The 134390-nt window shown below is 44.8% G+C and overlaps 3 protein-coding genes across 10 annotated transcripts in view; 2 read left to right on the top strand and 1 right to left on the bottom strand.

Moving 5' to 3' along the window:
- Positions 1 to 31514, top strand: part of DNAJC16 (DnaJ heat shock protein family (Hsp40) member C16) — a 52010-nt gene extending 20496 nt beyond the window's left edge. For 3 of the 4 annotated variants that reach the window (XM_009199381.4, XM_009199411.4, XM_031664621.1), the window contains exons 6-15: positions 330 to 434; positions 1938 to 2096; positions 14238 to 14368; positions 16868 to 17051; positions 19935 to 20117; positions 20289 to 20365; positions 22275 to 22355; positions 22438 to 22536; positions 23447 to 23617; positions 24124 to 27640. In XM_009199381.4, coding sequence (XP_009197645.1) covers positions 330 to 434; positions 1938 to 2096; positions 14238 to 14368; positions 16868 to 17051; positions 19935 to 20117; positions 20289 to 20365; positions 22275 to 22355; positions 22438 to 22536; positions 23447 to 23617; positions 24124 to 24523 — 1590 coding nt within the window. In that variant the 3' untranslated portion in view covers positions 24524 to 27640. Of the gene's footprint in view, positions 1 to 329; positions 435 to 1937; positions 2097 to 14237; positions 14369 to 16867; positions 17052 to 19934; positions 20118 to 20288; positions 20366 to 22274; positions 22356 to 22437; positions 22537 to 23446; positions 23618 to 24123; positions 27641 to 31403 lie in introns of those variants that run through there. The other variant, XR_642966.3, reaches the window with a different exon arrangement.
- Positions 29930 to 41570, bottom strand: AGMAT (agmatinase). 2 transcript variants are annotated; one of them, XM_003891166.3, is made up of 7 exons: positions 41155 to 41570; positions 39644 to 39846; positions 36544 to 36592; positions 35307 to 35502; positions 34121 to 34300; positions 31401 to 31485; positions 29930 to 30338 (listed from the first exon to the last, which is right to left on the bottom strand). In XM_003891166.3, exons 1-7 carry the CDS (start codon positions 41424 to 41426, stop codon positions 30265 to 30267), a joined length of 1059 nt encoding a protein of 352 aa, XP_003891215.1. In that variant the 5' UTR covers positions 41427 to 41570; the 3' UTR covers positions 29930 to 30264. The 2 variants fall into 2 exon arrangements, with proteins under 2 accessions (XP_003891215.1, XP_021792001.2); XM_021936309.2 differs by lacking the exon at positions 39644 to 39846 and adding an exon at positions 35832 to 35893 and having other exon boundaries at positions 41155 to 41480.
- A 27006-nt stretch (positions 41571 to 68576) lies between these two features.
- Positions 68577 to 121605, top strand: DDI2 (DNA damage inducible 1 homolog 2). 4 transcript variants are annotated; one of them, XM_009199487.3, is made up of 9 exons: positions 68578 to 68914; positions 78101 to 78230; positions 82401 to 82637; positions 85490 to 85616; positions 90454 to 90581; positions 95894 to 96022; positions 102107 to 102210; positions 104394 to 104583; positions 112359 to 121605. In XM_009199487.3, the coding sequence occupies exons 1-9, from the start codon at positions 68777 to 68779 to the stop codon at positions 114245 to 114247; spliced, it is 3072 nt and encodes a 1023-aa protein (XP_009197751.2). In that variant the 5' UTR covers positions 68578 to 68776; the 3' UTR covers positions 114248 to 121605. The 4 variants fall into 4 exon arrangements, with proteins under 4 accessions (XP_009197778.2, XP_009197751.2, XP_009197845.1 ...); XM_009199581.2 differs by lacking the exon at positions 112359 to 121605 and adding an exon at positions 108821 to 108883; XM_009199514.3 differs by lacking the exon at positions 95894 to 96022 and having other exon boundaries at positions 68577 to 68914.
- The last annotated feature ends 12785 nt before the right edge of the window (positions 121606 to 134390 follow it).

Consider the following 134390-nt stretch of genomic DNA (forward strand, 5'->3'; position numbering starts at 1 on the left):
GTGTTGCATTATCTTCTGCTGGCTAGTGTGTTAAGAAGTATACTCTATAATTAAGCGAGAACCTACTCTGGAAGCTCAATTTTTATAATATGGTCAGTAATTGTTTCAGACAGGATTATGATTTCAGTCTGTAAGAGTTCAATGAAAATATGAAATCAATATCACCATTCTTTTAATAGTTTTAGCCAAATGAAGACAAAAAGATTAGTTGTCTGCATTTTTATTTTTTGCGATCTTTTACACTTATTTGATTTATTTTCTCCTGACTGGAGTATAATACAATTGTTAAGAATTAAATATTGAGACTAACATTCTATTTTCAATTTAAGGTTACAAATAAAAATTATGTCAGATTCCTCTCTGGCTGGCAGCAAGAGAATAAGCCTCATGTCCTTCTGTTTGACCAAACGCCCATTGTGCCACTGTTATACAAGGTACTTTCTATGCTGGGGTAATGGTTTCTTTTCTTTTCTTTTCTTTTCTTTTCTTTTCTTTTCTTTTTTTTTTTTTTTTTTTTAGCAGAAAGTAATCTCTGAGTTGGAACTTAACAGCCTATTTGTCTTTTTTGTAAGAAACAGTTTCTTCCATGAGAAATGTTTGAAGACCAGAAATTTTACTATTTGTCTTTTTTGTAAGAAACAGTTTCTTCCATGAGAAATGTTTGAAGACCAGAAATTTTACTTAACCATCATGCATTCGGTACTGACTAATGCCAGTTACTGTGTTAGTGCTTTCTATGCATATATCATGTAATCCTCAGAAGAACCCAGTGATGGAGATACTATCCCTGTTTCTGTTGGTTTTTTTTTTTCTTTTCTTTTTTTTGAGACGGAGTTTCACTCTGTTGCCCAGGCTGGAGTACTGTGGCATGATCTCGGCTCACTGCAGCCTCCACCTCCTGGGTTCAAGCGATTCTTCTGCCTCCGCCTTCCGAGTAGCTGGGACTACAGGTACACACCACCGTACCCAGCTAATTTTTGTATTTTTAGTAGAGACAGGGTTTCACCATGTTGGCCAGGCTGGTCTCGAACTCCTGACCTCATGACCCACCTGCTCAGCCTGCCAAAGTGCTGGGGACTACAGGCGTGAGCCACCGCACTGGGCTTTTTTTTTTTTTTTTTTTTTTTGAGACCAAGTCTCACTCTGTTGACCATGCTGGAGTGCAGTGGCGTGATCTAGACTCACTGCAACCTCTGCCTCCTGGGTTTGAGTAATTCTTTCACCTCTGCCTCCCAAGTAGCTGGGACTACAGGCACATGCCACCATGCCTGGCTAATTTTTATGTTTTAGTAGAGATGGGGTTTCACCGTGTTGGCCAGGCTGGTCTTGTACTCCTGACCTCAAGTGATCCGCCTACCTCGGCCTCCCAAAGTGCTGGGATTAAAGGCGTGAGCCACCACGCCTAGCCACTATCCCTGTTTCCATAGACCAAGATACTGAGGCTTAGAGCAGTCATAACCCACCCAAGTTCTCACTACAGCACGGTGAGCGCCATTCCCTTTGACTTCAGACCTGCCCTCTGAATGATTCCCCCACTATACTCCCAGCCTACCTACACTCCCCACTACCTCTTGTGTCACTGTGACATGAGATGGCAGAGGAAGGTGTCCTGACCAGTGGCATGGTCACTGCCATCTTACCTAATTACAGTACAGGTAATCCCCAGACCCATGCCTCCTGACCAGTACAGATTTCAAGGTGATTATTTTGCCCTAACTATGAAAAAGAAGTGAGTTATTTCTATTTACCTTGTTGGTACAGTTTTTGCACATGGAACACCATAGCATTCCTGAAAGTATACAGGGATACAGAAGACCTAGTGGAGCCGTTAAGCTGGCATCCGTCTCTCTGCTCAGTGATGTGAAAAGCCCTACTTGATTTGTCGTTTACATCTTTGCTGTAGTTTTATTTTCTTCCTCTCTATTACGCTTTAACAGTTGACTGCCTTTGCATACAAAGATTATTTGTCATTTGGATACGTATATGTGGGTTTGAGAGGAACGGAAGAGATGACGAGGCGGTACAACATCAATGTCTACACCCCCACCCTCTTGATCTTCAAAGAACATATAAACAAGCCTGCCGATATTATCCAGGTACGTGAGGGTCACCTTGGTTTAAGATTTTCTTCACGTTGTATCCCAAGATTTTACGTAAATAAGCAGCAAAATTGAACAAAGTGGGTGAAGGATCAGTGAGTTTTCGGTCTCTTCCTTCAGATGCACAACATTTTTTAATGAATTTTTTTTATCTAACTTCATACCATTTGCTTTAAAATTTTTAATTTAAAACATTTGAAAATTTTAACACCTTTAAAGGGCTCCTGTTGGAAAACCAATACTCTTTTTACAAAATGAATTTAAAAGTTAAATGTAAAACAGTAATAAGAAGGAATAAGAAGAAACCACAAACTGAGAGAATGTACAGATAAATATTTATCTGATCTTAAGGTGGAAAAGGGTTAAAAAGCATTGGGGAAAAAATCTTGGAAAATCTTAATAACTTGACTCTAAGTTTTATGTTTTCATGAAAGACTTTAAAATGTAAAGTTAAAAAACTGGGGAAATATTTACAACAAATATTAAAGTATTGATATTTTTAATTTCTAAAGAGCTTTAATCAAGAAAATCAACACAAAATTCTGAGAAGAGATTCAAATGAGTAATAACCATTTTTAAAAATTAAATGTCACAAGTAATCTGAGAACATTAACCTTTTTTCACCCATCCAACTGTCAAAGATTTTTTAAGTTAAAATAGTATTGTTGAGGGTGTACAGAAACAAGTGCTATCTTGCTAGAGGAAGTAGGCTTTCAGAAAAGGAATTTGGTAATATTGTATTAATTGCCTAAATTCATGAGTAAACCTGAGTATTGTGTGCCAAACACTGTTCTGGGTGCAGGAGTACAGCACTGAATAAGATCAACAGAATTCCCTGTCCTGTGTCCTACTGGGAAAGACAAACCAACAGTATAATATAGTCTGTTATCATTCGTTATATAGTGATCAGTGCTGAGAAGAAATATAAAGCAGGAAAGAGGAATGTGGAGTATTAGGGGAGAAGGGTTGCTGTTTTAAGGCAGAATGGCCTAGAAGGGCCTCATTGAGGGCTTAAACAAAGACCTAAGGGAGGTGAGACCATCTTTCAGAAATCTGTACTAAGGGAATAGGAACTCAAACAAAGACTTAACATCTAAAGATATTAAGCGATTTTCATAATAGTGAAAACGGGGGGGGAAATGTAAGTATCCAACAGTAGGTTAAGTAGGATAATTATTAGTACATCCCATAAAGGGAGTATTATAGAGCCATTTAAAGTGTCAATTTCAAGAATACTTCATGATAGGGATAATTTTCGTTGCATAATGTTAAAAAGCAACCAGGATGCAAAATTATTTATACAATTTAAACACTGATCTCAATTTTATAACATGAATACCTGTGTATGCATAGGAAGAACTGGAAATATTGCTACCAATGTTCTCAAAAGAAGCGAAAAAAAGAAAAAGAAAAAAATACTGGAAAGCATTAGTAGTGATCATCTGTCGATGGTAAAATTATATATCAATTTAATCTTTGTGTTTTCCAAAATCCGTATAATGAACATATTTTATTTACAAGGACATTTTGACTGTCCTCCTAAGGAAGGCTAGAAAGAAGTTTTATAAAATTGTTTATTTCATTCATTCAATAAACATTTCATTGCCTGCCTGCTGTGTTAGCAAACACAGAGCCAGCTCTGACATCCAGAGTTAGTCTTTGCCCTCAAGCATCTCAGTCGGGAGGAGAGAGACCTAACCATCCACTCTAATGGCAGCTCAGGTGTCCTGTGAACACAGAAGAAGGGTACCTCAAACCATGGAAACCAGATGGGAAAGTGGATTGTAAAGAAAGAAGAGCAGGTTTAGGAAGATGAGAACTTTGGCTATGGACATATTGAATTAGAGCTGCCTGTAGGAAATAGAAGGGGAGAAGTCCTTTTTACAGTTGGGTATAGGAATCGAGATCTTAAGAAAGGTATACAGGCTGAGGGTAGAAACTGGTGGATCATCAGTAAATGGTTAGTGGTTGAAGTCCTGAGTAGGGTAAGATCTTCCTGGCATAATACTATAGTCTCCCCTGATCCACCCCCCTTACCCCTTACTCGCTTTCTGAGGTTTCAGTTACCCACAGTCAACCAGGTCCAAAACATAGGCGACTACAGTGCAATAAGATGTTTTGAGTGAGGGGACCATGTTCACATCGCTTTATTACAGTATGTTGTTAGAACTGTTCTATTTTAATATTAGTTATTGTTGTTAATCTCTTGCTGTGCCTAATTGATAAACTTTGTCATAGGTATGTGTATAGGAAAAAAACATAGTATGTATAGAGTTCAGTACTGTGTGGTTTCAGGCACCCACTGGGGGCCTTGGAATGTATCCTCTGCAGTTAAGAGACAACTGCTGTATGTAAAGTAAGGCCAGAAGGAGGCCAAGGACAAAACTCAGAACAGCCACCAGCACATAAAACAAGGGGGTTCCTGATGGAGACGAGAAGGTGCTGTGAGTCAGGAAGAAAACAAATACCAGTGTCCGAATAGAAAAGAGAAGATCATCTCAATCCAACATTAATGGATGAGGATTTCCTTAATTGGTTTTTAGGAACAGTTTATAGTTCTGAGAATTATATTTATTTATCCCCTGGGGAAAATTGTAAATCGAATACATTTACAAAATTACTGGTAGAATGGCTGCTTTACCAGCATGCTCTTTGTGGATATGAAGTGTATGCTTAACAAACTCAATTTTCCCAACAACAGGTGGCTTAATGACCGCTAGTAGCACCAGTGGTTTCCTGTTGCTCTATGTAATTTGTTGTCATTGCTATATGGTATTTATGGCCATTATGATTTATTGAATCATTCTTCTGTTGATGGACACTGGGAGCTTTGAGGAATAGTGTTGCAATGAATATCATTACCTAAGCATAGAATTCTCTAGGACAACAGTTTTTAGAGTGCGGTTCATAGACTCCTGGGGATTCTCAAAGATCCTTCAAGAGGAAGTCTGTGAGATCATATCAAGACATGATTTGCCTTTTTCGCTGTGTTGACATTTGCACCGATGGTGCCAAAGCAATAGTGGGTGAAGCTGCCAGCGACAGTGCGTGAATCCAGGCTGGGCACCAGGCCACCTATCATCATTATGTGCTTCACCCCCAGTCACTCGCAGCAAAAACAAACACCACCAGATTCACTTTATATATTTTGTTTTCTTTTGTTTTTTAAGACAGAATCTCACTCTGTCGCCCGGGCTGGAATGCAGTGGCATGATCTCGGCTCACTGCAACCTCCGCCTCCTGGGTTCAAGCAGTTCTCCTGCCTCAGCCTCCCGAGTTGCTGGGATTACAGGCACCTGCCACCATGCCCAGCTAATTTTTGTATTTTAGCAGAGATGGGGTTTCAGTATGTTGGCCAGGCTCTTCTTGAATTCCTGACCTCAGGTGATCTGCCCACCTCAGTCTCCCAAAGTGGTGGGATTACAGGCGTGAGCCCCCATGCCCAACCTCCCCTTATATCCTTGATGAAGCAGTAAGAAGTGTTAATTTTATTAAACCTTAACCCTTGAGTGCATCTCTTTTTGATAGATTTAATATTCTGTGTGATGAGACGGGAAGTGTGCATAAAGCCGTCCTGCTGTACAACAAAGTCCAAATGTCCTAAGGACAAGTGCCTCCCTCGCCACTTTTCTTAATGGAACATCACTTTTACTTGGAAGAATGACAGAGAATTATGGTCATTTAGACTCGGGAATTTGGCAGACATTTTCTCAAAAACGGATGAAGTGATGTGGCGCTTTAAAGCAAACAGCTGGTGGTATTTATTGCCAGGGATAAAATTCAGGCTTCCAAGAACATTAGAATTACGAAAAATTTGTATTGGCCATCATGACAGCTTCTCAAAATTTTCTTATGAGATTGGTTCATCAAAGTGTGTGGTTTTTTCTGTTTTTTAGAGGATCTCACTCTGTCACTCAGGCTGGAGTGCACTGGCACAGCCTCGGCTCACTGCAGCTCCGACTTCCTGGGCTCAAGTGATCCTTCTGCCTCAGTCTCCTGAGCAGCTGGGACTACAGGCACGCACCACTGGCTAATTTTCTTAAAAAACTTTTTTACTGAGGCAGGCGTATCATCTGAATTCAGGAGTTCAAGACCAGCCTGGCCAACATGGTGAAACCTCATCTCTACTAAAAATACAAAAAAGCCAGATGTGGTGGCACGCACCTATAATCTCAGCTACTCGGGAGGCTAAGACAGGAGAGTCACTTGAACCCAGGAGGCAGAGGTTGCAGTGAGGCGAGATGGTTTCACTGCACTCTAGCCTGGGTAAGAATGAGACACTGTCTCAAAAAAAAAAAAAAATTTTGGCCGGGCGCGGTGGCTCACGCCTGTAATCCCAGCACTTTGGGAGGCCGAGGCGGGCGGATCACAAGGTCAGGAGATCGAGACCACGGTGAAACCTCGTCTCTACTAAAAATACAAAAAATTAGCCGGGCGCGGTTGTGGGCGCCTGTAGTCCCAGCTACTCGGGAGGCTGAGGCAGGAGAATGGCGGGAACCCGGGAGGCGGAGCTTGCAGTGAGCTGAGATCCGGCCACTGCACTCCAGCCTGGGCGACAGAGCGAGACTCCGTCTCAAAAAAAAAAAAAAAAAAAAAATTTTTTTTTTTGTTTGAGAGACAAGGTCTCACTATGTTGACTAGGGTGGTCTTGAACTGCTGACCTCAAGCGGTCCAACTGCCTGGGCCTTCCAAAGTGCTGGGATTACAGGCATGAGCCGCTGCACCCAGCCCATTCTTTTTTTAATAAGTATAATAAAATACGTTGGCCAGGCACGGTGGCTCATGCCTGTAATCCTAGCACTTTGGGAGGCTGAGGCAGGCAGATCATGAGGTCAGGAGTTTGAGACCAGCCTGGCCAATATGGTGAAACCCTGTCTCTACTAAAAAAAAAAAATAGAAAAATTAGCCGGTGTGGTGGTGCGTGCCTGTAGTCCCAGCTATTCGGGAGACTGAGTCAGGAGAATCACTTGAACCCGGGAGGCAGAAGTTGCAGTGAGCCAAGATTGCGCCACTGCACTCCAGCCTGGGCAACAGAGTGGGACTTTATCTCAAAAAAAAAAAAAAAAAAGGTCATTGTTTGGAAGATCAGTGGACCAATATTCACATACCCTGCATTCAGATGACCAGTGCGGGGTATTATGAAATAATACATGAGTAAAAGATCCATTATAAGTGCAAGGAACACAGACTTCTTCTTTTTTTTATTTTAATTTTTTTCTTTTGTTTTTAATTTTTTTTTTAATTCTTGTCAACAGGAAGTCATCTTCTCATTTGTATATGAGCCTTTTGGATGCCCTCATTATGATATGCCTACCTGTTATGTCTTTTTTTTTGGAGACAGAGTCTTACTCTGGCTCTAAGGCTGGAGTGCAGTGGTGAGATCTCGACTCACTGCAACCTCCACCTCCTGGGTTTGTGATTCTCATGCCTCAGCCTCCAGAGTAGCTGGGACTACAGGCACAAGCCACCATACCTGGTGAATTTTTTGTGTGTTTTTAATAGAGACAGGGTTTCACCATGTGGGCCAGGCTGGTCTCAAGCACCTGACCTCAGATGATCCATCCACCTCAGCCTCCCAAAGTGCTGGGATTACTTTGTACCGGGCCTGTCTGTTAAGTCTTTTACCCATTTTTTAATTAGATTATCTGCCTTTCTGTAATTGATTTGTAGGGGTTATTTATATGTTCATCTCTTTTTTTCCTGTTTTTTCTCATAGTCTTTTATCTCTGTGGCAAATATCTTCACGCATTCTGTGTCTTGTCTTTTGTTTTGTTTTGTTTTTTTGAGATGGAGTTTCACTCTTGTTGCCTAGGCTAGAGTGCAGTAGCATGATCTCAGCTCACTGCAACCTCTGCTTCCCGGGTTCAAGCGATTCTCCTGCCTTAGCCTCCTGAAAAGCTGTAATACAGGCACACTCCACCACACCCGGCTCATTTCTGTATTTTTGGAAGCTATGGGGTTTCACCATGTTGGCCAGGCTGGTCTCGAACTCCTGACCTTAGATGATCCACCCGCCTCAGCCTCCCAAAGTGCTGGGATTACAGACGTGAATCACTGCATCTGGCCGACTTTTTATTATTTTCATGATACCCACATTTTAAAATTATTTATTGACATATAATACACATGCAGAAAGATGCACGAGTCAGAGGTGTGAAGCTCAGTGAATTCTCACACAATGAACACATCCATGTGAGCCTCACTTGATCAAGAGACAAAATACTGTCATCAGCCCAGAAGGCCCCTCCCTCCCACTACCTACTTACCTGCTTCCCAAAGGTCAGCACTATCCTGTTTTCTAACAGCATAGATTCATCTTTGCATTTTTGAATTTCATCCAAATGGAATAATATAGTGTATATATCTTGTATCTGGTTTCTCTCAGCTTATGTTTTTGAGATTCGTACATGTCATTATTTGGACTTTAATATTCATTCTCATTGTTGAAAATTGGATGGCCAGGCACAGTGGCTCACAGCTATAATACCAGCACTCTGGGTGGTAGAGGTGAGCAGATCATTTGAGCCCAGGAGGTCGAGACCAGCCTGGGCAACATGGCAAAACCTTGTCTCTACAAAAAATACAAAATTAGCTGGGCGTGGTGGTACACACCTGAAGTTCCAGCTACTTGGGGGACTGAGACAGGAGAATTGCTTCAGCCCGGGAGGTCAAGGCTGCAGTGAGCCGTGTTCATGCCACTGCACTACAACCTAAGCAACAGAGCAAGACCCTGTCTCAAAAAAAAAAAAAAAAAAGAAAGAAAGAAAATTGCATGTAGGAATAAACTACAGTGTGTTTATCCATTCTGTTGTTGACAGAGTTTTTCCAGTTTTTTGTTAATTTGAATAATGATGCCATGAATATATTCTTGTATTTGATGTCTTTTTGATGAACGTAAGTTCTTTTAATATATTCACTCATCAATATTTTCCTTTGTGATTGATTCTTCCTTGTTTCTATTTAAGACATACTTCCCCTACATCAAAATCATGAAGGTATTCTTCTGATAGAGCTTTTAAAAGCTGTATAGCTTTGTGTTTTATATTTAAGTATTTAAAATCATTTGGAAATAATCTTGATATCTGATAGAACAAATCTCACTTTGTTTTTTGGATTTGGGGAAAGGCTTTTTCCTTCAAAAGCATAATAGCTGTTGGTCTTTTGTACTTTTTGTATACATTTTAAATCCTGTCAACTTCCATCAAAACAAACCCAAAAAACCTACTGGTGTCTTATTGGGTTTATACTGATTCTTAAGTGGTTTTGGGGAGATTAGAGATAGTATAAAAGGCAAAGCTATGCAGCTTTTAGAGGCTCTGAGAAGAATACCTTCGTGATCTTGATATAGGGGAAGTATGTCTTAAAGTGATTCTGTCCTTAGAAAATTAACCTTTCAACCTTTGAATGTGATGTATCTGTTTCATTTGTTTAGGTCTTCTGTAATATGTCTTCATAAATTTTATAATTTTCTCTGGAAAGAACGTTTTTGTTAATTTATTTCTAGGTACTTCCTATTTTTTATCCTATTAAAAAGCTTTTTTTTTTCTTATAGTTTATGCCGCAGAAAAAAATTTTTTTTTAAAGAATGTAGTCCAGGCACAGTGGCTCACCCCTGTAATCCTAGCACTTTTGGAGACTGAGGCGGGCGGATTGCCTGAGCCCAGGAGTTCAAGACCAGCCTGGGCAACATAGTGAAACCCCATCTCTACTAAAATACAAAAAAAAAACTTAGCTGGGTATGGCAGCACGCGCCTGTAGTCCCAGCTACTCGGGAGGCTGAGGCAGGAGAGTTGCTTGAACCCGAGAGGCGGAGGTTGCAGTGAGCCAAGATCGTACCACTGCACTCCAGCCTGGCTACAGAGCGAGACTCCATCTCAAAAAGAAAAGAAAAAAGAGGCTGGGTGCAGTGGCTCACACCTATAATCCCAGCACTTTGGGAGGCTGAGGCAGGTGGATCACGAGGTCAGGAGTTCGAGACCAGCCTGGCCAACATGATAAAACCCCATCTCTACTAAAAATGAGACAGAGTGAGACTCCTCTCAAAAAAAAAAAAAGAGAGAGATAAGGCCGGGTGTGGTGACTCACGCCTGTAATCCCAGCTCTCCGAGTCGGGTGGATCAGGAGTTCAAGGTCAGGAGTTTGAGACCAGCCTGACCACCATGGAGAAACCCAGTCTCTACTAAAAATACAAAATTAGCTGGGCATGATGGTGCATGCCTATAATCCCAGCTACTCGGGAGGCTGAGGCAGGAGAATCGCTTGAACCCAGGAGGCAGAGGTTGCGATGAACCACGATCATACCATTGCACTTCAGCCTGGGCAACAAGAGTGAAACTCCATCTCCAAAAAAAAAAAAAGAATATAAAGGGAGCTCACCCTAGCACTTTTAGAGGCTGAGGTGGGAGGACCACTTGAGCTCAGCCGTTCCAGACCAGCCTGGGCAACATAGTGAGACTTTGTCTAGACAGTATCTTTTATTGTTTTTTCTGTTTGCTGGTATAAGTAATACAGTTGTTGTTGTTTTTTAGATGGAGTCTTGCTCTGTCGCCCAGGCTGGAGTGCAATGGCCCGATCTCGGCTCACTGCAACCTCCGCCTCCTGAGTAGCTGGGATTACAGGCATGTACCACCATGCCCCTCTAACTTTTGTATTTTTTAGTAGAGGAAGGGTTTCGCCATGTTGGTCTCGAGCACCTGACCTCAGGTGATCTGCCCACCTCGGCCTCCCACAGTGCTGAGATTACAGGCATGAGCCACTGCGCCCAGCCTTGATTTTTAAATATAAACTTTGTATCATCCAGCAACCTTGCTAAACTCTTCTATTAACTTAAGTAATGTATCTGTACCATCTTTTAGATTGGCTAACTATACAATCATATCATCTGAGATTAATGACAATTTTACTTCTTTTTTTTCCAGCCCTCATTTTATTTCTTTTTCCAACATTACTCCTGACATCTGATATGATGTGGAATAGAAGTGTAGTAATCGGCCGGGCATGGTGGCTCAAGCCTGTAATCCCAGCACTTTGGGAGGCCGAGATGGGCGGATCACGAGGTCAGGAGATCAAGACCATCCTGGCTAACACGGTGAAACCCTGTCTCTACTAAAAAATACAAAAAACTAGCCAGTAGCCGGATGAGGTGGCGGGCGCCTGTAGTCCCAGCTACTCGGGAGGCTGAGGCAGGAGAATGGCATGAACCCGGGAGACGGAGCTTGCAGTGAGCTGAGATCCGGCCACTGCACTCCAGCCTGGGCGACAGAGCGAGACTCCGCCTCAAAAAAAAAAAAAAAAAGAAGTGTAGTAATCGGGGGCTGTCCTTGTTCCTGATTTCAAACAGAGGGAAGGCTTTCAGCATTTCCCCAATAAATGTGTTTGCAGAAGGCTTTTCAAATGTGGAGACCCTTTATCAGGTTGAAGAAGGTCCTTCTACTCCTTGTTGACTAAAAATTCTAACCACAATTGCTATGATTTTTATGAAATACTGTTTCTACATCCATTAGATTATTCTGATTTTTCTTCTTTAATCTTTTATATTGTGCTAACCATATTAATTCATTCTCTAATGTTAAACCTAACTTGCATTCATGAAATCCAACACGATTATGATTTCTATTATGCTTTCAATATACTACTGGATTCCATTTGCTAACATTTTGCTTAGGACTTTGATATTCATATTCAGAAGTGAGATTGACTTCTAACTTCTCTTTATCGTGATACCCATGTGGGACTTTTTCTCTTAGGAAGACTTTATGTAAGATTGTCTTCCTTGAAAGTTTGATTGAAAGCATCTGTAATGCCATCTGGGTGTTGAGCTTAGGTTTTTGGGTTTCGCTTTAAGGAAAGATTTTTGACTACTGATTAGGTTTTCTGTTTTAACTTCTGCATTGTAGGTAGTGATTCCTTCTTGTCATCTTTGAGATTATCATTTTATGCCTTCTCTTTTGTTTTCATGATTGGTTTTATCAGAGACTTGTCAATTGTATTAGCTTTTTCAAATAACCAGTTTTGTCTTTGTTAATTCTTCTTATAGTAATATATTCATTTCTTGTTCCATTTATTTCTATTTTCTCTGTATTCCTTTCTACTTTTATATTTTTGCTGTTTTTGACTTCTTGACAGAGATGTTTATTTCATTAACTTGTTTTCTATTACGTTAATTGTAAAATTCCCCTTCAAGTACTACTTTTTCTGTATCTCAGAGTTCTTATAAATAGTATTTTTCATCAGTCATTAAAGTTCAAAATATTTTCTAATATGTGATAGGCGTTCTTCTTTTGGGTTTTTTTCTTTTTTTTTTTTTTTTTTTTTTTTTTTTTTTTTTGGTCAGTCTTGCTCTGTCACCCAGGCTGGAGTGTAGTGATGTCATCATGGCTCACTGAAGCCTTGGCCTCCTACGCTCAAGTGATCCCCACCCTTCAACCTCCCAAGTAGCTGGGACTACAGGCACATGCCATCTCATCCAGCTAACTTTTTTTTTTTATTTTTTTTTTTTTCTTTTTTGAGACAGGGTTTCACTCCTGTTGCCCAGGCTGGTATGCTCTCCCGGGTTCAAGTAGTCCTCCTGCCCTAGCCTCCGAGTAGCTGGGACTAAGGCCACGCCTGGCTAATTTTTGTACTTTTAGTAGAGACAGGGTTTCACCATGTTGGCCAGGCTGGTCTTGAACTCCTGACCTCAAGTGATCCACCCGCCTTGGCCTCCCAAAGTGCTGGGATTATAGGCATGAGCCACCATGCCCAGCCTTTTGTTTTGTTTGTTTGTTTGTTTCTTGAGACAGGGTCTCACTCTGTCACACAGGCTAGAGTGTAGTGATGTGATCCTAGCTCACTGCAGTCTCTTAAGTCTTGGGCTCAAGCAATCCTCCCACCTCCACCTCCCAGGTAGCTAGGATTGCAGGCATGCACCACCATGCCTGGCTAATTTTTTTTATTTTTAGTAGAGGCAAGATCTCGTTATGTTGCCCAGAATGGTCTCGATCTCCTAAGCTCAAGCAGTCCTCCTGCTTCAGCCTCCCAAAGTTCTGGGATTATTGGAGTGAGCCGCTGTGCCTGGCCTTTTGTTTGTTTGTTTGTTTGTTTGTTTGTTTTTCATTTTTTGTAGAGATGGGGTCTCTCCATGTTGCACAGGCTGGTCTCTAACTCTTGGGTTCAAGGGATCCTCCTGCCTTGGCCTCCCAAAGCGTTTGGGTTAGAGGAATGAGCTTCCACACCTGGCTGTGTTTCTTAATTTCCAAACATAAAGGGAAATGTTTACATTTCTGGTTTGCATTTTATATGGAATTCTAGGTTAATTACCTTGTGGTCAGAATACCTGCTGTCAGTGATTTCAGTCCTTCGAAATGTGTGAAAGTTAGCAATAAAATGGTCATACGGTTTTGTAATCTGCCTTTTATACTTTGCAACATTGTTGCTTTGGGATTTATTTTTAATTGCTCAGTTGGCTACAGATCCTGAATGGAAATAATTTTGCCTAGAATTCTAAATGATTGACTTTTCATTTTAGGGTTCTTGTTGCTGTTGTTGTTGTTTGGGGGGTTTTTTGTGTGTGTGTTTTTTTTGGGTTTTTGTTGAGATGGAGTCTCACTCTGTTGCCCAGGCCGGAGTGCAGTGGCGTGATCTCGGCTCACTGCAACCTCCGCCTCCCGGGTTCAAGCAATTCTCTTGCCTCAGCCTCCCAAGTAGCTGGGACTATAGACACATGCCACCATGCCTGGCTAATTTCTGTATTTTTAGTAGAGACAAGGTTTCACTCTATTGGCCAAGCTGTTCTCAAACTCCTGACCTCGTGATCTACCCACCTTAGCCTCCCAAAGTTCTAGGATTACAGACGTGAGCCACCACGTCCTGCCATGACTGACTTTTTCAATTTGTCAGCATAAAATAGTGAATAAAAATTCTCCAGTGGAAAGTGTACTTGGTTTTCCCTTTGACCTGAACTAGCTGCGTCATTGCTTTCAGCCCTGCATTGCTGAAATAGATCACCACGTTTATTCACTCTAACAGGTCTGTCTTGTTTGGTTATATTACTTTAGCCAAGGTCAGCCACGTTTGTATTAAGCTGGTAAGTAAAGAAAGCCCATCTATTTGCATTGAGAACACTGCATAAAATCTAGCTGATTCTTGGTATTTCTCTAGGCCCGAGGTATGAAGAAGCAAATCATTGACGACTTCATCGCCCAAAACAAATATCTATTGGCAGCCAGGCTCACCAGCCAGAAGTTGTTCCATGAACTCTGCCCTGTGAAACGGTCTCACCGACAGAGGAAGTAAGGACTTAAGGCTTTGCCTTTGCTTGTCATTACAATAGAAGGATCATGATTCATTTTACTATAGGGTGGCGAGACATCTGTCCTGTAACAATGAGAACTTATTCTTCATTTAACAAATATTGGGCCGGATGTGATGGCTTACGCCTGTAATCCCAGCACTTTGGGAGGCCGAGGAGGGCGGATCACCTGAGGTCGGGAGTTTGAGACCAGCCTGACCAACATGGAGGAACCCTGTCTCTACTAAAAATACAAAATTAGCCAGGCGTCGTGGCACATGCCTGTAATCCCAGCTACTAGGAAGGCTGAGGCAGGAAAATCACTTGAACCTGGGAGGCAGAGGTTGCGGTGAGCCAAGATCATGCCATTGCACTCCAGCCTGGGCAATAAGAGCAAAACTGTCTCAAAAAAAAAAAAAAACACCAATTAGTGACTGTGATGATAATCATACTAATATGATGTATTAGTCCAGGGCACCTTAGCACCAAATTGTCAGATGTGCCAGCCTGTCCTAGTGGTCAGAGAAGATTTCCCTAAGATACAACATTTCAGCTGAGACCTGAAGGATGAGCACAGTTTAGCCAGGCATCTGGGAGAGACTGGGTCACTTTACAGAAGCACAGAATATGGAAGAGTGACTATCCCTACTAACGCATTGCACACAGGGTGAGTCTTTGGAGGTCTTGGGAAGGAGCAAGGATAACAATTAAACAGTAGGAAAGTATAGAGTATTGAGGAAATGGATTAGTGGGAATCAGGAAGGCAAAGTTACATATATTCAATAAAGTATGAAGAGTTACTATAGAAAGTATCTAAAAACTCTAGAAATTCAGGGAATATATTCATTATACCTTCTCAGGTGAATGAATCAGTGGCTTTAAATTTAGGGCTGTTTCATCTGTAAAAGGTATCTGGATATTGAAGGAAAACATATCAATCACGTTACTTGAAAATATAAAACATAAATAATTTCCCTGTGTTGGGCTTTTCAGGGTCCTTTATAGTCTTAAGAGCGAAGAAAAAATGACTTAAATATAAAAAAAGAATATCCTGGACTTGTAAGGATTGTTGTTTACACAGCCTTCAAAAAATATCCCAAATCCACACGCTTCTCACTTTTTCTAACTACTGCTACCCTGGAACAAGCCACCATCGTCTCCCAGCAGGACCCCTCTGGCAGCCTTCTAACTAGTCTCTTTGCTCCATTTGCCAGGCAGGTGTCCACACATCAGCCAAGGATGTTTGAAAATGCAAATCAGATCCAGTCACTCTCCATCCTGGGGTCTTTGCACTTGTAGTTCTCTGTACCTGGGATGCTCTGACCCCATTTCCTCTCATAACAATGTCACCTTTTCAGTTGGCATTTCCCTGACCAACCTGTCTGATGGAAAGTGACTTCCACCCACTCTGGCCTCTCTCTGTCCCCTTTTCTTCATCTTTTTTTTTTTTTTTTTAAATATGTAGTACTTGTTGATACCTGTCATGATATATCTGTTTTTATTTGTTCTCTATCTTCCCCACTGGAATATAAGCTCTATGAGGGCAAGAACATTGTCTATATTACCTGACATATACTAAGTGCTCAGTAAATATTTTTGGGAGAATGAATAGCTAAACTTTGCATTGGAACCTTGCAAAGGAAGCCCTTCAGAATGAGGCTTAGTGGCTTCTAGCCTGAGAGAGATTTGACCAGCCCTCCCTATAGTGGAAGAACTAGGACAGATAGTTTCTAAAAGGCCCTGTTGGCCGGGAACAGTGGCTCACACCTGTAATCCCAGCACTTTGGGGGCCCAAGGCAGGCAGATCACTTTGGGGGCCCAAGGCAGGCGGATCACTTGAGGTCAGGAGTTCGAAACCATCCTGGCCAACGTGGTGAAAACCCGTCTCTACTAAAAATACAAAAACTAGTTGGGTGAAGTGGTGCATGCCTATAATCCCAGCTACTTGGGAGGCTGAGGCAGGAGAATGGTTTGAACTCAGGAGGCAGAGTTACAGTGAGCCGAGATCACACCACTACACTCTCCAGCCTGGGCGACAGAGCAAGACTCCATCTCAAACAATAAAATAAAAGGCCCTGCTGCATCAGAAATTCAGTGACCAACCCCTTAAAAGAAATTCCTGCCAGGCATGATGTCTCATGCCTATAATTCCAACACTTTGGGAGCCTGAGGTAGGAGGATTGCTTGAGGCCAAGAGTTCAAGACCAGCCTGGGCAATATAAATAAAACTGTACATAATTTCATATATTATAGATAGAATTTTTAAATTCGCAAATGTGGTAAAGAAGTTTGGTTTGGGAAAAACATCACAGATTGGGAAAAGAAACCATTTGTTAATGACTTGGAAATCTTCCCTTGGTAGAAATGTCAGCTTTGATTGGGCACAGTGTATTCACTTCCATAAGATGAGCTCCTCATCTTCTTCACCTTCACTTGCCTTTATAGGTCCTGGCCCTGCCATCAGGGATTGGTTATAAAGCTTTGTCTTTTTGTTGTGCAGGTACTGTGTGGTTTTACTGACTGCTGAGACTGCCAAGTTGAGCAAACCCTTTGAGGCTTTCCTGTCCTTTGCCCTGGCAAACACACAAGACACAGTGAGATTTGTGCATGTCTACAGCAATCGGCAGCAGGAGTTTGCCGACACCTTACTACCAGACAGTGAGGCGTTTCAAGGGAAATCAGCGGTGAGCCACAGAGTCTGTCCTTATCCCAGGCTCTTCACAAGCATGTGGCACCTGATTCTGTTTCCTTCTTCCTTGAGAGTGTTGAATACAAATTCTAGGAAATCTGAAACTGAAGCCCATTTTCAAAGCCTACTCTTTTTTTTTTTTTTTCCTTTTTTTGAGATGGAATCTTGCTCTGTCTCCCAGGCTGGAGTGCAGTGGCGCGATCTCAGCTCACTGCAAGCTCCGGTTCCCAGGTTCACACCAGTCTCTTGCCTCAGCCTCCCAAGTAGCTGGGACTACAGGCGCCTGCCACCATGCCCGGCTAATTTTTTGTATTTTTTGGAAGAGATAGGGTTTCACCATGTTAGCCAGGATGGTCTCGATCTCCTGACCTCGTGATCCACCCACCTCAGCCTCCCAAAGTGCTGGGATTACAGGCATGAGCCACCGCACCTGGCCTTTTTTTTTTTGAGACAGGGTCTCACTCTGTCTCCCAGGTTGGGAGTGCAGTGACATGATCTCAGCTCATTGCAACCTCGACCTCCCGGGCTCAAGTGATCCTCCCACATAGCTGAGACCACAGGCACACACAACCACGCCTGGCTAATTTTTTGTGTTTTTTTGTAGAGATAGGGTTTCAACATGTTGCCCAGGTTGGTCTCAAACTCCTGAGCTCAAGCAATCCTCCAACCTCCCAAAGTGCTGGGATTACAAGCGTGAGCCACTGTCCCTGGCCTAAAGCCCGTACTTTTTTTTTTTTTTTTGAGACGGCGTCTTGCTGTTGTCACCCAGGCTGGAGTGCAGTGGCGCGATCTGGGCTCACTGCAAGCTCCGCCTCCTGGGTTCACGCCATTCTCCTGCCTCAGCCTCCCAAGTAGCTGGGACTACAGGCGCCCACCACCACACCCGGCTAATTTTTTGTATTTTTAGTAGAGACGGGGTTTCACTGTGTTAACCCCGTGATCTGCCTTGTGGATCTGCCCACCTCGGCCTCCCAAAGTGCTAGGATTACAGGCATGAACCACTGCGCCTGGCCAAGCCTACTCTTAAAACAGTTTTTGACCTGGTCCTTTTACACTCTGAGTGTCAGCCTCAGGCCCCCACAGAAAGCATCTTTTCTATCAGTAAATGTTAAAGGTCATCTGTCCTTTTCACCAGTTTTTCACTAAGGCAAGTCTGGTCTTGCAGCATCCTAGATCCTAGATTTTACAAATCCTCAGGCCACTGGTAATATGCTCTGGAAATTTCTGCCTCCCTCTGCCTCTTTAACTGCATCCTGGTTGATCTCTCCTGCGTTTCTCCTCCATTGTCATCACTCCCTACAGAAACAAGAAATTTTCCTCTGACTTTTTCATCTTTTTGGCAATCATGGAAAATCTCTCTAAAAAACAAAGATTTCCATTAATATTAAGTCAAAGATTATAGAGCAAAGTCTATTGAAAAAAAAAAGAGCTTTAACTTTTAACAAAAGCTTAGGAAAGTCACCATAAAAGTTATTTCTTGGGCCAAGCACAGTGGCTCACACCTATAATCCCAGCACTTTGGGAGGCTGAGGTGGGTGGATCACTTGAGGCTGGGAGTTCGAGACCAGCCTAATCAACATGGTGAAACCCCGTCTCTACTAAAAATATAAAAATTAGCTGGTCTGGTGCACACCTGCCTGCAGCCCCTGCTACTCAAGAGGCTGAGGCGTGAGAATTGCTTGAACCTGGGAGGCGGAGGTTGCAGTGAGCCAAGATCACACCACTGCACTCCAGCCTGGGTGACAGAGTGAGACTGTCTCACACACACAAAAAAAAGTTATCTCTTTTGTAAGAAAGATTTAGATCTCTTGCAAATATTTTGTACTTACCAATATTTGTGTTTAATCTTATTGCTGATGTCATTGGGTCCTTTTTTCCCATCCTCGCTAGAAAAACAGCTAGGCTAGCCATACTGGCTCATGCCTGTAATGCCAGCACTTTGGGAGGCTGAGGTGGGTGGATCACGAGGTCAGGAGTTCAAGACCAGCCTGGCCAGCATGGTAGAACCCCATCTCAACTAAAACTACAAAAAATTAGCCGGGCCTGGTGGTGCGCACCTGTAATCCCAGTTACTCAGGAGGCTGAGGCAGGAGAATTGCTTTATCCCAGGAGGCAGAGGTTGCAGTGAACTGAGATCATGCCACTGCACTCCAGCCTGGGCAACAGAGCAAGACTCAAAAAAAAAAAAAACTGATCGGGTGCAGTGGCTCACGCCTATAATCCCAGCACTTCGGGAGGCTGAGGTGGGTGCATCACCTGAGGTCAGGAGTTCAACAGCAGCCTGGCCAACATGGTGAAACCCCATCTCTACTAAAAATACAAAAATTAGCTGGGCGTGGTGGTGCACACCTGTAATTCCAGCTACTAGGGAGGCTGGGGCAGGAGACTCGCTTGAACCTGGGAGACGGAGGTTGCAGTGAGCCAAGATCACGCAATTGCACTCCAGCCTGGGAGGCAAGAGCAAAACTCCATCTCAAAAAACAAACAACTGGGCCAGACGTGGTGGCTCACGGCTGTGATCGCGCACTTTGGGAGGCCAAGGTGGGTGGATCACGAGGTCAGGAGATCGAGACCGCCCTGGCTAACATGGTGAAACCCCGTCTCTACTTAAAAAAAAAATATGTATATATATATATAAAAAAATAGCCAGGTATGGTGGTGGGCACCTGTAGTCCCAGCTACTCAGGAACGCTGAGCCAAGAGAATGGCATGAACCCAGGAGGCAGAGCTTGCAGTGAGCCGAGATCGTGCCACTGCATTCCAGCCTGGGCGACAGAGCGAGACTCTGTCTCAAAAAAAAAAAAAAAAAAAAAGCAAACAACTGTAACTTAACCATGCTTTTGAAGCTTCTGATGTTTTTTCTCTCCTCTTCTTCCAGGTGTCTATTTTAGAAAGGCGCAACACTGCGGGAAGGGTGGTGTATAAAACCCTGGAAGACCCTTGGACTGGGAGTGAGAGTGACAAATTTATCCTCTTGGGCTATCTCGACCAGCTGCGTAAAGATCCAGCTCTTCTGTCCTCTGAAGCAGTGCTTCCCGACCTGACTGATGAACTTGCTCCTGTGAGCATCGAGGCCAGGAAGGGTGGGACGCCAGGAGGGCCTGTGAGTACACAGTGCTGGTGGCGGATTTCTGCTCAGAGCAGAGGTCTAGCAGCAGCACTGTGTTGCAGGGTAGAGGGACTCTCCCTTCCGGGTTCAGTCCTGACCATCATCCATTTTCTCTCTACATAGGTTTTTCTCCTTCGATGGTTCTACTCTGCTTCTGACTACATCTCAGACTGTTGGGATAGCATTTTTCACAACAACTGGTAGGGATATTGCCGGCTTGAATTTCTTTTTCTCTGTTAATACTGATACCACTGTTTTTCTTTTGAAAAGAGTTCATCATTATTAAATTTCAATGTACACTTGATGAGGCAAGTGGAAGAACGTTTACACATTTTCTTTTTTTTTTTTGAGACGGAGTCTCACTCTGTGGCCCGGGCTGGAGTGCAGTGGTGCGATCTCGGCTCACTGCAAGCTTCGCCTCCCAGGTTCACGCCATTCTCCTGCCTCAGCCTCCCGAGTAGCTGGGACTACAGGCGCCCGCCACCGTGCCCAGCTAATTTTTTGTATTTTTAGTAGAGACGGGGTTTCACTGGGTTAGCCAGGATGGTCTCGATCTCTTGACCTCGTGATCCGCCCGTCTCGGCCTCCCAAAGTGCTGGGATTACAGGCTTGAGCCACCGCGCCTGGCCCGTTTACACATTTTCTATTCCCCTTTTTCTTTCTTTCAGTAACTTCTCTTTTTTTATTTTTTACTTATTTATTTATTTATTTATTATTTATTTATTTATTTATTTATTGGAGATGAAGTCTTGCTCTTGTACCCCAGCCTCAATCTGGGGCTTAGTGCAACCTTCGCCTCCCAGGTTCAAGCAATTCTCCTGCCTCAGCCTCCTGAGTGCTGGGATTACAGGCACACGCCACCATACCCGGCTAATTTTTGTATTTTTAGTAGAGATGGGGTTTCACCATGTTGGTCAGGCTGGTGTCGAACTCCTGATCTCCCTGATCTCGGGTGATCCACCCACCTCAGCCTCCCAAAGTGCTGGGATTACAGGCGTGAACCACCGTGCCCGGCCTTTTTTTTTTTTTTTTTTTTTTTTTTTTGAGACAGAGTCTCGCTCTGTCACTCAGGCTGGAGTGCAGTGGCGCGATCTCAGCTCACTGCAACCTCTGCCTCCCGGGTTCAAGCGATTCTCCTGTCTCAGCCTCCCAAGAAGCTGGAGTTACAGGCGCCTGCCACCATGCCCAGCTAATTTTTATATGTTTAGTAGAGACAGGGTTTCACCATGTTGGTAAGGCTGGTCTCGAACTCCTAACCTCAGATGATCCACCCACCTCAGCCTCCCAAAGTGCTAGGATTACAGGCATGAGCCACCGCACCTGGCCACTTCCCTTTTTTTTATATTGGCTGACTGACCCTTTCCCACTGTCTGGGAAAGGATCACCCATGGCTGCCATTCTGGGCGGCAGAGCCTGGGACTGTCTCTTCATCAGGGAACCTCTGGTACCCAGCACAGGACCCAACACACATGGAGGCCAGTGTATAGATGTAAAAGGAATGAGTGAATTAACCTGAAGAGGGATACCTACTCCCACCTACTGATGAGACCATGAACCCCTGAAGGACAGAACCATATCTCATTCATGTTTGTGATTCCTGGCACTCAACACAGCACCTGACAAATGACAGCCTTTGATGGGTGTTGGTAGGTGCATAAAATTTCAGAACACCAGTCCTAGGTGAAATCTTGAAAGATCAATTTTATCTCCCTACTCCACCCCTCTGGGCTACATCTGAATTTTTCTGGCCAGAAAAAAATCAGTAAAGTTGAGGTAATAATTCCACAATATCAGAAAATTCTTCCACATTTACACCTTAAATCCTTTATTATCCCTTTTATTGTTTGCTTATGCAGAACTTATTGAGCATAGCCTATTATACTGAGATACAAAATCAAACTTTTAGAATAAACTGAATTAGAACACTGAGCAATCTCTGCCTTCCCCTCCACCACCTCCACCCGCCAAGAAAAGCTCTGTCTGCCTGAAATTAGTAAGTGTTTATTGGTGTGAAGAGTTTTAGGTTTGGGATTTTTAGTTTATTTTATTTTATTTAGCTGGAGAGAAGAAACTTTAACTTGAGCTAATAGTTTGTTGATTTGGTTTTAGGCGGGAAATGATGCCCCTGCTGTCCCTGATCTTCTCTGCCCTCTTCATCCTCTTCGGCACTGTCATCGTTCAGGCTTTCAGGTAAATGTCTTGTGACTTCTCGGTGCACCACCATGGTTGCTGTTTACACTTTTTTTGTAAAACTCCTTTTTTCTTACTTTAGTGACTCGAATGATGAGCGAGAGTCAAGCCCTCCAGGTAAAGAGGAAGCCCAAGAGAAGACTGGGAAGACTGAGCCAAGCTTCACCAAAGAAAACAGCAGGTTTCTCTAACAAAACACCAGACTCACCTCCCCGGCACCTGCCCCCCAGATCCTGTCACCTGATAACACAGCATTGGAACATAGAGTGTAGAGAACTCTCATGCACCTCCTCCCATGTAAACTGTGGATACAGGGAAAAGTCACTGTGACTAAGACCCTCTAGGTATTTAGATGCCTTAGATTTCATAATGAAGGCAGAAGGAGAGAAGCCTGTCAGGCAAGTGGTAGGTGAGCCAGAAGAAGGACGTGGTTTATCCCTAAAGTGTCAATGAATGTGACCAGTCTTGTGCACATACACACCCAGCAGCGAGAGGCAAGGGTCTCTGAGACAAAGAACACAGACTGAACAACAGTTGTCTTCATTCTGTCCTAGAGCAACTTCTGCACCTGAAAAGCAGCATCAAGCTGGGCACAGTGGCTCACGCCTGTAATCCCAACACTTCAGGAAGCTGAGGTGGAAGGATTGCTTGAGCCCAGGATTGGAGACTAGCTTAGGCAACATGTCAAGACCCTATCTCTACAAAAAATGTATAAAATTAGCTGGATGTGGTGGCAGGCGCCTGTGGTCCCAGCTACTTGGGAGGCTGAGGTGGGAGAATCACTTAAGCCCAGGAGGTCGAGGATGCAGTGAGCCATGATCATGTCACTGCACTCAAGCCTGGACAACAGAGCAAGACCCTATCTCAAAAAAAAAAAAAAAAGAAAAAGAAAAGCAACACAGAAAGGCTGTTTGTAGGTCAGGAATTACTAAGTCAGGCCATCCCCATCCTACTGATGTGTTAGACTCAAGAATAGTGAATAACATACCTAGTCTGGTTAGAACGTAGCATTTTCTCTCCCTTGTTTCTTTTCAAAGTAATGGCTTTCCCCTATTCTGACAGCATCTTAACTCCTCAATATTTCTCCACAGCAAGATTCCTAAAAAAGGCTTTGTGGAGGTAACTGAACTCACAGATGTAACATACATCAGTAACTTGGTACGTCTGAGGCCAGGCCACATGAATGTGGTCCTCATCCTGTCGAATTCTACCAAGACCAGCCTACTACAGAAATTTGCTTTGGAGGTCTACACATTTACTGGGTAAGCGTGTGTGTGTATGCATGCATGTATGTGTGTGTGAGAGAGAGAAGCAGGCACACTGAAATTGCACGCTTTCCTCTTTGGTCTTGTGGGGCTTTATCCATGCAACAAGACACTGGCTGTGACCTTTCCAATCCAGACATCTGAGCCATTGGGACAGGGACCTCTTTTCCCACTTCACTTCGTGTTCTGTTGGTTCTGAACAGAAAAGCTTGAACTCAATGTTATTCCCTGAGCCCTTTCAGTTACTGTTCTCTAGCCCTTGTGTATTTTCCAGAAGAGCAATGTAAGCTCCACTGAGCAACGGATGGGGGAATGGGTGACTGAAGTGTCACAGCTGCTGGAAAGGCACTGGCCCCCGCAGCAAGCCTTCTTTTTCTCTGTGTTCAGGCCCCATGCAACACAAAGCGTTTGCCTATTATTTTAAGTTTCACTGGGGTATTTATTTTCTCAGCAATTAAATGTGTCAGGAAATGCCCTGAGTCCTCATTCTCTTCTTCCTACAGGAGCAGCTGCCTACACTTCTCCTTCCTGAGTCTAGATAAACACAGAGAATGGCTAGAATACTTACTAGAATTTGCGCAAGATGCAGCCCCGATCCCAAACCAATATGACAAGCATTTCATGGAACGTGACTACACTGGTTATGTCCTGGCTCTGAATGGCCACAAGAAATACTTCTGCCTCTTCAAACCCCAGAAAACAGTTGAAGAGGAGGAAGCCATGGGGTCGTGCAGTGATCTTGACTCTTCCCTCCACCTGGGTGAATCCCGAGGGAAACCTTCCTGTGGCCTTGGATCCAGGCCCATCAAAGGAAAGTTGAGCAAGCTCTCCTTATGGATGGAACGCCTGCTGGAGGGCTCCTTACAGAGGTTTTATATCCCATCATGGCCTGAACTAGACTGAGAGGATTTTCAGAAGAGATTGGAACTCTTCAGACTTTTTAACATGCCCCTGTGAACAGGTATTTTCAGGAATCAAACTACCACAATGAACAGAGTATAGATTTTAGATTGCTCTTCTAGAACCATGGCTAGAAGAATCTTTCCTCTGTCCTGTTCTAACCTAGGAATGAAAAACGCCACAAGTTTGAATCCCCTAGATCAAAATCTTTTCCTCTGGGTTTTATTTTTCCCCACTGAATGCCACACCATTGAAAATAGACTGCTCACCCCCTCTTCCTTTCTTGTCCCTGTCCCATGCTTACCCAACCCTCCTGTCCTGTGTCTTGGAGAAACACAGGGCTCCACCCTGCAAACGGCATCTGGCGGACCCTCATGAGCCTGTCGTGCAGGCCGGGTGATTGGCCCCTTCCCCAGTCCCGGCCCTGCTATGCTTCTGCCATGGTGCATGCTCCTAACCCTGAACAACCCACGGCAGCTTCTAGCCCCGCATCTGGAAAAAGGCCCCTTTCCAAGCAATCTCACATTTACTGGTTGTTCTGGGAATAAGTGGCTAAATGTATATTTCGGGGGTATCCTCCAACAACCGTTTGTTGGCCACAGTTTGAAAAGGAAAGGAATGAGCGGGAGTTCTGCATGTGAGTTCTCAAGAAAAGGAAAGGGAGGCTGAGCAGTGGCTGAAGCAGTGCAGCCTTGAGACACGCTGTGAGCGTCCCATCCGTCGCCCCAGCGCTGCTGGTAGCCAGGGGAGGGGTCTGCACAGTGAGAAGTACTGTGATGACTTTGAGCCGTTGACATGTATGTTTTCAGATGCCTTTCTGCCTCTATCGATTTTAGGGTGTGGATATTAGGAGCCATAACTTGTAATCTTGTTCTCTGAACGTAGAGATAAGCTGCTATATAAAGCCAGTAGACGTTAAACTGAAGAGAAACTATTCTCACCTGCTATGAGTCAGGCTCAAGGAACCTCTTCACTCCAATAGTGTCTCTTTAGTAAAATACCAAACATGTCTTTGTAACAAGGAACTTAAAATTTCTCAACAATTGTATTTTGAACACTGTTACCCTAAAAGTGCTGTCTCTTCAAGTCATCTTTTGCAGCAAGTGAGCCAAGACTTGTTCTAGACTCCCATTTTGCAAAAGGCTTACTTTCCACTTCTGGCCTATATTTTGATGTCTCATCTTCATTGTTTTCACTCTTAACTTACAGCTGCTTCACCAGTATCGGGGTGAGACTGGCCATCAGCACCTGAGCGTACTGAGCTCCAGGTATAGTGGACCCCAGCCTGGCTCTTACCAGCCAGTTAGCTACCTTTTATTTTTCAGGGCAGAACCACCAATAGTTCTGAGTTTGAGTTTGGACAGTTTCAAAGAGTAGTCCGTTCAAATGTCAAAGCAAGGTGCCTTTGGTGGCTTTGTGAAGGTTGAAAATCAGTGATGGGACATTTACTAAGTTAGTATTTCTTTTTTTTTTTTTTTTTTTGAGACGGAGTTTCGCTCTTGTTGCCCAGGCTGGAGTGCAATGGCACAATCTCGGTTCACCGCAACCTCTGCCTCCCAGGTTCAAGCAATTCTCCTGCCTCAGCCTCCCTAGTAGCTGGGATTATAGATATGTGCCACCACGCCCGGCTAATTTTGTATTTGTAGTAGAGACAGGGTTTCTCCATGTTGGTCAGGCTGGTCTCGAACTCCTGACCTCAGGTGATCCGCCCTCCTTGGCCTCCCAAAGTGCTGGGATTACAGGTATGAGCCACCACGCCTGGCTAAGTTAGTATTTCTTTAATCATAATGCTTTAAACTAAGCCGCTTGGATCCTGAATAATTTAAATCTTGAGCTACATTGGTAAGTAATAAATTATTTAAGGCCAGGAAATCTGTAGTTTTCATGGAGTCTGTAGCTTTATTAAAAAATAAATCACTTTCAGGCTTCATTCTTCCATATGATCCTCTAAAAATGGACACTTCCTCTGAATGCTGTATCTCATGGCACCTGGTCCAACTAGAAGTGGTCAGGGAATTCATTTGGCTCCTTGATACATCAGTCCTCAGAATTACTTTCTGGCTCTTTTATGGCCAGATTGCTTATGTGAGTAGTCTTTTGGTTTGGTAGTAAGTTTTTATTTTTAATTTCTGTACTAATGAAATTCCTGACTTTAATTTCTAAAAACCAAAAACTCTCCAAGTTTATTTATTTATATTTTTTTAAATGGAGACGAGGTCTTGCTGTGTTGCCCAGGTGGGTCCTAAACTCCTGGCCTCAAGCAGTCCTTCCACCTTGGCCTCCTAAAGTGCTGGGATTATCAGTATGAGCCACCATGCCAGATTCGTTCATTTTGTAAAATTTTTATCTCTTCAAGTCATCTTTTGATCTTTTAAAAAGCACCTTCAAACAGCTGCGCCTTCCATTTGCACTAGGAAAGGAAAGTAGTGATGGGGTTGGCAATGTTTCTGGCAAATGTTTCAGCCCAAAAACTCTTCTACAGATGGGTTTAGAGCTGGTGCCCTATGAGAATATTAGGGAACTTTTATTTTAAATTGAACTTTACCCTTGTCCATACAAGGCATTCCTCCTGAATGCATCCATGAATTTGTTTACTTTTGTGTCAAACGTATGAGCCATTGTCCTGCTCAGCCTGTGCCACCATTGCTCTGTCTGATGTCTGATATATGTAATCATACAAGACCCGATTTTGGTTCTAACACAGTGGTCTCTGACTGTCAACATTGATGTTTTTAGAGATGGGTTCTTCTGGTTGATACAGACTATGCATCGCGTTTAGCAGATGGGGTGAAACTGGCCTAAAACAAGTCTTTGCAGAATACATGCCAATTTTAAAAAAAAAAAATTATTGCTCAGGTGTTGGTTTCACAATTTTTATCTAACACTGAGGCTATCAGCTCCAACTAAACAACATTTCAGGGGGTGAGGTTGCCCTAACTTCCATTAGGGACCATGGTCTCACTGCCATCACTTATTAGCCATGAGAATTTGGTTGTAGTTTTCAGGTAGGTTGGTTTCTTCCTCATTTGCAGCCTGTTGATACTTGTTCCCTTTTATTTATTAACATCCCAATCAATTTGCAACCGCCATCATTACATAAATATTTTTCTGTTATAAAAAGAAGTGTGATCTGACTGTTTTTTTAGTGATTTCCTTGGTTTGGGAATAGAGATTGGAAGCACATGCACATACTCAGACCTGTTTTGTTAACTAGAATTTTTTTTTTTTTTTTTTGAGACGGAGTCTTGCTCTGTGGCCCAGGCTGGAGTGCAATGGCATAATCTCAGCTCACTGCAACCTCTGCCTCCCAGGTTCAAGCGATTCTCCTGTCTCAGCCTCCTGAGTAGCTGGGATTACAGGTGCCCGCCACCACGCCCGGCTAATTTTTGTATTTTTAGTAGAGATGGGGTTTCACCATGTTGGTCAGACTGGTCTCGAACTCCTGACCTCGTGATCTGCCCGCCTCAGCCTCCCAATAACTAAAATTCTTTAAAAGCTGATACCAAACATCTTTACAGATGAACTGTAGTTTACATCCAGCTGTCTGACATTGTCCCCTAGAAACAAGTGCAGTATGGCAGCTGCTGAATCAGCCTGTTCAGTTTGTCAAGGAAGATGATTGTACTTGGGAGAGATCTAAAAAGAAGGTGAATATTTTGCACTTTTGATACTCTTAGGAACAAATAACTTATTTGTCAAATTGTTTCCTTTTTATGTTTTGGGTGGTTTTTTGTTTTTTGACTTTTTTTGTATTGTGAACAGGCACTGAAGCTAATGTTATTTTAAGATTACAGAATGGAAAAAGAAATAAACTATTTTAATGTGTGATAATTATGGGGTGGCCCTTGCATTGCAAGATGATGATTTGATTATGGACACATTATCAACAGAATTGAATTTGCATGTAACTCAACACATGCTTAAGATCACCACAGCTGAACTGCAGATTTCAGGAATTGCTGTCATAGAGGGTACATCAACTTGAGAGTAGATTCTTACAGGAAATGAGTTACAATAAGTAACATTAAGAGCCCAGCTGCCAGCCTGGCCAACATGGTGAAACTCCGTCTCTACTAAAAATACAAAAATTAGCTGGGCGTGGTGACGCACAACTATAATCCTAGCTACTCAGGAGGCTGAGGCAGGAGAATTGCTTGAACCTAGGAGGCGGAGATTGCAGTGAGCTAAGATTGGGCCACTGCACTCCAGCCTGGGGAACAGAGCTAGACTCCATCTCAGAAAAAAAAAAAAAAAAAAAAAAAACCCAGCTGATGTTTTCTAGTTTTGTTTTGTTTTGTTTTCTGGGGTTTTTTGTTTTTGTTTTTGTTTTTTTTCTTTTTAGTAGAGACAGGGATTCACCATGTTGGCCAGGCTGGTCTTGAACTCCTGACCTCAGGTGATCCACCCGCCTAGGCCTGGGATTATAGGCATGAGCCACTGGATCCGGCCTGGTTTTTGTTTGTTTGTTTTAAGAGATGGAGTCTCGCTCTGTCACCCAGGCTGGAGTGCGGTGGCATGACCTCAGCTCACTACAACCTCCACCTCCCGGGTTCAAGCGATTCTTCTGCCTCAACCTCTTGAGTAGCTGGAACTACAGGCATGCGCCACCACGCCCGGCTAATTTTTGTATTTTCAGTAGAGATGGGTTTTCACCATGTTGGCCAGGCTGGTCTCGCACTCCTGACCTCAAGTGATCTGCCCGCCTCAGCCCCGCAAAGTGCTGGGATTACAGGCATGAGCCACCATGTCCGGCCTTAGGTTTTCTAGTTTAGAAAACATTGTGTGTACCCTTCTAGGCTTCTGAGCAAGAAGTTTTTTTACTGGGCTCTCCGTGTTATTTTATACTTTTTAGTTAACATTCATAGTGGTCCTAAAATGAAGATGCAGCCCTAAGCACTTCATAGGAGGATAGGAGGAGCTGTTTTTCTTTTTTTTTTTTTGAGATGGAGTCTTGCCCTGTCACCCAGGCTGGAGTGTAGTGGTGTGATCTCAGCTCACTGCAGCGTCCGAGGAGGAGCTATATTTTAAAGGAAGATACTCAATACTCTTAAGAAGCAGATCATCAAAATTTTTAAAAGCAGCTGGGCGCAGTGGCCCACACCTGTAATCCCAGCACTTTAGGAGGCTGAGGCGGGTGGATCACCTTAGGTCAGGAGTTCGAGACCAGCCTGGCCAATGTAGTGAAACTCCATCTCTACTAAAAATACAAAAATTAGCCAGGTATGGTGGTGGGCGCCTGGAATCCCAGCTCCTCAGGAGGCTGAGGCAGGAGAATCGCTTGAACTCGGGAGGTGGAGGTTGCAATGAACCGAGATCATGCCATTGCACTCCAGCCTGGGTGACAAGAGCAAAACTCTCTCAAAATAAATAAATTAAAAAGATATAGAAATATGGAATGCTTATACAGTATTATTTCATAGTTTTTTTTTAATTTCATGTTTCTAATGTTTAGATAATCTTAAAAGAAATTCTCCACACTTCCCCTTTATCCTCCATCTTTCATCAAAGGGAAAAAAAACAGTACAAGTACTCTTTTTTCTTTTTTCCAATTAATCCAAGTTCCTTAGAAATATTGCTGTTTGGGTGAGAGTTCTACTGAATATCCCGATTTCACAGCCAGCAATGACACTTTCAGCAGAAAGTTTTCTTGGCATCAACTCTTTAGTTCTCAGACTGCTTACTCATAAGTTCTTCTTGAGAACTTGTCAGCGATGCAATCTGTTTTGTCTTGAAGAGCACAAGACTCAGACGGTTGTCACTTTGGGGAGAGCACACAGCATCTCAAACAGCAGGTTAGCCGCCAGCAGGGCTGTGTTCCCTACGAAGAAGTAAAACCTGACATGAATACCCTGCAGACCACCCCCTGAGCCAAGCCTTGGGACTCCTCAGCTTTCTTCCCCTTGTGCCTCCTTTTCCAGAGCCCTGTCTTGTACACCCCTCTAGGGTGCCCATCAGCTGTGAACACTCGGCCTGGGCTCTCTGCCTCCATCAAGCATCATTTGGAAATCATATTTTAAAATTCAGAAAGTTCTTTGTTTACCCTGAGAACAGATTTTTCCCAAAGGAGAACCTATAATAATGATGTGTACTGTATATATTATCTACCCTCTGAGGTTGATAGGCCTAACTCCATAAGCTTGTCAACATTAAAATTATTGGGATGGCATCTGCTTCCAAGATCTTAACCAGCTAAGTTCCTACGTGATAAATATTAACACATATTATTTATGCTTTAGAATTCACTTTGCAATGAAACGTCAAAGGAGAAGGGGACTGGGCCACTCTGTCAATAGACTGCAGGCTGGTTTCTTTCTCTTGTGCTGATTGGTGGGCAAGCTAATAATACTTAGCTACCTCCTAGGGGTTTTGTTAGGGTTAATGAGCTCACATTTGTAAGGTGTGCAGTAACAGGTGTGTTTTCTTCACCATTGGACATGCTCAGCCACTTCCCCGAGTCATATAAGGGACTCATCCATTTTCTTTCTTTTTCTCTTTTTTTTTTTTTTTTTTTTTTTTTTTGAGATGGAGTCTCGCTCTGTCACCCAGGCTGGAGTGTAGTGGCGCAATCTCAGCTCACTGCAACCTCCGCCTCCCGGGTTCAAGCGATTCTCCTGCCTCAGCCTCCCGAGTACCTGGGATTACAGGTGTGTGCCACCACACCTGGCTAATTTTTGTATCTTCAGTAGTGACGGGGTTTCGCCATGTTGGCAAGGCTGGTCTTGAACTCCTGACCTGAGGTGATCTGCCCACCTCAGCCTCCCAAAGTGCTGGGATTACAGGCATGAGCCACCATGCCCAGCCCCATTTTCTGCTTATTAACTAGCTTCATGTAATTTAAGCTGCCAGCTGCCCATGGATCACAGTCTTCTTGCTTACTCACCAGAAAGATCATACGGTGGTGAAACTTCGACGAGATCACAGCCCACCACGTTCAGGCCTTGACAACCCCGGATGATCTCCAGAGCCTATTCAAGATCAAGACTGAGTTGTCCACAGTGGTAATCATTTACAGTGAAAAGCACCCAGCAGAGCTTTTCCCAGCACACGCTACCCTTTGGCTTGGAATTGGCTTTCCCTCCATAAACATTTCTTGACTGCCAGGCACACTGGCAGGCCTCCCAGAGGCACAGATAATGCGTACACAGTCCCTGCTCCTGAGGGCTGCATGGTGTGGTGATGGAGACAAGGAAACCAATCGTTTGAATGTCGTGCACCAAGGGCTTCAAGAAAAGCAAGCCCAGAATGGTATCAGCACAGGTAACAGCCTGGAGAGGTGGGTAAGGCTTCCCCAAGGTGGAAATACCCAGTTCAAGGGATAGGCCAGGCAGGGGGAAAAACACAGGCAAAGGCACCAAGATGGAAAAAGTTCAGGTGGTGAGATGTGGCCAGAAGACAGAATAAGTGAGGGAGACTAATGGGAAGAGAGTGACCTTGTCTGAAAGGGTTTCCATCCTGCAGGTGAAAAGCCCAGAAGGTTGCTAAGCAGAGGGATGAGGAATGTGTTTCAGAAATCCCTCATGAGAAGAGAGGATGGTTATAGCCATTTCAAGAGACAGAGTTACGGCCACCCTCCTTTAAGATGTTAGAGGATGTAAGGTACTTGATTAGGTTTAAGCAGACTTCGTTCATTTACTCTCAAATGTCTTTGAGTGCCTACTATTTGTATGTATCAGGCACTGTTGTAGACTCCAAGGACAAGGTAAGGAACAATACGTAGGTCCTGCCCTCGGGGAGCTTCTAGTCATAACCATTCTGCCTCCGTGCATTTACTCCCTGCACACATTATTGGAGCTTTATTTGGGTGTGTCTAAAATTCTTGAGCTACCTTGGTAGGTAGGTATGCCATCGCATGCATTTTATTTATTCATTTATTTATTTATTTATTTATTTATTTATTTTTGAGACAGGGTCTCCATCACCCAGGCTGTAGTGCAGTGGTGTGACCTGAAGGCTTGACCTGCCAAAGTCAACTGATCCTCCTACCCGACCCTCCCTAGTAGCTGGGACTACAGGTGCACACTAGCACACCAGACTAATTTTTATTTTTATTTTTAGTAAAGGTGGGATCTCACTATGTTGCCCAGGCTGGGCTCAAACTCCTGGGCTCAAACGATCCATCCACCCTGGCCTCCCAAAGTGCTGAGGTTACTCCCTGAGCCACTGCACCTGGCCCATTGTATGCACTTTTATTTAAATTTAACCCTAAAAAGATAAGTTTAGTGTTTTTGTTTGTTTTGAGACGGAGTTTCGCTCCTGTTGCCCAGACTGGAGTGCAATGGCACAATCTCGGCTCACCACAACCTCAGCCTCCCAGGTTCAGGTGATTCTCCTGCCCCATCCTCCCAAGTAGCTGGAATTACAGGCATGCACCACCACACCCGGTTAATTTCGTATTTTTAGTAGAGATGGGGTTTCTCCATGTTAGACTGGTCTCAAACTCCTGACCTCAGGTGATGCACCCGCCTCGTGCCTCGGCCTCCCAAAGTGCTGGGATTACAGGTGTGAGCCACTGCCCCAGCCAAGTTTAGTGTTTTTGTTTGTTTGGATTTTTTTGAGGTGGAGTCTTGCTCTGTTGCCCAGGCTGGAGTGCAGTGGCACGATCTCAGCTTACTGCAACCTCTGCCTCCTGGGTTTACGCCATTCTCCTGCCTCAGCCTCCCAAGTAGCTGGGACTACAGGCACCCGCCACCTCGCCCGGCGGCTAGTTTTTTGTATTTTTTAGTAGAGACGGGGTTTCACTGTGTTAGCCAGGATGGTCTTGATCTTCTGACCTCGTGATCCGCCCATCTCGGCCTCCCAAAGTGCTGGGATTACAGGCTTGAGCCACCGTGCCCGGCCTAATTTTTGCACTTTTAATAGAGACAGGGTTTCACCATCTTGGCCATGCTGGTCTCAAACTCCTGACCTTGTGATCCACCCACCTCGGCCTCCCAAAGAGCTGGGATTCCAGGCATGAGCCACGGCACCTGGCCAAGTTTAGTGTTCTTAAGAGAGGATACTATTAATGTTGTTCCCATGAACTGTTGTTCTTGTGACAGATGAACTGAAGGCAGGAAGAGCAAATAAAGGATGAAATAAAGGACTATTACATCCCAGATAGGAAACGAAGGCCCTTGCTAAAATCAATCACCCTTCAGTAAGAGAGTATTCAAACTTATCCTCACCCTGGAGAACAGTAAAGGCCTAGGTGCTCTGCTCTTAAGATCCTGTCTTGGCAGCCGTGCACGGTGGCTCACACTGGTAATCCCAGCACTGGGAGGCTGAGGTGGGTGGATCACGAGATCAGGAGTTTGAGACCAGCCTGACCAACATAGTGAAACCCCATCTCTACTAAAAATACAAAAATTAGCCGGGCGTAGTGGCGTGTGCCTGTAATCCCAGCTATTCAGGAGGCTGAGGCAGAAGAATCACTTGAACCTGGGAGGCGGAGGTTGCAGTGAGCCGAGATCGTGCCGCTGCACTCTATCCTGGGCGACAGAGTGAGACTCCATCTCAAACAAACAAAAATCCTATCCTGATTCCTAAAGATTCGCTTCAAGGCCCAGGAAAATGGGTGTTAAGTATCTCCACCCCCAGGAATCTTCACTGGAGTCTCCTTACCTGACCAGGAGTGAGACCAGCAATTTCAGGTGTCCCTGTCCCTGGGGCATAGGCAGGATCCAGAGCATCAATATCAAAGCTGATATAAATGGGTTTGCCTCCCATCTGCTGCCTGACTTCCGCCATCAGAGGAACCAGCGACTTCATCCAGCAGTCTTCAGCCAGAACTACCCGGAAGCCCTGTGGAGACAGGGACTGAGGCTTCTGCCTGGCAGCATTTACAGGGCGCTTCCTGTTTGCCAGCCCCCTGCTCAGCTCTATGTGCACATCACACTTGACCCTCCATCTCCGTGAGGAGGGAACTATCATCCTATTTTCCAGGTGAGGAAGGGAGGGACAATGAGTGGTAAGGAAGCAGGGTCAAAGCTGACTGATGGATTTGGGGTCAGAGAGAAGCTCTGCTAAAGCAAGAGTGGGAAACTCAGCAGCTCACGCTAGCATCTTCTGAATTGCTTTGTCCAGAAGACTGGCCTTGGCACATTCTAAAAGCAAGGGATTTGGGTCTTTCCCATGGGGTCTTGTCACACATGTGTACCTGAGAGCTGTTCTGCCTAGAGGGTATGAGGACCAGAACTAAGAAGGTGGCAACTCCTCTTGGGTCCAGACCTCCTCCCCTCTTTTTTTTTTTTTTTTTTTTTGAGACAAAGTCTCACTCTGTCGCCCAGGCTGGAGTGCCGTGGCACGATCTCGGCTCACTGCAACCTCCGCCTCGCAGGTTCAAGCAATTCTCCTGCCTCAGCCTCCCGAGTAGCTGGGATTACAGATGCGTGCCACCAGGCCCAGCTAATTTTTGTATTTTCAATAGAGACGGGGTTTCACCATGTTGGCCAGGCTGGTCTCGAACTCCTGACCTCAGGTGATCCGCCCACCTCAGCCTCCCAAAGTGCTGGGATTACAGGCGTGAGCCACCCTGCCCAACCTCCTCCCCTCTTCTAAGCCAGCACCCTCCAAAGGGGTGGGTCGATTTCTGCTTGTCTCCCCACCCCAGCGATAGACTTCCCGTGGCCCATAAACCAACCTCCTCACTCCTGTGCTCCGTATGCCCCTGAGGATGCAAACTCAGCCTTTTATCCCTGCTTTCAGACTTGATTAGCAAAGCCCCTGCTGAACCCCTGGTTGCCACGGGTGAGGCAATGGAGAGGAAGGCATTTTGGGGGGCAGGGGTGGGGGGCATTCGGTCTGTCACCTGGCTCCGGTTGTATCTGTAGGGATCCAACGTTGTGGAATAGCCCCGGATGCCAATCTGCGCCACCCGCTTACAGTCCAGGAGACCCTCATCCACACACCGGCGGAAGGGCGCCCCGTGGTAGAGCTTCTCTCCTAGGGCCTCGTCGGCCGTGTCCGTGTGCGCGTCCACGTGCAGCAGCCCCACTGGGCCATGCCTGATGACAACAGGGCAGCTCAGAGGCCAACCCTCCCTGTGGGGCCCTAGCACAGCCACCCTTCAGGCCACCAATACTTGGTGACGATTCACAGCGACAAAGGGGAGACCTGGCATCCATTTTCTGCCTTGCAACTGGTTCCTGTCTTCTTGAGATCACTTAACATCTCAGAAGAACAATAAACTCACAGCAGTCAGGCAGGAAATAGACATGTTTTGGCTGCCACCCACACCTAACACCCAGAATATGCTTAATTTAGAGACAGGATGAGAATCAAGGGTGGTGGCACAGGCGAGCTTGGCTGAAGGCTCAACTAAACCAAGACATACCCTTTCTCCGACCGAGGAAGAGGAAGCTTCAATCCAGCTCTCTCCATAACCTCCATCAACCCCTGCCAGTCACCCAAAATAAACGTATGATCCAAATCCGTGAGAAATAAATGTAGCTTTGAGCAAAGACCTGCACCCACCCACCTCCAACCAGAATGCCACCCACATGTGCTTCCATAGACACATTCTGGAGCTGCCACCCTCCACCTCGGTCCTTCTGTCTCTTTCTCAAACTAAATTAGCCAAAGTCGGCCAACCCCGGGTAGACTTCCACTACTGGCAAATCAGTCTTTTGATTGTCTGGGAAAGGTGCCCTTTAGGAGGAAACAAGGGCCTCTCCGCAAGCTTCACCATTGTGCCTGTCAGTGTTTGTTTTTGGCCCTTGAAGCAAAACAGAAACTGAAGTTAACTGAGGTTGTGTATTTCACTAGAGGCTCATCTTCCAAAAGCAGAGGCAAGTTGAAAATGCTGAGCACACATACCAGGACAGATCTAGGGCAAGGGCGGGTGGCCAGAAGTGTTAATAATAAATTGTCTTGGCTTCTAGCTGGTGACTGACAGAGACGCCTGGAGCTCAACCTTAATTTTGATCCCCAGAAGCAGCTCATAACCTCAGCCAGCAGCAGTCACCTAATGCCACCTAACAGCAAACAACTCAGTCCCTGGCTTCTGGCTTTTGAAACCTTGCTGGGCCAAGCCATTTGGGACTTACTTTTTTGCCATCGCTTGCAATATGGGATATGTGATTGTGTGATCTCCACCTGCAAAGAGGAAGAAGAAAGACGTGTGAAAAGTGAATTGGAGGATTACATAGAATAATCTCTTTTTTTTTTTTTTTTTTTTTGTGATGTAGTTTTGCTCTAACTATTGCGCAGGCTGGAGTTCCATGGCGCAATCTCGGCTCACTGCAACCTCTGCCTCACAGGTTCGAGCAATTCTCCTGCCTCAGCCTCCCGAGTAGCTGGGATTACAGGTGTGCACCACCATACCTGGCTAATTTTGTATTTTTAGTAGAGAGTTAATTTCACCATGTTGGTCAGGCTGGTCTCAAACTCCTGACCTCAAGTGATCCACTTGCCTCGGCCTCCCAAAGTGCTGGGATTACAGGCATGAGCCACCTTGCCCAGCTGAATAATCTTAACCCAATTTTCACCTTTTCAGACTGGGGAGCTATAACCACAGCTACAATAAGATCTTATTGAATGGTGGGCTGCTTAATGAACCTGGGAGGTCAAGGCTGCAGTAAGCTGTGATCGTGCCACTGCACTCCAGCCTGGGCGACAGAGTAAGACACGATCTCAAAAATATGAGTAGCTTGCCGGGCACGGTGGTTTATGCCTGTAATCCCAGCACTTTGGGAGGCCAAGGCGGGCAGGTCACCTGATGTTGGGAGTTCAAGACCAGCCTGACCAACATGAAGAAACCCCGTCTCTACTGAAAATACAAAATTAGCCCGGGGTGGTAGCGCATGCCTGTAATCCCAGCTACTCCGGAGGCTGAGGCAGGAGAATCACTTGAACCCAGGAGGCAGAGGTTGCGGTGAGCCGAGATCATGCCATTGCACTCCAGCCTAGGCAACAAGGGTGAAACTCCATCTCAAAAATAAATAAATAAATAAATAGCTTGAGCCTAGGAGTTTGAGACCAGCCTGGGCAACATAGCAAGACCATGTCTCTAAAAAGTAAAAGTAAAAATAGGCCAGGCGCAGTGGCTCACACCTGTAATCCCAACACTTTGGGAGGCCAAGACAAGCAGATCGCCTGAGCCCAGGAATTCAAGGTCCACCTGGGCAACACATTAAGACCCCATCTCTGCAAAAAATACAAAAATTAGCCGGGCATGGTGGCAAACTCCTGTAGACCCAGCTACTCAGGAAGCTGGAGTGGAAGGGTCACCTGAGCCCAGGGAGGACAAGGTTGCAGCGAGCCATGACGGCGCCACTGCACTCCAGTCTGGGTGACAGAGTGAGACCCTGTCTCAAAACTAAATAAATAAAAGAGGAAATTAGACAAGAGCTATTTTAGGAATTGCCTTTGCAGCGTATTCTAAGAAAATGCCTAGAATAGCTCTGTTCAATAGAAACGTCTATCATGATGAGAATGTTCTATCTGCACTGGCCCATATGGTAGCCACTCTCCACATGTGACACACATGTGACATACATATAGCTAATATGACTCAGAAACTGAGTATTTTATTTTAATTAATTTAAATTTAGGCCGGGCGCGGTGGCTCATGCCGGTAATCCCAGCATTTGGGGAGGCTGAGGCGGACGGATCACCTGAGGTCAGGAGTTCGAGACCAGCCTTGCCAACATGGTGAAACCCTGTTTCTACTAAAAATACAAAAAATTAGCTGGGCATGGTGGCACGCACCTGTAATCCCAGCTATTCAGGAGGCTGAGGCAGGAGAATTCCTTGAACCCGGGAGGTGGAGGTTGCAGTGAGCCAAGCTGGGCAACAAGAGCAAAACTCCGTCTCAAAAAAAAAAAAAATAGAATTTAAGTAGCCACATGTGGCTAGTGGCTACCCTATTGGACAGCACAGACCTAGGAAAGTATTCTTTCTGATAATAATAATAGCTAACATTTATTGAAGCTTAAGATATGCCATGCATAGGTTGGGCGTGGTGGCTCACGCCTGTAATCCCAACATTTTGAAAGGCCAAGGAGGGTAGATCACCTGAGGTCAGGAATTCGAGACCAGCCTGACCAATATGATGAAACCCCATCTCTACTGAAAATACAAAAATTAGCCGGCCATGGTGGCGGGTGCCTGTAGTCCCAGCTATTCAGGAGGCTGAGACAGGAGAATTGCTTGAATCCGGGAGGCGGAGGTTGCAGTGAGCTGAGATTGTGCCATTGCACTCCAGCCTGGGCAACAAGAGCAAAATTCTGTCTAAAAAAAAAAAAAAGATATGCCATGTAGGCATTTCATGTGTACTTTCATTATATGCCCCTCACACCATGCGGTGAAGTAGGTGTTATTGTGATCGTTCCCATCTTACAGGTGAGGGCGTGAAGCATCAAGCACGATATACAGCAACATTGCTAGGGAGAAGTGCAGCTGAGACTTCAAACCATGCCATCCAGAAACTACACTCCTCCCACTATGCCATGCAGGCTAGGCTCTCTCTCTAATTTGGCAAAAATGAATCTGGATATTTAGGAAAAGATCCCTGTCATTTTAAGTATTTGTGAACAAGAGAAAAAGTGAGAGTGGGTCAGGGGTGAGAATAAGGGGAAAGCTGCCCTATAGGTTGATGTAGATCCTGAGCAGGACAAAAACACCCTCTTTGCAGTTCTCCTTGCAAATAGTCATTAGAAACATCATCTTGGCCGGGCACGGTGGCTCACACCTGTAATCCCAGCACTTTGGGAGGCCAAGGTGGGCGGATGGCTTGAGGTCAGGAGTTCAAGACCAGCCTGGCCAACATGGCAAAACCCCGACTCTACCAAAAATACAAAAATTAGCCAGGCATGGTGGTGGGTGCCTGTAATCCCAGCTACGTGGGAGGCTGAGGCAGGAGAATCACTTGAACCCGGGAAGTGGAGGTTGCAATGTGCTGAGATTGCACCACTACACTCCAGCCTGGGTAACAGAGTGACACTGTCACACACAAACACACACACACACGCACGCACAAGTGAAATATTCTCTCCCCAGGGATTAAAATAAATGAATTACAATGCTGTCTTTTCTACTGTCTCCACATATGCAGTGGCTTGCAGGGGAGAAGTAGCTGTACTCAAGCCCCTGATAAATAAACCCTGAGTGCAGGGAACTACTCTGGCTCTTGCAGACTGACATTACCCAAGGTCAGAGGAATACAGCCAGCTGCTACAATTTTCTCATAGGCCTCTTGAATTCGCCGGCAGCTGTCCTGAAGGTTGTAAAGATTGACATTCACATCACCTAGGTCTGCAACCGTGAGGGACTGGAAGGGGAGGGCCCCCGTGCTAGGATTGACTGTCCGAAGCATCACTGATTCTTCCCGGATGCGGCGAGGTCCGAATCTGCCGAAGGAAGAATCGTCCTATCAGCCATCTGCAGAGATTTCAGGCTCTGCTTAGGCCAGGGCTTCTCAGCCTCAGCAATTTGGGACCAGATGATTCCATGTTGCAGTACTGCATAATGGAATGTTTAGCAGCATCCCTGGCCTGTACTCACTAGGTGCCAGTAGCACCCTTCCTCCAAGGTGTAACAACCAAAAATGCCTCCAGATATTGCCAAATGTCCCCTGAGTGCAAAACCGCCCCACTTGAGAATCACTGATCTAGGCGATATATTGAAGAGACTAAATAAGTGTACTAAATGGCATTAGCCAATTTCATGATCTACCTGAGTCTCAGTTTGCTAATCCGTAAAATATTTACCTTGCACCATAGTAAGAATTAAATGAGGTAATCTATGCAAAGCACCTTGCACTTAGGAGACATTTAATAAGTGCTGGCTTTCATAATTCAGATCAGGGCAGTCAGATATAGTGTTGCTGAGCTGAATCAGAAATTGCTGATGTTCAATAATTAGGAAAATGAATTTTGCCTCCTCCGACTTGATCCTAGGAAAACTGCCTTCATTTGAGCATTTCTTGAGTCAGGTGACATCTAGAGATTTGGGAAAGGGGCAGCCAGTTTCTGCTCTCAAATGCAATGTCACCTGCCATTGTAAGCTAGGGAGAGGAGATGAATCCACAGCAGCCATCCCAGCAAGGCCCCAGGATGGGGACACAGAGAAGGTTCAGGCTTCAGAATCCCTTTTTATTTTTCTTTTTTTCTTTTATTTTTTGAGACGGAGTGTCACTCTGTTCTCCAGGCTGTAGTGCAGTGGCGTGATCTCAGCTCACTGCAACCTCCGCCTCCCCGGTTCAAGCGATTCTCCTGCGTTAGCCTCCCGAGCAGCTGGGATTACAGGCCTGCGCGACCACACCCGGCTTTTTGTGTGTGTGTGTGTGTGCCTTTGTAGAGGCAGAGTTTCACCATGTTGGCCAGGATGGTCTCAAACTCCTGACCTCGTGATCCGCCCTCCTCGGCCTCCCAAAGTGCTGGGATTACAGGCATGAGCCACCGGGCAAGCCAAAATCCCTTCTTGACCAATTATGACACTCAGACGTGGGAGGCCACGCCCATGTTGAGCCCTGGGGGTCGCTTGTTGAGGGTCCAGGGAACTCAACCATCTCAAACCATAAGGGGTATTTTGGAACCGGCCACCAGCTTCCAACTCGACCCGAGGCCAGCAGGGGCGCCTGTCCCGGTGCTTTCCATGCCCGACAGCCATCAAGCAGTCCCTCCACGTGTCCCCGGCCCCAGCCCTTTAGGCCTTACCTTGCCCCAGGCCGGTTAGAGGTCCCAGTATCCAGGGGCACCCCGATGAAGGCAGCGTCCAGCCCCTCGGGGGAGGTCTGCACCGGCAGGCGCATCATGGAGCAGACGCCCACCGACCGGGCCACCAACTCGGGGCTGGGGGGCTGGTTCCGGGGCGCGTCGGAAGCCTGGCGGCTCTGGCGGAGCCCGGGGTGGCAGAGCCCTGAAACAGGACGCGCGCCCACGCCGGGCCCCGGCCCCCGGGCGCAGCCGGACGCCAGCAGCCGCAGCATTGCCGCGCGCGGCCCCGACCTCACCAACCAGACAGCCCGCGAGGCCGCCGCGATCTGGCTGGTCCCGAAAGGCGAGGCGAATGTGCACGCGCCGGAGCCGGAGCCTGAGCCTGAGCCGGCTCAAAGGTCAGGGGCGCCCTGGGATCAAGGCGGGGGAAGGGCCCCAGGGACCGGCCGTGCTCTCCCCTCAACCCCTCTGAACTTCAGCCTCTGGCCTCTGGTAAACAGAGTCAGGCTGGGGGCGCCCACTGGCCGGCACTGTGCCAGGGGTGTCTGCGCCCTGCTCTCCACTGTGGCCTTCAGCAACCTCTTCTCCCTTTCAGAGTAATTTTGGGGTTTTTTGTTTGTTTGTTTTGTTTTGTTTTGTTTTGTTTGAGACGGAATCTCGCTCTGTCACCCAGGCTGGAGTGCAGTGGCGCCATCTCAGCTCACTGAGAACTCCACCTCCCGGGTTCATGCCATTCTCCTGCCTCAGCCTCCCGAGTAGCTGGGACTACAGGCACCTGTCACCATGCCCGGCTAATTTTTTTGTATTTTTAGTAGAGACGGGGTTTCACCGTGTTAGCCAGGGTGGTCTCGATCTCCTGACCTCATGATCCAACCGTCTCGGCCTCCCAAAGTGCTGGGATTACAGGCGTGAGCCACCGCGCCCGGCCTAGAGTAATATTTTTAAAGCCAGAAAGATGTGAAGGAAAAAGATACTTCTCTAAGCCAGAAAAATAGGAAATGCATTTTTAAAAAATAATGTATTTTTAAATGTCCAGGGATAGGAGTCTCAAGAAGCAGTAAAGTTAGTTAGTTAGTTAGTTAGTTAGCTACTTAGCTAGCTAGCTATCTAGTTCGTTATTTTGAGACAGGGTCTTGCTCTGCTGCTCAGGCCGGAGTGCAGTGGCGAGTCCCGTGACTGCAGCCTCAAACTGCTGGGCTCAGGGGATCCTCTCACCTCAGCCTCCCGAGTAGTTGGGACTACAGGCATGAGCTATCCTACCTGGCCAGTAAAGTCTTTTTAAATAACCTTGTTAAAAAAGGACTTAAAGGCAAGCTGTAGGGAAGGTCACAGTATCAGAGAGCCTGCTACATTCTCTCTATTTCTAAGGGGAAAGAAAAACGCTGGGGAAAGAAAGAAGTGATTTGTAATGGAATTATGTGAGCCATTTAGCGGTATTATATATATTATATTTTTCTGATCTCTAGCTATTGAGATTGAATGGAAAAGGCTCCCGTTTGCATTAAGTTGTAACCTCTACACAAAGGTCGCACAACAAACCCCACACCACTCCGGCCTCCACCCTGCAGATCAGGGCAGAGTTTCCTAATGGTCAATAATCAGTGCTCAGTGTTGGCCTTGGAGCAGGTCCCAGCCTTTTTCTGGAACAAATACAACAATCTCTCAGTTAATCTTTTTTTTTTTTTCCTTTTTTTTCTCCCTTATGGCACTTAAAGGGTCTGTTATTCTCTTGACTCCCAAATTCAACTGCTGTTTCTTTCGTGTTGCTTGTCCTGAATGTATCATGTTCTTACTCCTGGTTTTTCTTTCATTCAGCTCACACATATTTATTGAGTGTCTACTATGTGCCAGGCGCTCCAGTGAGGTCTCCCCATCATCCACCACTGCTGAGCACCCTCTCCTTGAAATGTTCCTCAGGCGGCCTCTTGACTAGGTCTCCCCTGGTCTCCTTCCACCTTGGTGGCTCCTTCTTGGCTGGCAATCCTTTTTAATATGGAGGTGATGATTTTCACCCATAGGCAGGTCAACCACAAGCCCAGATCCCAGCAATGAGCTCCAGGCGACCAGTTTCTAACCCCCACCTGGATGTTTGACAGCACCTGGGGAGGGCTGCAAGTTCAGCCAGCAACTTTCCACCTCCCTGTCTTTGATCCTGCCCTATGCCCACAAATTTAAGAAGTCCTGATGGTTTCCTGCACCCAAGCCTTCTGCTCGTTTCCTCTGCTGCTACTCTGGTCCAGGCCTTGCCACCTCCAGCTTTCCAGCTGATCTCACTCTCACTAGTTATCACCATACACACGCCTGCCCGGTAATACCTCCTGGAGCCAATCCTTCCTAACTGTGTTCCCCTTTCTGCAGCTCCTGCAGCTCCACAGGCTTGTTCCTCCAGCCCATGGTCAGCTGCCTCAGTCCTACTTTCTTGCCTCCTTTCCTTTGTTCATGCTTTTCTGTCTGCCTTGAATGCTCCACCCCGGCCCTCAGCCCCACATGTCCAATGTTCAGTAGAAGCCCACACTCAAAAGACCTTGAACTCTTTTTTTTTTTTTTTTTTTGAGACGGAGTCTTGCTCTGTCGCCCAGGCTGGAGTGCAGTGGCCGGATCTCAGCTCATTGCAAGCTCCGCCTCCCGGGTTCCCGCCATTCTCCTGCCTCAGCCTCCCGAGTAGCTGAGACTACATGCGCCTGCCACCTCGCCCGGCTAATTTTTTGTATTTTTTTAGTAGAGACGGGGTTTCACCGTGTTAGCCAGGATGGTCTCGATCTCCTGACCTCGTGATCCGCCCGTCTCGGCCTCCCAAGTAGCTGGGACTACAGGCGCCCACCACCGCACCCGGCTAATTTTTTGTGTTTTTAGTAAAGACAGGGTTTCACCATGTTGGCCAGGACAGTCTCGATCTCTGACCTTGTGATCTACCCGCCTCAGCCTCCCAAAGTGCTGGGATTACAGGCATGAGCCACTGTGCCTGGCCTTTTTTTTTTTTTTTTTTTAAGGGAGATAGAAGTGTCGCTCTGTCATGAAGGCTGTGGTGCAGTGGTGCAGTCATAGCTCACTGCAGCCTCCACCTCCTGGGCTTGAGCAATCCTTCTGCCTCAGCCTCCTGAGTAGCTAGGACTACAGGTGCACGCCACTATGCCCAGCTAATTTTTGTATTTTTTGTAGAAATAGGGTCTCGCTGGGTGCGGTGGCTCATGCCCGTAATCCTAGCACTTTGGGAGACTGAGGCAGGCAGATGGCTTGAGTTCAGGAGTTTGAGACCAGCCTGGGCAACATGGGGAAATCCTGTCTCTACAAAGAATACAAATATTACCCAGGCATGGTGGTGTACAACTGTAGTCCCAGCTACTCAGAAGGCTGAGATGGGAGGATCACGAGCCCAGGGAGGCAAAGCTGCAATGAGCTGTGATGGCAGCACTTCATTTCAGCCTGGGAGACCAAGTGAGACCCTGTCTCAAAAACACAAACCAGAAAAAGACATGGTGGGTCTCACTACGTTTCCCAGGCTGGTCTCAAACTCCTGGATGCAAGCAAGACTGCTACCACGGCTTCTCAAAGTGCTGGGATTACAAGAATGAACCACTGCACCCAGCCTTTTTTTCTTTGTTGTGTGTGTGCGTGTTTTAATTTATAATCCTGTATATATCAGCAGATATATCCCACATAACAAAAGCTTTCTGAGATCCTCAATAATTCTTTTTAACTTTTTTTAGAGACAGGGTCTGCCTCTGTCTCCCAGGCTGGAGTGCACTGGCACCGTCGTGGCTCACTGCAGCCTTGAACCCTAGGACTCAATTGATCCTCCCACCTCAGCCTCCTGAGTAGCTGGGACCACAGGCTCACGCCACCTCAAGTGGCTAATAGTTTTTTTTAATATTTTTTGTAATTATGAGGATCTCACTATGCTGTCCAGGCTGGTCTTGAACTCCTCAAGGGATCCTCCCACCTTGGCCTCCCAAAGTGCTAGTATTACAGGTATGAGCCACCACACCTGGCCTCAATAATGAGTCTTGAGATTTAAAAAAGCGAAAACATCTGAGAACTGCTAGCTTCAGTCAGTGGTTTCATAGTATTGTTTGTGAGAAACATTTGTATCAGTTTCCTGGAGTGTCTGTTAAAATTCAGATTCCTGGACCCCATCCCAAACTACAGAATTAGAATCTATCAAATGTTTTCACCTGGGTGTGGTGGCTCACACCTGTAATCCCAGCACACTGGGAGGCCGAGGGTGGCAGATCACTTGAGGTCAGGAGTTCGAGAACAGCCTGGCCAACATGGTAAAACTCCAGCTCTACTAAAAATGCAAAAATTACCCGGGCGCCTGTAATCCCAGCTACTCAGGAGGCTAAGGCACGAGAATCACTTGAACCTGGGAGGCAGAGGTTGCAGTGAGCCGAGATAGTGCCACTGTACTCCAGTTGGGTGACAGAGTGAAATCCTGTCTCAAAAAAAGAAAAATGTGTTTAGCTGGGTGTGGTGGCTCATGCCTGTAATCCTAGCACTTTGGGAGGCCAAGATGGCAGGATTGCTTGAGACCAGGAGTTTGAGACCAGCCTGGGCAACATAGTGAGACCTTATCTCTATAAAAAAATCTAAAAAAAAGTTAGCTGGGCATGGTGGTGCATGCCTCTTGTCCTAGCTACTCAGGGGGCTGAGGTGGGAGGATTGCTTGAGCCCAGGAGGTAGGTAGATGCTGCAGTGAGCCATGATCACACCACTGCACTCCAACCTGGGCAACAGAGTGACACTCTGTCTCTAAATAAATAAATAAAAATACGGACTGGGCCGGGTGTGGTGGCTCACGCCTGTAATCCTGGCACTTTGGGAGGCCAAGGCAGGCCGACCACAAGGTCAAGAGTTCGAGACCAGCCTGGCCAAGAGACTAGCCTGGCCAATATGGTGAAACCTCATCTCTACTAAAAATACAAAAATTAGCCGGGCGTGGTGGCAGGCAGCTGTAATCCCAGCTACTCGGGAGGCTGAGGCAGGAGAATCACTTGAACCTGGGAGGCGGAGGTTGCGGTGAGCCGAGATTGTGCCACTGCACTCCAGTCTGGGCAACAAGAGTGAAACTCCGTCTCAAAAAAAAAAAAAAAAAAATTTAGCCAGGTGCATGGTTCACACCTGTGATCCCAGCTACTCGGGAGGCTGAAGCAGGAGAATCGCTTGAACCCAGGAAGCAGAAGTTGCAGTGAGCTGATGTCGCGCCACTGCACTGCAGCCTGGATAACAGAGCGAGACTTCATCTCAAAAACAAAACAAAATAAACAAAACCTGATATTAAACAGCTACCTTCACAGAAAAGCTAAAACTTGGCCAGGTGCAGTGACTCATGACTATAATCCCAGCACTTTGGGAGACCAAGGAGTGAGGACCTGTTTGAGCCCAGGAATGTAAGACCAGCCTGGTCAACATAGCGAGACATGAGATGCCATCTCTATTTTTTTTTTTTTTTTTTTTTGAGACAGTCTTTCTTGGTCGCCCAGGCTGGAGGTCAGCGGCGCGATCTTGGCTCACTTCTACCTCCGCCTCCCGAGTTAAAGTGATTCTCCTGCCTCAGCCTCCTGAGTAGCTGGGACTACAACCATGCACCACCATGCCCGGCTAATTTTTGTATGTATTATTTGTATTAATTTTTGTATTAGCTCAATATTTAATGCTTTCCCTAATAATTTGATTTTTTTCCAAATCATAATTATATAATATGTAGAAAATAATCAATTTTTTTTCACCAAATCCGATAGGGATCCAAACTCCCCCCTTTTAACTTCAGTGAGAGATACAAATTGTATCAATTTCTATGTATGCCATGACAGGAAGAAGGTTGGGAAGTACCCGTCAAGTAAACTATAACTTCCAATATCTGCTTCAACCTTCTGGGTGTCCTCCAAGGGCAGTACCTTGTAAAACACAAGTAATAAATGTTTTTTGAGTGACTGAATGATTGAACAGATCTTCTAGAACTGTGTAAAGCAGCTCTGGGGTGATGAGTATCTCAGTCAACAAAACTGACAGCCTGAGTGTGGGGAAAACACCGTGTGCATTTCAGCCGTCTGCATGGATTGATTCCATTTGGCCTGCTGAATGGTGAGGCAAGGGCTCTGCAGAAGGAGTCAACACTGGACTTGTCTATGCTTGTGGAAGCTCAGAAATGACCCTGCAGCAACTCCAGCCTCCCCAGGCTGCCTGGCTGGGGGCTTTCTGTGACACTCATTCACCTTGCTATATCCTCAACACTCATCTTCACCTTCTCTGTCCCCTAGTCCTAAATAAAAACATATTGTTTAGCATGTTCAGAATACTTTCATCTGTTAAAGAAAAAAATTAGCTGGCCGGGCGCGGTGGCTCACGCCTGTAATCCCAGCACTTTGGGAGGCTGAGGCGGGCAGATCACCTGAGGTCAGGAGTTGGAGACCAGCCTGGCCAACATGGAGAAACTCTGCCTCTACTAAAAATATAAAAATTAGCCAGGTGTGGTGGCGTGTGCCTGTAATTACTCCCAGCTACTCAGGAGGCTGAGGCAGGAGAATTGCTAGAATCCAGGAGGCGGAAGTTGCAGTGAGCTGAGATAGCGCCACTACTCCAGCCTGGCTGACAGGGTGAGACTCTGTCTCAAAAAAAAAAAAAAAAAAAAAAGGAAGGAAGAAAAAAGAAAGAAAAGAAAAGAAAAAAAAAAGAAAAAGAAAAAAATTAGCCTGGGCAACATAGTGAGACCCTGTCTCTAAAAAAAAAAAAAAATTTTTTTTAAATTAGCTAGGCACAGCGGCACATGCCTATAGTCCAGCTACTCAGGAGGCTGACATAGGAGGATTGCTGGACCCCAGGAGGTGGAGACTGCAGTGTGCTGTGATTGCACCACTGCACTGCAGCCTGAACAACAAATCAAGACCCTGACAGAAAAAGAAAAAAAAAAGATAAAAGAAAAAAGTATCTAATGAACCTTGTTAAAGCACGGTAAGGAAAACTTTATTCAGGACCCTTGAGATAGGTATAGTGACCACTGTAATGGAATCCTGTAGTTGAGGAGAGCGACTGGGCTCTCAACCCAATGTAGTATGAAAGGAAAAGAAAATCCCGGGACCCCAGACTCACTATGCCAAAGGGAAAAGTTAAGCTTGGGAACTGAGTATGTAAAAAATTGCACTTTTTTTTTTTTTCATTCCTGAAAGGTAGCTGCAAGACAGAGGCCACATATCTCCCAGGTGACCTCCCTCATCCTGACAATATAAATGAACAGCTTATTTTCACAAGTAAGGGACAAAGATAAAACTGGGGACCATTCCCCCGACCTCCGACCCCCGACCCCCACCCCTGCCAACCTGGAGACAAACGCGTATTTGACTTCTTCCTCTACTGTGTTTGGTTATTTAATGTAAAATGTGGATTTTCTGAATAATTTTATGAATAATTGACTGTTCCTCTTTCCTCTCCTGCCCGCTTTTTCCCATTTAAATACTGAAGTTCTCAAAATCCTCTTGGGAAAGAGCGCAGGCCACAGATACTACTGTAGCTTGTGTCTTTCCCAGACACATCCTCAACCTTGGCAAAATAAACTTGTCTGAGACCTGTCTCAGACACTATTTGGTTTACGACAGCATGGCAAGTAGGAATGTATAGCCAAAAAGCCAGGTGGGGTCCTAAAATTTGGCCAAGCAAAGAATCTTTGTGGTCCGGCACGGTGGCTCACGCCTGTAATCTGAGCACTTTGGGAGGCTGAGGCAGGAGAACTGCTTGAACCTAGGAGGCAGAGGTTGCAGTGAGCCAATATTTTGCCACTGCACTCTAGCTGAGTGACAGGGTGAGACTCCATCTCAAAAAAAAAAAAAAAAAAAAAAAAAGCCGGGCGCAGTGGCTCACGCCTGTAATTCCAACACTTGCGGGTGGATCACTTAAGGTCAGGAGTTTGAGACCAGCCTGGCCAACATGGTGAAACCCCCATCTCTACTAAAAATACAAAAATTAGCCCAGTGTGGTGGTGCGTACCTGTAATCCCAGCACTTTGGGAGGCCAAGGCAGGCAGATCTCGAGGCCAGGAGTTTGAGACCATCCTGGTCAACATGACAAAACCTGTCTCTACTTAAAAACAAAATTAGCTGGGCGCGGTGGTACCCGCCTGTAATCCCAGCTACTCGGGAGGCTGAGGCATAAGAATGGCTTGAACCAGGGAGGTGGAGGTTGCAGTGAGCCGAGATGGTGTCACTGCATTCCAGCCTGGGCAACAGAGTGAGGCGCCATCTCAAAAAATAATAAAATAAAAGAAGCCTCCTATGGGCAGGAGAGAGGAAGGGGAGAGCATGAATTTATCTGAGAGACCCACCCAGTGAGGCTGAATGTTATGCAGTTTCAGAATCAAGCCAGGAGAGGGCACAGAAAACTTCTACTTGATCATCTAACAAAGAAAAAAAGAGAATTCAGGAAATGGGCAGAGTTAGCCTTCAATTATTCAATCAGGTGACACAGTTTATGTAACCTCCTAAATCACCTGGAAAAAAATTTAGTCAATATAATTTCATCCTGAAATCTCAACAGTTTTATTGGCCGGGCATGGTGGCTCACGCCTGTAATCCCAGCACTTTGGGAGGCCGAGGCAGGTGGATCACCTGAAGTCAGGAGTTTGAGACCAGCCTGGCCAACATGGCGAAACCCCGTCTCTACTAAAAATACAAAAATTAGCCGGGTGTGGTGGCAAGCGCCTATAATCCCAGTTAGTTGGGAGGCTGAGGCGAGAAAATCGCTTGAACCTGGAAGGTGGTGGTTGCAGTGAGCTGAGATCGTGCCGCTGCACTCTAGCCTGGGTGACAGAGCGAGACTCCCTCTCAAAAAAAAAAAAAAGAACAGTTTTATTATACAATGGGTATCATAATGTCATCTTTGTACCTTTTTTTTTTTTTTTGAGACAGAATCTCGCTCTGTCACTCAGGCTGGAGTGCAGCGGCGCGATCTTGGCTCACTACAACCTCCGCCTCCCAGGTTCAAGCGATTCTCCTGCCTTAGCCTCCTGAGTAGCTGGGATTACAGGCGTCCGCCACCATGCCCAGCTAATTTTTGTATTTTTAGTAGAGACAGGATTTCACATGTTGGTCAGGTTGGTATCGAACTGCTGACCTCGTGATCTGTCCGCTTCAGACTCCCAAAGTGCTGGGATTATGGGCATGAGCCGCCACACCTGGCCACTGTTTAATTTTTTATTGAAGAAAATATTCAGATTTCTTTCAAGCCCCAGCCAGTCACCTACACATTCTTTTAGATGGCATTTCTCTTTGCCTAAGGAGGTCAGCTGCTTCTGAGTAGCCCTTCTTCCTCTGCAAAGTAGGGACTATAACCTTTCCTGACTTTCCAGTGATGATGTTCACCATCAACCTGGTCCTTAGAGAGGAAGGAAGCATTAGACAAATTCAAGAGCTGATTTATTTATTTATTTATTTATTTATTTATTTTTTGAGACGGAGTCTCGCTCTCTTGCCCGGGCTGGAGTGCAGTGGCCAGATCTCAGCTCACTGCAAGCTCCGCCTCCCGGGTTCACGCCATTCTCCTGCCTCAGCCTCCCGAGTAGCTGGGACTACAGGCGCCCGCCACCACACCTGGCTAGTTTTTTGTATTTTTTAGTAGAGACGGGGTTTCATCGTGTTAGCCAGGATGGTCTCGATCTCCTGACCTCGTGATCCGCCCGTTTCGGCCTCCCAAAGTGCCGGGATTACAGGCTTGTGCCACCGCGCCCGGCCCAAGAGCTGATTATTAATTATGAACTATATGCTGTGGGTACATAGATCTGACTCAAGTTATTAGTAAGAATGAAAACTCGATAACTGATGATCAACAGGACTGTAGCTTAAAACCAAGGTTCTAAAGTGCACAAAGCTCAAGGACATTTGGAAAAATGCTGTTTAGACAAATCCAAAATAAGCCAACTTGTGCTAGGCAATTAAAACCAGAAAAACATTATTAAGCACTTTTGGGAGGTAAGAATTAATGCAGATATAGACATTTCATACAAATAAAGTATGTATGATACATTTCCTACAGTATAACATAAATGGTTTGATAAAGTATTTGTTCTCTTTTTTCTTTTTTTTTTTTTTTTTTTGAGATGGAGTCTAGCTCTGTCGCCCAGGCTGGAGTACAGTGGCACGATCTCTGCTCACTGCAAGCTCTGCCTCCCAGGTTCACGCCATTCTCCTGCCTCAGCCTCCCGAGTAGCTGGGACTACAGGCGCCTGTCACCACACCCAGCTAATTTTTTTTTGCATTTTTAGTAGGGTCAGGGTTTCACCATGTTAGCCAGGATGGTCTGGATCTCCTGACCTCGTGATCCGCCCGTCTTGGCCTCCCAAAGTGCTGGGATTACATGCATGAGCCACCGCGCCTGCCCTCTTCTTTTTTTTTTTTTTTTAAGAGACTGGATCTTTCTAGGTCACCCAGGCCAGAGGGCTAGAGTGCAATGGCTCTTCATAGGCACAATCATGGCACACTGCAATCTGGAAATCCTGGACTCAAGCGAGCCTCCTGCCTCAGCCTCCCGAATAACTGGGACTACAGGCACACGCCAACTTGTCCTTTTTTTTTTTTTTTTTTTTTTTTGGGGACGGAGTTTCCCTCTTGTTGCCCAGGCTGGAGTGCAATGGCGCAATCATGGCTCCTGGCAACCTCCGCCTCCTGGGTTCAAGTGATTCTCCTGCCTCAGCCTCCCTAGTAGCTGGGATTACAGGCATGCGCCACCACGCCCAGCTAATTTTGTATTTTTAATAGAGATGGGGTTTCTCCATGTTGGTCAGGCTGGTCTCAAACTCCCGACCTCAGGTGATCCACCCATCTTGGCCTCTCAATGTGCTGTGATTACAGGCATGAGCCACCGCGCCCAACCAACTTGTTCTCTTTTATTATGATTTGCGTTTGCATCCCAATTTCTTTATGAATTCAATACTTGACATGTTTTATCTCATTTGTCCTTCCAATTATCCTATAAAATATTTTTTTTAGATACAAGGTCTCATTCTGTCATCCATGATGGGAGTACAGTGGCCTGATCATAGCTACAGCCTCACACTCAGGCTCAAGCCATTCTCCTACCTCCCAAGTAGCTGGGACTACAGGTGAATGCCACCGTGTCCTGTTAATTTTTTAAAAAAATTTTTGGCTGGGCATGGTGGGTCACACCTGTAATCCCAGCACTTTGGGAGGCCAAGGCCAGCGGATCACGAGGTCAGGAGGTCGAGACCATCCTGGCCAACACGGTGAAACCCAGTCTCTACTAAACATACAAAAAATTAACCGGGCGTGGTGGCGGGCGCCTGTAGTCCCAGCTACCCGGGTGAATTGCTTGAACCCGGGAGGGCGGAGGTCGCAGTGAACTGAGATCACGCCACTGCACTCCAGCCTGGGCGACATAGCGAGACTCCATCTCAAAAAAAAAAAAAAAAGAAAATTGTAGAGACAGTGTCTCAAAACTTTGCCCGGGCTGCTCTCAAATTCCCGGGCTCAAATGATCCTTCCACCTTGGCAAAATTTTGCCCAGGCTGGTCTCAAACTCCTGGGCTCAAACAATCCTTCCACCTTGGCCACCCAAAGTACTGGGTTGTTTTTTTTTTTTCCCCCTGAGACAGGATCTTGCTGTGTTGCCTAGGTTGGAATGCAGTGACACAATCACCACTCGCTGCAGCCTCAATCTCCTGGGGTGATTCTCCCACCTTAGCCTCCTCAGTAGCTAGGACTGTGTGCACCACTACACCCAGATAGTTTTTTATATTTTTAATAGAGATGAGGGTCTCCCTATGTTGCTCAAGGTGGTCTTGAACTCCTGAATTCAAGCAATTCTTCTATCTTGGCCTCCCGAAGTGCTGGGATTACAGGTGTGAGCCATTGTGCCCAGCTCAATGATCAATCATTTCATTAATCATGCTTATGTAATTAAACCTTCATCAAATCCTGATAGAAAGGGGTTCAACGAGCTTCCAGGTTGGTGAATATACAGAGGTGCGGGGAGGGTGGCATGCCTGAGGAGGGTATGGAAGCTCCAGATCCCTTCCCATGTTCCTTGTGCTATGCAGGTCTTCCACTCGCTGTTCCTACGTTATATTCTTTCATAATAAATGGCAAGCTGGTTAGTAGACCGTTCTGAGTTCTGTGAGCTGTCCTAGCAGATGATCAAACCCGGGGAGGAGGGAGTGGTGGGAACTTCTAATTTATAGTGAGTCTGCAAGAAGTACAAGTGACAACCTGGGACTGGCACCCGGTGTCTGAAGTGGGGGCAGTCTTAAGAGACTAAGCCTGTAACCTGTGGAACCTGACGCTATTTCCAGGTAGATAGTGTCAGAATTGAGACAAATTGTAAAAGACACTGCTGAAGTTTGGATGTTTATTCCCTACAAATCTCACGTTGAATGTTTATCCCCTAATGGCAGGTGTGTGGGTCATGGGGGTAGATCCCTCATGAATAACCAATGCCCTGTGGCGGGGAAGGGGTCAGTGAGTTCTCACTATTTTCCTTCCCAAGAGCTGGTTGTTAAAAATAGCTTGGCACCTCCTGTCTCTCTCTCTTGCTGCGTGATCTCTGCACACACTGGCTCCATTTCACCTTTTGCCATGAGTGGAAGCAGCCTGAAGCTTTCACCAGATTCTCAGTTTTCCAGCCAGCAGAATTGTCAGCCAAGTTAACATCATTTTGTTGTTGTTGTTTGTTTTTTGTTTGTTTGTTTGTTTTGAGACGGAGTCTAGCTCTGTCCCCAGGCTGGAGTGCAGTGGCACGATCTCGGCTCACTGCAACCTCCGCCTCCCAGGTTCAGGCAATTCTCCTGCCTCAGCTTCCCGAGTAGCTGGGATTACAGGTGCCCGCCACCACACCCAGCTAATTTTTTGTATTTTTAGTAGACACAGGGTTTCACCCTGTTGGCCAGACTGGTCTCAAATTCCTGATGTCAGGTGGTCCACCTGCCTCAGCCTCCCAAAGTGCTGTGACTACAGGCATGAGCCACTGCGCCCAGCCCTTAACTTCATTTTTTGATAAATTACCCAGTCTCAGGTATTCCATTATAGCAAAAGACTGACAGACACCCTCCTAAGGTCTGCAGAGAATTGTAGAATTGTTTGGTGTGAACCCCCACGCCCCACCACCACCAAATTGGGAGCCAGTGGAGAAAGAAATGGAATCTTCCCTTTCCAGCAAATAAGCCTTTTTTCTCTTGGAATTGCCCTTTGATTTTTCTCAATGTTAGTCTTTCTTTTAAAACCTTTAGTATTTTCCTGATTGCACCTAATACATATGTATTGTACAAAGTATAAGTTGACCATAGTCTGCTCCTACTCCTGCTCAAGGTTGTTTTTTTGTTTTGTTTTGAGATGGAGTCTTGCTCTGTTGCCCTGCCTGGAGGGCGGTGGTGCAATCTTGGCTCACTGCAACCTTCGCCTCCTGGATTCAAGCAATTCTCCTGCCTCAGCCTTCTGGGTAATTGGGATTACAGGTGCCCGCCACCACGCCCAACTAATTTTTGTATTTTTAGTAGAGAAGGGGTTTTGCCATGTTGGCCAGGCTGGTCTCGAACTCCTGGCCTCGAGTGATCCGCCCACCTCAGCATCCAAAAGCGCTGGGAAAAAAGTGCGCGGATTACAGGCGCCTGGCCTCAAGGTTGTACTTTAATTCATATGAGACTTTGGAAAAAGTACAGGGTTTCTCCTATACAAATTGGTTGGCAATGTGTCCTTTTTTCACCTTAAAATGCCTGAAAATCTTTCAGATAAGCTTTTTAAAAAAGCTTTTTGTAGGTATACTTTACATACCACAAAATTCACCCATTTTTAAGTGTAAAGTTAATGATTTTTAGTACCCTTGTGCAACCATCACAACTCAGTTTTAGAACATTTCTATCACCCCCAAAAGTTCCCTCATGCCTATCAAAGTTTTTTAAAGGGTGCATTTTTGTGGATAATTACAATCATGAATAACAAGTCCCAGAAATGTCCATTTTGCCTGGCTCCCTTTTGCTACCGGCAGGCAAAAAGAAAATTGCAAAAGCCCATCAACAAATGTTGGAAGAAAACACCATAAGCTCATCAACAGCTGTTTGCTCAAAATAGTTTATTCATGCTCTCCAGCTTTTAGTGAATGTCAGCCAAGTGCCAGGCATTGGTTAAGCCTGCCAGGGATATCAAGACAGGATAATAGCTTCGCCTGGAAGTAACTGAATGTGAGTTCAATAGTATACAACCTCACTTAAAACAGTTTCCACATTCAATGGTTTGGGGCGGTAAAAGTGTACCAGGTGGGTGTGATATTTGGACTTCCACTTCCGGAATTGAAGATAAACAGGCTGGATTTACTTTCCCATCTAAACAACCAAAATATGGACCCCCAAAATGTAAGAAATGGTTTTCGCCGGGTGCGGTGGCTCACACCTGTAATCCCAGCACTTTGGGAGGCCGAGGTGGGCAGATCACGAGGTCAGGAGATTGAGACCATCCTAGCTAACACAGTGAAACCCCATCTCTACTAAAAATACAAAAAATTAGCCAGGCGTGGTGGCGGGCGCCTGTAGTCCCAGCTACTTGGGAGGCTGAGGCTGGAGAAAGGCGCAAACCCGGAAGGCAGAGCCTGCAGTGAGCCAAGATCACACCACTGCACTCCAGCCTGGGCAACAGTGCCAAACTTCGTCTCAAAAAAAAAAAAAGTACAACAAATGAGGTGAGCCCTATTACTGCTCCAGCTTACTGCCTTGAGAGTTTCCAGGCTCCACTGCAAGAAGAGCAAAGTGAGGAAGGGCCTGGTGGAATCCCTGAGCTGAGGAGACAGAGTTGAGTCCAGGGAGACCAAGGTAGCCAGATGGAAAGGACAAAGTACCAGAGAAAGGGAGCTGTTCAGACAGAACCCGAGATCTGTAAAAGGTCCCCCACCTCTAGCATTCAGCAGAGTACTGTCCAGCATACATATGTAAGAAAACTATACAAGGCTTGGGAAAGAACCATGTAAAAGGATTACAGCAGCGATTCCTAACCTTTTTGGAGTTTCGGGATGAAACCCTTCCACCTCAGTTCATCAGACGTTCGTTAGATTCTCGTAAGGAGTGGGCAACCTAGATCCCTCACGTGCACAGTTCACAGTAGGGTTTGTGCTCCTATGAGAATCGAATGCTGCCGCTGATCTGACCGGAGACAGAGCTCAGGCAGTAAGAGTCGCTCGCCTGCCACTCACCTCCTGCTGTGCTGCCCAGCTCCTAACAGACCACCAACTGGTACTAGTCCGCGGCCTGGAGACTGGGATGCCCAGATTAGAGGAAATAGTGCCTACTCCTATGATCCAGATTGGAAAAACTCGTAACGTATGGGCATTGAAAAGAGTACTTATGAAGGTCTTGCCCCAGGGGAATAATTAGCCCTAGAGTAGCTCTGGTCCTGTCTAAAAAAAAATTTTTATGAGACATAGTCTCACTCTGTTGCCCAGGCTGGAGTGCAGTGGCATGATCTCGGCTCACTGCAACCTCCACCTCCCAAGTAGCTAGGATTACAGGCGCCTACCACTGTGCCCAGCTAATTTTTGTAATTTTTAGTACAGATGGGGTTTCACCATCTTGGCCAGGCTGTTCTTGAACTCCTGACCTTGTGATCCACTTGCCTTGGCCTCCCAAATTGCTGGGATTACAGGCATGAGCCACCGTGTCTGGCCAGATACTTTTTTTTTTTTTTTTTTTGAGACGGAGTTTCGCTCTTGTCACCCAGGCTGGAGTGCATTGGTGCCATCTTGGCTTACTGCAACCTCTGCCTCCTGGGTTCAAGCGATTCTCCTGCCTCAGCCTACAGGCACCCGCCACCATGCCCGGCTAATTTTTGTATTTTTAGTAGAGATTGAGTTTTACCATGTTGGCCAGGCTGGTCTCAAACCTGACCTCAGGTGATCCATCCGCCTTGGCCTGGGATTACAAGTGCTGGGATTACAGGCACGAGCTACCACACCTGGCTAGCTTGATACTTTTAAGCCCATTATTTCTAATATTGTGAATTCTCAGACTGTCAAGTCATAAAATAAGCAAAATGAATCCTTAATAAAAATTGTATCTTGGCAACGCTATTTGTCATTTCTATCCTATGACTTTCTCTTCATATGTAACTGAAATGTCATAAATATTAAGAAATTGTTGTTTGGGCATAAGAATCGGATATGGAAAGGAGGTAATTGTGCTATTAACCATGTCACTTAGGGCTACTGCTATTTGGCACGTGCATCACACCAGCAGACTCATGTACACCTGGGAGCTTGTCAGAACTGAAGAAATTCTCAGGACCTGCTCCAGACCTAATGAATCAGAATATGCAGTTTAACAAGATTCCTGGCCGGCTGCAGTGGCTCACACCTGTAATCCCAGCACTTTGGGAGGCCGAGGGTTGGATTATGAGGTCAGGAGTTCAAGACCAGCCTGGCCAAGATGGTGAAACCCCGTCTCTACTAAAAATACAACAGTTAGCCAGGTATGGTGGTGTGCGGCTGAAATCTCAGCTACTCAGGAGGCTGAGGCAGGAGAATTGCTTGAACCCGGGGGGCAGAGGTTGCGGTGAGCCACGATTGCACCACTGCACTCCAGCCTGGGTGACAGAGTGAGACTCCGTCTTAAAAAAAAAAAAAAATTCCTAAGTGATTACTACACAGGTTTGAGAAGCACTGGCCCTTTCCATGCAATACATTGAGCAAATACAGTCACATGTCACATAATCTTTAGTCAACAACAGACTGCATATAAGACAGTGGTCCCATCAGATTACAGTATTGTATTTTTATTGTACCTTTTCTATGTTTAGATACAAAAATACCAACCATTGTGTTACAATTGCCTACAGTATACAGTACAGTAACATGCTGTAGAAATTTGTAGCTTAGGAGCAATAGGCTGTATCCTACAGCCTAGATGTGTAGTAGGCCATACTATATAGGTTTGTGTAAGTACACTCTATGGGCAGGGCTCAGTGGCTCATGCCTATAATTCCAGCACTTTAGAAGGCCAAGGCAGGAAGATTGCTTGAGCCCAGGAGTTGGAGACCAGACTGGGCACCAGAGGGAGAAACCCTGTCTATACAAAAAAAATTTAAAAATTAGCCAGGTGTGGTCTAGACGTGGTAGCTCATGCCCGTAATCCCAGCACTTTGGGGGACTGAGGCAGGTGGATTGCTTGAGACCAGGAGTTTGAGAACAGCCTGAGCAACATAGCAAGACCCTTTCTCTATAAAAAGAAAATTAAAATATACAAAAATATATCATTTAATTTTTAAAAATTAGCCTGGCATGGTGATGCATGCCTGCAGTCCCAGCTACTCAGGAGGCTGAGACAGAAGGATCACAGCAGATAGAGGCTGCAGCAAGCTCTGATGGCACTACTGCACTGCAGCCTGGGCGACACAGTAAGACCATGTCTCAAAAAACAACAACAACAACAACAACAACTCTATGATATGCCAATGATAGAATCACCTAAGATGCATTTCTCATATCTCTGTTAAACAATGCATGACTGTAATTTCTCTGGTTATGTTTCCTTATGTCTGAAAATAAAGGGCACTGAAACCTGTTTGTTCACTTTAGTTCACAGGCTGATTAGAGAAGTAAGTAAAATCCAATCCAAATAAATGAAGTACAAGTGAAATACCAAACCCTCTAATAAACAGTGATCTACATACAAGTCCCAGACGCTCCACAACTGTTTCTAGATTGAAAATCCTAGGCCGGGCGCAGTGGCTCATACCTGTAATTCCAGCACTTTGGAAGGCCGAGGCGGGTGGATCACGAGGTCAGGAGTTCAAGACCGGCCTGGCCAAGATGGTGACACCCCCGTCTCTAATAAAAAAAAAAAAATTATATATATATACAAAAAAAAAATTAGCTAGGCGTGATGGTGGGTGCCTGTAATCCCACCTACTGGGGAGACTGAGGCAGAGAACCCCGGGGGCGGAGGTTGCAGTGAGCCGAGATCGCGGCACTGCACTCCAACCTGGGCGACACAGCGAGACTCCGTTGCAAAAAAAAAAAAAGAATATTTAAGTCTTTTCACTTCTGGGAATACACACACATATATATACACACACACATATATATATTTAATAGAAATACGTTACCTTTCACTCAACAACTATTCAAGACAGAAACCACTTCGGGGAAGCAGCCTGCTACAGAGTCCCTACTGCACATTTCTCCTCGGTGGCCAAAGCAACAAAACCTGAACTAATCCACAAGGTAGCTGCAGGAAGCCCTATGCCTGGGACTACTACCAGGCAGACACTAGTTTCCCTGCCCACCACTGCCCGAAAGGGAGTCGGGCCCGGTTCTCCTGAGCTGAGCAGGCCAAAGCAGGGAGCCGGTGAGTGGACAGGGCATAGCCAGAGAGACCCCGCAGCACCCCAGCCGCAGGGTCAGCCCGGAAGCTACAGGGCCCGCTTGACCGCGGATGCGGGGACGCCCTCGTGCAAGCCTCTAAGTGGGCTGCCACCCCGGAGAAGCCCTGGCAGGTACTGGAGGGATCGAAGCGCTTGAGCCGAGTCCGAAGCTCGCACAGCAACCTCGGGAGAATATAGTCCAGCAACTAGAATCGGGTTGGGGTCGCCTAGCAACCAGGAGACAAACGCGCAGACGCCACGCATTGGCCTGCACGTGTCACGGGAGCAAGCGCCGCTGCCCAGTGGGAGATTACGCAGGAGGCACGTGATGAAGCGCAAGCGCGCTGTGGCTGAGGTTTCCGCGAAGGCAGCTGTGGCGCTGGTCGCGGAGGAGAGGCTTTCGTGGGGTTTCCGCCCTATTCTTTTACAAAGTCCTGGCTTTGGCTGATGCGACCAAAGAGAGGAAACCTGCGCTTGAGACCTGCCTGGGCTGGCTATGGCGAAGCAGTGAAACGGTGCAGAATTGTGTCAGTGAGACTAGTTAAGTCGTGCAAGAGCATTTCCTCAGAGTAAGGCAGAAGCTTTTAGTTACGTCAACACCTGCAAATGTTAGGCTGGCCAGAAATTTCCTGACAAATAATGGGTGAAGGTCGGGCGTGTGGTCGCTCATGCCTGTAATCTCAGTGCTTTGGGATCACTTGAGGTCAGGAGTTTGAGACCAGCCTGGCCAACATGGCGAAACCCCGTCTCTACTGAAAGTACAAAAATTAGCCGGGCGTGGTGGCGCGCACCTGTAATCCCAGCTACTCTGGAGGCTGAGGCAGGACAATCGCTTGAACCCGGGAGGCGGAGGTTGCAGTGAGCCTAGATCACACCACTCAAAAAAAAAAGAAAAGAAAAGAAAAGAAACTTTGCTGGTGTTGACCATGTGTTGATGAAAGTGAGCGTTTTGGAGCACAGCAAGGTGACTCCCCGTGTAGTTAGTATAGGCAGAGAGTTTGTGCTCTAAAGGTTAGAAATAAATATTTTTGGAGTGTTGGCTCATGCCTGTAATCCCAGCACTTTGAGAGGCTGAGCCAGGCGGATCACCTGAAGTCCAGAGCTTGAAACCAGCCTGGCCAACATGGTGAAACCCGTCTCTACTAAAGATACAAAAATTAGCCAGGTATGGTGGTGCACGCCTGTAATCCCAGCTACTAGGAGGCCGAGGCAGGAGAATTGCTTGAACCTGGGAGGCAGAGGTTGCAGTGAGCCGAGATCGTGCCACTGCACTCCAGCCTGGGCAACAGAGTGACCCTCCGTCTCAAAAGTAAATAAATAAATAATAAATATTTTCATTCCACAACTGTCTTCCAATTTGGAGAGTCTGCCATTTACTAGCTATGTGAACTCAGGTACGTTCATTAAAATCCTCATGCCTCAGTTTTTTTGTCCATGAAATGGGAATGATTACTAACAGTTCCTATCTCTGAAGACTTCTAAAGGATGAAATGAGGTCTTACATGTAGCAGTATAAACTGGTGGTGAGGACTGAACTTGAGTCAGATTGCCTGTTTTGAATCCTTGTGCCCCCATGTACTACTTGTGTATCCTTAGGCAAGAGACTGTCCCTCCTCTATTCTTCAATTTCATCTGTAAAATGGAGATAATACCTCCTAGGATTTCTGTGAAAATTAAATGACTCAATAACACATAAAATGCTTAGAAGAGTGTCTGGCACAAAGTGAACATTCAGGAAATGTTAGCAATCATTTGGAAGGTGCTTGTCACATAGCAGTGATCAATAAATGGGACCTATTCTTGGTAGCACTGCTGATCTAGAGCAGGATTCTGGGTTCTGAGCTCTCCCTCCTCTCAACCTCCACTCCACCCCATCCTGATTTAAAATTAAGGACTGGAAATGTCTAGCCATTTATGGTCACAGGTAATGGAGGTTCAAATTGTATCTTGTAGAGTGATGAGAAAAGTAGAAGTCTACACTCTGAGCCAGATCCCAAGAGGTTATTGAGCAGAGTCCAAAAGGGGTGAGGCCCAAGAGGAAAGTAGCTGAGTGGCAAAGAGCTGTGGGAACTCTGCTACAGAAGTGGTTCTCTTAAGAGAGGCAGGGGGTGGTGAGGAGAGTTCAGTGAGCAGAACTGTGAGCAGGCGGGTCTGCCACATAAGTTGTTGGATCTAGGTGGGAGGATGTTGTAAAATATCCTAAATCCAACCCTAACCCATTCCAAGGAGTTGAATCTTGGATCTGAATCCTAGTACAACACAGAGTACGTTGTGGATACTGGGATTTATTGATTGTATATCATTTCTTGGGTTTACTTTCCCTCAACTCAGAAGTCATTCCTCCCTCTCCCTCATTATCCAGGTCCAACCCATTGGTAAGTCCGGTTGACTTTTCAAAGTATCTCTCTAATCCACCTGCTTCTCTCTCTTTCGTCGCCACCTCTCTAGCCCCATAAACATTTTTGTGTTTCTCTTTTTGTCCAGTACAACCCATTCTCCACTCAGCAGCCAGTGTGAACTTTTCAAAACTAATTTTTAACAACTTTATTGAGATTAAATCACACATCACAAAATCACCCATTTAAAATGTACAATTCAGCTGGGTGTGGTGGCTCACGCCTTTAATCCCAGCACTTTGGGAGGCCAAGGCGCGTGGATCACCTGAGGTCAGGAGTTCCAGACCAGCTGAACCAACACGGAGAAACCCTCTCTCTACTAAAACAGACAAAATTCGCCGGTTGTGGTGGCGTGTGCCTGTAATCCCAGCTACTAGGGAGGCTAAGGCAGGAGAATCGCTTGAACCTGAGAGGCGGAGGTTGCAGTGAGCCGAGATCGTGCCACTGCACTCTAGCCTGGACAACAGAGTGAGACTCCGTCTCAAAAAATAAATAAAGTAAAATGTACAATTCAGTGGTTTTAGGTATATTCACAGGGGTGTATAACGATCACCACAAATCAATTTTAGAACATTTTCATCACTCCAAAAAGATATTCTATACCCATTAGCAGTCACTTCCCATGTGCTGCCGTCCCCCTATTCTCCACAAGCCCTAGGCAACCACTAATAAACTTTGTCTGCCAGGTGCGTTGGCTCACACCTGTAATCCCAGCACTTTGGGAGGCCAAAGCGGGTGGATCACTTGAGGTCAGGAGTTCAAGACTAACCTGGCCAACATGGTGAAACCCCTTCTCTACTAAAAGTACAAAAATTATCTGGGCGTGGTCGCGGGTGCCTGTAATCCCAGCTACTTGGGAGTCTGAGGCAGGAGAATCACTTGAACCTAGGAGGTGGAGGTTGCAGTGAGCCGAGATCACGCCATTGCACTCCAGCCTGGGCAACAAAGCGAGACTCTGTCTCAAAAAAAAATAAAATAAAATAAACTTTGTCTCTTATGGATTGCCTTTTCTGGATATTTCATATAATTAGACTCATACAATATATATCATTTTTGACTGGCTCCTTTAATTTAGCATAACATTTTCATGGTTAATCTACGTTGCAGTATATATCAATACTTATTTAAAAAAAAATTTTTTTTGACACGGAGTTTCACTCTTGTTGCCCAGGCTGGAGTGCAATGGCACGATCCCGGCTCACCACAACCTCCGCCTCCTGGGTTCTAGTGATTCTCCTGCCTCAGCCTCCAGAATAGCTGGAGTTATAGGCGCATGTCACCACAGCCAGCTAATTTTTATTTTTATTTTTTTTGAGATGGAGACTCACTCTGTCACCCAGGCTGGAGTGCAATGGCGTGATCTTGGCTCACTGCAACATCCACCTTCCGAGTTCAAGCGATTCTCCTGCCTCAGCCTCCCAAATAGCTGGGATTACAGGCAAACACCACCATGCCCAACTAATTTTTATATTTTTAGTAGAGACAGGGTTTCACGATGTTAGTCAGGCTGGTCTCGAACTCCTGACCTCGGGATCTGCCCGCCTCAGCCTCCCAAAGTGCTGGGATTACAAGCGTGAGCCATCATGCCCAGCGTAATTTTTTTATTTTTAGTAGAAACAGGGTTTCACCATGTTGGCCAGGCTGCTTTCGAACTCCTGGCTTCAGGTGATTTGCCCAGCTTGGCCTGCCAAAGTTCTGGGATTACAGGTATGAGTCACCACGCCCAACCCTGTTTTTTTCATTATAGCCATCCTAGTGAGCATAAAGTGGTATCTCATTTTGGTTTTACTTTGTATTTTTATTTTATTATGCTTGTAGATTTCTGTAGGTCAGAAATTCAAAGGGAGTACAGTGGAGATGGCTCCGTGATGTCTGAAGCCTCATCTGGATAGACTCATAAGTTGGAGATGATTCAACATCTGGGGGTTGAAGTCATCTGAAAGTTTGGTGGGTTTTCCCACTCATCAGCTTTCCCCTCAGCCGAGCAGCTTTCTGGAACAACCACACATATTTTCTCCATGTGGTCTCACCGTGTGGTGTAGTTTGGGCTTCCTCCCAGCATGGCTGCTGGGTTCCAAGAGCAAGCGTTCCAGGAGAATCCCAGAGAAACTGTATTGACTTTTTTTCCAACCATTGATTTATTTTATTTATTTATTTATTTTGAGATGGAGGTTTGCTCTTGTTGCCCAGGCTGGAGTGCAATGGCACGATCTCAGCTCACCGCAACCTCCGCCTCCCTGGTTCAAGCGATTCTCCTGACTCAGCCTGCCAGGTAGCTGGGATTACAGGCACCCGCCACCACACCCAGCTAATTTTTGTATTTTTAGTAGAGATAGTGTCTCGCCATGTTGGCCAGGCTGGTCTTGAACTCCTGACCTCGGGTCATCCACCAAAGTGTTCGTGATTACAGGCGTGAGCCACCGCGCCCGACCTGATTTATTTTTATTTGCAGTTTGTATTCAATACAAATCAATTTCATAACAAGTTACTATGAATCAAAGCATAAACACACAAATATACAATCCAAAATAAATGTACAGCATTTCGGCATGAAGCAAAAAGGAGTGTCATTCACACACACAGTGGCTTCAGGTCTGTTCCATCTGCTGTTCTGTTGTTCCTGTGTAGGTTTTTTGTTTGTTTGTTTGTTTTTGTTCTTGTTTTTGAGACAGAGTCTCACTCTCGCCCAGGCTGGAGTACAGTGGCGCAGTCTTGGCTTACTGCAAGCTCCGCCTCCCAGGTTCACACCATTCTCCTGCCTCAGCCTCCTGAGTAGCTGGGACTACAGGCGCCCACCACTAAGCCCAGCTAATTTTTTGTATTTTTAGTAGAGATGGGGTTTCACCGTGTTAGCCAGGATGGTCTCGATCTCCTGACCTCATGATCCACCTGCCTCGGCCTCCCAAAGATGCTGGGATTACAGGCGTGAGCCACCGCACCTAGCTGTTCCCGTGTAGGTTTCTAAAGATGTTTCAAGACTACCGTGGCCATATTAGATACTGGAACACCTAAGCATCAGTGTATGACCTTGTGAACAAAAGACTTCAGGGAGTGTCTATTTTTAAAAAGGTTTCTGTGTGTCGAGACAGTTGTAAAAAATTTTATTATAGAATCAAGCCTACCTTACAGTTTAGGACTAGGTTCTACCTATCTAAAAATACTGACATAACAAAATGTGTTTCAAACAGGGCATGATGGCTCATATCTGTAATCCCAGCACGTTAGGAGATGAGGTAAGAGGATTGCTTGAGCCTAGAAATTCAAGAACAGCTTGGGAACATAGAAAGACCCCTATTCTATTTTTTTTAATTTTATTTTATTATTAGTATTATTATTATTATTATACTTTAAGTTCTAGGGTACATGTGCATAACGTGCAGGTTTGTTACATATGTATACTTGTGCCATGTTGCTGTGCTGCATCCATCAACTCGTCAGCACCCAACAACTCATCATTTACATCAGGTATAACTCCCAATGCAATCCCTCCCCCCTCCCCCCTCCCCATGATAGGCCCCAGTGTGTGATGTCCCCCTTCCCGAGTCCAAGTGATCTCATTGTTCAGTTCCCACCTATGAGTGAGAACATGCAGTGTTTGGTTTTCTGTTCTTGTGATAGTTTGCTAAGAATGATGGTTTCCAGCTGCATCCATGTCCCTACAAAAGACACAAACTCATCCTTTTTTATGGCTGCATAGTATTCCATGGTGTCCACATTTCTTAAGCCATATTCAAGGAAATAATGTCTTCAATTTTGGATGTTGCCTCTCTTCATCTTGTACATGACATTTAAGCAGATTTAATATTGGCATCCATCATCTAGTCAAACCCTTCATGTGTTCTTCAAACCAATTAAATTTGAGGTTCTCAACTCTTTCTTTCTCTTTTCTCTTTCCCCTCCCCTCCCCTCCTCTTTTCTTTCACAGAGTTTTGCTCTTGTTACCCAGGCTGGAGGGCAGTGGAGCAATCTCAGCTCACTGCAACCTCCACCTCCCAGGTTCAAGTGATTCTCCTGCCTCAGCCTCCCGAGTAGCTGGGACTACAGGCGCCCGCCACCATGCCCGGCTAAAGTTTTTTTTTTATTTTTAGTGGAGACGGGGTTTCACCATGTTAGCCAGGATGGTCTTGATCTCCGCCCGCCTTGGCCTCCCAAAGTGCTGGGATTACAGGTGTGAGCCACCGCGCCCGGCAGATGTTTCTTAACAGTAGAAATATAGAAGAGAAAGCAAGACCATGAGGAGACTGGCAATTGACTGCAGGGCACTGCCAACTGCCTTGGTGGTGGCATTAGCTGGGCTTGGGGCAGACAAGGTACCCTGGGAGGAGTTACTTGAAAGCGTTACAATAGTTTGATTTGAATAAATCTGCATGAGTAGGAGCAGTGCCAGAAGCAGCAGCCCCACCTTGAGCCTGTCCACCATTGCTCTGTCCCCTCCACTGGTGTCTGGCATATATTTCTGGATGCTGGGTGAGAACCGCTGACCCCAGGTGGACACAGGCAAGACCTAGCCTTAGAAATCACACAAAGTGGCTGGGTGCGATGGCTCACATCTGTAATCCTAGCAGTTCGGAAGGCCAAGGTGGGAGGATCACTTGAGGCCAGGATTTGGAGATTAGCCTGGTCAACATAGCAAGGCCTCATCACTATTTTTTTTTTAATTAAAAATAATCTAAAATTATAATAAAAAGGAAATCAAGCCTGGGCAACATAGCAAGACCTCATCTCTACTAAAAAGAAATTAGCGGTGTGTGGTGGTGCACACCTGTAGTTCCAGCTGCTAGGGAGGTTGAGCTGGAGGGATCGCTTGAGCCTCGAGCCCTGGAGGTTGAAGCTGCAGTGAACCATGATCGTGCCACTGCACTCCAGCCTGGGTGACAGACCAAGACTCTGCCTTGGGAAAAAAAGGAAATCACATAATGTCACTTATGCCAGAGTTAGTCTGCGGAGCCATGATTCGAAAGGAGGGACATACACCCCACTTCTTAATGGGAGGGTTGTCACAATCACGTTGTAGGAAGAGCATATAGGATGGGAGACACTGTCATGATCATCTTTGGAGAACAAAATCTGCCAGACCTGGGAACCTGAGCACCACTAGACCAAATATAACAATTAACCAATGAGTCCAGCCTCATCTGATTCCTTGATACCCCCACTGGACAATCCTAGAACATTTCTCGGCTAAACTTACTTCAATTTGCAATGGTTATTTCAAACATTCACTGTAGAAGGCACTGTGTATGTCTTTCCGAATACCCATTCCCAGCCTCCCTTTTCCCTATTTATGTCCTTTAGGCAAAGCTAAATACTTGCTTTCCTAGCCTCTACGCATCTATGTGACACAATTCTGTCCAGTGAGATGTAAGCAAAAATGTGCACAGGGACTTCTGGGCAACCTTTTTCCTTGAATAGGAAAATGATGCATGGCGTGGAGGCAGCCAGCCATATATTGCAACCCTCAGGAAACGGTCAAAACAATTACAGAGGTATTGACCCTAATTTCAGTGAGCCACTCAACCAATGCTGTTGCTACCTCCAGGCCTTCTCTCCTGTGAGAAAATAAACCCTTGTTTGTTTAAGCCACTGATAGTCAAGCTTTCCGTTGCTCGTAGGGGATATAAGCATTCTCACTACCCTGTTCCTCTACTTTCTCTTCGTAAAAGCCTTCAGCTGCTAATTCTCCCTTTCCTGCACCAACAGCCTACTTACTACCTACTTACCTGCACCCACAGCCATCTTATTTGCTCCTTCTCTCCTGTTAAAATGGAAAAGGGCTCCCTACATGGACGGGGGAGTGGGAGTAAATGGAAAGATGCTAATCTGGCATCCATTACAAATTCATCTTTCAATTTTGGTTTTCTTACTCATCCGCACGTTAGTTCTGGGTCTCTATCACTCATCAGCTATGTGCCTTAAACAGGCCATTAAAGTAGCAAATATTTATTGAGCAGATTCTAAGCTGTGCCCAAAAAGGCACTGCGCTAGGTGGTAGGGGTTGCTAGGGCTAGGAAACAGAGAGTCCAAGTAGAGAGAAAACTATTTACAAGACAGGGGAATGGAGCCTTGTAGGAACTGAGCTATGTGGCTGGGAGGGCAGAGAATGTGGGAAGAGCTCGGGAGAAGGGGCTGGGGAGGTAGGCGTGGGCCACAGCCAACTGGCTTCTATAGACTAGGGAGGGTAATGATTTTGGTTTTAATCCTAAATCACTGAGACAGGAAGTGAATTACTCTCTCGGAGCCTCAATTTCTACCACGAAAAATACGTTTTTATTACTAACTCCTGTACTAGATTGAGAGTTACGGAGAAGGATTTATCTTTTTATTCATTTCTGCGTCGCCGGCGCCCGACACATGGTAGGTACTTAATGCCTGTTCGGTGAACAAATAAGACTGGGGACTCCTCCACAGACCTCAGTCATTAAGTCAACCAGTCAGCAGAGATTTCCTTCTCCGCGTTCCTTTCCTTCCCTCCCCTTTTCTCGCCCTTCCTCCCTCTCCCCTCCCACGCCCCCTTTCCACTCCTCCCCCTCCTATCTTCGCCAGGCTTCCTCCTCCCCTTCCAGTCCCCGCCCCCCGCTGCGTCGCGAAGGCGGGGAAGGCGAGGCGGGCTTTACGGCAGCCGAGTTGCGGCGGGGCGGGGCGCCGGGCGGGCGGCGCGCTTGGCGGCAGCCGTGGGAGGCAGGCGGGCAAGCAGACGGACTCGCAGGCGGGTGGCGGCGGCCGTGCTTGCTAGTGAGGGCGGGCGGGAGTGACTCACTGAGCGTGTGTGAGGGAGGGAGCGAGCGAGCGAGCAGCCCGCGCCGGCCTTCCGCAGCACCAGCCAGGCCACGCCGCCGCCTCTTCCCCTGCGCCCCGCGCCCAGGCCGGGCCGAGCCGGGTCGGGCCCGGGCCATGCTGCTCACCGTGTACTGTGTGCGGAGGGACCTCTCCGAGGTGACCTTTTCCCTCCAGGTCGACGCCGACTTCGAGCTGCACAACTTCCGCGCGCTGTGCGAGCTCGAGTCTGGCATCCCCGCAGCCGAGAGCCAGGTACGCCGGGCAGCGAGCCGGGCCTGCCCCGGAGCTAAGCCCTCCCCGCCTCGGGGCCGCACTCCCTTTGCTACTGGTGAAGAATTGGGGGCTGGGGTGAGCAGGGATAGCCATTCTCAGGTCACCCCCGCATCCGGGAAGGAGCTGGGAAGCTGGCATCGGTAGCTGCCCTCACACACCCCGAGCGTGGGGTGGGGTACGAGGAGAGGGAGCGGAGAACCTGACCGCAGACGCACCCACTGCAGCGTGAGGGGCGCGTGGACTGTAGAGCAGCGCTAACCCTCCTCACCTTTGGCTCTTTGGCCCTTTTTCTGATCCCGAGTGTAGGATATTGTTGTGGACCTCAGAAGCAGCCCTGGGTTTGCTAGGGTTCATGCGTCCTGCAAACCAGAAATACCAGTTTGGATCACTGTGGTAGATAGATGTTCCTCTGCTTCTCTTTTTTTTTGGAGAGGGTTTCTGCTTAAATATACGCAGTTTAAATGCACAGATTTGCACTTCCGGTGAAAGAAAAAGTTTAAGACTTGCACTACCTCGTTTTGGGGTCTTTGGAAGTGCTCTTTACCCACTACATGCGTTTCTGGTTAAATTCTTTTGAAAAACAGTACCTGTTGGTTCAACTCAAGCTGTTTGTTTCTTTCGGTTCTACCCTGGTAGTAAGCCAGAGGGCCCTTTTTCTTTCAGGCCACAGTTCAGAGTTTGGGTCAGTTCAAAGGTCAATGCTTTAAAAGGATATGTGCTTGGAAACGGCCTAATATCTGCTGTTTGGTGGTTTCATTTCCCTACTCAGCTTGCTGGAAAGAAGTTCAACCTCTCATATTTTAACTAAGCAAAGTAATTCTCAAAATGCTTTGGGGCTGCCCCTAGTCTTTATCAAACAGAATCGGTGACAATAACCCTGTAAACTTTACACTAAAACACTTAGATCATGACTTAATAAATTTAGCCTAGAGGACGTAGTCTAAACATTAGGAAAATTACAGAAGTCTCCCAAGGCTCCATCATGTAAATCTTGATTTTCTACTGCAGTTATGAAATAGTTTACAAAACGATTGCCCAACTACAGCTTGTTTTGCTGTGTTATGGTAAACACATGTGTCAATATTTTGTTCAGAAGTATGATTCCTTTACACAATGTGAACTTTAGAACCTTGGCATAAAGCTGTTCAGAAAGAATTTCAAAAGTTAATCCACAAAAGCTCAGGAACCAGTTCCTGTCAGTGAATGCCTCATGTGGAGAACTGGGAACTGGGAAAGGACTGCTTAAATAGAGAAAATCAACTCTTCAATTTTTTTTTCCTTCTTTTTCTTTTTTGTTGAGACGGAGTCTCGCTCTGTCGTCCATGCTGGAGTGCAGTGGTGCGGTCTTAGCTCACTGCAACCCCTGCCTCCCAGGTTCAAGCGATTCTCCTGCCTCAACCTCCTGAGTAGTTGGGATTGCAGGCGCGCGCCACCACGCCCGGCTAATTTTTTTTTTTTTTTTAGTAGAGACGGGGTTTCACCATGTTGGCCAGGCTGATCTCCAACTCCTGACCTCAAGTGATCCGCCCTCCTTGGCCTCCCAAAATGCTGGAATTATAGGCGTGAGCCATCGCGTCCGGACAACTCTTCAATTTTTGATAGTGGCTTTTTCAGTTGTTTTTTTCCTCGAGTTGTTATATTACCCTCGTTGTAGTCACCGGCTGGTAGGGAAAATAAGAAATTAAAATGTAAATTGGTTTTGTTGTTAGTTAGGGCCTGAGAAAAGACAGAGGTTGAGATTGTTTCCATTCCTGCACTTTTTGTGATGGCTGAACCAAGAAATTTAAGTCAATTAAAGGGATATCTGACACCCCCTTTAATTGACTTAAATTTCTTGTTACAGCCATCACAAAAGACGATTTATTGTGTGGTCAGCCAGGCATTGCCCTCTGCCAGTCGGGAAAGTTAGGAATACCTTAGTAATTGAACGTAGGCTAACTCCAAATTATTTCTTGTTCATTACGTCAGTGTTTCGGCATTTACTTCCTTCCCAAGCCAAATTAGCATATAGAAACTTGGGCTCCAACTGGTGTTAAGCCTGTGTTAGATAGCCATAAACAGCTCCTGTTTTTCCAGTCTGTTCTGTTGGCTCCATTGTAACCTGACAACACAGTATCTATTTTAAGGTGTCTGGTGGTCGGTTGTCTTTCACTTGCTTGCCCATCAGGCAGGAACAGGATCCACCCTAGACACTTGAGTCATTTCCTTTCATCAAATCGTAAAAGTAAACATCATTATAGTTTTTACCCACAAATATACCATGTTTACTTACTTGCGTGCCCCCCCATTACCTCCCAGGGTTCTCTCATATTACTCATCTTCCCTTCCTTTCCTTGACTGTTTAACTCCTCCTCTTGTTTACTTTCTCCATTCCCATTCCTTCACCTCTCATTTCTGACTCCATTTCTTCAAGGAAATATATATATTTTTATGTTCCTGGCTATTTTTTCCTGCCACTATGTGTCCAGACAACTGGTGTCCAAACTTTCATTCATGTATCCCTATCAGTAAAATGTTTCAGATTATGCTCCTGTTATGTATATAATGCATTATATACATGAACTGATACATTTTATGCATTATATATGACCATGTATAATATACACATAACGTGCATTATATGCATATATAGTACATTATATATAAGAAGTAACATTGTACACACACAAAATGGAATTTAAGGAAGGACGAACTAAAATAAATGGAAATGAAAATTCTAATATTTTCAGTTTCTTCCTCCACCCTTAAAGAATTGTCTTGCATGGCTGCCCTACATCGGTGATCACTGGTTTAGAATTCAGTCTTTCACCTGAGTGTCAATTGTGCATAAGCATACAGTTGGAAAAGGTGCTAATTTTTAACAGCTCTAGTCAGATTATAGTAGTTATAATTCAGTGATAACAAATTTAGAACAGAAGCCATCTCTACTTGTACGTGTGATTAAAGCTGGGCATGTTCCGTCTCTTAATAGTGTGGGCTTGGAAGCCAGTCGTGGCTCTGTTTGATGCTTTGATGCAGACTTGCCTGGGTGAACTTCAAACACTTGTCAGAACTTAGCTTCACTTTAAATTAATGTCCTCATATTTTTGAAGCATCCTGATAATTTACCTCTGTAGGTGGCACATGGAAAAAGTAGGCACAATGTATAAGGACCCTCAAATGAAAGGCAAATAATAGCAGTAATTGTATGATCTTGAAAATGCACACAGCATGATTTGTGGTTTGTAAACCACTGTTTTATCTTATATGTGTTTGTTTTTTTGTTTTGAGACGGTCTCGCTCTGTCACCTAGGCAGTAGTACGATCACGGGTCACTGTAGCCTCAACCTCCTGGGCTCAAGTGATCCTGCCACCTCAGCCTCCCAAGTAGCTGGGACTACAGGTGTGCTCCACCACATCTGACTGATTTTTTAATTTTCTTTGGAGATGGGGTTTCACTATGTTGGCCAGGCTGGTCTCAAACTCCTGACCTCAGATGATCCGCCTGCCTTGTCCTCCCGAAGTGCTGGGATTACAGGCTTGAGCCCCCGCAACTGGCCCCAAATTGATGATTTTAAAGGGTACATGGTATACCATCATATAGATGTATTGTAATTTATTTAACAATCTCCCTTTTATTAAGCATAATACTGAGGAAAATTGGAAGCAGTTATAAGTAACATGGCATGAACATCTGTATACTTAAGGCTGTAGCCTCCATTTCTATTATTTTCTTTTTTTTTTGAGACGGAGTCTCGCTCTGCCGCCCAGGCTGGAGTGCAGTGGCTGGATCTCAGCTCACTGCAAGCTCCGCCTCCCGGGTTCACGCCATTCTCCTGCCTCAGCCTCCCGAGTAGTTGGGACTACAGGTGCCCGCCACCGCGCCCGGCTAGTTTTTTGTATTTTTTAGTAGAGACGGGGTTTCACCGTGTTAGCCAGGATGGTCTCGATCTCCTGACCTCGTGATCCGCCCGTCTCGGCCTCCCAAAGTGCTGGGATTACAGGCTTGAGCCACCGCGCCCGGCCTCATTTCTGTTATTTTCTCAGGATAAATTCTTAGATATGCAGTTGCCAGATCAAAGACAAAGTCTTTGAAAGGTTTTTAGTAACTGTTGCCGAATTGCCTTCCAGAGAGGGTTATACAAGTCAAATTGGCTATTACATGGGGTAGAATATGTAGATCACTTGGTAGATAGTGGGCATTTGATTAATGGCAATACTATTATGAAGCCATTCAGATGTAATTCCAAGTGTTTTGTAGCCAGTTTATGGTCCTTGTTTTATCTTTATTCTTTATTTTTTAGAGATGGGATCTCGCTCTCACTTGGGCTGGAATGCAGTGTTGCAATCACAACTCACTGTATCCTCAACATGTTGGGATCAAGGGATCCTCCCAAGTAGCTGAGACTTTTTTTTTTTTTTTTTTTTTTTGAGACGAGGTCTTGCCAGTGCTGGGCTTGAACTCCTAACCTCAAGCAGTCCTCCCGCCTCGGCCTCCTAAAGTGTTGGGATTACAGGTGTGAGCCACTGCACCTGGCCTACCAGTTTATGTTCTTTAATGCTAGAAATTGTTAAGCTTTTTGTTAACAGAAGGCTCTCATTCAGAGACCAGAAAACACCTGACCTCATGCTTAAAAGTTCTGGAGTTTTATTAATTAGTCTGTTGTCAAATGTTGATTAAGATTATAATTCAGTCTCTGGGGTGCCTCCTCTGGAGTAAGTACCAGCAGTTGCGCCAGTTTTGCTGATTAAGACTCATAGCTGTATACATTTTCTTGTTGTATGTTCTTATAACTGGCAAAACTTGAATTTTGGGCTTTGTAGCTGTTGAGTTGGGTAACATGCGTGGTGGAAGGATCGAGAATGCTGCCGTGGAACGCCTTTTGTTTTGATTGGTAGAGATTTGAAGCCATGTCTAATAGATACTCATGTTCCGTTGGAAGATCACATGGATTTATTTTGGGACTTTTGCTGCAAAATAATTGTCTGTCTTGGACTCTTAAGCCTGTTTAAACAAAATGAAATCAGTTCTTTGTGGCAATTACAATTTTAGCTGAGCTTTAGTTGATCTCATTTATGTCCTTAGACTAAAACGGAGCACAGCTGCTGCTTCGTCAGTGTGAGGAACGCGTGCTCCTCACCCAGGTTCTTCAGTCTAGTGTTTCCAGGAAATTGGCGCTGGAGCAACATTCCATATTTCATAGACATGCTCAGTGTGGTGATTATCTAGATTTTACATTTTTATTTGTTAGATCATGCTGCCTTCCTTTAAAAAATGATATTGTCTGCTGAGGAAATACTGTGGCAACTAAGCAGTGATGGAATGAAGTATGGCATCTGTGAAGTGGGAGTCAGAGCGGGCAGTTGGTGGTGTTTCCTCATGTTCAGGGCATGGGGATGCGTTGAGCAGTGGACAGTATTTTAATCCTCCTGGTGGATAGAGTCTCTTTGTGGCAATGGATGGCTTAGTAGTGCTTGTTAAAAGTCACCCACATAATTCACCAGGCCACTTCAGGGTTATGTTTGGGAAAGCTGTATATAATACTTGAGTATGGGCTTTGAAATCCGACAGTTGTTCCAATTGCAGTTTTCTTCTTCTTCTTTTTTTTATTTTAAGAGACAAGATCTTATTCTGTTTCCCAGGCTGGAGTGCTGTGGTACAATCATAGCTCACTGCAACCGTGAACTCCTGGGCTCAGGTGATCCTCCTGCTTCAGTCTCCCAAATAGTTGAGACTACAGGCATATGCTACCATGCCAGCTAATTATTATTATTATTATTATTTTAGAGGTGGGGTCTTGTTGTGTTGCCCAGTCTGGCTTTGCATTCCTGGCCTCAAACAATCTTCCTACCTCATCCTCCCAAAGTGTTGGTATTACAGGCGTGAGCCACGGCACCCAGCCTGCATAGGATCATTTTGATTCTCCTGAGTTTGATTCCTCCTTGCAAATAAATAAATTTTCGTTTATAAATACAGTTAATGACCGGGCGCGTTGGCTCACTCTGTAATCCCAGCACTTTAGGGGGCAGAGACGGGCGGATCACAAAGTCAGGAGATTGAGACCATGCTGGCTAACACGGCGAAACCCTGTCTCTACTAAAAATACCAAAAAAAAAAAAAAAAAGCTGGGCATGGTGGCAGGAGCCTGTAGTCCCAGCTACTCAGGAGGCCTGAGGCAGGAGAATGGCGTGAACCCGGGAGGCGGAGCTTGCAGTGAGCCGAGATCCTGCCACTGCACTCCACCTGGGGCTACAGAGCGAGACTCCGTCTCAATAAATAAATAAATAAATGCAGTTAGAATGTGCCTCTGCTCCCAGGAGACTGTTGATGTATCTCTGAATATACTGATAGTCAAATTTCTGAAACTGGAAAATTAAAGAGTAAGTTGTTGACAGTGGCTTCACAGTGTTGATGCTATGCTGTAAGAGCCTGTCTACCTGCCATTTCTCTTGGCATACCTCTTTTTTCTTGTTGCACACCTCAACCTGTGATGCTGATCACTTCTGATTTATGTGGTTTTCCAAGCAGTCTCACAAGTTGTAATATGACTCCCAGTTGTTTTGCAGAAAATCTGTGTTGATGCTGATGTACTTTTACTGTGAAATATGTGCTTAAATAAGGGTGTGTGAATGGGATGATGGGAGTGACAGTTGCAGTCTGTTGAAATGTGGTTCTTTTTGTTTGTTTGTTTTTGTTTTTTAAGAGGCAGGGTCTTACTCTGTCCCCAGGCTGGAGTGCAGTGGTACAACCGCAGCTCACTACAGCCTGGACCTCCTGGGCTTAAGCAATCCTCCTGCCTCAGACTCCTAAGTAGCTGGGACTACAGTCACATGCTACCATGGCTGGCCATTTAAAAAATTTTTTTAGATATGGATTCTCACTATGTTGCCCAGGCTGATCTCAAACTCCAGGGCTTAACCCAGCTTGTGGGAGTTATATCTTACCGCTCAAGGTCATTGCCAAGGTATGATTTTTTCACACACAAAAAATCTGCAACCTCTGGCCTAAATGGGTTAAGCAATGCTCCCGCCTCAGCCTCCCCAAGTGCTAGGATTACAGGTGTGAGCCATCATACCAGATCTGAAATGTTTTTTAACTCAGCGGATTGGGCATTAAGAACTTAATAGTGGCCAGGCGCGGTGGCTCAAGCCTGTAATCCCAGCACTTTGGGAGACCGAGATGGGCGGATCACAAGGTCAGGAGATCGAGACCATCCTGGCTAACACGGTGAAACCCCGTCTGTACTAAAAAAAAATACAAAAAACTAGCCGGGCGAGGTGGCGGGTGCCTGTAGTCCCAACTACTCGGGAGGCTGAGGCAGGAGAATGGCGTAAACCTGGGAGGCGGAGCTTGCAGTGAGCTGAGATCCGGCCACTGCACTCCAGCCTGGGCGACAGACCGTGACTCCGCCTCAAAAAAAAAAAAAAAAAAAGAACTTAATAGTATTTTTTCAAGTCATGCATAAAACTTGTATAATTGGGCCTACAAATTTGCTCATATTCAGAATTCGATTTTGGTAGGAACTCATTTTCGTGTTCTATTCCTCATGTCTATAAATTCTGAGAGCAGATATGACAGAATCACTTTTTTTCCAGTTTAAATGCTGTGTTTTCAGTTTTTATTTCAGGTAACCTTACTATGAAAGCTGTAAGGAAACATAGAATGATAATGTTAGCAGAGAGAACTGGAAGGGACAGCTGTAATGATGATCTAGCCCACCTGCTTGCTTGACACATGGAAAGGGTGAGGCCTGGACCTGCTGAGTGTCATGCCCCTTGTATGGAGTTACTGGCAGAGCCAGGGTAGAACTCAGGTTCCTCAGTTTGCATGTGGCCTGGTGAAAAGTGAATCATTAGGAGGAAAACCTTTCAAAGCCTGAGTTTATTCTGAATGCCTTTCTGGAGTATGTAATAATGCAGGGCAGATTTTATGTTTTTTCGTAATAAAATTATAGGGTACCTTTGTTCTTTCTATCTATAGTACGTTATTTCATCTGTTTGTGCTCTCAGGTTTTCTTCAGTATGATTACACATCATAAAATATTTTTATTAGTAGTACATTCCTAATTATTTTTTTCCACTTGTATTTAGTTGTTATTTTCTTAGTTTCACTTTATTTTCCAGTCTTGCCCCCCGCCCCGCCCCGCCCCGCCACCAAGACGGAGTCTTGCTTGCCCAGACTAGAGTGCAGTGGTGCGATCTCAGCACTGCAACCTTTGCCTCCCGGGTTTAAGCAATTCTCCTGCCTCAGCCTCTGGAGTAGCTGGGATTACAGGTGCATGCCACCACACCTGGCTAGTTTGTGTATTTTTAGTAGAGACAGAGTTTCACCATGTTGGCCAGGCTGGTCTCGAATCCCTGACCTCGTGATCCACCTGCCTTGGCCTCCCAAAGTGCTGGGATTACAGGCGTGAGCCACCGTGCCCAGCCCAGAGTGATACAACTTTGGGAATGGTAGAAGAGAAGGAAGAATGCAGTGCAAGAAGGATGATGTTTGGGAACCTTTTGCCAGTGTACAAGATTATTTCAAAGTGTACACTTTATTTAGTAGTACTGTAGTTAGTTAGCATACCCAGAATAAATCATTCCCTTTTCCTCCCTGCTAAAAATTAAATCTAAAATTATATCAATTTTCGTAAATTCATTCTTTAGTTCATCAAATATTTGAGCATCAGTTATATAACAGGCCCTGTTCTAAGCATTTATGATCTGGTGAATGAAACAAAGTCCTTGTCCTCAAGTAGTTTACATTTAATGGGGCAGAAGGACAATAAATAAGTAAATATATATTGTGTTAGTCGAGAGTATATTTTAAATAACATATTAGGGAAGAACTCTAAAGAGTAATGTTTGATCAGAGACGTAAAAGGAAAAAAAAGGAGTTGAAAAAGAACATTCCTCAGGTAGAGAAAACAAGAGAAACAGCCCTGAAGGGGAAGTTGATCCCTGTTATTTGAGGAACAGCAGTCATAGTGAAAGACGAAGTCAGAAGGAGAGCCAGGGGCCAAATTGTTTGGTCCTGATAGGTGACGGGAAGGACTGTGGGTTTTGTTCTGGATGTGGTGGGAATCCACTGGAGGGTTTGAACGGAGTGTGACATCTGATTCAGAGGAAAACTGGTCCTTCTGCTTTGTGCTCTGTTACTTCTCAGTGCATTATACTGTTGTGTATCTTTTCTTGTTGTAGATCGTCTATGCTGAAAGACCTCTCACAGACAACCACAGATCATTGGCTTCTTATGGCTTGAAAGATGGGGACGTTGTGATTTTACGACAGAAGGAGAATGCAGACCCTCGACCTCCAGTGCAGTTCCCAAGTAAGACATCTGGTGGTTGAGCATCCCCCAGCACAGCCATCAGCAGGTAGCAGAGCGTAGCGCCTCAGAGTTTTGGATTTGCTTTGGATTCAGACTGCAGAATACAGATCCTGACTCTGCCTTTTCCCTGCTGTGTAACCTTGAACAAGCATTTTAACGTCTCTAAATTGGTTTCCTCTTCTATAAGATAGGTGCCATAATTAACCCCAACTCCTAAAGCTGACGTGAGGCTAATGCATGTAAAATCTTCAGCACATAGCAAGCCCTCAATAAATATTAGCTTCTGTTATCAGTGATAATTATACAATAATCTTTATCCTTGGGAAGGACTTGAAAGAATGCGTAAGCCTATGATTTTGCTATTTTGTGTCTGTCCTTCAGTGGCCAAGCCTTTCTGGAGCATTTTATAGCCGGCCAGGCACTTGGAGCTGTATTTCACATGATCTCATAACTTGATTGTGTGAGGATTTACATAATAATTTGCATAATAATTTATAATTATGAAGCCAGATTTTAAATGATGTCTTTAAAGTTACATGACTATTAAGTGAGGGCACAGGAATTAAAATGTGATTTTTTTCCATTATGCTGAACTTGATAAACTTTAAGCAGCTTGACCACCAAGTTGTGGTTCTTTCCTACCAACTGTGTTAATCACATACAAAGAAACATTTATCTATCTTTGATGCTCCTTTTATAATAGATGTTTATGGTCTGAAATCTGTGCACTGGGATTTAGTAGGTTCTATGTCACTAAAATAATATGCAGAATTGTGTGGATGTGAACGTGTGTGTGTACTGGATAAACAGAGGGTCATACCTTTGTTCAGATACTTGAAGTGGCTTATGGATCCACAAAGTGTTTTATAAGGTCTTAATGTGAAACAGCTTGGTGAAATGTGTGGTTTTTTTCCATTCCCTGCCATATTCAGATAGATTTTCTTAAATAGTGTTTAGCCCGTAGGTCACCAGTTTTAACGTTTATGGTGGCAGATGCTGGCAGTGTCTGGGTGATGACAGACTGACTGCAGCTTTAACCACAGTGTTTCCATTCAGCCTGAAACTGGAGCTTACTGAGACCATCAAGGACTGGCTCCACCAGATCTGGAAGACATTAGTCCCTTGGGGCCACAGTTAAACTTTAGAAAGAAGTTAAAACTTCTTTCTAAAGAAGTTAAACGTATTTAAACAACTGTGACAATCAGTAAAAACCACATCTTCCTTTGGTTAATTTGATGAGATTGTTAATTCTGGAATTTACTTCTTCCCCCACCACCCCCTGTATTGTTGCATATGGACAAGAGAGCCAACGGGTTGGGGCGGGAGTGATCTGGTCTATTAAGTAAACATGTTTTTGAGAATTACTCTGAAGTGAATGGACTCTCAAGATAATGTATAACGGGTGGAGATAAAATGTCTTGACCTGCAAAGAGGGCCCACCCATATATGTTTTTTCCTGGCTGGTATAGATTAGCTACCTCACAGAGATCATCCTGTTAACTTCACCTTTTCCTTGGTTGGGAGTTGAAGAAAGTGGCTAATTGAACCCCTGCTAAAGGGTAGAAATGTTACATCATGAGTTTAAGCTTTCTCTTTTTCTATCTGAGGTCCAGAAAGGCTTCAGGATAGTCCCAGACTTGAGACAAGTTTGTTTGTTTTTTGGTTTTTTAGTTTATATAAAATCCTTAATAGTGCAAGGATTGTGCTATAATTCTGATCACTGTGGAATTGCTTAGTGTACTGTCATTTATAACATTAAACACAATTATCTCTAAGAACAGTACTCATTGTTCAGACAAGTTTGACCATCAAATATATTTTTTGGAGTTGAAGGAATGTTCATTGACTCAGGCCTAACCCCTCATTCTGGTTCTCCTTGTTTACTTTTCTTTTTCATTTTTCTTTTTTAAATAACAGTTTTATTGAGATACAATTCATGCATTTAATTTTTGTTTACTATATTCATGAGTTGTGTAACCGTCACCACAATCCATTTTAGCGTATTTCCATTACTTTAAAAATAAATCCTATACCCATTTATAGTCATCTCCCATTTCCCCCTAGACTCCGCAGCCTAGACAACTACAGGTCTACTTTCTGTCTCTATGTATTTACCTATTTGGGACATTTCATATAAATGGGGTCATACAATGTGTGAGTCCTTTGTGTAAGAATTAAAATTCCCTTTTATTTTCCTTTCAGTTTAGTAAGGTCAGCCGAGCCTGGCATATAGAACCTGGGAGTTCTGGCTTCTAAAATATAGTAGTTTTTGGTGTAATCAGCACTGAGAACCGATGCAAGTCCCTTTTCTTCTTTTCTATAAAATGATGACACTGTTTAGCCCCCCAGGGGCATGAGAAGAGTTAGCAGAGATGCACAGATGAAAGTATAAATTCAGAGAACTATTAAGAACTTCCCTGAGCCAATACGTTTAGCACTGACTTGCAGAATTTAGCATCTAATATTTATGCTGCTCACTTGATATATATAATATCCTTTGATCCGGCTGGGCAGGGTGGCTCACTCTTATAATCCCAGCACTTTGGGAGCCTGAGGTGGGTGGCTCACCTGAGGTCAGGAGTTCGAGACCAGCCTGGCCAACATGGTGAAATCCCATCTCTACTAAAAATACAAAAAATTAGGTGGGCTTAGTGGCAGACGCCTGTAATCGCAGTTACTCAGGAGGCTGAGGCAGAAGAATCACTTGAACCCAGGAGGCAGAGGTTGCAGTGAGGCAAGATCGCGCCGTTGCACTCCAGCCTGGGCAACAAGGCAAGACTCTGTCTCAAAAAAAAAAAACAAAAAAACAAAAAATTCTTTTATCCAAGCGCCAAGGCTGTTTGAACCATATGTCAGACCAGAGTAGGATTTTTCTCAAGAACAACATCCAGACTTATGCAATTATATTTATTGAAACTAGCTTTAATTTTTTTTTTTTTTTTGATACAACGTTTCATTCTTCTTCTTTTTTTTTTTTTTTTTTTTTTTTTGAGATGGAGTCTCACTCTGTCACCCAGGCTGGAGTGCAGTGGCCAGATCTCAGCTCACTGCAAGCTCCGCCTGCCGGGTTTACGCCATTCTCCTGCCTCAGCCTCCCGAGTAGCTGGGACTACAGGCGCCCGCCACCTCGCCTGGCTAGTTTTTTGTATTTTTTAGTACAGACGGGGTTTCACCGTGTTAGCCAGGATGGTCTCGATCTCCTGACCTCGTGATCCGCCTGTCTGGGCCTCCCAAAGTGCTGGGATTACGGGCTTGAGCCACCGCGCCTGGCAAAGTTTCATTCTTGACGCCTGGGCTGGAGTGCAATGACACGATCTTGGCTCACTGCAACCTCCGCCTCCCGGGTTGAAACGATTCTCCTGCCTCAGCCTCCCAAGTAGCTGGGATTACAGACGACTGCCACCACCCCCAGCTAATTTTTGTATATTTAGTAGAGATGGGGTTTCACCATGTTGACCAGGCTGGTCTGGAACTTCTGACCTCAAGTGATCCAGCTGCCTTGGCCTCCCAAAGTGCTGGGATTACAGGTGTGAGCCACCGCACCCGGCGGCTTTAATTATTTAAAAACATAAATTAAAAATCTGATGTCTGTTGTGAGATATTTTATTTTATTTTATTTTATTTTATTTTATTTTTTTTGAGACTGAGTCTGGCTCTGTCCCACAGGCTGGAGTGCGGTGGCCGGATCTCAGCTCACTGCAAGCTCCGCCTCCTGGGTTCACGCCATTCTCCTGCCTCAGCCTCCCGAGTAGCTGGGACCACAGGCGCCCGCCACTTCGCCCGGCTAGTTTTTTGTATTTTTTAGTAGAGACGGGGTTTCACCTTGTTAGCCAGGATGGTCTCGATCTCCTGACCTCGTGATCCGCCCGTCTCGGCCTCCCAAAGTGCTGGGATTACAGGCTTGAGCCACCGCGCCCGGCCGAGATATTTTATAAGCTAAAAATTTGGGGTTACTACTGTCACCTTCCCCCTATTTTTCTTCTTTCCTATTGATTCACTCTCAGCCTGCAGTCTTTATATTCAGAGTCAGCATGAGAAAGAACAAGGGTAAAGTCTACAGTTACCTTTGCTGTTGTCATGTACCATGTATGAGCAAGTGTTCTGCTGTTTCCTTCAAGTGCTTGTTTTTGTAGAGTAATTTGAGTAAACTGAATTGATTTTCCCCAACAGACTTACCCCGAATAGATTTCAGTAGTATAGCTGTGCCTGGCACATCAAGTCCCCGGCAGCGCCAGCCACCAGGAACACAGCAGTCCCACTCATCTCCTGGAGAAATAACTTCATCTCCTCAGGGCTTGGACAATCCAGCCTTGCTCCGAGGTATGTTGCTGGCCAACCCGCATGAGCTGTCCTTGCTGAAGGAACGCAATCCACCCCTGGCAGAAGCTCTGCTCAGTGGAGACCTTGGTAAGCTTATAAATTTGGAAGGCTGTTAGGCTGGCCTGAGGTGAAGAAGCTGTGTCATAGCAAATGTGAAGAGACTCAAGCAACACTGTGTCAAATGATTTATTGAACATACCAGTTTTTTCTCTGTGAGAGGTAGATTAGTGCTAAAGTCAAAGGCCGAGTTAATGGGAATCAGCAATAGAGTTTTCGGAGTGAAATCCATCTAGGCCACCCCCCTCGGTTTACTTTTTGTTTTCCTCATTGTTTTGGCAGCGCATAACCTAGGTACTGATTTTTTTTTTTTTTTTTTTTTTTTTTTTGAGATGGAGTCTCGCTGTGTTACCCAGGCTGGAGTGCAGTGGCGCAGTCTTGGCTCACTGCCAGATCTGCCTCCCAGGTTCACACCATTCTCCTGCCTCAGCCTCCTGAGTAGCTGTAACTACAGGTGCCTGCCGCCACGCCTGGGCCGATTTTTTGTTTTCAGTAGAGATGGGGTTTCACCGTGTTAGCCAGGATGGTCTCGATCTCCTGACCTCGTGATCCGCCTGCCTCAGCCTCTCAAAGTGCTGAGATTACAGGCGTGAGCCACCGTGCCCGCCCGGTACTGATATTTTAACCTGTTAGATCTTCAATTAAAGAGCACCAACAAGCCAGCTGATGCCAGCTGGCATTTTTTTTAGTTACAGGAAACAGGTTCAGTGCCCTGTATGGCAAAATGAAATCACCTTAACCTCAGTGTACTGCAAGTTATTTTTTGTAGAGATGGAGTTTTGCCATGTTGTCCAGGCTGGTTTCAAATTCTTGGGCTCAAGCAGCCTGCCTGCCTTGGCCTCCCAGAGTGCTGGGATTACAGACATGAGCTGTCGCACTCAGCCAACTTTTAGCCATCTTTATGAATCGAGTTTTCTCTGTAAATTGCTCTCATTTTACTCTTGGATTTATGAGTTAAATTGGGTTAAGTCTAAAAACATAACAGACACTTAATGACTCATTCCTCAATTGACTGTCTTTAAATTGGCAATCTTTACCTTACAGCGAAATACATAGATTTTAAATATACAATTCCTTGAGTTTTGACAAACTCCTGTAAGCCCAATCAAGACACAGGACATTTCTCTCACTCCGGAAAGTTCCACTATGTTCCTTGCTAGTCAGTTTCCTCTCCTTATAGGTTACTACTGTTTTGATAATCTTACAGTTTAGTTTCGCCTGTCTTCATGTATATGGAATAATAGAGTGTCTGCTCTTTCGTGTTAAGCTTTTTTTTTTTTTTTTTTTTTTTTGAGAGGGAGTCTCACTCTGTCTCCCAGGCTGTAGTGCAGTGGTGCGATCTCTGCTCACTGCAACCTTCACCTCCCAGATTCAAGCAATTCTCCCACCTCAGCCTCCCAAGTACCTGGGACTACAGGCGTACACTACCACACCCAGCTAATTGTTGTATTATTAGTAGATAATACATGTTGGCCAGACTGGTCCCAAACTCCTGGCCACCATGTTGGCCAGACTGGTCCCAAACTCCTAACGTCGTGATCCACCTGTCTGGGCCTCCCAAAGTACTTTCACTCAACTTAATGCTTTTTAGATCCATCTGTATTGTGTGCATTAGTAGTTCAGATAAACCTTGTCACAATATCTTTTAATTTTTTATGTCAGTATGTCTAATCACCAAAGACCGTGATGATGAGGCATTTAAGTTTGCACACTTAAACGTACCACCATTTAAGACATTGCAAAATAGGCCGGGCACGGTGGATCACCTGAGGTCAGGAGTTCAGCACCAGCCTGGCCAACATTGTGAAACCCCATCTCTACTAAAAATACAAAAAATTAGCTGGACGTGGTGGCAGGTGCCTGTAATCCCAGCTACTTGGGAGGCTGAGGCAGGAGAATCACTTGAACTCGGGAGGTGGAGGTTGTAGTGAGCCGAGATTGCGCCATTGCACTCCGGCCTGGGCAACAAGAGTGAAACTCCATCTCAAAAAAAAAGACAAATTGCAAAATAGATTCTTGTTGTAATGTACATCTTGTAGCAAGCAGTGTTTTCTCTAATTTTCCTGCCTATTATTTCATCAGAACACACACAAAATATAGGTAGACTAACAATAGTTTATACTTAATTTATCTGGCTTAAGGCAGGGCATATTATAAAGGAAATGAAACTAGAAGATGAAAAGGAGATTATATAATGCTGTATTTTGTTTCTAGGTAATAGGACAATGAGGACAATGGGGAGTAACGGGGAGGGGAGGAGTGGGGACATTCATCTGCCACATGATCACTCCCCACTGTTTTAAATTGGAAAGTTGTTACCTCTGAGTAGAAACAAATATGATAGATAACTTCTTATAAAAGATTTTTGCAAATACTTTTTTTTTTTAAGACAGGGTCTCACCATGTCACCCAGGCTGGAGTGTGTGGTGCCATCACAGCTCACTGCAGCCTCGACCTCCTGGACTCAAGCCATCCCCCCACACTTGAACCCCCACCCAACAGTAGCTGGGACTACAGGCATGCACCACCATGCTCGGCTAATTTTTGTATTTTTTGTAGAGACAAGGTCTTGCTATGTTGCCCAGGCTGGTCTCGAACTCCTAGGCTCAAATGGTCCTCCCACCTCAGCCTCCCAAAGTGTCGAGATTACAGGTGTGAGCTACCACACCCAGCCACAAATACTTTCTTTATGCTGAATTTAAATGACGAAATAGCCTTGACTCGGAGAATAGAAAGTAAATGTAATTGCTCATTTCAAATAAGCTTTAGGCATCCTCTCTGCATCTTACAGTTGTAGTTTGAGAAATTGTTTGGTGTGGGAAAGTATTGATAAAGGTTGAAAATACAGCGGTATTGAAGATTTTTCTCCCTTATTTTTGTAGAGAAATTCTCTAGAGTCCTGGTGGAGCAGCAGCAGGACCGAGCCCGGAGAGAGCAAGAAAGGATTCGTCTGTTTTCTGCTGATCCCTTTGACCTTGAAGCTCAGGCAAAGATAGAAGAAGATATCAGGTAATGAATGACCTGTTCATCTAAAGAACAAGACTCAGAGACTCCAGATTTCCCAAACTGCAGGGTATCTAACATTAGTTGGGCATCTGCTTGGAGGCAGCTTCTCTGTTTTACAGTTGAGATAGTAACCTCAGTCTTTTAGTTTAGTCTCTCCTCTTTCATTTTCTATGCATTTCGATTCGACATGACAAAGATATAGGTACTGAGTTTAATGACTTTCTGTTCTAAAATTTTAAGGAAGACTCCCTGACTAGCAGACAGAACATCATAACACAGTTCTAGATAAATGACCCCCAGACTGAGCAGAAGCCACCCTCTGGTGAGACCGCAAGGCTGGTTGCATATTACATGGGCTGATTTGACCCTCTTTCTTTAGACATATTGTGTAAGTCCTGACTAAATCCAGGGCTTAAACATGATTGGATTAGAGAGGGCTCTGAGCTGATGGAACATTGGTAGTCCTAAGTCTGTTTTCCTGCTGCATTTCTTGTACTGGCCTCAGTGGATAAACTGAATATTGGACATGTTTCCAGCCCTCAGTTTCTGTAATGCAGTGGTTCTCACCTGGGGCTATAGTAAAATCATATGAGAAGCTTTTAAAAATGCAGATGCTTGGGCTCTTCTCTCAAATCTGATGAATCAGAATTGTTGGGCATGGAGCTCAGGCAAGGACAGTGACGCCGTTCCGGCCTCAGTCACACTGATAGTCACAAGCAAGATTCTGTTCAGTCATTCTCTGAAAAAAAGGACAGCTGCTTTTCCCGCTTCAAGTCAGTTTTTGTTTGCTAATTGTGAAAAAGTATAACTAAGAAGAGGATAACAGCAATGATACTTACACTTAGACTACTTAGCCTTTTAGGGACTGTGTCGTCATTTCGGTTACTTAAATGAAGCCTAACTTGGTCATTGTATTACACTATCAACTTAGAAATCAAATCATGCTTTTTTAAACTTCTCATTCTTTTTATCTTTTTTTTTTTTTTTTTTTTTTAGACAAGGTCTCTCTCTGTCACCCAGGCTGGAGTACATTGGCACAATAACTAGCTTATTGCAGCCTGGACCTCCCCCAGACTGAGGTGTTCCTCTTACCTTAGCCTCCCAAATAGCTGGGAATACAGGCATCCGCCACCATGCCCAGCTAATTTTTTCATTTTTTGAAGAGACAGGATTTCACCATCTTGCCCAGGCTGGTCTTGAACTCCTGAGCTCACGCAATCCACGCGCCTCAGCCTCCCAAAGTGCTGGGATTATAGACATGAGCCACAGCACTTAGCCCTTCCTCCTTCTTCTTTTTCATTTTTCTTTTCTTTATTTCATGTGTTTTTTTTTTTTTTTTTTTTTTTTTTTTGAGGCAAGGTTTTGCCATGTTGGCCAGGCTAGTCTCAAACTCCTGACCTCAATTGATCTCCCACCTCAGCCTCTCAGAGTGCTGGGATTACAAGTGTGAGCACCATGCCCTGCCTCATACTCTTCTTACTACATTTGAAATCAGAAATATAGGCTAGTCATGGTGGCTCATGCCTATAATCCCAACACTTTGCTCGAAGCGAGGAGTTTGAGACCAGCCTGGGCAGCAAAGTGAGACTCTGTCTTTACAAAAAATAAAATAAATTAGTCAGGTGTGGTGGCATGCACCTTCTGTCCTAGCTACTCAGGAGGCTGAGGCAGGAAGATGCCTCAAGCCCAGGAGTTGGAGGCTGCAGTAAGCTGTGATTGCATTCCAACCTGGGCAAGAGAGTGAGACCCCCATCTTAGGGGAAAAAAAATATATATATAATTGTACACTAGAATTAATTGACAGCCCTAAGTCATTATGAAACTTCGTCTCAAAAAAATAAATAAGAGAAATGAAATAGATAGTGTCCATATGGCTCATGTTTCTTTCTAGGGCTTGAGTGAAGGAAATGGGGTAACACATCTGTTCTCTTCCCCACCCCCTGCTCAAGATGGAGTCTTGTTCTGTCGCCCAGGCCTGAGTGCAGTGGCACAATTTCAGCTCATTGCAACCTCCTTCTCCCAGGTTCAAGCGATTCTCCTGCCTCAGCCTTCTGAGTAGGTGGGATTACAGGCATGCACCACCACGCCAGGCTATTTTGGTATTTTTAGTAAAGACGGGGTTTCACCATCATGGCCAGGCTGGTCTCGAACTCCTGACCTCAGGTGATTCGCCCTCCTCATCCTGCCAATGTGCTGGGATTACAGGTGTGAGCCATTGCACCTGACCACATTTACTCTTTGAAAGGTGAAAACCTTGTACCTCTGAAGAGACTCTCTACATATGGACCCCAGAAAAGCCAAAGTAGCTGGTGTTATTGCAGAGGATTTTTTGTTGAAACTCATTTGGGTGGGAGTCCATGCAAGATGAAGTATACAATTAATTTTAGGTTATTTCTATGTTTAATAATGTGCAATAGCATAAAACCTGTGTAATTATATCAAATGTCTGTTAAAGTTTCATTTGGCTTGTTACACTAGTGATTACACAGGGTATGTGAACACCGAGGTTTGATAGCTTTCATATTTGCCTAAAGGAAGGTGCCTTTGACTTTCTGAGTTTAAACTTTGTTGCAAAATGGCTGATAAAGCCATCAGTTCACTTGAGCTCAATGATTATTATGAAAAGGGCAGAAACTATAGTTAGAGCCAGAGTCAGCAGAGTTTTGTTTATTTGGGTCTCTGACGTCTAGACTGGAGTGCAGTGGTACGATCATGGCTCGTAGCCTCAACTTCTCGGGCTCAGGTGATCTTCCCCCATCAACCTCCCGAGTAGCTGGGTCTATAGGCACACCACCACATCTGGCTAATTTTTCTTGTATTTTGTAGAGACGAGGTTTCACCATGTTGCCCAGTCATGTCTTAAAGTCCTGGGCTCGAGTGATCTGTCCAACTCCCAGAGTGCTTGGATTATAGCTGTGAGCCACCTATAATGCTTGGCCTGAGGTTTATTTTTTGTTTGTTTGTTTAAGAGACAGGGTCAGCACCATAAAACAGGGCCAAAAAAAAAAAAGGGGGGGGCCGTGTCTTGCTCTGTCGTCTAGGCTGGAATGCAGTGGTACCATCATAGCTCACTGCAGCCTCAGCCTTCCAGGCCCAAGCAATCTCTTGCCCCAGTCTCCTGAATAGCTGGGACTACAGGCTTGTGCTACCACGCCCAGCTAATTTTAGTGATAGGGTCTCACTGTGTTGCCCAGGCTGGTGTCAAACTCCTGGCCTCGAGTGATCCTCCTGCCTTGGCCTCCCAAAGTGCTGGGATTATAGGCATAAGCTGCTGTGCCTGGCTTTAGTGGACTTTCTACAAATGGGCAGATAGTAAGTATTTTAGTCTTTGCAGACCAGACCATACAATCTGTGTTGCTCATGTTCAACTCCACCACTGCCATGTGAAAGCAGCCATAGATAATAGGACAGTATGTAAATGCATGATACTACTGTGTTTCCATAAAACTTTTTTTGCCTAAACAGCAGACTATGATTTACCAACCCTGAATTTACAGTGTAGTTTATCCCGAATCTTAGAACCTGTTCTGTTAGTGTCTCAGTCTTCAGGTAAGTTGCCCAGCCTCTAACCTAGTTTCCATTAATGTTGGTAGTATTTGATAATGTTTTTAAAAGGAGATTGATTCATGCTGTTTTAAGGGAGTAGAAAAAAATTGGGAATAAACATGAGATGTTGGAGTAAGCAATAACTCCCTTTTGTTGTTTTTCTCATGTAAGAATTAGAGTTGTGTTGATTTTTTTGGTTTTTTTTTTCCTTTTGGTGGGGAAAGATGGGGTTTCACTGTGTTGCCCAGGCTGGTCTGAAACTCGAGCTCAAACTCCTGAGCTCAAGGGATCCACCTACTTTGGCCTTCCAAAGTGCTGGAACTACAGGTGTGAGCCACTGCACCTGGCATGTTGATTTTTTTTTTTTTTTTTTTTTTTTTTTTTGAGATAGTGTCTCACTCTGTCACCCAGGCTGGAGTGTAGTGGCGCGATCTCGGCTCACTGCAACCTCTGCCTCCCAGGTTCAAGTGGTTCTACTGCCTCAGCTTCCTGAGTTGCTGGGATTACAGGCGCCTGCCACCACGCCCAACTAATTTTTGTATATTTAGTAGAGATGGGGTTTCACCATGTAAGCCAGGCTGGTATTGAACTCCTGACCTCAGGTGATCCACCCGTCTTGGCCTCCCAAAGTGTTGGGATTACAGGCGTGAGCCACTGTGCCTAGCCAGCATGTTGAATTTTTAAACATATCGTTTCATGGATCAAATGAACTATGAAACACATGTAGTTTTAAGCGATGGATGCAGTTTTTTTGTAGCATAAGCTGTTATATGAGCACTGTATACTAGATGCTTTGTACCTCTCAGCAATGTAGGTAACAATTATCCTCTATACAGATTAGAAAACCCAGTCCTGCAGATAAAGCAGCACAAGAAGTTGAAATATTTGTGTTTTCTGTTTGTGAACTTTTTGTAATGTTCTGGGCTTAGGAAATGTATTCAGATACCCAATAAATCCTCAGTTAAAATTGGAACATTCCCAGAGTTCTAACATTCTGCCAGAAAAATGGGGTTGTGACCCTTGCTCTCCAGTTTCTTATTTCTGAATATATAAAGGCAGCTCAGTGTTTTACATAGGGTAATTTTTATGCCTTTAGATTTTCTGCCAGCTGTTTATCTTACTGCCTCCTAGGAAATGATCTCTTGCCCCATATAGCACCAGTTTTTCTATGACTCGGCTGCTGTGCTTGGGGCAAAAGATATGTACAAATCTGTTTTTTAATATTGTGACTTTGAAACTGATTTCTCTCCATGGAATTAATGTTTTCAGTGTCCCTGGTCTTGTTCTGTTACAGGCAACAGAACATTGAGGAAAACATGACAATAGCTATGGAAGAGGCTCCGGAAAGTTTTGGCCAAGTAGTGATGCTTTATATTAACTGCAAAGTGAATGGACATCCTGTGAAAGCCTTTGTTGACTCAGGTGACGTCTCTGTCTTTTATTTCTTGGTCTCCCCTCCAACATCCTTACCTGACATGGGAGAAGGGGAGGCTCAAGCATCTGTTCAGATGGCTGTAGTTTTTTTTTTTTTTTTTTTTTTTGAGATGGAGTCTTGCTCTGTCACCCAGGCTGAAGTGCAGTGGCGCGATCTTGACTCACTGCAACCTCTGTCTCCTGGTTTCAAGCGAATTCTCCAGCCTCAGCCTCCCGAGTAGCTGGGATTACAGGCGCCTACCACAACACCGGGCTAATTTTTATATTTTTGGTCGAGATGAGGTTTCACCATGTTGGTCAGCCTGGTCTTGAACTCCTGACCTTAGGTGATCCACCACGCCCTGCCCAGATGGCTGTAGTTCTTTAGGCTGCTAACTCACCAGCCTGGGACTTACTGTTTCACTTGCCAGGCATTCTGTTGGTATTAGGTTTCTTTCTTTAATCATTTCTTAACCAGTTTTGTATTTTGTGATGTCTTCTTTATCTTCCTAGCTCCCCTTGTCTAGCATCCTGAATTTCTTGGATATTTCTGTAAAAAATTGGGAATACGTAGGTTTAGAAGAAGGAGCTATAAAAGGAGCTATGTAGGGTATAATCAAACACATTTCAGCCTAGCCTGTGCACCAACACTTTGCCAAGATTTGGGAGGAGTGTAAGGGTATCTGGGTGTGGTTCTTACCCTTAAAGAACTTAACAACCAGGTAAGGAGACAGGGATTCTTCTGCTTGAGGGTCCAGGTAATTTACATACTAGTTGGCACCTTTTCTGTCAGTAACAACTGTTTGTTTTTTAGTAAGACTACACCATGCAGCATTTTGTGGGTGTATGACTGGTCTCATACATCTTAATTCTGGGTGTCTCACTCAAGACTGTAAGAAAAGTGAGTTCCTAGAGTAGAAAAATCCCCTGCTCAAATAATATTTTCCTCCTTGGCTATGTATTTCTATGTAAAAAGAAAAAAAGTATTTTCTTTCATTTGTTCATCTACGCATTCCTGAGCACATGCTGGGTTTCAGCTTTTTCTCTCTCTTTTTTTAAAGAGAGAGTCTGTGTCACCCAGGCTAGAGTGCAGTGGTGCGATCAGCTCACTTCAGCCTCCAACTCCTGGGCTCAAGTGATCCTCCAGCCTCAGCCTCCCAAGTAGCTGGAACTACAGACATGTGCAACCATACCTGGCTGATTTTTTTAACTTTTTGTAGAGAGAGTTCCCCTGAATTGTGCAGGCTGATCGGGAGCTCCTGACCTCAACTCTCATTAAGAGTTTGTACCTTGAGACTGGGTGTAGTGGCTTATACCTGTAATTCCTGCATTTTGGGAGGGTGAGATGCATGAATTGCTTGAGCCCAGGAGTTTTGAGACCAGCCTGGGCAACATGGGGAAACCTCGCCTTTACAAAAAATACAAAAATTAGCTGGGTGTGGTGGTGCATACCTGTAGTCCCAGCTACTTCAGGTGAATGTTGGAGCCTGTGGTGACTGCAGAGTTCAGGGCTGCAGTGAGCTGTGATCGTGCCACTGTGCCCCAGCCTGGGGAAGTGAGACCCAGCCTTCAGGGAAAAAAAAAAAAAAAAAAAAAAGAAATTTGTATCTTGAGATACATTCCTGGGAGAAGTAAATTTACTGATTATTCCGTTTTAAAAATGTCTGTTGTGTGTAGGGCCTTGTGCTGAGTGCTTCGTGATAAGACTTAGTGGCTGGAGCCTCAGAGGGCGCCTGTGTGAGTGAAAGACAAATACATAGGAGAAGCTAATAGAATACTCAGTGTGTATTGATTCCTTATTGTGTGCCAAGCACCATGCTAGGTGCTCAATGTAATCATCTTACTCAATTTTATTTCATCCTCGGAACAGCTCTATGTACTTTGTTCTACTATAGTTCCTATCTTATCCATAAGGAAACTTAGATATAGAGAAGATCAAGTCACGCTTCCAGGTATACAGAGTTCGTGAGTGGTGGGCTTTGGATTCAGCCCCAGGTCCCCTTGATGCCAGAAATCTCAACCACTGTGCAAAAATCAGGTGAATGTTGGATGGCTATAGAGACCACTTTCTCACTCTGACCGAGGCGCTCAGGAGAGTCTTTCCAAAAGACAGCGTTTGAGCTGAGGCTTTGGAAAATGCAGGAGAGCAGTGAAAGGGGCCCTTCTCACCCTGGGTTGCTTACTTTAATAACTTGCTTTTGTAGATTAAAGTTAAAAAGGAGGAAGAAAAAGAGAGAGCTGCCTTTCCAAATTCCCTTTTCCTTCATTATTTCTGGGCCTTTTAAAATCTAACCTTTCTCAAATACCAAGAACTTTTATTTCTTATAAAGTGTAGGGTACCTGTGAGTAATATGAGCAGAAGTGTTGGAATTGAGTGAGAGGCAAAGTCATTGCAAAAGGGCAGTCAGTTGAGGAGGAAGTGGGTCTTGAGCTGGATCTTGAAGCATCGGTGGAATTCAGAAAAAAAAGCAGGAGAGAGGGAGTATTTTACCGGAGGGTCACAGTGAGTGAATGGCAAAGGCGACATTCATATTCCTCCTGCTGAAGCAGAGGGTTTAGAGTAGTTAGAATGTAAGGCCAGAAAGAAACAGTGGAGCCAGGATGGGGTGGGATCTGAAGCTGTGGTGATGGTAGTTTGAAACTAATCTCATAAGGAGTGGAAACCATTGAGGACTTCTAAGCAGATGAAGAAATAAGTGATTTGAAAATGGTACTGTTGGCCCAGTGCAGTGGCTCAAACCTGTAATCCCAGCACTTTGGGAGGCGGGTAGATCACTTGAGGTCAGGAGTTCAAGACCAGCCTGGCCAACATGGTGAAACCCCATCTCTACTAAAAATACAAAATCAGCCAGGCATGATGGTGGCACGCCTGTAATCCTACTGCTTAGGAGGCTGAGGCAGCAGAATCGCTTGAACCCAGGAGGCAGAGGTTGCATTGTGCTGAGATTACACCATTGTACTGCACTCCAGCCTGGGTAACAGAGCAAGACTGTGTTTCCAAAAAAAAAAAAAAAAGTGGTATTTTAGGAAAACTAAAGGTAGATACAGATCTGGAGAATTCTGTACCCCTATGGGTCACAACAATTTCCTTTCTTTACGCATCCACGGAGTGGTTTGGAAGCCAGAACAATTGTCCTCTTGCAAGAGAATGGCAGCGTGAGCCAGGCTGATCACTATGGTTAGAAGAAAGAGCATCAGGACAGGCGCGGTGGCTCACGCCTGTAATCCCAGAACTTTGGGAGGCCAAAGCGGGTGGATCACCTGAGGTCAGGAGTTCGAGACCAGTCTGGCCAACACAGTGAAGCCCTGTCTCTACTAAAAATACAAAAATTAGCCGGGCGTGGTGGCACTTGCCTATAATCCCAGCTACTTGGGAGGCTGAGGCAGGAGAATCGCTTGAACGTGGGAGGTGGAGCTTGCAGTGAACCAAGATTGTGCCATTGCAGTCCAGCCTGGGCAACAAGAGTAAAACTGGGCTGGGCGCAGTGGCTCATGCCTGTAATCCCAGCACTTTGGAAGGCCGAGGCGGGCGGATCATGAGGTCAGGAGATCGAGACCATCTTGGCTAACACGGTGAAACCTCGTCTCTACTAAAAATACAAAAAATTAGCCGGGCTTGGTGGCAGGCGCCTGTAGTCTCAGCTATTCGGGAGGCTGAGGCAGGAGAATGGCGCGAACCCAGGAGGCAGAGCTTGCAGTGAGCCGAGATCGAGATCGCACCACTGCACTCCAGCCTGGGTGACAGAGCGAGACTCCGTCTCGAAAAAAAGACGAAAAAAGGGCATCAGAAATTGCATAGACCTTATTTACAGGTTTGAGAGAAGAAAGAAGACTAGAAGAGTCAAAAGTGAACAATGCACAGGTTTTATGGCTGTGAGAAAATAATCCCATCGGCAAAGACAGAGAAATCCAAAGTGGGAATTACTTGGGGAGAAGGAGTTTTATGCCTGTTGGCTTTGACAGAAATGTCCAGTGCACAAGAATGTAGAACTAGAGTTTCAAGGAGAAATTAGGACAGTAAAGATTATAGAAGCGACTGTCTTCTACATAGGCCAACCCTCCGAGTATGTGTTTCTGGGAGAGAAAATAGCCTAAGTGCCCTCCTATTTAAAGGGAAGAGAGTCTAATTGTTGGAGCAGAGTATGGAAGTCCACTTCTAAATTTTGGGAGACTGCATGATTTATTAATAGTAGACTATGGTGTCCCAGTGTGAGGTTTTTGTTTTTAATTTTATTTTTTGAGCAGATAAAGTAGTAAATAATGTACTTACTTGCTTACATAGTGAGATGGGATATTACTATGTTGCTCAAGCTGGTTTCCCACTCCTTGGAGGTGATCCTCCTGTCTTGGCCTCCTAAAGTACGATTGCAGGCGTGAGCCACTACACCCAGCCCAAAGTTTGATATAAAAACAACTTGATAGGACCGGACACTGTGGCTCACACCTGTAATCCCAACACTGGGAGGCTGAGGTGGGCAGATCACTTGTGGTGAGGAGTTCCAGACCAGCCTGGCCAAAGTGGTGAAACCCCGTCTCTACTAAAAACACAAAAATTAGCTGGACATGTCGGGCGTGGTGGCTTATGCCTGTAATCTCAGCCCTTTGGGAGGCCGAGGCGGGTGGATCACGAGGTCAGATCGAGACCATCCTGGCTAACACTGTGAAACCCCATCTCTACTAAAAATACAAAAAATTAGCCGGGCGTGGTAGCGGACAGTACTCGGGAGGCTGAGGCAGGAGAATGGCGTGCACCCAGGAGGTGGAGCTTGCAGTGAGCCGAGACTGCGCCACTGCACTCCAGCCTGGGTGACAGAGTGAGACTCCATCTCAAAAAAAAAGAAGAAAAATTAGCTGGACGTGATGGCACAAGCTTGTTAATCCCAGGTGCTCAGGAGGCTGAGGCAGGAGAATCGTTTGAAGCCAGGAGGCGATGGCTTAAAGATACTCGGTAAAAAGTGCAAGAGGCGACGGCTTAAAGATACTCGGTAAAAAGTGCAAAGTACTGCTAATTTAGCATTGCCATCTGTAGACACGGGACATCATTGCTTTCTACTGGTAAAGTTTTAAAATGTCATTTAATTATTACATTGCTACAAAATATTCTTCGCTCAATGTCAAATTTTATATAGTGTTTCAGTTTACAGAGTAGAACTGAAAGTTGATGAGGCAGGCCTGGACACTTGCTAGGTAGAAATGATTTTGTAGAGAGAAAAGCCTTGGGGTGTACTTGGTTTTTGTTTTATTATTAATTAGTGCTATATTTTGAGTCTTCTCATAAAGTGGATTTGTTTTTATTGTCTGATGTTTCTCTACTTCTCCAGGTGCCCAGATGACTATTATGAGCCAAGCTTGTGCAGAAAGGTGTAATATAATGAGACTGGTGGATCGTCGGTGGGCAGGGATTGCCAAAGGAGTGGGCACCCAGAAGATTATTGGAAGGGTACATCTAGGTGAGCAAAAGGCACTGGGGCTTGCTGTCTTTCTGTAGGCTATTTGTAGGTAGGGTAGTAGATTTTCAAGTTTTTAGAGGGTTTTTTGTTCTTATTTTGTTGTTGTTGTTTTAAATTTCTTTTGTGTGGGTATGTCTGAGCCAGCAAGCCTAATTTCTAGAAGTTTTAAATCCTGTGTTCTGTCAAAGTTATGTGTTTCTGCTGGTTACAAAAAAACTAGTCTCTTCTACGTTTCTATTTCCTGAAAAGCTAATCCCTTTCCATTATTTTAGCTGATTTATTTTGATACTTACCTGCATATTTCTAAGTAACATGTTTATTTTGCTGTTTACTTATATGACTGTGTTTGAGAGCTGAGCCATCTAATTGAATGTGATTGCTTTTCTTTCGTGGCTAGTATTATTTTCTCTTAGAATTAATAATTGTCCTGTTTTTCTCACTTGGTTTCTTGCGTAGTATTCATCCTAGACATTTCCTAATTATGCAAATCTCCTTTAAATTGATTCAAACACACCCAATAGCCTGTACATTTCATCCTGTCAAAGACACTTCTTGAGCCTGGACCGGCAGTTTCAGGCCTGCTTCAGAGCTGTTGTTTTGGAATTTGACTTGACTGAGTCCTGCAGATTCCTTTCTCCTCTGTCTTGTGTTGGATTACGTGAATCCCTTGTCTTCCTCTTTTTTATCTGCTCCTCAGTTTATTGGAGTGCATCTTCCAGTAACTTTCTTAGAAGAGGTGTGTGGCAGTAAATTGAGACTAAGTATCAGACATGTCTTTTTTCCCTGCCTTCTACTCGTCTGCCTAGGTTGGAAATCATTTTCCTTCACAATTTTGAGGCATTGCCCCTTAACCTTTTCACTGTCAGTGTTGCTGTAGTGAGGATGGATTCTGTTCCGATTCTTGATCCTTTATGTGAAAACTTTCTTTTTCTTTTCTGTTTTTTTGAAACAGTCTTTGTTCTGTCGCCCAGGCTGGAGTGCAGTGGCGCGATCTCGGCTCACTGCAACGTCCACCTCCCGAGTTCAAGCAATCCTCCTGACTCAGCCTCCCTGAGTAGCTGGGATCACAGGCGTGCACCACCACACCTAGCTAATTTTTGTGTTCTCGCCATATTGGCCAGGATGATCTCTCTCAAATTCCTGTCGTCAAGTGATCGATCCGCCCACCAGGCCTCCCGAAGGGCTGGGATTATGGCGTGAGCCACCGTGCGCAGCCTTGTTTTTCTCCTTTGACGCTTATAGATCTTCCCTTTGACCTCAGCGTTTTGAATTTCCACAATGGATGCTTGGGTGTGGATCTCTTCTCATATACTGTACTAGGTACTTGGTAACCTGTATAGTCTAGATGGTCACATCCCTCCGTTCTGGGGACTTTCTCCGAATGATTTTGACGATGATTTTCTCCCCTCTGGAATGTCTGTTATTCACATAGGATAATCTATCCTGGTCTTGTCCTCTAGTTTTCTTCTCTTTTGTTTTTCTGTGGGATTTCTTCAACTTTGTCTTCCAGCCTTTGTGTTGCATTTTGTATTTGTTTGTATTTTACTTTATATGGTTTTCATAAATGTCTTGTGATCCTTGGCATCAGCTCACATTGAAGAGTGAGCCACTGGCTGGCTGCGATGGCTCACACCTACAATCCCAGTGCTTTAGGAGGCTTATGTGAGGTGATGACTTGAGGCCAGGAATTTGAGACCAGCCTGGGCAACAAAGGGATAACTCGTCTCTACAAAAATTTTTGTTAAATAGCCGTGTGTGGTGGCAAGTGCCAATAGTCCCAGCTGCTCGAGAGGCTAAGGCAGGAGTATTGCTTGAGCCAGGGAGATAGATGCCGCAGTGAGCTGTGTTCATACTACCGTACTCCAGCTTGGGTGACAATGAAACCTTGTCTCAAAAAAAAAAAAAAAAAAGGAGTGGGCCACCAAAAGGCTTGTTTGGAAAATGACCTGGGTAGGCAGCCATGGCCCTTGTGGCCTTCACTGTAGGATGGGTCTAGAAGTTGGGAGGAAGAGAAAGGCTGGCATCTCAGTTGGATTTTATTTATTTCCCCTGGTTTTCAGTTAGATACTTGTTCTGTCCCTGTCTCCCTCCATGCTCACCTCTGTTAAGAGTGCCTCTGTTTCACCCTCTCCAGAAAATAAGGCTCTAGTCTGCTACTGGGGTGAAGGGTCTCCTGGCCTAACAGAGTGCAGGAGGGACACCCCAAGGGCTAACTGCCTCTGCAGCCTTCCCGCCAGCCTTGCTGCTTTGGGCCCATCTCTCCTCCTATCTGCAGAGGTATTTGTGACCAGTTCCTATGCCCCATAGGAGTTCTGTAATGTCAGTTGGGTGGCTGCTCAGTTTTCCTCACTGTCATCTGCTTTTTAGCTCTAAAATTTTGTTCCTATGGTCTCTACTATTATATTTGGCCTTAAAAAGTTACGCCTTAGTGCTGAGCGCAGTGGCTCACGCCTGTAATCCCAGCACTTTGGGACGCTGAGGTGGGTGGATCACCTGAGGTCAGGAGTTCGAGACAGCCTGACCAACATGGTGAAACCCCGACTCTACTAAAAGTACAAAAATTAGCCCAGCGTGGTGGCGGGTGCCTGTAATCCCAGCTACTCAGGAGGCTGAGGCAGGAGAATCACTTGAACCTGGGAGGCGGAGGTTGCAGTGAGCTGAGATCGTTCCATTTCACTCCAGCCTGGGCAACAAGAGTGAAACTCCATCTCAAAAAAAAAAAAAAAGAAAAAAATGTGCCTTAGACACAACCCAGAAACCCTTTTTGTAATGTTTTAGAAGTAAATGTGGATAAAGGCGTGTGTTCAGTCCTTCATCTCTAATCAGAATTCTTTTTATTTTCTTGTTTTATTATCTGTTTAATAGATGCTTGCTATAGAGAACTTCAAAAGTATAGAAATGTGAGATGAAGGTAAAAAACATTCCTTAAATTCCTGTAGTGAGAATCAACCACCGGTATCATTTGGGCATATCTCCTTCTGGTCTTTTTTCTGTGCATTTTTTTATCTTATAAAAGGTGATTATTTCGGCCAGGCGTGGTGGCTCACACCTGTAATCCCACCACTTTGGGAGGCTGAGGTGGGCGGATCACGAGGTCAGGAGATCGAGACCATCCTGGCTAACATGGTGATACCCCATCTCTACTAAAAATACAAAAAATTAGCCGGGCATGGTGGCAGGTGCCTGTAGTCCCAGCTACTCGGGAGGCTGAGGCAGGACAATGGCGTGAACCCGGGAGGCGGAGCTTGCAGTGAGCCGAGATCGCACCACTGCACTCTAGCCTGGGAGACAGCGAGACTCTGTCGCAAAAAAAAAAAAAAAAAAAAAAGTGATTTATTTCATGTTTAAAATTTTATATTCTGCTCTAAGAAAAAGTGAAACTTTTTCCCAATGTCATTATAAATTTCAAAATAATTATTTAAATAAGTGAATAAATGTATAGCCTTCTGTTGCAGGTTTAAAGAACAGCTTTTGGGTTGTTTTCTTTTTTTTTTTTCTTTTTTTTTTTTTTTTTTTTAGACAGTCTTGCTCTGTTGCCCACACTGGAGTGCAGTGGCGCAATCTTGGCTCACTGCAGCCTGTGCCTCCCAGGTTCAAGCGATTCTCCTGCCTCAGCCTCCCAAATTGCTGGGATTACAGGCAGCTGTTACCACACCCGGGTAATTTTTGGATTTGTAGTAGATTCAGGGTTTCACGATGTTGCCCAGGCTGGTCTCAAACTCCTGAGCTCAAAGTGATTCGCCTGCCTCAGCCTCCCAGAGTGCTGGGATTACAGGCCTGAGCTGCTGCGCTTGGCCAGTTATGTTTCCTATTATACCATGGCAGTATAGCTTTCTACATATTTTGATTTTTTTTCCCCTAGTCAAGATTCCTGTAAGTGAAACTACTGAATCAAAGTTCCGAATGCTTTAGGACTCTTGATATGTTGCTAACCTGTACCAATCCGGTTTATCCGCCACTGAATGAATATGCATCTTAATGTCCTGTACTGTTAAGCAATATTAGTTTTCCCTCTTAAATTTACAAATAAGGCTGAGTGTGGTGGCTCATGCCTAAAATCCCAGCACTTTGAGAGGCCAAGGTGGGCGGATTGCTTGAGCTCAGGAGTTCGAGACCAGCCTGGGCGACATAGCGAAACCTCATCTCTACTAAAAATACAAAAAATTAGCCAGTTGTTGTGATGTACGCCTATAGTCCCAGCTACTCCAGAAGCTGCGGTGAGAGGATCACTTGAACCCAGGAGGCAGAGATTGCAGTGAGCTGAGATCATGCCAGTATATTTCAGCCTGGGCAATAGAGCAATATTTTTTTCTCAAAAAAAAATTTTTTTTTTTTACAAATAAAAGAGTGGTTGCTTATTCTAAGTTACTTTTCTTTCATTGCAAATGATAGTTTTTTTACACATTTACTTTTCCTTTCTTTTGAAATATGTGTGTCTGTTTATCAGGGTCTTTGTGTTTCTCTTATTGATTTGTGTAGGATAAAGATAGTTCAACTACCTTATTCTCATACTTTGCTAAATACAGTAGGACTGAGAGTTTTGCAGGAATACCATAAACTGGTTCCTTCAGGGGCTGAGTTCTCAGATTTTTGATGGCTTTAAGTGAGAAGATAATAGGAGGAGACAAAACAAGTACCAAGCTCTGTGGCCATCCTTGTGGATTTTACATCCGTGGCTATGATTAGCATGAAAAAACCCTTATAGCAATAGGAGAAACCTAAATAAAAGGAAAGCTTTACCACGGATTAGAAGATTCAGTATGTTGGGGGTGGCAGTTCTCCCACATTCATCCACAGAGCCATTGAGATGCCATCAAAGTCCTGGTTGTTTGTGAGACTGGATGTGCTCATTTTAAATTTGGCATAGGCTCTATATTGTGAGAATGGGCAAAATACTCCAGAACAACATTGCCTTCTAGATGTCAAAGGACTATCTGGAAGGTATGAGTAGAAACAAACCCATGATTATATGAACCTTGATCAATGAGAGGAAGTCTTACAGAGCAATGGGGCAATTTTAGGAAATGTTGCTGGGACAAGAGGTATCCATGGGGAGAAATGAATTAGAAATTGGATCCTACCCACACCACACAAAAGCGAATTCAGGGTAAAGACTTAGATGCGGGGGAGGGAGGATTGCTTGAGCCTAGGAGTTCGAGACCAGCGTGGGCAACATAGCAGACCCTGTCTCAAAAAAAAAAAAAACCCACAAAAACCCAAAACCTAGATGTGGAAAGGAAAGTTACAGATTTTAGAAGAAAATACACAGTATCTTGTGTAAGGAAGGAATTCTTTAAAAATAGGTCATCTGCTGGGTGTGGTGGCTCACTCCTATAATCGCAGCACTTTGGGAGGCCAAGGCAGGATGACTGCCTGAGGCCAGAAATTCAGGCCAGCCTGGTCAGTATAGCGAGACTCAATCTCTACAAAAAGTTTTTGGCCGGGTGAGGTGACTCACGCCTGTAATCCCAACACGTTGGGAGGCCAAGGTGGGTGGATCACGTGAGGTCAGGAGTTTGAGACCAGCCTGTCTGACACAGTGAACACTGTCTCTACTAAAAATACAAAAATTAGCTGGGTGTGGTGGCGCGCATTTGTAATCCTGTCTACTTGGGAGGTTTAGGTAGAGAATCAGAGAATCACTTGAACACAGGAGGCGGAGGTTGCAGTGAGCCGACATCATGCCACTGCACTGCAGCCTGGGCAGCAGAACAAGACTCTGTCTCAAAAAAAAATAATGAAAAGAACTTTTCGGCTGGACCTGGTGGGTCATGCCTGTAATCCCAGCACTTTGGGAGGCCGAGGTGGGCAGGTAACCTGAGGTCGGGAGTTTGAGACCAGCCTGACCAACATGACGAAACCCTGTCTCTACTAAAAATACAAAAATTAGCCAGGCGTGATGGCGCATGCCTGTAATCCCAGCTACTTGGGAGGCTGAGGCAAGAGAATCACTTGAACCCGGGAGACAGAGGTTGCCATGAGCCGGGATCGTGCCATTGCACTCCAGCCTGGGCAACAAGAGCGAAACTCCATCTCTCTTTTGAAGTACATAACAATAACCTTTTCTCTTCATGTGCTTTTTAGCTCAGGTTCAGATTGAAGGAGATTTTTTGCCATGTTCCTTCTCTATACTTGAGGAACAGCCCATGGACATGCTTCTGGGACTGGACATGCTTAAACGGCATCAGGTAATTAAGAGCTTCACTTATCTTTTTTTTTTTTGCATCTGCTTTTTGTAATATGGTTATTACATTATTTTTATTGGTTATGTATACTGGAAAACTAAGAAATACGACTTTTCAAACCTGGAAATGTCCTTAAATTATGTTGTTACACAAAGACTGAAATGATGTGTCAGTACAGATAGAATCTGTTTTTGTGAAATCTCTCTGTGAATCTGTTAAATCTTGCCAAATGTTTTGAGATCGTAAAGGACAGTTTGGTTCCCTTATATAATTTTCAGATTCTGGTTAGATCCTGATTAGTAGTTTTGTGATAACCTGACTAAAAGTGTAAGTCGAGTAAGTCTTTAGCATTCTCTGATGCTGATCAAACAGTACTTGGGAAGAAGACCTTCAAGGTTAAGGAAGGTGTATGTGGCCGGTAGCTGATGGCTCAAGCCACCCTTAATCCCAGCACTTTGGGAGGAGGGGCGAAGCCCAGGCCCGGATCCGCGAGTCAGAGATCCAGAGACCATCCCACAAGCTAACACCACAATGATTGAAACCCATCTCTAAAAAAAATACAAAAACAGGTGAGGTGGTGAGGCCTGTAGACCAGCTTCTCGGGAGGCTGAGGCAGGAGGAATGGGCGTGAACCGGGGCCGGGCTTGCAGTGAGCTGAGACCCGGCCACAGCACTCCAGCCTGGGCGACAGAGCGAGACTCCGTCTCAAAAAAAAAAAGGAAGGTGTATGTTACGAATGAAAGTGTTTATTTAATACAGGGTGCATAATTAATATATTAATTTGTGTTGATATTTATCTTTCTACTGTAAAGCACAGTATTTTAAGATATACTGCTGCCATTGAAGAAGCAGTTAGTCCATTGGGTAATTAAGACGAGATCGGGCCGGGCGCGGTGGCTCAAGCCTGTAATCCCAGCACTTTGGGAGGCCGAGACGGGCGGATCACGAGGTCAGGAGATCGAGACCGTCCTGGCTAACATGGTGAAACCCCGTCTCTACTAAAAATACAAAAAACTAGCCGGGCGAGGTGGCGGGTGCCTGTAGTCCCAGCTACTCGGGAGGCTGAGGCAGGAGAATGGCGTAAACCCGGGAGGCGGAGCTTGCAGTGAGCTGAGATCCGGCCACTGCACTCCAGCCTGGGCGACAGAGCGAGACTCCGTCTCAAAAAAAAAAAAAAAAGACGAGATCGGGCATGTTCAGGGTGGTAGGGCTATAGACCCCACTGGGTACTTCACATTTTTCACAGTAGGGTTTTGTATCCAGTCAACCTGTCAGGTACGGTAGTACACCCTGTAATTCCCATTTTTGGAGGCCAAGGAGGGAGGATTGCTTGAGACCAGAATGAGTTTGAGACTAGTCTGGGTGACTTAGTGAGACCCTGTCTCTACAAAAAATACAAAAATTAGCTAGGCGTGGTGGTACATTAGCTACTCGTGAGGCTGAGGCAAGAAGATCCCTTGAGACCAGGCTGCAGTGAGTCAAGATTGTGCCACTACACTTCAGCCTGGGTAACAGAGCAAAACCACAACTCAAAAAACAAAATCGAGTTAAAAACAATTGAAAATATAGCTGATCAATATTTTTATGTCACTGTTTTAAAATATTTCTGTAAAAGTAGATGCATCATAGTGATAATAACACACAGCATTCTAAATAGAATGAATGAATGTATGTATCAGTAAAACCTTGTCACTGCCTTTTCTTATTTTTTTAGTCATGGTATAGACCTGCAGTCTCCACCTTTATAGATGTAAATCATATATGTGCACAACTGTCTATTAAGTAGTTATAAAATACACAAAAAAGGAAGTGAGCATTAGTATAGAGTAAAGAATACTGTGGAGACTGCCTTGCCTGGTGCCATCTTGGCTCACTGCAACCTCCACCTCCCAGGTTCAAGCAGTTCTTCTGCCTCACCCTCCCAGGTGGCTGGGAGTTACAGGCATGTGCCACCACGCCTGGCTAATTTTTGTATTTTTAGTAGAGACGGGGTTTCACCCTGTTGGCCAGGCTGATCTGGAACTGCTGACCTCAGGTGATCCACCCTCCTCAGCCTCCCAAAGTGCTGGGATTACAGGCATGAGCCACCGTGCCTGGCCATTTGTGATTGGAGTTTTAAATTAAGGATCATAATGTTTCTGCATGGTGTTTTATCTGCTATTATTCTTCGGTTGGTTTCTTCTAAGTGTTCCATTGACCTGAAGAAAAATGTACTCGTGATCGGCACCACAGGCTCCCAGACCACCTTTCTTCCTGAGGGAGAGCTACCAGAATGCGCCCGGTTGGCATATGGGGCCGGAAGAGAGGATGTACGGCCAGAGGAGATTGCAGACCAAGAATTAGCAGAAGCCCTTCAAAAATCAGCAGAAGATGCAGGTATTTGGAATGGCTGAACTCTTCAATACTTGTTATTAATGGGTAAGCCAGGGAAATGTGGGCTTCAGAAGGGGTAGGAACCTTTCCAGTTTTTAATCAATCTCATGGTCCAGTAGTAGATGTGTTCATTATTTGTCTTCTTAACCTCCTCCTTTGATCTTCCTTTTTTTTTTTTTTTTTTTTTTTTTTTGGGAGATGTTGTCTCACTCTGTCACCCAGGTTGGAGTTCAGTGTGCAGTGTGACATGATTGTAGTTCACTGTACCCTTGACTTCCTGGGCTCAAGCAGTCCTCTCATCTCAGCCTCCTGAGTAGCTGGGACTACACCTGGCTAATTTTTTTTATTTTTAGCAGAGATGGGGAGATGGGGTCTTGCTGTGTTGTCCAGGCCTATCCAACTCCTGGGCTCAAGCAATCCTCCTGCCTTGGCCTCCCAAAGTGCTGGGATTACAAGTGTGAGCTACCATATCCAAACCCATCTCTTAATACAATAATAAAAAATTCTGTATTCTGGCCCAGTGTGGTGGCTCACGCCTGTTACCAGTGCTTTGGGAGGCTCAGGTGGGCGGATCACCTGGAGTCGGGAGTTTGAGACCAGCCTGGCCATGGTGAAACCCCATCTCTACTAAAAATATAAAAATTAGCAGGGTGCAGTGGCACACCCCCGTAATGCCAGCTACTTGGGAGGCTGAGGCAGGAGAACTGCTTGAACTTGGGAGGCGGAGGTTGCAGTGAGCCAAGATGGCACCACTGCACTCCAGCCTGGGCAACAGAGTGAGACACTATCATAAAAAGGAGAAACATTCTGTATTTTAGTATTTCAACAGATTAAGAACAGCTAAGTCCATTGCTGTGTTTTAAGATAGATTGGGGTTATTTTGCTTAGATACATTTTAGAAGCTTCCTAAATTTTTTTAGGAAGTTTTTTTTGTATGTTTTTGTTTTGTGATTTTCCTAAAGAAAATTATGACAGTAAACAGATACTAACTTTTGAGTCCAACAGTGTTTCCCTATTTCTTTCCTTTTATTAGGCCTATTTTATTTTATTTTTTTTTATTACTCTATTTTATTTTATTTTATTTTATTTTATTTTATTTTATTTGGTCTTACTCTGTTGCCCAGGCTGGAGTGCAGTGTCACAGCCATGGCTCACTGCAGCCTCAGCCTCAGTCTCAAAACAGGCTCAAGTGGATCCTCTTGCCTTAGCCTCCCAAAGTATTACAGGCATGAGCCACCATGACTCTTAGACCTGGTTTATTTTGAAAGGTATCATTGCTACTGTGTGTAAGCAGCCCTAACTTTTAAAATATTTACTGAAAGTGCTGCCACCAAAGACAGAAGAACCAACAAAAAGAAGTATAAATTTTTATTTACCTAATTAAAAAAAAATTTTTTTTTGAGACAAAGTCTCACTCTGTCACCCAGGCTGATCCTCCCGTCTCCCCTTCCTGAGTAGCTATAACTACAGATGCTTGCCACCACGTCTAACTAATTTCTATATTTTTTGTAGAGATGAGGTTCTGCCATGTTGCCCAGGCTGGTCTTGAACTCCTGGGCTCAAGGAGTCCACCTGCCTCAGCCTCCCGAAATGACAGGATTATAGGAGCGAGCCACCATGCCTGACCAGCATAACTGAACATTACTGAAGATGCATTGTTATGGTCTGAGATTACAGTATTGTTATCAGGCCGTATTAGCACTGTATATATTGAAATTGTGCTACCTAATACTTCTTTCTAAGTCTCAGTTGTTTAGCTTGTTTAAATGTAATGATGGAGCTAAGTTTTCTGGATAAAATGGGGTAACACAGTTTTGCTGAAACCCCCCATTTATTATAGAACAGTGACTTTAGGATATATTTTCTAGAAGCTGAATAGAATTTACTTTTGAGTTTGGGTTATTTTACAGTCTTGTGCTGGAATTATTCATCAGTGTGACTAGTGTCACATTGCTTTTTCTAGTACAGTAAAATACTAGATTTACAAGTTCAGGGAATAGCTTTATCCTAAAGACGAAAGGGGTGAGAGTTGTAAAAACAACCAGGCAGCTTTTGCCACTGTTTTACTGCAGAACATTCAGATGTCTGTCATTGAGCTTTAGAATGGGTGTGGGTGGCACATGGAGTTTTCCAGGTTGACTTTGTTCAGAATCAGCCCCATCACCTTTTGACTTAGTTTTACATATAAAGTACAGTTTGAGTCAGGGCGTGGTGGCTCATGCTTGTGATCCCAGCACTTTGGTAGGCCGAGGCAGGAGGATCACTTGAGCCTGGGAGTTTGAAACCGGCCTGGGCAACATAGTGAGTCTCTGTCTCTACAAGGAAAAAAAAAAAAGCCAGCCATGGTGGCGCACCTATAGTCTCAGCTGCTTGAGAAGCTGAGATGGGAGGATCACCTAACCCCAGGAGCTCAAGGCTGCTGTGAGCCATCGTTGCACCACTGCACTCCAGCCTGGGTGACAGAATGAGATCCTGTGTCAAAAAAAAAGAATTGACTCCCATCACCTTTTGGCTCAAGTTTTTATATTAAGTACAGTTTTGGTTGTAAATTAAGTATTTTGTAGGAAGTGGGGAATTTTGAACAACCAGACAAACTAACTTAGTAGTTTTAATCTTACCAGCAAGGTAAGCTTGAATGAGTTTGACATAGTTCCTTACAGAGTTTTGCATTTGGGGTGTAATTTATCATCTTAGTCATGATGCTGTGTGTTAATATGAGGATATATTATCATTTTATGAAATGTCTCTTTTCTTTTTTCCTTTTAACTTCCACAGTCTTGGTGCCATTTTTTAAGAAACATCAGCTGATGATAGCAGTATTTTCTAACCTACTAATAACAGTTATCCTTTTTTGGTAATTACCATATTTTAATAAAAGTTTGGGAGATTAAAACAGATACACTTATGTTTCCAGGCTTAGTGAAGGGGATGTACCAACTTTAAAGAATTAAAAGAAAATGGCTTTTTACTTAAATAACCTTTTGTTGCTGGTAGTATGGCTTGTGCTAATTTTTGTAATATTTAAGTAATGAAATAAGTCTAGATATCAGGTCCTTTTTATTTAGAACATTGACTTCCTAATATCATCCGAATAAATACTCTAGACATAGTAGGTGAAAGTATTTTGTAAAATAGTAGGTGAAAGTATTTTAGTAGAGATGAGGTTTCATGAGGTTTAGTAGAGATGAAACCTCATCTCTACTAAAAATACAAAAATTAGCCAGGCATGGTGTGGGCACCTGTAATCCCAGCTACTCTGGAGGCTGAGGCAGGAGAATTGCTTGAACCCGGGATTCAGAGGTTGCAGTGGGCCAAGATCGCACCACTCTACTCCAGCCTGGGTGACAGAATGAGACTCCTTCTCCAACAACAACAAAAAAAAAATTAGCCAGGCATGGTGGCGTGCACCTGTGGTCCAGCTGCTCGGGAGGGTGAGGTGGGAAGATCTCCTGATCCTGGGGAGGTCAAGGCTACAGTGAGTTGTGGTTGCACCACTGCACTCCAGCCTAGGCAACAGTGAGACTCTGTCTCAAAAAAAACAAACAAAAAACAAACAAAAAAAAGCTTATTTTTAAAATACTTTATATAAACTCTATATTCAAATGTTAAAAAAAAAACAAAAACATGTTTTTAATAGTAGGGATGAGGTTTCACTATGTTGCCCCAGCTGGTTTTGAACTCCTGACCTCAAGTGATCCTCCTGGACCTCTCAAAGTGTTGGGATTGCAGGCCAGAGTCACTGTGCTCAGCCTGATGTATTATTTAAATACCGATGAAAAAATAAAGAAGATAAGCTAGGATAGAATTTAATTAGGTGGTTTGTTTTCCTCTAAAATTGAATCTCAACTGAGAAAGAAATTTGGAAAGGGACTGTTAGATACGTTCACTCAACTTTACTCCATAAGAAGTTTTTTTTACCACCTAATTCCATCGGATGTATCTGCTTTCTTCACCTGTCTCACATTTGCCCATGAATTCTCTATGTGTAGAAACATAAAATTAATTTCTTTACAAGATCTATTAAAAATCTGTTGAAATTAACAAATTGTTGTGTATATTGTGAGAGAATGAAAGCAACCAGCAAATATTTTGGATGTCCAAACTACAGAAACATCCCCCAACTTTGAATCTACCAGTTCCTGATTTTAAAGATGACAAAAGAACGGAGACTATAACCCTGCATGCTGTGTGGTTTGCATTGTTAACCCAAGTTTGCTTGTCTGTTTCCTAATTCACACAGAGCGTCAGAAGCCATGATGCATGTAGTGTGTGTGTACTGCAGCTGGAGTGGGCCCCAGACCAGGTATTTATAGACACCATGTTAAGCCTTCCATCCAGTTGTCATCTGTGATCTGAAAGTCTGTATCTGCAGCAGTTTGGGAAGTTAGCATTTGTCATTCAGCATTTCACCTTGTTCAGTCTGGTTACAACTAGCCTATATGCATTTGTATTTTGGTATGCATACATGCATATGTAACATAAATTCCTGTTGAGAAATGTATTCATTATTAGAACCATGCGAGAGGGAGAAAATCCCAGTAAAAACAGTGTCTATTATACCTGCCCCATCTTGGCTACTATAAATATCACGTCAAGAATATTGGCATCACAACACTTTGTTGTTGGAGATAACTATGCTTTTATGGGTTTCATAAGTCCCTTTCCTCTGAAAAACTGAAAGTTATTTTTTTACATTACTGCACACAACTACCTGGAGTTATGGAGGGTTAGAAATTTTAATTTTTTTTTTTTTTTTTTTTTTTTGAGACGGAGTCTCGCTCTGTCGCCCAGGCTAGAGTGCAGTGGCCGGATCTCAGCTCACTGCAAGCTCCGCCTCCTGGGTTCACGCCATTCTCCGGCCTCAGCCTCCCGAGTAGCTGGGACTACAGGCGCCCGCCACCTCGCCCGGCTACTTTTTTGTATTTCTTAGTAGAGACGGGGTTTCACCGTGTTAGCCAGGATGGTCTCGATCTCCTGACCTCGTGATCCACCCGTCTCGGCCTCCCAAAGTGCTGGGATTACAGGCTTGAGCCACCGCGCCCGGCCAGAAATTTTAATTTTGTTAAAGAAGAAATGGAAACTTAGGCCAGGGGACTTGTCAAGGGTGACTCTGTGAACAACAACAGGAGCTAAGGCTTTGCTTTTCCTTCTGTCCCTGGCCTGACAGATTTTCAGGAAGCACTCTGCTTTCATTTCCTCTGATGTAAATATGGTAAACATCAGCTCGAGTACATTGACTGACTGACTAAGAGGAGGAAAGATGGTCTTTTAAGCCATCATCGTAAGACTTTGTAGGAGTTTGCAGGCTGGTTGGAATTAGATACATAGCATTTAGTTTCTCTTCTTTCTTTCCTTTTTCTTTTTCTTGTAAGGATAGGTTAAAAGCAGGCATCGTTTAATTATTCTTGATATCCACTGTCCTCATCCTCTTTTCCGATCATTCTGTAAACTGACCTGGTCCTCCGCTTCATTTAGGACTTAGGCTAGTGAAACTGACCTTCTCAGCTATGGGAGGATTATATGCAACTTTTTTAGTACAAAATTAATTGAGGGTGTGTTCACCTTGACCTCACTTGTTTATAACTAACACACAAATACCAGAAGGCCCTTACCATACCTCTTTATGTTGCTTACATGGATATTTCACTACAATGCATTGTTTTTGTTAACATTAGTTCAAAATTCAGCCTCTTCCAGAGTCAGCCTTAGGAATTTATAAATAAAACTAATAACTGTTAGACATCTGGTGGGATGAAAATAAAAAAACTAATAACTGTGTTTCTAGACTCTAATGGATATAGCCTAAACTGAGATAAGCGCAGTTTTCCTTTTTACCCCTAAAGTATAAGTAAGGTAAGGTTGTTTCATGGGAAGTCAATAGCTTCCTGAAACAGTGCTTTGTCTTCTCGTGCTGTTAACCAGTAGTTTATTAGAATGATTTAAAGCCATTTGAATATAACTGCTTTGCTTCTTTTTAAGATCAAGCCCCCTTGTTGGATGTTAACATTTAGTACTGAGCATTTGAGTTGCATCTGCCCTAATAATTGTATTTTGAAGTCATTTTTGTTACTGGCCTTTTGATTTTTATTTATTATTATTATTTTTTTTTTTTGACCGAGTTTCATTCTTTCATCCAGACTGGAGTGCAGTGGCACAATCTTGGCTTACTGCAACCTCTCCCTCCTGGGTTCAAGCGATTCTTCTGCCTCAGCCTCCCGAGTAGCTGGGATTACAGGCATCCGCCACCACACCCGGCTAATTTTTGTATTTTTAGTAGAGATGAGGTTTCACCATGTTGGCCAGGCTGTTCTCGAACTCCTGACCTCAGGTGATCCACCTACCTCGGCCTCCCAAAGTTCTGGGATTACAGGCATGAGCCACTGCGCCCAGCCCTTTTTGATTTTTAATTAAAGATCTTACAATGGTCGGGCGCAGCGGCTCTCGCCTGTAATCCCAGCACTTTGGGAGGCCAAGGCAAGCGGATCACCTGAGGTCAGGAGTTCGAGACCACGCTGACCGACATGGAGAAACCCCGTCACTACTAAAAATACAAAATTAGGCGTGTGGCGCATACATGTAAGGGAGGCTGAGGCAGGAGAATTGCTTGAACCTGGGAGGCGGAGGTTGCAGTGAGCTGAGATGGCGCCATTGCACTTCTGCCTGGGCAACAAGAGCGAAACTCCGTCTCAAAAAAAAAAAAAAATCTTACGTGCATAGAGGTCAATTTTTAACTGAATCAGTGGCAAAAGAAGAGCTGGAACTGATGTTTAATGATATCATTATGATGCTTACACTGAGCTAGTGTTTTAGACTGCCATCTTGTTTTGGTGGCCATTAAGTAGCAATGAATTTAAATAGTCATTGCCAATTGAAAAACTATTAATGAACCATCTCCCTCCACATTCCCCTTTCTTTAAAATACTTAAGTATTCTTAACTTAGTTGCACACTATTAATGTGATAAAAATTTACAAGCCTTTAAAGTTGTATTATTTGGTAGGATGATGATTGTGATTTAATCTGCTGATCATTCGTTTACTTTTGTACTCTGAGTCAGATGCTCACCCAGTTTTACCATGATTTTTGGAAAGCTTGGCTAGAAATAAAATAGAACATTTGCTTCTGTGTCCCCAATCATTATGTTATTTCTTATTTCTCTTTATAATTCCCTCTCTGTCCAGGTATACCTGGTTTTAGACTTCTCATTTGTAACCTCAGTGTTCACAATTGAAACTTTCAAAAAAGTGCATTAGCATGAGAATCATTCTGGTGCAAAGATTCTCACGATTTGTAATATCCTTAAGAATCACCCAAGGAGCTTATTGAAAATGCACATTCCTGGATTTACTCTCAAGTATGGTACCCCAGTGTCTGCATACATCACAAGCATCCCTGGTAGTTTTAGGGCAAGTGGTGAAAAAAATACACTTGGAGAAACTATTCTAGAGTTGTAGACTAGACTAGGGAATAAAGAAACATAAATGTCCTTCAGTCCTGAGCACTAACCCCGCCATTTTGTGAATGCATGTTAATGGTACTTAATCACATTGAATTACAGTGTGCATATTTTATTAAGAACACATCTACCTCTTATTCTGATGTTGTGATTGTCTACCACAATGAGAAAGTAATTTTAAAATCATTTCTATTTGTATAAGAGAAACTCGAGTTTGAGGACCTTATTTTATTCTGCCCTATTTAGATTTGTATCCTCTGGTAATTTAGTGGTGTTAGTTACCTGCTAATTAATATTTTTCCTTTCCCCTGTGTTCCATATAGAGAAAAGCGGTAAAGAATCTACCTCACTGGGAATGTCATCATTACCAACTTCAGATGGGTTTAACCATCCAGCCCATTCTTTAGGACAGAGTCCTGATAATGGTAATCCTATGAGTCTTGCTCGCTCTGTCTCTGCTTCAGTCTGCCCTATCAAGCCCAGTGACCCAGATAGCATTGAACCTAAAGCTGTGAAGGCTTTGAAGGCTTCAGCTGAATTCCAGATAAACTCTAAAAAGAAAGAACATCTTTCTTTACAAGATCTTTCCGATCATGCTTCCTCAGCAGACCATGCTCCAACAGATCAGAGTCCAGCTATACCTATGCAGAATTCATCCGAAGAAACAACTGTTGCAGGTAATCTGGAGAAATCTGCTGAAAGAAGCACCCAGGGCCTCAAATTTCATCTCCATACAAGACAGGAAGCTAGTTTATCTGTCACATCTACTAGGATGCATGAACCACAGATGTTTCTAGGTGAAAAGGATTGGCATCCAGAAAATCATAACCTGAGTCAAGTGAGTGACCCTCAGCAGCACGAACAAGCAGGGAATGAACAGTATGAGGTTGCACAACAAAAAGCTTCACATGACCGAGAATATCTTTGTAACATAGGGGACCTTGAGCTTCCTGAAGAAAGGCAACAGAATCAACACAAAATTGTTGATTTGGAAGCTACAATGAAAGGAAATGGGCTCCCACAGAATGTGGATCTTCCGAGTACGAAGAAAAGTATTCCACTTTCAGGATGCAGTGGCTGCTCCAATTCAGAAACACTTATGGAAATAGATATAGCTGAACAGTCCCTAGTTACTGTGCTTAATTCAACAGGCAGGCAGAATGCCAATGTCAAGAACATTGGTGCATTGGATCTCACTTTAGATAATCCCTTGATGGAAGTAGAAACATCAAAATGTAACCCTTCATCTGAAATTTTGAATGATTCCATTTCCACTCAGGATTTACAATCCCCAGAAACTAATGTTGAAATATCTGGAACAAATAAAGAATATGGCCATTGCTCCTTCTCTCCAAGTCTCTGTGGCAGTTGTCAGCCCTCTGTGGAGTCAGCAGAAGAATCTTGTTCATCTATAACGGCCGCCTTGAAAGAACTTCATGAACTTTTGGTTGTTAGCAGTAAACCAGCTTCAGAAAATACATCTGAAGAAGTAATCTTTCAATCAGAAACCATAGCTGAGGGCCAAACCAGTATTAAAGACCTTTCTGAAAGATGGACCCAAAATGAGCATCTTACCGGGACTGAACAGTGTCCACAAGTCTCCTTTCATCAGACCGTATCTGTATCAATGAAGACAGAAAAATTAACAGTTACTTCATCTGACACTGGAATAGAAGCTGTAGAAAGTGGAAACTTCAGGAGTCTAGGTGATGGTCTGTCAACTGATGAGGAAGGTGTCCCCAAATCGAGGGAATCCATAAACAAGAACAGTTCTGTCACTGTAACCTCAGCTAAAACATCTGATCAGTTACACTGCACCTTAGGTGTAGAAATTTCACCCAAACTTTTAGCAGGTGAGGAGGATGCACTCAATCAGACTTCTGAGCAAACTAAGTCTTTGTCATCCAATTTCGTATTGGTTAAAGACTTAGGTCAGGGCATACAGAATTCAGTAACAGACAGGCCGGAAACCACAGAAAATGTCTGTCCTGAAGCTTCGAGGCTGTTACTTGAATATGAACCACCTACCAGCCATCCATCATCAAGTCCTGCCATTCTTCCACCATTGATTTTTCCTGCTGCAGATATTGACCGGATTCTCCGTGCTGGCTTTACTTTGCAGGAAGCTCTTGGAGCTTTGCATCGAGTTGGTGGGAATGCAGACCTTGCACTTCTTGTTTTGCTCGCAAAAAACATCGTAGTTCCTACATGACTATGGGAAAGTGGGCTAGACTGTTGTCCATTCCCTTTAAACAAAAGAAAGCTCTCTCTCTATACACACACACACATACACACTCACCACATATACAGTATATGTAGAGACCTGCAAGCAGAAATGTTGAGCCAGATTTTTTTTAAAGATTTTTTTCGGCCAAAGTAATTTATGATCTCTTGTCCGATGAATTTGTCTATCCTACTTGTTAAAATTTAGGCCTTTTTAAATGTATTGGCAGTATGTGCATACAAAAGCTTTTTATTCTCATTAAGATGTATCCTGGAATAAAACGGATGGTTTTGTGTATAGCATACTGTTTTAGAATGAGAGTAAATGCTTTGAAAAGCAAAAGCCATGAGAAATCCCACTACCCATCCAGCTAAAAACAGATTAACTCTCCATACTGTGTGTGTCTGTGCTGATGGCAAGGTGTGGCTTGCTGGCTCAGTTGTCAATTTAGAAACTTTTGACCACATAGTTTGGTGTTTGGAATTCTACCCAGCACTCTGTGTATCATGAATCATTAATTATAACAGGAAATTGGAGAATAATTGAATACCTTATCGTAGAGTGGTATGTTTTTATTTGTGTGCTTAGGATTTGACATTTTAATAGGGTGAACAGGAGGGTTTAAATCTTGGGCTCCTTTGTGCATCGCAGGCTGCTGCATGGATTGCCATGAATCCTTATTACGTTGGATGGCATATTGTGGGGCAGTTACAACGAGAGTGAAACATGGTGCTATCCAGATTTTTAAAAGAACAGAACAACCATAATTCCATTTGCAGATGTCAAGAACTGTGAGGGAAAAATAATAGCCTAAACACTGGAATTTGCTAGAGTTTGGGTTTGCTAGCATCTCACTGATAACACCTCAACCCTTAATGACTAATGATGGACTTAAGTTCGGGAATGGATTGATTGCCAGCAGCTTATTTCCTTTCTAGATTCATCTTCTGCCAGGAAGTTCTTTAAACGCTCAGTGCGAGCTGTAATCTGAGTGAGATACTGAAGTGTGGTAACCTTGTCACTAGTTAATCTTGGTGCTTGGAATGGTCAGTCTATTTGGAGAGTGTCCTTTGTGGCAGTGGTAATAGTAATTACAGTTTCTGACTTAAGTGGCCTTGGTAGAGTTTCCCATCTTTTTCTTTCCTCAGGAGTTTCTTTTTTAAGCAAAATTCATCATATTTGTGTTTACCATGTCAAGTTAGAGTGGGGCATAATATATAGATGTATTTATTGTGGCCTTTTTTTATATAAGGACTAGCCCTTGGAAACCATCGTCCTGTGGGCCCCACTGTGCAATAACCCTACTGGATAGGTTTTAGATCATTCTTTCCTGGCAGACTGCTCTCTTGGGTACCTAGCAGGAATCTGAAATCTTGGTTTTATTGAAAAGAATTTTGAGATTCATAATTTCTGATTCTAGATTATAGTTTGTAACATGTTTGAAACAGACGCTTCGAAAGAGTGATTTCTCAACTTAGTGTTAAATGATGTTGTCTGAAGTCTGACTCTGTAAGCTTGTTCGTTTCATCAAATTTTAAGTCATTGAGCACAATCAAAATGGAGGCTCATATCTCAGGAGTTTTTGAAATTTTAATTTAGGGGCACTTAGAGACCTTTTTTTCTACCCCATCCAACTTCTTTCTTTCCTTTTGCTATGATGTTTGTATGTATGTTACAAGACCTTAGTGACGGGATGGCAAGTCACGTAGATTCATCATGATCCTTTATGTAGTTAGGCAATGGTTGACAGAAGGAGTTGTAGTTTACTGCTTTTCAGAGGGCGCTAAGAACAGCAGGTCAGCCAGGCTGTCTTTAAGATGTTCTTTTAGACAGCTGCACATTGTAGACCCTTTCGCCTGCCCTACACCAAAGATGTACGATGCACTAGGAAACTGCTCATAGGATTTCTGTCAACTGACTTAAAGCTGTGATTGTAATTAAATAGTTGGTGCTATGATTGATGCAAAATATAGTAGCAATGCAATGGGACCCTGTATTTGCTTTATGGGTGGTGGTTTGGGAATGTATTCTAAGCTTATAAATCTTTGGAACCACGGGGTGGGAAGGGTCGGGGAACTTAATGATGACAATAGACTCCCTCCTAAAGGACCTTCCGTATAAGCAGGACGAACCTTGGAGATGTGGGAAACAGTTCCAGGTGGAATATGTAATATCAGTCGGGGAAAGATTTCATTAGGATAGCTTTTTGTGTATGTATATGTATATTTATTTTTAGGAATAGATCTATAGTTGTACATGAATTCCTGTTAGGAATACTTTGAATGAGCTTAACCCACTTGCCAAATATCCTTGTCCCTTCCATCATTTTATTTTTGATATGGGGTCTTGCAGTGTTGCCCAGGCTGGACTCAAACTCTGGGGCTCAAGCAATTCTTCCACCTCATCCTTCTAAGTAGCTGGGACTACATAAAGCCCAATGTATAATTGCTTTTGATTTTTAAAATCATCTTGCCCATCATTTTTATAAAAATTAAGCTGTTTGGCCAACACGGTGAAACCTCGTCTCTACTAAAAATACAAAAAATTAGCTGGGCGTTGTGGCACACGCCTGTAATCCCAGCTACTTGGGAGACTGAGGCAGGAGAATTGCTTGAACCTGGGAGATGGAGGTTGCAGTGAGCTGAGATTGCGCCACTGCACTCCAGCGTGGGTGGCAGAGTGAGACTGTGTCTCACCAAAAAAAAAAAAAAAAAAAAAAAAAACGAAGCTGTTGACACTATTAATATTTTGGATGACTTAAATGTAGCAGCTCTAGAATGCAAAGGGTATATTAAGGAGCATTACAATAGCGGACCTTCATTGTCAGCTTTTATTCAATTAAGAGCTCCAAAAATGCAGAAATTATGGGTTAACTTCTAAGAATACAATCAAATCCTTGTGAATTCTGGTTGCCAACAGTAATAACCAGTAATGGGCACCTTTACTGGACAGCTCCTTTACCGTAACAAGTAGCGGGCAGTTTTGCGGTCAGCACTTACTGCAAGGGTGGTCTCTGTTTCTTCACCAAAGAGAGATTTTCCTGTGTAATTTGTGCCATTTCCCTGAAGTTGGTTCCTGAGCAGAAAGATGTGCTTAGTAACTAGACAGCAGCTTTACATAGGTTATAGATTTTGGTCACTGATGCTGTTAAGAATTATTTCCATACCTGTTCAGGGCTCCAGACAGCCAGTAGCCTTCATCTCACAGTTTGGGCTTCAGCTATTAACACATAAAGATAACCAGTTGCAGCTGGGCGCGGCGGCTCACGCCTGTAATCCCAGCACTTTGGGAGGCCAAGGCAGGTGGATCACCTGAGGTCAGGAGTCTGAGACGGGCCTGGCCAACATGGTGAAACTCCGTCTCTACTGAAAATTTAAAAATTAGCTGGGCGTGGTGGTGCATGCCTGTAATTCCAGCTACTCAGGAGGCTGAGGCAGGAGAATCGCTTGAACCTGGGAAGCGGAGGTTGCAGTAAGATCACGCCATTGCTTGCCCTCCAGCCTGGGCAACAGGAGCAAAACTCCATCTCAAAAAAAAAAGATAACCAGTTGCTTGGCAAAGGAAGCTGGAGAGATGGTGAGTGCATGTGTTAAAACTCTTCTGCCTTCCAACCCACATCTTCTAGAGCTCCCTGTCTCCATATGCACTAAAGGGAGACACAACCCTGTGTGTTTTTCCCAAAGCATGTCTCTAGCAAGAGGGTACATAGAAATGGAATACAAGGCTTTGTGCCACTGATTTTATGATAACCAGTTAATGTGGAATTTGCTGGTTGTCTTACTACAGCTTTCTATCTCCAGTGAAAGCCATAAAAATTTAGGTTAACTGTCAAGCTCATGTCTATATATATATATATATATATATATATATGTAAGCTAGCATATACATATGGTGATTGACAAATATAGTTAATTTTATATAGATTTAAAAGCAAGGGATTTTTATATCTACAGACGTACTCTTCACTTATGGTGGCTTTTATCCTGTCACATATATAAATATATATATATATATATATATATATATATATATATATATATATAGCAAACAGCCTTGCAAATCATCAGCCAGAAAAGCTGCAGGGCATTGCAATGGCCTTTTCCTACCTGTTTGCCACCTGTGGTGAGGGTGAGCAGGATGATTGAACTGCTGCATATTTCAAACCTGTTACCACTGGCAGTGTGTCCCAAGAGAAGCTGGCCAGATTATACATTCTACTGTTCTCTAGCACAAACACCAAAAAGCCAAATTTCCCCTTTGGATTTGGTGACTTAGTGTAGTCTGTGGCTGACCTAGAAAGACACAGAGTTATCAAGAGTTTCCCTTCCTAGAAGATGAATGTTACCTTTTGTGTTAGGAGGTACAGAAAATAAAAGCTTTTTTTTTTTTTTTTCTTGAATTGCTAATTCCTCTTAACAAAGTAAATTCAAAGCCTGTCCTTGAGAACTGGAAATGTAAAATAATGGTTCAAGTTTTACACCTTAGTGATTCCTCAGTAGGTGTTACTAGGAGTTCATTGAATGAACTTAGGAGTGAACCTTCGATGTGCTTGATTTTCTTTTGTGCCTTAGTTTCTCTGAATAGCAGAGGCATCAAATTTTGGTGGGGAATGAGAAGAATATTAGGGGAAAGTTTGAAAATAGCTCTCCTGGAGATGGAGGGCACACAGAGTGGTCCTCAGGCTTACCTTGACTGAGTTGATTTCACAATTATCCTGCATCAGATCATTAGATTTCCACAGTGCTAGGATTATAATAGGGATTTTTGCATCACCAAAAACAGTTTTTAGATGTTTATGTTCTTTGTTGTACTATCAGTGTTGTGCTGGTTAAGGGAGAGAAAAGTTCAAGAAAATCTTACATATTTGAAAGGAAATTGGTTCCTTTTGAAGGCTATGCAACATGAGTCTTTGAACAAGAATTCCTTGCTACTTTGATTCATTCATCAAATATTGAGTGCCTATGTGTGAGGCACCGGTGAACTCTGGGGATTCAGGGGTAAGTAAAACAGATTGGAACCCTACCCTTGTGAAGCTTTCAGTCTAGAAGGGAGACGTGAAACAAATTTTAGCTTCAAAAGCAACATCTATTTTTGCTGTTAGCGTGCATTTATTTTAAAAGAGTTATTTGGTTCTGCTTCAGAGCAGACTGGGAAAATCAGGCTTACAATGGAATCAGATGCTGTGGGTCTAAAACAGCTCTTTAAAAATACATATTTTTTAGGCCAGGCACGGTAGCTCACACCTGTAATCCCGGCACTTTGGGAGGCCAAGGTGGGTGGATCATGAGGTCAGGAGTTCAAGACCAGCCTGGCCAATATGGTGAAACCTTATCTCTACTAAAAATAAAAAATCAGTTGGGCATGGTGGCACATGCCTGTAGTCCCAGCTACTCAGGAAACTGAGGCAGAAGAATCGCTTGAACCCAGGAAGCGGAGGTTGCAGTAAGCCGAGATCACGCCACTGGACTCTAGCCTGGGCGAGAGTGAGACTCCGTCTCAAAAAAAAAAAAAAAAAAAAAAAATTTTTTTTAAATGGAATCAGAGAAACCAACAAAAAAATGTAACATGTATAAATGCCTGAGGAGATCAGTTATTGAGAAATCCATTTACAACGCTGGAGGAGAGGGGGGTGGCCAGGAAAGAAGTGCAACAAATGAATGGAAGATGACCCTAAAAATGCGCCAGTGACAGTCAATCCATCAGACCGCCTCACATGCAGGGTAGAAACATGGGAGTGTGCTGCAGCAGCATCCTCGCATCCCTTTGTGAGCACGGCTGCTCCGGAACACTGACCATCTGGGCTAGCACGACTTAGCAGAGGGTTCTGCAGGATGTGCTATTTTAAAGCAGCTGGGTGCAACTTGTGAAAACGGGAATCTAGAGCAGAACATGTAACCAGCAATGGCTGGGATTGGTGGACAGGATTGACGGGAGCATTTGAGGCTCTACCAGGCCTGTCTACAAGACAGCTTCATCGAAGGCACATTTTTTAACCTGTTAAATAAATGCCACATATATGTTGTAATCCTGAAGCATACAGGTAGAATTTCTGGATCATAACTAGTGACTCCTGAGGTTTACAGTTAGAAAATGTTCTCAAAAGTTTATCCGTTATGTATTGATGATTGGTAATCTAGACCCTCTGGAGGCTGCAGAACGTGAAAGGATCCAGCTGACAAGTTTCAGGGCACTGTCTTCCGGAGTGAAATCTGCTAAGAAAACGGTTCAAGGGCATGGGGGTTAGAGAGTGTTTCTTTTACCTAAAAACGTTAAGCCAGCTATGGATTATTGGGGCCGTGGCGGCATGAAATACAAAATTATTATAATTTATACAGAACTAGGTTTCTTTATGTTCTGTAGGAAGGTTTTCATTAGCTAATTTGGGAAGGGGGGCATGCTGCAGTATATTTTTTTCCTAGGAACATGCATTTCTGATGGGAAGTTAATTTTGTTTACAAGAGTTAGTTTTACACACAACCCTGAATGAATGTGTCTGTGGCCTAAAAATGGTAGACCTGTATTTCCTGCCAGAGGCAGGCAGATTTGTTTCCTGATTCCTTCTGTCTGAGATGACCTGATGCTGACCAGACTTGTTTTTCCTTTCCTCAATCTTCACAGCTTTCTGAGTTTATGCCACCCATCCAAGACCTTCCCATTTGAATGACTAGATTTCCATTCTATCCCCGATCATCCTTTTGAAATAGTTCTAGTGATAAATTCAAAGAAATTCAATATATTGATTGAATTTTATTTTTTTGCTTTGTATCTACAACAAAAATTGATTTGTTCATTTTTATTCCAAATCTCATCTTCATGGCAAGTTGGGCTAATGGACTTTGCACTTGAGAAAGGTTTGTTTACCAGTTTTGTAGCCATGTTTGGCAAATCTTAGCAAATAGAAACCCCGTCTTTTCTTTTCCTTCTTTATATGTTCTTGCAGTTACTCTTATCTTGCAAGATTTTCTGACTTCTTTAAGCTTTGAGACTACTGCATCTTAAAAGAAGAACTAGGCTGACTGGCAGAAAGTCTTGCCGGTGGCCCTGTCACTCCCATGATGCTTTGGTTTTGAGAGTTGGGAAAACTCTGAGAACTTTAAGGGAACCAAACTCAGGAATCCCAAAATTGGTGGCATTGTGCCATTCGTTTAGGGGCTGAACATAGGACCTGTCTGAAACTGAGTGAACTAGATGCATTTGGGTTTGAATTTTTGTCACATACTGAAATGTAAGTCAGCCCTAAATAAAACACTTTATTTTATTTTTCTTTTTTTAAATAGGAACTTTCTGAAGAAAAAGTGGTGTGTAAAACATTTGATATTTAAGACAATAAAGTTTTTATCATAAGACTTCTGTTTGATCAATTTCTTTTAAATTGAGGTGGTCACTTCAATTAGACAAGGTGGTGTCCTTGTCTCTATCTCCCTACCCCTTTAAATAGCGTATATCCAGACATTGTAATTTATGGCGTGTACCCAAACCCCAGAAGAAGTGGGCCTCAGAGCCATTAACATAACTTCCAGATTAGTACTGCAGGAGGACAGCTCCCTGCTGATGTAAAAGGTATGCATTTTGGGCCAGGCATGATGGCTCCCACCTGTATTCCCAGCACTTTGGGAGGCTGAGATGGGCAGATCACTTCAAGACCAGCCTGGCCACCATGGCAAAACTCCATCTCTATTTAAAAAAGTGGGACGTGGTGGCATGCACCTGTGGTCCCCACTACTCAGGAGGCTGAGGTGAGAGGATTGCTTGAGTCCGGAAAGCGGAGGTTGCAGTGAGCTGAGATCATGCCACTGCACTCCAGCCTGGGCAACAGCAAGACCCTGTCTCAATTATAACAATAGCAATAGTGTATGGTGGCCAAGAATAGAGCAAGGCTGCTTGGGTTTGAGCGTTGCCACTTACTGGTTTCTATGACTGGGTAAGTTACCTAACCTTTCTGTGCTTGAGTTTCTTCACTTGTTAAATGGGGACCATCAGAGATTATGAGGCTTAAATGAGTTAATCATATGAAGTGCTTAGAACACCTGGCACAAAGTACATGCTAATGAGATGTGATTCTGGTATTCACTATATCACTTAAGGGATTTGCGGATGCTACATGGAATTTGCAGAAGTCAAGTGCTTTGTCTAATAGACTGATGTAGGGAAAGGGCTTTGCCCCATGTAGGTTCCAGGCTACCAGGATTCTGCCTTTTTCAACATGTGGTTTCCAAGATTGCCTTGGACGTCAGCATCCAGCTGGTACACCAGGGAAAGACGTTTTATGTACCAGGCCTGGAAGTGGTGTGCATGACACCTCTGCCCACACTCACTGGCTGGAACTAGTCGCATGACCATACCAGAGGCAAGGTGGGCTGTGAAATAGATGTCCAGGCAGATGAGGGGTACAGATAGTTGGCTGGCTAAGCAGTCCTCCAATGTCGACTTACACAGAGACCACACATACCTTTTCACCAAAGGAGATGGCCCCAAATCCCACCGAGGCAATCCATTGACCTCAACATCCAGAGTCCCCTGATGCCGCCTCTTCTTCCACGTCTTCGTTGTGGCCCCTTAAGGTCTGGCAAACTCTGAACTTGGAGATAAGTTACCTGTTTCTACCCCATACCCAGTGATAGAGCTGGGATAGAATAACTGTAGTAGCAAATCTCAGTTGGAAAAGGAAATGGGAAATGGAGCTGTCACTGGCCCCAACAATTAGAAAATCATGCTGAACAGGCTGGGCGCGGTGGCTCACACCTGTAATCCCAGCACTAGGAGGCTGAGATGGACGGATCACGAGGTCAGGAGATCGAGACCATCCTGGCCAACATGGCAAAACCCCATCTCTTCTAAAAATAGAAAAATTAGCTGAGGGTGGTGGAGCATGCCTGTAATCCCAGCTACTCGGGAGGCTGAGGCAGGAAAATTGCTTGAACCTGGGAGTCGGAGGTTGCAGTGAGCTGAGATCGTGCCACTGCCCTACAGCCTGGTGACAGAGCAAGACTCCGTCTCAAAAACAAACAAAAATCGTGCTGAACAGACATTATGAAGGAGTTTATTAAAAATTCTAGACCAGGCACAGTGGTTCACGCCTGTAATCCCAGCACTTTGGGAGGCCGAGGTGGGCGGATCACAAGGTCAGGAGTTCAAGACCAGCCTGGCCAACATGGTGAAACCCCATCTCTACTAAAAATACAAAAATTGGGCCGGGTGTGGTGGCTCAAGCCTGTAATCCCAGCACTTTGGGAGGCTGAGGCAGGCGGATCATGAGGTCAGGAGATCGAGACCATCCTGGCTAACACGGTGAAACCCCATCTCTACTAAAAAAATACAAAAAATTAGCCACGCATGGTGGCGGGCGCCTGCAGTCCCAGTTACTCGGGAGGCTGAGGCAGGAGAATGGCGTAGACCCAAGAGGCGGAGCTTGCAGTGAGCTGAGATCCGGCCACTGCACTCCAGCCTGGGCGACAGAGCAAAACTCCGTCTCAAAAAAAAAAAAAAAAAAAAAATTAGCCAGGCATGGTGGTGCGTGCCTGTAATCCCAGCTACTTGGGAGGCTGAGGCATCAGACTCACTTGAACCCAGGAGGCGGAGGTTGCAGTGAGCCGAGACTGCACCATTGCGCTCCAGCCTGGCAACAGAGCAAGACCCCGCCTCAAAAAAAAAAAAAATTCTGATTGCCTAGTTTGGAAGGAACTCCCTTGTCCATTGTCCATAGCCCCATCTGAGTAGGCATTGAGTCTGCTCTTGGGAGTTGGCACGGCCTTCCTAGCTAGCTTACTGCTTGGTGCAAGTCTGAGGACCCAAGGGTTGTCTAAAACCTTGGAAAAGAGTCAGTGGCTTTTAAAACCTGAGTGTGTGGTTAATTTGGGAAAACAATTTACTTGGTAGACTTCTGATTATTCACTTGCAGCCATTTCTGCATGCCAGTAACCACACTAGCAATTCATGCCTCTACACAGTTCTCAAGGCTGATTAATTTTGCTTCTCACTTCTAGTTCATTCTCAGAGACACCTGCCTTGACTTCATCTGAAGTATATTTGAATAGGAAAACCCCAACAGATGATTTTTGCTGCAGGGCTGAGTCTTACTGGGCCTTGGTATTCAAAGCCTGTTTCAAACTTAGCTCTTATCTGGGATCTCGAAGGAAATTCATTTTTTACAACCCGCAAGGTCCCAGGTATTTTGACTCACTCTTTTTCATTTCTGCTTATAACCAGTCAATTCTTTCCTACGTTTAGGGTTGTTTTGTCTAATAGAGACGGGGGTTTCACCATGTTGGCCAGGCTGGTCTCAAACTCCTGACCTCAAGTGACCCTCCCCCTCGGCCTCCCAAGGTGCTAGGATTGTAGGCGTGAACCACCACACCCAGCCAGGTCGTTCTTGTAATGCTTGTAACAGCACACTGACTTGAGTTTTCTTTTTTTTTTTTTTTACGAGACGGAGTCTCGCTCTGTCGCCCAGGCTGGACTGCAGTGGCCGGATCTCGCTCACTGCAAGCTCCGCCTCCCGGGTTCACGCCATTCTCCTGCCTCAGCCTCCCGAGCAGCTGGGACTACAGGCGCCCGCCACCTCACCCGGCTAGTTTTTTTGTATTTTTTAGTAGAGACAGGGTTTCACCGCGTTAGCAAGGATGGTCTCGATCTCCTGACCTCGTGATCCGCCCGTCTCGGCCTCCCAAAGTGCTGGGATTACAGGCTTGAGCCACCGCGCCTGGCCTGACTTGAGTTTTCAACTCTTCTCTTAGGCCAGAGATTCAGGCTATGTAGTTAATATAGCCAACCATCCAAGTTGCCACAGGAAGCAGTTTTTCCAGATGTTTTGCCCTCCGAATAACATAGGTCTCCACTTTTCCAGCCTCCCAGATCAGTTTCCTTCTTGACCACCAAACCAGTGTTACAACAGATTTTTGTGGTAAGCATCCCATTTCAGTACCAGGATCTGTACTGGTTAAGGTTGTCTAACTACTGCAACAAACCAACCCCAAATGTCTGTAGCTTAACACCATAAAACTTTCTTTCTCCTTCACTAACATTCCAATGCGGGTTCAAGTCAGTCAGGTGGGAATGGGGTAGGAGGGCTCTTCTCCAAGTTCATTGAGGAACCGGGCTTCCAGCAGCTCTGCTGTGTTCCTGCAGCTCTCAGGGGTGCCCTGGCCTTCAGCATTCCATTGGAACAGGATGGAAATGAGGAGAGTGAAGCGTGAGGGGTTTTCATGGGCCACACCTGCAAATGGTATATATCACTTCTCACACAAAATCAGCAAAAAGTCTCTCTCAGTTATATACTCACTAATTGAAACCCATAATTCTTTTTTTTTTTTTTTTTTTAGATGGAGTCTCTCTCTCGCCCAGGCTGGAGTGCAGTGGCGTGATCTTGGCTCACTGCAACTTCTGCCTCCCCTCCCAGGTTCAAGCAAATCTCCTGCCTCACCCTCCCAAGTAGCTGGGATTACAGGTGCACACCACCATGCCTGGCTAATTTTTGTACTTTTAGTAGAGACAAAGGGTTTCACCATGTTGGTCTGGCCGGTCTCAAACTCCTGCCTTGTGATCCACCCAGCTTGGCCTCTCAAAGTGCTACAGGCGTTAGCCACCGTGCCCATCCAGAGACCCATAATTCTGAACTGTTTTGAGTTGATTTCCTTATTGTTGAGTTTCAAGACAACTTTCCTATCCTAAAGCTTTCTTTTCTTTTCTTTTCTTTTTTCTTTTCTTTTTTTTTTTTTTTTTTTTTTTTTTGAGACGGAGTCTTGCTCTGTCACCCAGGCTGGAGTGCAGTGACACCATCTTGGCTCACTGCAACCTTGGTCTCCTGGGTTCAAGCGATTCTCCTGCCTCAGCCTCCCAAGCAGCTGGGACTACAGGCACGCACCACCACACCCAGCTAATTTTTGTAGCTTTAGTAGAGATGAGGTTTCACCATATTGGCCAGGCTGGTCTCGAACTCATTACCTCGTGATCCACCCACCTTAGCCTCCCAAAGTGCTGGTATTACAGGCGTGAGCCACCACACCCTATCCTAAAAAAAGGCCTATCCTAAAGCTTTCTAAATGACGTGTCTGTGCTTAAAGTGATAAAAAATTAACCATTTTCAGACTCTTAGAGATACCCTGGGGTGTTAACCAGTGTAGAGTCATTACTTTATGTATAGATTTGTACCACGGGGCCTTTATTTGAGAGTATTTCTATGTACACAGACAAGGCAGTTTAAACAGGGTAGCTTAGACAAATCTCACCTTGTTCTACTACCCTTCTTACCTGTCTGAAAAGAATTATGAGGACAAAGGCTAGTTAAAGGTAAGAAATAATTATTCTGTCGCTCAATCTTTTGATATTCAGTTCTATTTGAAATGAGATTTCTAGTACATGATAGAGCTCTTATTTATAGTCCAATTATAGTAGGAATTATGAGACATTAGTTATTAGTGGAAAGAATTACTGGTCCTTGGCACAGAGAAAGGGGAATTCCCTGCATCTTTATTTTTTAAAAGACTAAAAGTATCAAGGGAGTAAATGTGTTCGGGGTTTTATGGCAGAAGTGTGTATCTACAGCTTGGAGGAGAAAAAATCTAAGAAAAGAGGAGTGGGGCCGGGCACAGTTGCTCACACCTGTAGTCTCAGCACTTTGGGAGGCTGAGGCAGGAGAATCTGATCACTTGAGCCCAGGGGTTCAAGGCTGCAGTGAGCTACGATGGTGCCACTGCACTCCAGCCTGGGTGACAGAAAGATACCATCTCTCACAAAAACAGAAAAGAAGGCCGGGCACGGTGGCTCACGCCTCTGATCCCAGAACTTTGGGAGGCCGAGGCTAGCAGATCAACTGAGGTCAGGAGTTCGAGAATAGCCTGGCCAACATGGTGAAACCTTGTCTCTACTAAAAATACAAAAATTGGCTGGGCGTGGTGGCTTATGTCTGTAATCCTAGCACTTTGAAAGGCCAAGGTGGGTGGATCACGAGGTCAGGAGTTTGAGACCAACCTGGCCAACATGGTGAAACCCCGTCTCTACTAAAAATACAAAAATTAGCCAGGCGGTGTGGCAGGCACCTGTAATCCCAGCTACTGGGGAGGCTGAGGCAGGAGAATCACTTGAACCCGGGAGGTGGAGGTTGCAGTGAGCCGAGACTGTGCCATTGCACTCCAGCCTGGGTGATAGAGTGAGACTGTCTCAAAAAAAAAAAAAAATTCTCCAAATAAATGCTTCAGGATTTTTTTTTTCTTTTTTCTTTTTTGAGACAGAGCCTTGCCCTGTCACTGTAGCACAGTGGTGCAATCTTGGCTCGCTGCAACCTGCGCATCCCGGGTTCAAGTGATTCTCATGCTTCAGCCTCCCGAGTAGCTGGAACTACAGGTGCACACCATGCCTGGCTAATTTTTTTTTTTTCAAGACTGAGTTTCACTCTTGTTGCCCAGGCTGAAGTACAATGGCGTCATCTTGACTCACTGCCACCTCTGCCTCCCAGGTTCAGGCGATTCTCCTGCCTCAGCCTCCTGAGTAGCTGGGATTACAGGCACCCACCCCACCCAACTAATTTTTTGTATTTTTAGTAGAGACCAGGTTTTACCATGTTGGTCAGGCTGGTCTCAAACTCCTGACGTCAGGTGATCCATCTGCCCCAGCCTCCGAAAGTGCTGGGATTATAGGTGTGAGCCACCACGCCCGGCCTAATTTTTTGTATTTTTAGTAGAGACAGCATTTTGCCATGTTGCCCAGGCTGGAGTGCAATGGCGTGATGTCGCTCACCGCAACCTCTGCCTGCCGGGTTGAAGCGATTCTCCTGCCTCAGCCTCCTGAGTAGCGGGAATTACAGGCATGTGCCACCACACCTGGCTAATTTTGTATTTTAGTAGAGATGGGTTTTCTCCATGTTGATCAGGCTGGTCTCAAACTCCTGACCTCAGGTGATCCACCTGCCCCAGCCTCCCCAGCAGATCATGAGGTCAGGAGTTTGAGACCAGCCTGGTTAACATGGTGAAACCCTGTTTCTACTGAAAATACAAAAAATAGCCAGGCATGGTGGTGGGCACCTATAATCCCAGTTCTTGGGAGGCTGAGGCAGGAGAATTGCTTGAACCCGGGACGCGGAGGTTGCAGTGAGCCGAGATTGTGCCACTGCACTCCAGCTTGGGCAAAAAGAGCGAAACTCCGTCTCAAAATAAATAAATAAATAAATACATAAAACTTTGACCCCTCTTTTCTTTTTTTTGAGACGGAGTCTGGCTCTGTCGCCCGGGCTGGAGTGCAGTGGCCGGATCTCAGCTCACTGCAAGCTCCGCCCCCCGGGTTTAGGCCATTCTCCTGCCTCAGCCTCCCGAGTAGCTGGGACTAAAGGCGCCCGCCGCCTCGCCCGGCTAGTTTTTTGTATTTTTTAGTAGAGACGGGGTTTCACCGTGTTCGCCAGGATGGTCTCGATCTCCTGACCTCGTGATCCACCCATCTCGGCCTCCCAAAGTGCTGGGATTACAGGCTTGAGCCACCGCGCCCAGCATTGACCCCTCTTTTCACACCCTACCTATATCTAACCATTCCAGAATCCTATCGACTGTACTTCAAAATATATTCGATATCTGATCATTTCTAGAACCCTGGTCCCAGGCACCATTTCTTCTTGCCTGGATTATTGCAACAGGTCTCCCTGCTCCTGCTCTTGTCTACCTGGCTACCTACCTGCCTGTCTGCCTCCCTACCTGCCTGCCTGCCTACCTATATGCCTACCTACATACCGACCTACCTGCCTACATACCTATCTGTCTGCCTGCCTGCCTACCTTCCTGCCTGCCTGCCTGCCTACCTACCTACATACCTATCTACCTGCCTTCCTGCCTACCTTACCTGTCTTGTCTACTCTTAGCACAACAGCCAGCATAATTGTGTTGAATCAGATCAAGCCTCTCCTCCAAACCCTTCAGTGGGTTCCTATCTCACTCAAAGTAAAAGCTGAAGTCCTTATAATGCCTCCAAGGCCCCTGTGGCTGTCTCTCCTTCACTTCCTGCTTGCCTGCCTACCTGCCTACCTACCTACCTGTCTACCTACTTACCTTCCTCCATACCTACATGCTTATCTACATACCTACCTATCTACATACCTGTCTGCTTGCCTGCCTACCTATCTGCCTGCCTGCCTACTTACCTACCTACCTAGCTGCTAGCCTACCTACATGCCTATCTACATACCTGTCTGCCTGCCTGCCTACCTGCCTACCTACATGCCTATCTACATACCTACCTATCTGCATACCTGCTGCTTGCCTGCCTACCTGTCTCTCTGCCTGCCTACCTACCCACTTGCCTTCCTGCCTACCTAACTGCCTTGTCTGCTCTTAGCACAACAGCCAGGTATTGAATCAGATCAGGCCTCTCCTCCAAACCCTTCAGCGGGTTCCTATCTCACTCAGAGTAAAAGCTGAAGTCCTTATAATGCCTCCAAGGCCCCGGTGGCTCTCTCTCCTTCACTTCCTGCTTTCCCACCCTTCAGCTCTGAGCCACCCTGGCCTGATTGGCCTTGACACTTGCCATTACATGCCTGCTCCCACGTCAGGGCCTTAGGCTGGAATTCTGTTTCCTCAGAGACCTTCTTGGCTTTCTTTCTCACTTCTTTCAAGTCTTTACTCAGATTAAATATTTGGTAAATATAAATCAGGTAAATATAAATTTGGTAAATATAAATATAAATAAATGTGGTCAATATAAATATAAACCAGACCTTTATACAAGGTCTCGCTCTGTCACCCAGGCTGAGGTACTGTGCAATTACGACTCCCTGCAGCCTCAAATTCCTGGGCTCAAGAGATCCTCCCACCTCAGCCTCCTGAGGAGCTGGAACTACATGTTCACACCTCCCAAAGTGTGGGGATTACAGGTGTAATTGATAAATATTTGATAACTTACTTAGGTAAAGTAGCCAGAGAAGACCTCACCAAAGTGATACTAGGTGACAGTATAACACCTTAGTGATATCACCTTAGTGAGGCCTTCTCTAGCTACTTTATCTAAAATTGTAGCTGCCCCTCCCCACATCACTTCCCTTCTACATTTTTCTCCTTTGCATTGACCACTACCTAACATACTCTGTGTCTCACTTATGTATCTTGTTTATTTTCTTTCTCTGCTATTAGACTGTAAGCTCCATGAGGGTAGGGATTGATGTCTGTCCTTCTCAATGCCATACCCTCAGTGTCTAGAACTGTGCCTTGTGCAGAGGAGCCACTTGACAGAGCAGGAGCACCGTCATCTTGGACAAACACCACCATTTTCAGTTCCAGCTCCCTTTCAAACCTCATGCATCTTAAGGAAATCACTTCTCTTCTAACAACAAGCAGCCAGAAAGAGCAGACAGTAAACACAGATAAGACAGCTCAGGCACAGAAGGAGGGAGAAAATCAACTTCACACTCATACAATGGGCCTCAGTAAAACAGTGGGCCCTAATAAGCACATTCCTTTCCCTCTAGGTGCACTAAGATAGGGAAGCTAAAAAGCAGACTCAGGGGGTTGGGGGATGCCTGCAGCTGCAGGAAGATGTATGGGAACAGACACACAACTGTCCCTCCCATGTAAGCAAGACAAAGAGACACAGAAACATTCCGAGCCTGTGATAAGCTCTCCCACCCTGAACTCTTAAATACTCATAGTCTGTAAGAGAAAAGGCTCCCAACTTAACTTGGCCAGAAGCCCCTCTCAGGTTTATTCTCCAAAATATGCCCATCTTTGACTGTTAAGCCACTTTTCTTTTTTTTTTTTTTTTTTTTTTTTTTTGAGACGGAGTCTTGCTCTGTAGCCTGGTCTGGAGTGCAGTGGCCGGATCTTAGCTCACTGCAAGCTCCGCCTCCCGGGTTCACGCCATTCTCCGGCCTCAGCCTCCCGAGTAGCTGGGACTACAGGCGCCCGCCACCTCGCCCGGCTAGTTTTTTGTATTTTTAGTAGAGACGGGGTTTCACCGTGTTAGCCAGGATGGTCTCAATCTCCTGACCTCGTGATCCGCCCGTCTCGGCCTCCCAAAGTGCTGGGATTACAGGCTTGAGCCACCGCGCCCGGCCCTGTTAAGCCACTTTTCATGTTTCTTTCTTCTTTCTTCAACTCTTACACCACTCAGATATGTTTTGAATGAACAAATCCAGGAACACAGGAACACCATTTTTCTGCCTCAGTTTCCTGACTTCAAAGTCCCTGAGAGGCTACCATAAGTGGGGTGACATAGCTAGTGGCAGAAATGTGCCTGAAACCCAGACAGGTCAGTGAGGTCCATTGAGAGATTCTAGCCCCAGTGACCACTGATGCTGAGTTTAATGTAGATTTAAGGCAGATGACATTCAGGGTTAGTATGCTTGCAGACTTCTATGTGAGGTAGTTTTTTTGTTTTTTTTTTTTTGTTTGTTTTTTGTTTTTTTTTTTTTAGACAGGTTCTCACTCTATCGCCCAGGCTGGAGTGCTAGAGTACAGTGGCACAATCATAGCTCACTATAACCTTGAAACTCCTTGGCTCAAGTCATCCTCTCACAGCAGCCTCCTGAGTAGCTAGGACTAGAGGTGCATGCAGGCACACCCAGCTAATTTTTTTTTTTTTTTTTTTTGAGACGGAGTCTCGCTTTGTCGCCCAGGTCGGAGTACAGTGGCGTGATCTCGGCTCACTGCAAGCTCCGCCTCCCGGGTTTACGCCATTCTCCTGCCTCAGCCTCCCGAGTAGCTGGGACTACAGGCACCCGCCACCACGCCCGGCTAATTTTTTGTATTTTTAGTAGAGACGGGGTTTCAACGTGTTAGCCAGGATGGTCTCGATCTCCTGACCTCATGATCCACCCGCCTCGGCCTCCCAACCAGCTAATTTTTAAAAATTTCTTAGAGACAGGATCTTACTATGTTGCCCAGGGTGGACTTGAACTCCTGACCTCAAGCAATGCTCCTGCCTCAGCCTTCCAAAGTACTGGGGTTATAAGTGTGAGCCACTGCACCTGGCCCCAGTGAAGTAGTACTTCTTATTATACCCACATATAAGACTAATTTGGGACATTGGCAAACAGTGTCTCTCTGCTACAGTCTTTGATCATAGTACCTCACCCATTATCTTCCTAGAACGGAAAGGCTCAAATCAGGTGTATTAGGCCAGTCTTTCATTGCTATAAATACCTGAGAGTGGGTAATTTATTTTATTTTATTTTTTTGAGATGGAGTCTTGCTCTGTTTCCCAGGCTGGAGTGCAATGGCATGATTTTGGCTCACTGCAACCTCCACCTCCCAGGTTCAAGCGATTCTCCTGTGTCAGCCTCCCAAGTAGCTGGGACTACAGGCATACACAACCATGCCTGGCTAATTTTTGTATTTTTAGTAGATATGGGGTTTTACCACGTTGGCCATGCTGGTCTTGAATGCCGGACCTCAAGTGATCCACCCGCCTTGGCCTCCCAAAGTGCTAGGATTACAGGCGTGAGCCACTGTGCTCGGTGAGACTGTGTAATTTATAAAGAAAAGAAGTTTAATCGGCTCATGGTTCTGCAGGCTGCACAAGCATGGGCCAACATTGTTCAGCTTCTGGGGAGGCCTCCAGGAGCTTTTACTCATGGCAGAAGGTGAAGCAGGAGCAGGCATATCACATGACAAAAGCAAGAGCAAGAGAAAGAGCGTGGTGGGGAGGTGCCACATACTTTTACCTGACTACATCTTGCGAGAATTCACTCACTGTCTTGAGTACAGCACCAAGAGGATGGTGCTCAACCATTCATGAGAACTACACCCCCACGATCCAGTCACCTCCCATCAGGCCCCACCTCCAACACTGAGGATTACTTTTTTTTTTTTTTTTTTGAGACAGGATCTTGCTTTGCGCCCAGGCTGGAATGCAGTGGCGTGATCTCAGCTCACTGCAACCTCTGCCTCCCAGGTTCAAGCGATTCTCTTGCCTCAGCCTCCAGTGTAGCTGGGATTAAGGCACGTGTGCCACCATGCCTGGCTAATTTTTGTATTGTTAGTAGAGACGGGGTTTCACCATGTTGGCCAGGCTGGTCTCGAACTCCTGACCTCAAGTGATCTGCTTATCTTGGCCTCCCAAAGTGCTGGGATTATAGGAATGAGCCACCACACCTGGACTGAGGATTACATTTTGACATGAGATTTGAAACAGATATCCAAAATATATCATCAGGTGTAAAGAGAAGCAACCTTACATCATTTGTCCTTAGTTTTGTTTTGTTTTTGTCACCTAGGCTGGGGTCTTGAATTCCTGACCTCAGGCAATCCACCCACCTCGGTATCCCAAAGTGCTGGGATTACAAGTGTGAGCCACTGCACACAGTCTCTTTTGTCCTTTAACTTCCATGGCCAGCTAAAAAGTGTATCTGCATTTTAATTAAGTTAAAACCATTAATCAGCAAAAATAAATTAATCAGAAAATTATTCAGAAAAAAGAAACTGTAAAGGCCAGGCGCGGTGGCTCAAGCCTGTAATCCCAGCACTTTGGGAGGCTGAGACGGGCGGATCACGAGGTCAGGAGATCGAGACCATCCTGGCTAACACGGTGAAACCCTGTCTCTACTAAAAAATACAAAAAACTAGCCGGGTGAGGTGGCGAGCGCCTGTAGTCCCAGCTACTCAGGAGGCTGAGACAGGAGAATGGCGTGAACCCGGGAGGCGGAGCTTGCAGTGAGCTGAGATCCGGCCACTGCACTCCAGCCTGGGCGACAGAGCGAGACTCTGTCTCAAAAAAAAAAAAAAAAAAAAAAAAAACAACTGTAGCATAGCCCTTTGTATGCTACAGCTCAAGGCAGCTGTTCTAGGTTGATGGACAGTTCTCTTCCATACAGTGATTCAAGGAACTAGAGTGTCTGCATTTTATAAGTCTGACATCCCCTTGGCTTCATCCCACTGATAGAAGAAGAAACAGCACGGAAGAGGAAATTTGTGTAGAATTCCAGCCTAGGAATGGATCACATTTCTGTTCATGTTCTATTTGAGAGGATTTGATCATATAGCTGTGTCTGTTGCAAAGGAGGCTGGGAAATGTAGTGTAGCACTGTGCCTGGTTACAACTGTATTACTGTGTAAAGAGAGAGAAGATTTTGTTTTTTTGTTGTTTGGCTTTTGTTTTGAGACAGGGTCTTGTTCTGTTGCCTAGGTTGGAGTGCAGTGGTGCAAACATGGCTCACTGCAGCCTC

This window comes from Papio anubis, chromosome 1 (assembly GCF_008728515.1).
Source record: "Papio anubis isolate 15944 chromosome 1, Panubis1.0, whole genome shotgun sequence".
Taxonomy (NCBI): Eukaryota; Metazoa; Chordata; class Mammalia; order Primates; family Cercopithecidae; genus Papio; species Papio anubis.

Bases quoted from the DNA above. Each gene is read 5' to 3' on its own strand.
- AGMAT (XM_003891166.3), bottom strand. From the start codon at position 41,426: ATGCTGCGGCTGCTGGCGTCCGGCTGCGCCCGGGGGCCGGGGCCCGGC. The intron at 36,593-39,643 runs GTAATGTCAGTC...TCCTCTTTGCAG, and splicing joins CTGTATTCCTCTGACCTTGG to GTGGAGATCACACAATCACA. The intron at 35,503-36,543 runs GTAAGTCCCAAA...TGTTGTCATCAG, and splicing joins TTGCAAGCGATGGCAAAAAA to GCATGGCCCAGTGGGGCTGC.
- DDI2 (XM_009199487.3), top strand. From the start codon at position 68,777: ATGCTGCTCACCGTGTACTGTGTGCGGAGGGACCTCTCCGAGGTGACC. The intron at 82,638-85,489 runs GTAAGCTTATAA...TTATTTTTGTAG, and splicing joins TCTGCTCAGTGGAGACCTTG to AGAAATTCTCTAGAGTCCTG. The intron at 104,584-112,358 runs GTATTTGGAATG...TGTTCCATATAG, and splicing joins AAAATCAGCAGAAGATGCAG to AGAAAAGCGGTAAAGAATCT.